Source organism: Nomascus leucogenys, chromosome 10, assembly GCF_006542625.1.
Source record: "Nomascus leucogenys isolate Asia chromosome 10, Asia_NLE_v1, whole genome shotgun sequence".
Taxonomy (NCBI): Eukaryota; Metazoa; Chordata; class Mammalia; order Primates; family Hylobatidae; genus Nomascus; species Nomascus leucogenys.
In genome coordinates this window covers 53780040-53915540 of record NC_044390.1, presented here as the reverse complement: position 1 = coordinate 53915540, position 135501 = coordinate 53780040, and the positions used below count along the sequence as shown (strand labels likewise).

The 135501-nt window shown below is 54.1% G+C and overlaps 9 protein-coding genes across 15 annotated transcripts in view; 5 read left to right on the top strand and 4 right to left on the bottom strand.

Annotated features, from left to right (window-relative positions):
* USHBP1 (USH1 protein network component harmonin binding protein 1) overlaps positions 1 to 3607 on the bottom strand; it is a 6655-nt gene extending 3048 nt beyond the window's left edge. The window contains exons 1-4 of the mRNA XM_030821766.1: positions 3555 to 3607; positions 3130 to 3231; positions 2886 to 3034; positions 1428 to 1866 (exon numbers count right to left, since the gene is read on the bottom strand). Coding sequence (XP_030677626.1) covers positions 1428 to 1866; positions 2886 to 3034; positions 3130 to 3183 — 642 coding nt within the window. The 5' untranslated portion in view covers positions 3184 to 3231; positions 3555 to 3607. The remainder of the gene's footprint in view (positions 1 to 1427; positions 1867 to 2885; positions 3035 to 3129; positions 3232 to 3554) is intronic.
* Positions 3608 to 6284: 2677 nt separating this feature from the next.
* On the top strand, positions 6285 to 18699 carry BABAM1 (BRISC and BRCA1 A complex member 1). Of its 3 annotated transcripts, none has more exons than XM_004089291.3 (9): positions 6285 to 6425; positions 7715 to 8012; positions 10663 to 10721; positions 12972 to 13092; positions 13175 to 13253; positions 14882 to 14906; positions 15595 to 15724; positions 15921 to 16007; positions 18202 to 18699. In XM_004089291.3, the coding sequence occupies exons 2-9, from the start codon at positions 7728 to 7730 to the stop codon at positions 18403 to 18405; spliced, it is 990 nt and encodes a 329-aa protein (XP_004089339.1). In that variant the 5' UTR covers positions 6285 to 6425; positions 7715 to 7727; the 3' UTR covers positions 18406 to 18699. The 3 variants fall into 3 exon arrangements, with proteins under 3 accessions (XP_004089339.1, XP_030676348.1, XP_030676349.1); XM_030820488.1 differs by having other exon boundaries at positions 7677 to 8012; XM_030820489.1 differs by lacking the exon at positions 6285 to 6425 and having other exon boundaries at positions 7579 to 8012.
* Positions 18700 to 20509: 1810 nt separating this feature from the next.
* On the top strand, positions 20510 to 25848 carry ANKLE1 (ankyrin repeat and LEM domain containing 1). 2 transcript variants are annotated; one of them, XM_030820487.1, is made up of 9 exons: positions 20510 to 20725; positions 20801 to 20953; positions 21401 to 21506; positions 21609 to 21747; positions 21966 to 22622; positions 22827 to 23004; positions 24176 to 24335; positions 24426 to 24564; positions 25124 to 25848. In XM_030820487.1, the coding sequence occupies exons 1-9, from the start codon at positions 20640 to 20642 to the stop codon at positions 25294 to 25296; spliced, it is 1791 nt and encodes a 596-aa protein (XP_030676347.1). In that variant the 5' UTR covers positions 20510 to 20639; the 3' UTR covers positions 25297 to 25848. The 2 variants fall into 2 exon arrangements, with proteins under 2 accessions (XP_030676347.1, XP_030676346.1); XM_030820486.1 differs by lacking the exon at positions 24426 to 24564.
* Positions 25849 to 30845: 4997 nt separating this feature from the next.
* On the bottom strand, positions 30846 to 42350 carry ABHD8 (abhydrolase domain containing 8). Its single transcript, XM_003275803.2, has 5 exons — positions 42119 to 42350; positions 39724 to 40492; positions 33711 to 33881; positions 33324 to 33540; positions 30846 to 31551 (listed from the first exon to the last, which is right to left on the bottom strand). The coding sequence occupies exons 2-5, from the start codon at positions 40482 to 40484 to the stop codon at positions 31381 to 31383; spliced, it is 1320 nt and encodes a 439-aa protein (XP_003275851.2). The 5' UTR covers positions 40485 to 40492; positions 42119 to 42350; the 3' UTR covers positions 30846 to 31380.
* Positions 42351 to 44597: 2247 nt separating this feature from the next.
* Positions 44598 to 45713, top strand: MRPL34 (mitochondrial ribosomal protein L34). Its single transcript, XM_030820484.1, has 2 exons — positions 44598 to 44822; positions 45031 to 45713. The coding sequence occupies exons 1-2, from the start codon at positions 44758 to 44760 to the stop codon at positions 45242 to 45244; spliced, it is 279 nt and encodes a 92-aa protein (XP_030676344.1). The 5' UTR covers positions 44598 to 44757; the 3' UTR covers positions 45245 to 45713.
* A 4425-nt stretch (positions 45714 to 50138) lies between these two features.
* Positions 50139 to 64140, top strand: DDA1 (DET1 and DDB1 associated 1). Its single transcript, XM_003275808.3, has 5 exons — positions 50139 to 50270; positions 54617 to 54697; positions 54932 to 54983; positions 56485 to 56546; positions 60362 to 64140. Exons 1-5 carry the CDS (start codon positions 50268 to 50270, stop codon positions 60470 to 60472), a joined length of 309 nt encoding a protein of 102 aa, XP_003275856.1. The 5' UTR covers positions 50139 to 50267; the 3' UTR covers positions 60473 to 64140.
* ANO8 (anoctamin 8) lies at positions 64065 to 76013 on the bottom strand. The gene is made up of 18 exons (XM_030820480.1): positions 75723 to 76013; positions 74851 to 74961; positions 74579 to 74711; positions 74258 to 74396; positions 74087 to 74183; positions 72429 to 72545; positions 72222 to 72349; positions 71962 to 72123; positions 71486 to 71638; positions 71259 to 71385; positions 71093 to 71148; positions 70890 to 70964; positions 69291 to 70115; positions 68835 to 69026; positions 68584 to 68715; positions 68381 to 68491; positions 65559 to 66228; positions 64065 to 64710 (listed from the first exon to the last, which is right to left on the bottom strand). The coding sequence occupies exons 1-18, from the start codon at positions 75826 to 75828 to the stop codon at positions 64343 to 64345; spliced, it is 3702 nt and encodes a 1233-aa protein (XP_030676340.1). The 5' UTR covers positions 75829 to 76013; the 3' UTR covers positions 64065 to 64342.
* A 1645-nt stretch (positions 76014 to 77658) lies between these two features.
* GTPBP3 (GTP binding protein 3, mitochondrial) lies at positions 77659 to 83864 on the top strand. Of its 4 annotated transcripts, XR_004031995.1 has the most exons (10): positions 77659 to 78588; positions 79106 to 79353; positions 79467 to 79553; positions 79658 to 79860; positions 80073 to 80145; positions 80242 to 80385; positions 80549 to 80714; positions 82174 to 82452; positions 82638 to 83003; positions 83303 to 83334. XR_004031995.1 is itself a non-coding variant. In XM_030820481.1 (9 exons), exons 1-9 carry the CDS (start codon positions 78338 to 78340, stop codon positions 82861 to 82863), a joined length of 1677 nt encoding a protein of 558 aa, XP_030676341.1. In that variant the 5' UTR covers positions 77659 to 78337; the 3' UTR covers positions 82864 to 83864. The 4 variants fall into 4 exon arrangements, 3 of the variants coding, with proteins under 3 accessions (XP_030676341.1, XP_030676343.1, XP_030676342.1); XM_030820481.1 differs by having other exon boundaries at positions 82638 to 83864; XM_030820483.1 differs by lacking the exon at positions 77659 to 78588 and adding an exon at positions 78607 to 78766 and having other exon boundaries at positions 82638 to 83864.
* A 9366-nt stretch (positions 83865 to 93230) lies between these two features.
* Positions 93231 to 113757, bottom strand: PLVAP (plasmalemma vesicle associated protein). The gene is made up of 6 exons (XM_003275809.3): positions 113329 to 113757; positions 107758 to 107854; positions 106946 to 107658; positions 102255 to 102315; positions 102011 to 102092; positions 93231 to 94145 (listed from the first exon to the last, which is right to left on the bottom strand). The coding sequence occupies exons 1-6, from the start codon at positions 113695 to 113697 to the stop codon at positions 94139 to 94141; spliced, it is 1329 nt and encodes a 442-aa protein (XP_003275857.1). The 5' UTR covers positions 113698 to 113757; the 3' UTR covers positions 93231 to 94138.
* Between the last annotated feature and the right edge of the window lie 21744 nt (positions 113758 to 135501).

Below are 135501 nucleotides of genomic sequence, written 5' to 3'. Positions count from 1 at the left end.
CCAGGGCTCTCACCTTAATCAGAGCAAAGCCCAAGCGTTTCCTTGCAGCCCACGAGGCCCTACGCGATCTGCATTTGTTCTCCCTCTGTTCTGTTCTGGCTCCCCACACTCCCTGTTGCCCCCTGTGTTCCAGCCACACTGGCCTCCTTCGGGTTTCTTGAACAGGCCAGTCATGCTGCCACTCCAGGGCCTGCTCTCACCACCCTCAGTTTTCTTTCTTTCTTTTTTTTTTTTTTGAGAAAGAGTTTTCCTCTGTCGCCCAGGCTGGAGTGCAATGGCGGGATCTCAGCTCACTGCAACCTCCGCTCCCGGGTTCAAGCAATTATCCTGCCTTAGCCTCCCAAGTAGCTGGGACTACCAGCGCGTGCCACCACGTCCGGCTAATATTTTTTTGTATTTTTAGTAGAGACGGGGCTTCACCGTGTTAGCCAAGATGGTCTCCTCTCCTGACCTCGTGATCTGCGCCTCGGCCTCCCAAAGTGCTGGGATTACAGGCGTGAGCCACCGTGCCCAGCATTTTTTTTTTTTTTTTTGAGACAGAGTCTCACTCTGTCACCCAGGCTGGAGTGCAGTGGTGTGATCTTGGCTCACTGCAACCTCTGCCTCCTGGGATCAGGTGATTCTCGTGCCTTAGCCTCCCTGGTAGCTGCAGAATTGCGTCAAGAAATTCTCCTGCCTCAGTCTCCCGAGTAGCTGGGATTGCAGGCACGTGCCACCACACCTGGCTAATTTTTGTATTTTTAGTAAAGACAAGGTTTCACCATGTTGGCCAGGCTGGTCTCTAACTCCTGGCCTCAAGGGAGCCACCCACCTCAGCCTCCCAAAGTGCTGGTGTAGATAACAGGCATAAGCCACTGCACCCAGCCAACCTGGCTGATTTTTTTTTTTTGAGACAGAGTCTCACTCTGTCCCCCAGGCTGGAGTGCATTGGCACGATCTCAGCTGACTGCCATCTCCATCACCCGGGTTCAAGCGGTTCTCCTGCTTCAGCCTCCTGAGTAGCTGGATTACAGGCCTGTGCCACCGCACCCGGCTAATTTTTTTTTTTTTTTTTTTTTTTGTATTTTTAGTAGAGATGGGGTTTGACCATGTTGGCCAAGCTGGTCTTGAACTCCTGACTTTGTGATCCACCCACCTCAGCCTCCCAGAGTGCTGGGATTACAGCTGTGAGCCACCGTGCCTGGCCAACCTGGCTGATTTTTAATTTTTTTTGCAGAGGTGGCAGTCTTGCTGTGTTGCCCAGGTTGGTCTTGAACTCCTGGCCTCAAAGGATCCTCCTGCCTCCAGTGCTGGGATTATAGGCGTGAGCCACCACACCCAGCCTCAAAAGGTTTTTTGAATGAACAAATGAATGAATATTGCCTACATCAGGCCCACCTCCTCCCTCAGACAGAGAGCCACATGGGAATCAGGATGGCCCCACTCACCTCTTTCTGCAGCGTCTCCTTCTCAGCTCGGATGGCCTCCAGGGAGGCCTGCGTGCGGACCAGCTCATCCTCTCGGCTACTCAGGGCCAGCCGGAGCCAGGCATTCCTCTCGGCCAGGCGAGCTGCCTCTCGCTGGCAGCTCCCTGCCCCTTCCTGCTTCCCAAGGAATCCTGGTCCCCCTTCGCTTGTGCCTTCCAACTCCATCGGCACAGGATGGCTGGGGGGCCGGTGGCGCCAGGCTGCAGCCGCTGCCTCCAGGGAGCTCAGAGCATGCTGGAGGGTCTGAAACACATCAGGGGCCCCAGTCCCAGGGGGCACAGTCTCCTTGTACGGTAGGGCTGCTTCTGGGGCCTGGTGGGCTTCCACTGCAGGTTTGTGGGGCACTTCGGGGGCTGAGGCCAGTCCCCTGCCAGAGCCCCCATCCGTCTTCTTGTCGGTCCTGTGGACACCAACTCAGGCACTTGAGTCACTCCATGCTGGGTAGGGAATCCTTTCTTATTTTTTGAGACAGAGTCTCTGTCCCCCAGGCTGCAGTGCAGTGTCGCAATCTCGGCTCACTACAACCTCCACCTCCCGGGTTCAAGTGATTCTCCTGTCTCAGTCCCCCAAGTAGCTGGGATTACAGGCTTCCACCACCACGCCCGGCTAATTTTTATATTTTTAGTAGAGACAGGGTTTCACCATGTTGGCCAGGCTGGTGTCAAACTCCTGACCTCAGGTGATCCGCCCAACTCGGCTTCCCAAAGTGCTGGGATTACAGGCATGAGCCACCACACTCGGCCCTGGGCAGGGAATTCTGAGGGCTTAAACTTCATGGTCTTGGGGAGGGGTGAGCGGAGCAGGCAGTTGGCAAGAGCTGCGTGTTCTAGGACTGGCATCCCAGGGTGAGACTGGGAGGCTGGGAATTCAAGGAAGAGGTTGGACAGAGGTGGTGAAGAAGTTGGAGGGGAGACCTGGCACTGAGAAACAGAGTGAAGAGTAAGTTGGACTGTGATGGGCACTGGGGAAGGCCTGAAGGTGAGAGACAGAAGTTTCTGGAAATGGGATCTTCTGGGGCGGCAGCTTACACTTGTAATCCCAGCACTCTCAGAGGCCAAAGTGGGGGGATCACTTAAGGTCAGGAGTTCAAGACCAGCCTGGCTAATGTGGCAAGACCCTGCCTCACTAAAAATACAAAAATTAGCCGGGTGTGCTGGCACACACCTGTAGTCCCAGCTACTCAGGAAGCTGAGGATCCCGCTTGAACCCTGGAGGCAGAGGTTGCTGTGAGTGGAGATTGTGCCACTGCACTGCACTGCAGCCTGAGTGACAGAGCAAGACTCAAAAAAAAAGAAAGTCAGGCTGAAGGCAATAGGGAGCTATGGTAGGTGTGTGAGCAGAACGGGCACATCAGCAGATCTGTGGATGGCAAAGATGCATCTGGACTGGAGTGAAGGGCACAGACCACGCGGGTCTTACCTGCTTCCTAGGCCTTGGCCACTGACCTCTTCTATGGGGCCCAGCTGCTCCAGCCCAGAGCTCACCGGAGGTGGGGCAAAGCTGGGCTTGGAGCTCCCACTGGCTGCCTCGACCTCCTCTGAACTCTCAGCCACGGGATCCAGTTCACCCTGCAAATGACCCCCGGGGCCCTGTTCTGAGCCAGGCAGGATGGGACCTTGGGGTCCCCAGGAGCTGAGTGTGGAGGGGAGAGGGCGACACTTACGGGTGGAGCATGCCTCCCTCGCCGGCTTCGGGGCCGTGTGGCCCGGGCACTCATTGCTGTCCAGAAGCCAGTGCCCTCTGAATGTTTCTCCTTCGTCAACCCCTAAAACCACAGCCTGCCATGAGCTCTTGCCTTTGTTGTCCTGGACAAAGGACAACCTCAATTTCGTCTGCTGTGAAATGGGGCATTGACTACCCCTCAGGAAGGGATTTTGTTATCAATGTTGATTGGGCAGATTTGAATGCCTCCCTGGACAGGGAGCTCACTACCTAACAAGGTTGTCCTGATCTCCCCCTTCTTCTCTGTCTTCTTTACCTTCACTACGTCTTTGTCCACTTCCCTCCTCTATTTGAGCCTGGGAATGCGATCTCAAGAATTCCCTCTCCTCCCCGGCCCTCCCAAATGAGGGGTTCAGCTCTCTCTACCTCTGATCCTCTGGGGGTAACTTGATCAGAGGCCTGAGTCCCTGGACACTCTGTTGGGGTCACTCTGGCCACTGCCTGTTCAGGCCTGGGCTGGCCAAGCCTGGCCTGGGAGGGGCCGGGAAACAGGAAACCCCCTCCCCTGGTCACGTGACTTGTTATTGTGTTGTTTCCTTCTTGGGGACAGCGGCTTCCTGCAGCCCTAGCAGGGCACACATACCTGACTCCCAAGGTTTCAGCCCCTCCTTATCTCAGCCTCCAAGCTCATGGCCCTTCTAGCTCTGACTCTTGGATTTTATTTCTCAAGAGCTAGAATGGGCCGAGCACTTGGCTCACGCCTGTAATCCCAGCACTCTGGGAAGCTGAGGAAGGCAGATTGCTTGAGTCCAAGAGTTTAAGACAAGCCTGGGCAACATGGCGAGACCCCCGTCTTTACAAAAATATAAAAATTAGCCAGGAGTAGTGGCGTACACCTGTAGTCCCAGCTACTCAGGAGGCTGAGGTGGGAGGATTGCTTAACACCTGGAAGTTGAGGCTGCAGTGAGCCGTGGTCACGCCACTGCACTCCATTCTGGGTAACAAGGCAAGACTCTATCTCAAAAAGAAAGAAAAAAAAGAGCTAGAATGTTCCCCCGAGCTGATGGTTTTTATTTGGCTCCGCTGTGAACTTCTCTTCACTGTGGGCTGACGGTTCTTTTTTTTTTTTTTTTTTTTGAGATGGAGTCTCGCTCTGTCGCCCAGGCTAGAGTGCAGTGGCGCAATCTTGGCTCATTGCAACCTCCACCTCTTGGGTTCAAGAAATTCTCCTACCTCAGCCTCCCGAGTAGCTGGGATTACAAGTGCCCACCACAATGCCCAGCTAATTTTTGTATTTTTAGCAGAGACAGGGTTTCACCATGTTGACCAGGCTGGTCTCGAACTCCTGACCTCAAGTAATCCTCCAGCCTCAGCTTCCCAAAGTGCTGGGATTGCAGGCATGAGCCACCGCACCCGGCTAGGGATGGGTTTTTGCCATGTTGGCCAGGCTGGTCTTAAACTCCTGACCTCAGGTGATCCACCCACCTCAGCCTCCCAAAGTGCTGGGATTACAGGCATGAGCCACCGACCCCACCAGCCCCAGAAACATTTAAGAGCCACTTGAAGCCTCAGTTTATTTATTTATTTTATTTTTTTAGATGGAATCTTGTTCTGTCACCCAGGCTGGAGTGCAGTGGCGCGAGTGCAGTGGCGCGATCTTGGCTCACTGCAACCTCCACCTCCTGGGTTCAAGCGATTCTTCTGCCTCAGCCTTCTGAGTAGCTGTGATTACAGGTGCGTGCCACCACACCCAGCTAATTTTTTGTATTTTTAGTAGAGACGGGGTTTCACCATATTGGCCAGGCTGATCTCGAACTCCTGACTTCGTGATCCACCCACCTCGGCCTGCCAAAATGCTGGGATTATAGGTGTGAGCCACTGCCCCCAACCCCTCAGTTTTTTTTTTTTTAAAGAGTCAGAGAAGCCGGCCACATTGGCCAGGCTCTAATTCGAGAATAGCCGGAGGGGCTGTGTAAGGTGAGCTTTGAAGGATAAAGAACTTGCCAGAAAAGCAACAGGAGGAACAGCATTCCAGGCAGAAGGAACTGCCTGGGCAAAGGCTTAGAGCCTTCAAAGAGCCGCTCTAGGCGACACAGCGAGACTCCATCTCAAAAAAACAAAAACAAAAACGAAAAAAAAAAAAACAACAAAAACCCAGCTCTACTAAAAATACAAAAAAAATACATATATATATCTCAGCCGGGCCTGGTGGTGCATGCCTCTAATCCCAGCTACTTGGGAGGCTGAGGCAGGAGAATTACTTGAACCCTGGAGGTGGAGGTTGCAGTGAGCCGAGATTGACCCACTGCACTCCAACTTGGGCGACAGAGCAAGACTCTGTCTCAAAAAAATAAAAATAAGTAAATATTCCTGGAACTAAGAGAGAAAGTGTGCACTAAGAAGACAACGGCAGCCTGGGGGACAGACTGAGCCTCTGTCTTTAAAAAAAAAAAAAAAAAAAAAAAAAAAAGTAACGAAGCCTGGTTTAGCCTGATGCGGTGGTCCTCGTTTATAGTCCTAGCTACTTGAGAAATCGCTTGGCTGTAGTGACTAGCCAGGATCGCGTGACTGCAGTCTAGTTTGGGCGACAGAGCGATAGATACCCCGTCTCTAAAAATAAGGAAAAAAAAAAGCCATGAAAAAGGAGGCAGGCTCGAAATAGGTCCGACTTAGCTTCGCTCCACCTACAGTGACCCAATAAGACCAGAGTAAGTATTTTTTGATTCATGCAAATATATGTAAAATAACGAACAAGAATTAAGTAATTGGGAAGGGCCCTGGATGCTCAGGCCACACCCACATGAGAATACCTGCCCCACACGTAGGCTCAAGCCAGCTCCACCAATCACCAATCAGCTCCTCCTCTTTCCCTAAATCGGGCTTCTCCGTCCCTCTTAGCCTATCACATTGCAAGCTCCACCCCTATTCCCCGTTTCAGCCTGTCAGGGTAGAAGCACTGACCATTGTAGTCTGATTCGGCCAAGAACAAAAAAATTCACTAATTTTTTTAATCCAATCACATTTCATACTTTGCTCCAGTGTAGCCAATCACATTCCAGGTCCCGTAGCACCCAGCTCCAGGCTGCTCTCACTCCAAACCCCACCCCCTAGCCCAGTTTCAGCCGATCAGCTTCCAAGTTCTCCCTAGTCTCAACCAGTTTCTGTCTCCGCTTGTTCTGCAGCCCGCTGAACTACATTTCCCAGGAGACGTCGGGGCTGCGCCGCACAACTTCCGGCTGTAAAGATGGCGGCTTCCTAGAGAGTCGGCGGCTGATTTAGAAGGAGGCTCAGGCTACGGTGAGCCGAAGTTGGGTGGTGAAAGCGTGCGGGGTCCGTTCCTAGGGACCCAGCTCCCTTTGCCCCAAGAGATCCAGGTCCTCGCCTTTCCTGGGGCTTCCGCCTTTATTTCTGGTTTCTCCTGCAGTGTAGCGTCCATCCTTCTTGCTGCCGCTAAAGCTTTGTTTTCCTTAGAGGTGTGGGGACTGCAAGGCGCTCAAAGACCATCTTGGGAAGCCCGTGCCTATTGCCCAGATAGACCAACTGCTCCATTCGCGTCCTGTTTCTCTCCAAGGGAACCACAGTACTAATATTTTGCTTCTCCCTCATGCAGACACCCGTTAGGCACGAGGGTGTCCTAGAGGTTATTATTCCTTTATTCACCAAGACATTTTCAGTTTTAGGTAACAGAAAACCCTACTCAATTTGGCTTAAGGAAGAAAAAGGAAGTTAGTGGCTTATAGATTGGGTCTAATAGGAGCTGGGTCCAGGTGGTCAGAATTCGATCTGCAGTTTTCTGGGTGGAGACCATTTCGCTTTTTACCTTAGAGGCAAAAGGGTTCCCTCGCAGCTCTCAACTTTATTCTCCCAGCTCTGCAACTCTAATGAGAGTCTCTTTTCCTTGATGGCACTGTCAGAAGTTGCAGAGCTGCCACTCAATGGCCTGATTTGGGTCATGTACCCATCCCTGAGCCATTTTCAGTGGCCAGAGAGCTGGGATGTGCTCATTGGCCGAGTAGGGGCATGGGGCTAGCACTACGTTAAAAAAAAAAAAAAAAAGGAAAAAAGAGGGGGGACTGTTATCTTATGTCGGAGTGGCTGCTCGGCTGATAGGTGTAAAAGACACCCATTCTACAGCTGAGGAAACTGACTCCCTAAGAGGAGTGACTCATCATCAGTAAGCGGCTCATCGCCCCTCTTCCTTCTTAGTAACCACGTTTTTTTGTTTTTTTTTGTTTTTTTGAGACGGAGTTTCGCTCTTTTTGCCCAGGATGGAGTGCAATGGCGGGATCTCGGCTCACCGCAGCCTCCGCTCCCGGGTTCAAGCGATTCTCCTGCCTCAGCCTCCCGAGTAGCTGGGATTATCTGCATGCGCCACCACGCCCGGCTAATTTTGTCTTTTTAGTAGAGACAGGATTTCTCCATGTTGGTCAGGCTGGTCTCGAACTTCCAACCTGAGGTGATCCGCCTGCCTCAGCCTCCCAAAGTGCTGGGATTACAGGCGTGAGCCACCGCGCCTGACCATAACCAAATGCTTTTAAAACTCCCAAGGGGAGGATTCTGGCTTCCCCTGTCCGTGTTCCATCTAGCCACACAGGAGCCATGGAAGTGGCAGAGCCCAGCAGCCCCACTGAAGAGGAGGAGGAGGAAGAGGAGCACTCGGCAGAGCCTCGGCCCCGCACTCGCTCCAATCCTGAAGGGGCTGAGGACCGCGCAGTGGGGGCACAGGCCAGTGTGGGCAGCCGCAGCGAGGGTGAGGGTGAGGCCGCCAGTGCTGACGATGGGAGCCCCAACACTTCAGGAGTCGGCCCTAAGTCCTGGCAGGTGCCCCCGCCAGCCCCTGAGGTCCAAATTCGGACACCAAGGGTCAACTGTCCAGAGAAAGTGGTAAGTAGAGGGGGTGGCCTGGGGCTCTGAGATGCTAGGGAACCTAGCATCTTGTCTTTTGGGATTCACTCTGCAAACATTCCCTTTGTATTAGTTACCTGTGGCTGCCACAAGTCACCATGGACTTGGTAGCTTTCAACAAGAGAAATTTATTCTCTCACAGTTCTTGGGGCCAGAAGTCAGGTGTCGGCAGGGCCACAGTCTCTCTGGAGGCTCTAAGGGAGGATTCTTTCTTGCCTCTTCATTTTGTCTGTCTTTTTTTTTTTTTTTTTTTTTTTTGAGATGGAGTTTTGCTCTTGTTGCCCAGGCTGGAGTGCAATGGCACGATCTTGGCTCACTGCAACCTCTGCCTCCCTGGTTCAAGCAATTCTCGTGCCTCAGCCTCCCAAGTAGCTGGGATTACAAGTGCCCACCACAATGCCCGGCTAATTTTTGTATTTTTAGTAGAAACAGCGTTTCACCACATTGGCCAGGCTGGTCTCGAACTCCTGACCTTAGGTGATCCGCCTGCCTTGGCCTCCCAAAGTGCCGGGATTATAGGCATGAGCCACCCCACCTGACCCTTTCTTGCTATTCTAGCCTCTCGTGGCTCCTGGCATTCCTTGGATTGTGGCTGCATCACTCTAGTCTTTGCCCAATTTTTTTTGTTTTTTTGAGGTGGAGTCTTGCTCTGTCACCCAGGCTGGAGTGCAGTGGCGTGATCTCGGCTCACTGCAACCTCCGCCTCCCAGATTCATGCCATTCTCCTGCCTCAGCCTCCCGAGTAGCTACAGGTGCCAGCCACCGTGCCTGGCTAATTTTTTGTGTTTTTAGTAGAGACGGCGTTTCTTGTTTTTTTTGTTTTTGTTTTTGTTTTGTTTTTTGGTTTTTTTGTTTTTTGAGAAGGAGTCTCGCTCTGTCGCCCAGGCTGGAGTGCAGTGGTGCTATCTCGGCTCACTGCAAGCTCTGCCTCCCAGGTTCACGCCATTCTCCTGCTTCAGCCTCCCGAGTAGCTGGGACTGCAGGCGCCTGCTACTACGCCTGGCTAATTTTTTGTATTTTTTATTAGAGACAGGGTTTCACCATGTTAGCCAAGATGGTCTCGATCTCTTGACCTCATGATCCACTCGCCTTGGCCTCCAAGAGTGCTGGGATTACAGGCGTGAGCCACCGCGCCCAGCCACTGAGACAGGGTTTCACCGTGTTAGCCAGGACAGTCTCGATCTTCTGACTTTGTGTTCCACCCACCTTGGCCTCCCAAAGTGCTGGGATTACAGGTGTTAGCCACCGCGCCCGGCTGTCTTTGCCTAATTCTGTCCAGTCCTCATAAAGCCTTTCTCACTGTGTCTCTGTGTCTTCTCCGCTTCTGTCTCCTATAAGGACACTTGTCATCAAAACAGGATCTTATCTCAAGACCCTTACTTTAATTACATCTGCAGAGACCCTGATTCCAAATAAGGTCACATTCTTTTTTTTTTTTTTTTTTTTGAGACAGAGTCCCGCTTTGTCACCAGGCTGGAGTGCAGTGGCGTGATCTCAGCTCACTGCAACCTCCGGCTCGCTGGTTCAAATGATTCTCCTGCCTCAGCCTCCCAAGTAGCTGGGATTACAGGCACTCACCGCCACACCCAACTAATTTTTGTATTTTTTAGTAGAGACCAGGTTTTACCATGTTGGCCAGGATGGTCTCAATCTCCTGACCTCGTGATCTGTCTGCCTCAGCCTCCCAAGGTGCTGGGATTACAGGCGTGAGCTACCGTGCCAAGCATCTTTTTTTTTTTTTTTTTGAGATGGAGTCTCGCTCTGTTGCCCAGGCTGGAGTGCAGTGGCGCAACCTTGGCTCACTGCAAGCTCCGCCTCCCAGGTTCACGCCATTCTCCTGCCTCAGCCTCCCGAGTAGCTGAGACTACAGGTGCCTGCCACTACACCCGGCTAATTTTTTTAGTAGAGACAGGGTTTCACCCTGTTAGCCAGGATGATCTCGATCTCCTGACCTCGTGATCCTCCCGTCTCGGCCTCCAAAGTGCTGGGATTACAGGCGTGAGCCACCGCACCTGGCCTCTTTTTTTCTTTTTTTTGAGACAGAGTTTCACTCTGTCATCCAGGCTGGAGTGCAGTGGCGCAATCAGGGCTCACTGCAACCTCCACCTCCCGGGTTCGAGCAATTGTCTTGGCTTAGCCTCCTGAGTAGCGGGATTACAGGTAGGTGCCACCACACCTTGCCAATTTTTTGTATTTTTAGTAGAAATGGGGTTTTGCCATGTTGGCCAGGCTGGTCTCAAACTCCTGACCTGAAGTGATCCACCCACCTTGCCCTCCCTAAGTGCTGGGATTACAGGTGTGACCCACTGTGCCTGGCCAAATAAGGTCACATTCTCAGGTTCTGGTTGGACATGTCTTTTGGGAGCCACAGTTCGATCCACTGTATCCTCATTTCTGTGTTTATGTGTCACACATTCTCTGGCTCATTTATTCACTTATCTACTTGGACTCCCAGTTCAGTGCCCATTCTTCTAAGCCATTGCTTTTCAAAGTAGATGGCTTGGCTGAGGATTGGCGGGTGGTCATCATACTGCCTTTTCAGACAAGGCAGCTTGAAGAGGGCCAGTGAGTGGTGTGGGGGCCAACGTTAAGGTCAGAGGACGCTCACCACCCTCCAACTACCTTGCAGATTATCTGCCTGGACCTGTCAGAGGAAATGTCACTGCCAAAGCTGGAGTCGTTCAACGGGTAAGAGGGACATTTTAGGGCTTGAACATGCGGCCATGGCTGGGAGGGTTGAGCCCAAAAGATACGGGGCTCTCACTCTGAAACTCACACCAGCTTGGTCTGGCTTCAGGCGTGGCAGTATCAGAGAGTAGCAAGAGCCAGGTGCAGTGGCTCATGCCTGTAATCCCAGTGACTCAGGAGGCTGAGATAGGATCACTTGAGGCTAGGGGTTCGAGACTAGTCTGGGCAACATGGACCCCATCTCTAAAAAAAATATATATATATATGTATGTGTATGTATGTATGTATTTATTTTTGAGACAGGGTGTCGCTCTCTTGCCCAGGCTGGAGTGCAATGGTGTGAGCTCAGCTCACTGCAACCCCCGCCTCCTGGGTTCAAGCCATTCTTGTGCCTCAGCCTCCTGAGTACCTGAGATCCTGAGATTACAGGCATGCACCACCATGCCTGTTTAATTTTTGTATTTTTAGTAGAGACAGAGTTTTGCCATGTTGGCCAGGCCGGTCTCAAAACTCCTGATCTGAAGTCATCTGCCTGCCTTGGCCTCCCAAAGTGCTGGGATTACAGGCATGAGCACCCGGCCTCTAAACGTATTTTTAAAAAATTAGCAGGCATGGTGGCATGCTCCTAGAGTCCCAGCTACTTGGGAGGGCAAGCTGGGAGGATCACTTGATCCCAAGAGTTTGAGGCTGCAGTGAGCTATGATTTTGCCACGACACTCCAGCCTGGGTGACAGAGCGAGACCCTGTCTTTTTTTTTTTTTTTTTTTTGAGACGGAGTCTCGCTCTTGTCTCCCAAGCTGGAGTGCAGTGGTGCGATCTCTGATCTCTGCTCACTGCAAGCTCCGCCTCCCAGGTTCACGCCATTCTCCTGCCTCAGCCTCCCGAGTAGCTGGGACTATAGGCGCCCGCCACCACGCCTGGCTAATTTTTTTGTATTTTTAGGAGAGACGGGGTTTCATTGTGTTAGCGAGGATGGTCTCAATCTCTTGACCTCATGATCCGCCTGCCTCGGCCTCCCAAAGTGCTGGGATTACAGGTGTGAGCCACTGCCCGGCTGACCCTGTCTCTTTTAAAAAAAGAAAAAAAGAGGCTGGGCTTGGTGGCTCATACGTGTAATCCCATTACTTTGGGAGGCCGAGGTGGGCAGATCATGAGGTTTGGAGTTCGAGACCAGCCTGGCTGACATAGTGAAACCCCCACCTCTACTAAAAATACAAAAGTTAGCTGGGCACAGTGGCGCGTGCCTGTAATCCCAGCTACTCGGGAGGCTGAGGCAGGAGAATCGCTTGAATCTGGGAGATGGAGGTTGCGGTGAGCCAAGATCGCGCCATTGCACTCCAGCCTGAGCAATAAAAACGAAACTCTGTCTCAAAAAAAGTAAAATAAAATAAAAAAATAAAAAAAGAGTAGCAAGGACAACTGGTAATGTTAAGGCTATGGCCCATTGAGGCTGCATTCATAGCAATGAGTTGGAGACGCCAAGAAGCAAAGTGACTTGCTCAAGGGCTCAGAGTAATGGGGCAGAGCCAGGATTCGGACCCAGGCCCAGCTGGCCCTGAAGCCCTTGTCTGGAGTCATGTGCTGGGCAGCTGTATCTGGGGTGGGGGGCAGTTTGGGTTGCAGGGCCTGGATGGAGCTTGAGGACCTCCTTGGAGATGTTGAAGGTGACACCTTCTTCCCCTCAGTGGCATTCACAACTGCCCATGGCTGAGCAAAGTTCCTGCAATGACTCTAGGGGAACCTTGAGCCCCATGCTGCGCAGAGGGACCCATTTGGAGAGGGCAGGAGCTCCGATGTCAGCCAGACTGGGTTTGTGGCTGAGCTCCGCCACCCCCCTGCAGTGTGATCTATACCTCCAGGGCCTTATCATGGGGCTGGTGCAGGGTTCTCAGAGGAGGGTGGCGGAAGGAACTTTTTTTTTTTTTTTTGAGAGAGTCTCACTGTCGCCGCCCAGGCTGGACTGCAGTGGCGCGATCTCGGCTCACTGCAACCTCCGCCTTCCGGGTTCAAGCAATTCTCTGACTCAGCCTCCTGAGCAGCTGGGATTACAGGCACTTGCCACCAGGCCCGGCTAAATTTTTTGTGTTTTTAGTAGAGACGGGGGTTTCACCATCTTGGCCAGGCTGGTCTTGAACTCCTGACCTCGTGATCCACCTGCCTCAGCCTCCCAAAGTACTGGGATTACAGGCGTGAGCCACTGCGCCCGGCCCTGAGGGAACCTTAATTCCCCTGTACTCTCTGCCTCCCCAGCTCCAAAACCAACGCCCTCAATGTCTCCCAGAAGATGATTGAGATGTTTGTGCGGACTAAACACAAGATCGACAAAAGCCACGAGTTTGCACTGGTGGTGGTGAATGATGACACGGCCTGGGTGAGGCTGCGGCAGGCGCTGGGTGCCCTGGGGTCCCCTGGGACCCAGGGAGCACTGCACTGAGGCCTCTGCTTCCCTGCAGCTGTCTGGCCTGACCTCTGACCCCCGCGAGCTCTGTAGCTGCCTCTATGATCTGGAGACGGCCTCCTGTTCCACCTTCAGTATCCTTCCTGGCAGAGATGTCCCCATGAAGGGGGCTGTCTCCTTCTGTCATCCTTGGGGCCCAGGAAAGTCTGAGTCATGACTCTGGCTGGCTGTGGTTCAGATCTCAGCTCTGCCAAGGCTGGGAAAGTCACCCCTCTGAGCCTCAATTTCCCCATCTGTACTGTGGAAGGCACAAAGCTGCCTACCCCATGGAGATGCTGTAATAATACAGAAGCAAAAGTACCTGATTTTGTCTGGGCATAGCGGTCCACGCCTGTAATCCCAGTGACTTGCGAGGCCGAGGCACAAGAATCACTTGAGCCCGGGAGGCAGAGGTTGCAGTGAGCTGAGATCTCGCCACTGTACTTCAGCCTGGGCAGCAGAGTGAGACTCTATCTTTAAAAACAAACAAACAAACAAAAAGAAGTACCTGATTTGTACTCAGGAGGTCCAAAATTCACCCACAAGGGGATCACCTCACACAGGGCTGGGCATACAGTCGGTGCTCAATAAATGGCAGTATGTGACGGAAATGTCACCATTGCTCCTACAGCCACTTGAACCTGGGCGCAGGACATTTTATGGTAATTTGGACATAAAAGGCTCATATGTGGCCCAAAACTGAAATAGAATAGGACTCTTGTAAGTTAAAAAAGGAAAAAATGGGGAGAGTTTTTTCCAGAAGGACAAGAACACCCCTGGCTCTTTCATTTTGAGGAGAGTGGCCCCAGCCATGCTGGAAAGGGGAACTTTTTTATTTTTATTTTTATTTTTTATTTTTTTGCTCTTGTTGCCCTGGCTGAGTGCAATGGTGCGATCTTGGCTCATTGCAACTTCCACTTCCCAGGTTCAAGCGATTCTCCTGCCTCAGCCTCCCAAGTAGCTGGGATTACAGGTGTGCACCACCACACCTGGATAATTTTGTATGTTTTGTAGAGGTGGGGTTTTGCTATGTTGCCCAGGCTGGTCTTGAATTCCTGGGCTCAAGTGATCAGCCCACCCCAGCCTCCCAAAGTGCTGAGATTACAGGCATGAGCCCCCATGCCCAGCCCCATTCTGTTTTAAAACATAAATTAGATTCCATCCCATCCTGTCTCTGCTCCAAAACCTCCCATGGCCCCCTGTGGATCTTATTTATTATTATTTTTTTTTTTGAGATGGAGTCTCACTCTTGTTGCCCAGGCTGTAGTGCAGTGGCACGATCTTGGCTCACCGCAATCTCCACCTTCCGAGTTCAAGCAATTTTCCTGCCTTAGCCTCCCAAGTAGCTGGGATTACAGACATGTGCCATCAGGCACAGCTAATGTTGTGTTTTTAGTAGAGACAGGGTTTCACCATGTTGGCCAGGCTGGCCTTGAACTCCTAACCTCAGGCGGTCCGCCCGCCTTGGCCTCCCAAAGTGCTAGGATTGCAGGCGTGCACCACCGTGCCTGGCATACTGAGTCTTAAAAGTCATCCGGTGCCAGCACCCTATTTTGTGATCCATGCTGAGGGGAATTCGAGTGTCAGAGAGGGCAAGTGACTTGGCCAGGGTCACATGGTGCGTCTCTAAGGGTGCCGGGTCTCCTCTGGCATCAGGATCTGGGAAGCCACCTGTTCCCGCTCACTCCTGCTCTACCAGCCTTCTCCTTAGCATCCGCACCAGATCTGGAAGGACTTTTCGGCCTCATGTAAGTCCCCTGTGGGGAAATTCTTACTCACCTTCAAAGAGAAGGGTCACTTCTGGGAAGAAGCTCCAAACAGCACAGAAATAATCTAGAGAGCCTTAAAGCCTCCTCCCTTCCTACCTCGCCCTGAGCAATTCCTCATTTATGTGTCTTGGGAGCATGGGGGCTGGTGGAGATGCACATGCTGCTAGGCAGCTCCAGCTGACAGCAGTGATTGGGGACGCTCTGGACACTGAGGGTGTTCAGGACACTGAGGGTGGCCCAGGCGCAGTGGCTCACGCCTGTAATCTCAGCACTTTGGGAGGCCGAGGCAGGCGGATCACCTGAGGTCAGGAGTTTGAGACCAGCCTGCCCAACATGGTGAAACTGCGTCTCTACTAAAAATACAAAAATTAGCTGGGCATCTGTAATCCCAGCTACTTGAGAGGCCAAGGCAGGAGAATCGCTTGAACCTGGGAGGCAGAGGTTGCAGTGAGCCGGCCGAGATCTCACCATTGCACTCAGAGGGGTCGGGCTGGGAACGTGCTCAGGGCAGAGGGAACCGCTTATGGGATGCCTCACAGGCAGCAGCGAACTTGGAAGACATCAGTGGGGCCTCACCTGCCTGGTGAGCATCTGGGGTCTCTCAGGGTGATAAGAGGGGCAGACCCCCACAGGCTACTCTGACTGCTCCCTCCTCCCGGGTATGCAGCCAGCAGAAAACTGAGCTTCCGGTCACAGAGAACGTGCAGACGATTCCCCCGCCATATGTGGTCCGCACCATCCTTGTCTACAGCCGTCCACCCTGCCAGCCCCAGTTCTCCTTGACAGAGCCCATGAAGGTGGGTGAGGCCTGGGAGAGGGTGGGGTGCCTGCAGCCATGAGGATGGTGGTTAGACAGCAGGAGGGACTTCCCAACCACAGAGGCTGGGGTGCCTAGAGGTAAGTTCCCAGAGTCTGAGGCAGAAATGGGGGTTATAGTCATGGGGCATGGGGTGACCAAGCCCCAGAGGCTGGTGTTCTTTATTTCCCCCGCAGAAAATGTTCCAGTGCCCATATTTCTTCTTTGACGTTGTTTACATCCACAATGGCACCGAGGAGAAGGAGGAGGAGATGAGCTGGAAGGTGAGAGGCCTCAGCAGGTGTGAGTGGCAGGCGGGTGTGGACAGGATGCCTTGGAACACACCTGCGCTGGGTCTGGGGGTCTCTACCTCCATTCGATAGCCCTGGAGCCCTGGCCGGGGTAGGTCATGGCATTGGTCATTGAACAGCCGTTTCCCAGTTGTCTGCTGTGAGTGATGGGATGGCAGCCATTGGGACGATGGTCCAGGCAACATGTTGAGTCCTGCCTCCCCCATCCCCAATGTTCCCTGCTTTCCTTTCTTTCTTTCCTTTTTTTTTTTTTTTTTTTTTTGAGACAGAGTCTCCCTCTGTCTCCCAGGCTGGAGTGCAGTGGCACGATCTCCGCTCACTGCAACCTCTGCCTCCCAGATTCAAGCAATTCTCCTGCTTCAGCCTCCCGAGTAGCTGGGATTACAGGCACCTGCCATCATACCAGGTTAATTTTTGTATTTTTAGTAGAGACTGGGTTTCACCATGTTGGCCAGGCTGGTATTGAACTCCTGACCTCAGGTGATCTGCCTGCCTTAGCCTCCCAAAGCACTGGGATTACAGGTGTGAGCCACCACGACTGGCTCCCCCTTCCCTTTCTTCCTGGCTTTGACTTCGCTGCGCCCTCAGCCTGGAGCATCCATCCCTCTTGGACTCCCCAGGCCCTACTGGGCCTTTACATCCCAGACCTGAATTAGCTGTGGGACCTCGAGTGGACTACTTACTTCTCTGAGCCTCAGTTTACCCAACTATGACAGGGAATTGAGACCAGCTCCTCCTTATACCTCAATACCCAAATCAAAAGTTCCCCCTCTAGCCAGGCGTGGTGGTGTACGCCTGTGGTCCCAGCTGCTCGGGAGGCTGAGACAGGAGGCTCGCTTGAGCCCGAAAGGTGGAGATTGCAGTGAGCTGTGATGAAGCCACCGCACTCCAGCCTGGGTGACAGGGCGGAGACCCTGTGTCAAAAAATAAAAATACGACCAGGTGCGGTGGCTCACACCTGTAATCCCAGCACTTTGGGTGAATCACCTGAGTTGGGAATTCAGACCAGCCTGACCAACATGGAGAAACCCTGTCTCTACTAAAAATACAAAATTAACCGGGCGTGGTGGTGCATGCCTGTAATCCCATCTACTCAGGAGGCTGAGGCAGGAAAATCGCTTGAACCGAGGAGACAGAGATTGCGGTGAGCCGAAATCGTGCCGTTGCACTCCAGCCTGGGAACAACAGCGAAACCCTGTCTCAAAAAAAAGTAAAAAAATAAAATAAGTAAAATGAAAAGTCCCTCCTCTGAGAAGCCCTCCCTGTTTTTCTTTTTTCTTTTTTTTTTTGAGACCGAGTCTCGCTCTGTCGCCCAGGCTGGAGTGCAGTGGCGCAGTCTCGGCTCACTGCAAGCTCCGCCTCCCAGGTTCACGCCATTCTCCTGCCTCAGCCTCTCCGAGTAGCTGAGACTACAGGCGCCCGCCACCACGCCCGGCTGATTTTTTTGTGTTTTTAGTAGAGACAGGGTTTCACCGTGGTCTCGATCTCCTGACCTCGTGATCCGCCGGCCTCAGCCTCCCAAAGTGCTGGGATTACAAGCGTGAGCCACGGCGCCCGGCCCTGTTTTTCAAGAAGGATCAAAGTGGGGGCCAGGAGAATGTGTCTGTATCTGACTGTGTCCCTCCACACTGGGGACTTTCTTTTTTTTTGAGGCGGAGTCTCGCTCTGTCGCCCAGGCTGGAGTGCAGTGGTGCAATCTCGGCTCACTGCCAGCTCCGCCTCCTGGGTTCGCGCCATTCTCCTGCCTCAGCCTCCCGAGTAGCTGGGACTACAGGTGCCCGCCACCACGCCCAGCTAATTTTTTGTATTTTTTAGTAGAGACGGGGTTTTACCGTGTTAGCCAGGATGATCTCCATCTCCTGACCTCGTGATCTGCCTGCCTGGGCCTCCCAAAGTGCTGGGATTACAGGCATGAGCCACCGCGCCCGGCCAACACTGGGGACTCTTTGGGGGCCATGAGTGGGACCTCTTCGGATCCTTAACACTGGGTCCATGGCTGGGAATGTTTGCTGAATGTGTGAATGGTTTCTGCTTGGCAAACTCCTCTTCACCCTTTAGAACCCACCCCAGATGTCCCCTCTTCTGAGAAGCCCTCCAGGGATATGAAGGGCCTGTTGGGGTAACCTCTGCCTGAGCAGCCCTTCACTGACCCCCATCTCCCCCGAAGGACATGTTTGCCTTCATGGGCAGCCTGGATACCAAGGGTACCAGCTACAAGTATGAGGTGGCACTGGCTGGGCCAGCCCTGGAGTTGCACAACTGCATGGCGAAACTGTTGGCCCACCCCCTGCAGCGGCCCTGCCAGAGCCACGCTTCCTACAGCCTGCTGGAGGAGGAGGATGAAGCAACTGAGGTTGAGGCCACTGTCTGAACCATCCCTGTACATCTGCACCTTCTTGTGCAAGGAAGTCCTTGGCCTAAAGCCTTGGTTCTCAAACTGGGTTCTTTGGGACCTCCGGGGTGGGGGGGTTCCAGGAGGCACCTAGGGTACCTTGCAGGGTCCTAGGAGGGAAACCCAGGATTCCAGGAGGGATCCCAGGAACTGTGGGCACCCATTGTCTGTGTCTCCCAGCCCATTTCCACTCCTAGTTTGTCATGGATAGTTTGTGTTCTTCCCTGTGTGATTTTTGCCATCAAAATAAAAATTTGAGACTCGTTAACCGAAGTCCACGCCAATCACTTTGTGTTAATTGGGATCATCTTCATTGCAAGTGATGGAAAACTTAGCCACTGAGCAAAGGTGAGTGGCTGCTTTCTTGTGGATGAAAAAGCCCCCTGGGATGCAGAGGTTGCAGTGAGTTGAGATCACACCGTCAACTGCCCTCCAGCCTGGGTGACAGAGCAAGACCCTATCTCAAAAATAAACAGCTTTATTGAGTGACTGCTTTTCCTCCCTATGAGCATTTTTTGGGAACCTATTGTGTGTCAGGCCCTTGTGCCCAAGCCCCTGTTCAATCCTTGCATCAACCTCGTTAGGATTCTCACATTTTGCAGATGGGACACTAAGACTCTCAGAGGTCCAGCCCTCCAAAATACTGAAGTCCTAGCTCCGCTGGATTGAAAATGGGCATCGCAGAATGGGGGCTGGAAATTTTTTAAAAATTGTTTTTAAAGACAGGGTCTTGGCCAGGCGCAGTGGCTCACAGCTGTAATCTCAGCACTTTGGGAGGACGAGGTGGGCGGATCACAAGGTCAGGAGTTCGAGACCAGTCTGACCAACATAGTGAAACCCCGTCTTTACTAAAAATACAAAAATTAGCTAGGCGTGATGGTGCATGCCTGTAATCCCAGCTACTGGGGAGGCTGAGGCAGGAGAAGCTCTTGAACCCGGGAGGAGGAGGTTGCAGTGAGCCGAGATCACACCACTGCACTCCAGCCTGGGCAACAAGAGCAAAACTCCGTCTCAAAAATAAATAAATAAATAATAAAGACAAGGTCTCCGCCTGTAATCCTAGCACTTTGGGAGGCGGAGGCGGGCGGATCACCTGAGGTCTGGAGCTCAAGACCAGCCTGGACAACATGGTGAAACCCCATCTCTACTAAAAGTACAAAAATTAGCCGAGCGTGGTGGTGCATGCCTGTAATCCCAGCTACTTGGGAGGCCGAGGCAGAAGAATAGCTTGAACCTGGGAGGCAAATGTTGCAATGAGCCCAGATTGCGCCACTGCACTCCAGCCTGGGCGACAGAGTAAGATCTGGCTCAAAAAAAAAAAAAAACCTACGGCTTCACTCTGTTGCCTGGGCTGGTCTCAAACTCCTGCACTCACTAAAAGAAAAGAAAAACAACAACAAATTAGTAGGCTCAAAAGATCCTCCCGCCTCAGCCTCCTAAAGCACTATGATTAAAGGCATGAGCCGGGCCCTCGGCCTGGGGGTTGGAAATTGAAGCCTCTATTTTATGTATTTATTTATTTTCTGAGACAGAGTTTTGCTCTGTTGCCCAGGCTGGAGTGCAGTGGTGTGATCATGGCTCACTGCATCCTCGAACTTCCGGGCTCAAGAGATTCTACCAACTCAGCCTCCCAAGTAGCTGGGACCACAGGCGCAAGCCACCCATGCCCGGCTAGTTTTTTGTATTTTTTTGTAGGGACGGGGTTTATCCAAGTTGCCCAGGCTGGTCTCGAACCCCAGAGCTCAAGCAACCCTCCTGCCTGGGCCTCCCGAAGTGCTGGGATTACAGGTGCGAGCCACCGTGCCGGGCCTAAGCCTCTCATAAGGCCGTGCGCCCTCCTAGAGGCCACCCTTGCAGAAGATTCCCTGAGACTTAATGACCTGGGGCACCCCGGACTTTCGTAATCGTAGCTCCACCCACTCGAGCCGGGTGCCTTCGCGTTTCCCGTTTTTAAATGAGATAGTGGCACACCCAGTGGCATCCTCCCGCGCGGGCTCTTATCGGCGGTCCCAGCCCCTGCTTGAGCGCCTCCGGGTGTCACGGGCCCCTGCGGACACTAAAGCTCTCGAACCCGGATGTGGACCTCGGTGCGGCGCGGGGCAGCCTGGCTGGGAACCCTGCTCGGCCCCGGAGAGGGGCCCCCCGAGCCGAGGGGAGGAGCGGCGCATGCCCACAAGCCCCCCGCGGGAAGTAGGAAATCGACCGGCCAGGCGATGCGCTTCGGACCCAGCCAGGGCATGTGCTCGGAGGCCCGCTTGGCTCGCAGGTTGCGGGCTGCGCTGCGGGAGGAGGAGCCGTGGTGAGGGCGGGGCTGGGGGCGGGCCAGGAGTGGGGGGTCTTTGGCCCGGGTCCACTCTGACCCTGGCATTTGCAGGGCGGTAGAGGAGCTGCTGCGCTGCGGCGCGGACCCTAATTTGGTGCTGGAGGACGGCGCAGCGGCTGTGCACTTGGCGGCCGGAGCCCGGCACCCGCGCGGCCTGCGTTGCCTCGGGGCCCTACTGCGCCAAGGCGGGGACCCCAACGCTCGGTAAGGTAGAGCCTGGGTCCGGGGCGGGGTCTCCCCAAGCCGAAGTCTGGGAATCCGGGAAGGGGCGCCCCACCATCCCGGGCCAGGGCCTCGGGGCCCGAGGGTAGGGTTTGGGGGATCTTGGGGAGGGAACTTGGGGGTCCAAGGGCAGGGGCTAGGGCTCGGGGGAGGCACTGGGGTCCCAGACCGAGGGCGGGGAATGGGGCTGCGTTAGGACCAACGTGGGGATCAAGGGTTCGGATCTTGGGGTGGAGGCTCCAGGGTCAGACGGCAGAGGTTTGGGTCCTGGCCTGAGGTCATAGCATCTAGGTTCCAAGGACAGTGTACCAGGGTGCACAGGGGAGATCGGGGAGGCCGAGAACGAAGGCTCCGGGTCCCCAGAGCGGAGATTGGGGTTCCTGCCGGGAGGCTGAGTCCGCAATGATCCCTCTTGCGCTGCCGCCCCAGATCTGTCGAGGCACTGACGCCGCTGCATGTGGCCGCCGCCTGGGGCTGCCGCCGCGGCTTGGAGCTGCTGCTGAGCCAAGGAGCGGACCCGGCGCTGCGCGACCAGGTTGGGAGGCACTGCGCGGGCAAAGAAAGGCTGGGTGAGCCCAGAAGGAGGGAAGGAAGGTAAGAGGTCCTCGGGCGCCCCCTGCTGACCTCGCCCCTGTAGGACGGACTCCGGCCGCTGGACCTGGCCCTGCAGCAGGGACACCTGGAGTGCGCGCGAGTCCTGCAGGATCTCGACACGCGGACCGGGACCCGGACCCGGATCGGGGCAGAGACCCAGGAGCCCGAGACTGCACCTGGCAGTGAGTAAGGCCTGCAGGGATGCTGGGGCTTGACTTCTGGGCCAGTCCCTTGCATCCACTGTCTTCCCCACCCCGCCCATTGGTTCTGTGTCACGTCCACTATCTGTGGCCAGCTCTTTCGGCCTCAGACACTCCGATCTCCTTTTTCTGTCTGATCCTATTCCCATCGCTGTCTCATCCCTCCTCCTCTCCTCTCTGGCCCCCACTCTCACCTGCAGCCCCAGGCCTCCCTGGACCTCCCGATGAGACGCTGGACTCCATAGCACTCCAAAAGCAGCCATGCAGAGGTGACAACAGGGACATGGGCTTGGAGGCTGACCCAGGACCCCCCAGCCTCCCTGTTCCCCTTGAAATTGTGGACAAAGATGGGAGCTCGGCGTCCCCTCCAAGGCACTGGGATTCCAGCTCAGACGCCTCTTTCGTCACAGCGGTTGAGGTCTCTGGAGCTGAGGACCCAGCCTCGGACACTCCCCCCTGGGCTGGGTCATTGCCACCGACCAGGCAGGGACTTCTGCATGTTGTCCATGCCAACCAGAGGGTACCTAGGTCTCAGGGCACGGAGGCAGAACTGAATGCCCGTCTGCAGGCCCTGACTCTGACCCCACCAAATGCTGCTTGGTTCCAGTCCTCCCCTTCCTCCATGCCTCTCGTGGACAGGAGTCCATCTCATAGCTCCCCACGGACACCACCTCCTGGAGCTGACTGCCACTGCCTGTGGGAGCACCAGACATCTATTGATAGTGACATGGCCACGCTCTGGCTGACAGAGGATGAGGCAAGCTCTACAGGTGGCAGGGACCCTGTCGGCCCTTGCCGGCAGCTGCCAGTCTCCACTGTGTCTGACTTGGAGTCGCTGCAGGGACTCCGAGCGCTTGGTGAGAATCCTGGCCCCGTCACACCCTTCACCTGGCGGTTCTACCTCCAGCGGCTGGTAGAAGCCCAGATTGCTCCTGGTTAGTCTCCCCAGGGCACGTGGAGTCCAGGGAGCCTCCAGGAATCTCCCGGAGAACCCCAGCTCTCAGCCCCACTTCCCTCCCTATCTCAGAATCATCCCTTCCTCCATTTCCCTTGACTTCCAGGCCCAGAGTTTTCAGGGCACAGCCTAGAACTGGCTGCAGCCCTGCAGACGGGCCATATTCCAGACGTCCAGGCAGATGAAGATGCGCTGGCCCAGCAGTTTGAGCGGCCAGATCCTGCCAGGAGGTGGCGGGAGGGGGTCGTGAAGTCTAGCTTCACATATCTGCTGCTGGACCCCAGGTACTAAGGGCAGGAAAGCCCCAGAAATAGAAACTGGAAAATTTGGGGATTGGTTTTTATTTGCTGTGTGCCCTTAAGAAAGGGGGGACTGGCCCTAGAATCATCAGTTCTTCTTCTTCTTCTTTTTTTTTTTTTAAGACGGAGTTTCACTCTTGTTGCCAAGGCAGGAGTACAATGGTGCCGTCTCGGCTCACTGAAACCTCCACCTCCCAGGTTCAAACAATCCTCTTGTCTCAGCCTCTCAAGTAGCTGAGATTACAGGCACCTGCCCCCACGCCCGACTAATTTTTGTATTTTTAGTAGAGACGAGGTTTCACCATGTTGGCCAGGCTGGTCTCGAACTCCTGACCTCAGGTAATCCACCCTGGCCTCCCAAAATGCTGGGACTACAGGCGTGAGCCACCGCCTCTTTTTTTTTTTTTTGTGGTGGAATCTCACTGTTTTGCCCAGGCTGGAATGTAGTAGTGCAATCTTGGCTTACTGCAACCTCTGCCTCCCGGGTTCAAGCGATTCTTGTGCCTCAGCCTCCCAAGTAGTTGGGATTACAAGCATGTGCCACCATGCCTGGCTAATTTTTTTTTGGAATTTTAGTAAATATGGGGTTTCACCATGTTGGCCAGGCTGGTCTTGAACTCCCAGCCTCAACTGATCCTCCTGCCTTGGCCTCCCAAAGTGCTGGAATTACAGGCGTGAGCCCCGGCTGGCCATGGTGGCTCACGCCTGTAATACCAGCACTTTGGGAGGCTGAGGTGGGCGGATCACCTGAGGTCAGCAGTTAGAGACCAGCGTGATCAACGTGGAGAAACCCCATTTCTACTAAAAATACAAAATTAGCCAGGCGTGTTGGTGCATGCCTGTAATCCCAGCTATTCAGGAGGCTGAGGCAGGAGAATCACGTGAACCCAGGAGGTGGAGGTTGCAGTGAACTAACTGAGATCCTGCCATTGCACTCCAGCCTGGGGAACAAGAGTGAAACTCTGTCTCAAAAAAAAAAAAAGAAAAAAAAGAAAAAAAAGAAAGCTGCTGAATGTCTTTGGGGAGCCACTGCCTCTCTCTGATCCTGTAATCAGGAGTCACTAGACATGGGTTCAAGATATGTTGTGACTTTAAGGACTGCCTCTGGGGACCACTCTATCCACTTTTCCCTGTCTGAGCTGTCCCCTTCATCCAGGGAGACTCAGGACCTGCCAGCCCGAGCCTTCTCACTGACCCCGGCTGAGCGCCTTCAGACTTTCGTCCGTGCCATCTTCTATGTGGGCAAAGGGACGAGGGCCCGGCCATATGTCCACCTCTGGGAGGCCCTTGGTCACCATGGGCGGTCAAGAAAACAGGTGGGAGGACAGGGATCAGGGTTCAGCAAGGGCTGTTAGGCCATGGGCAGGGGAGGGGATTGGGGGTGCTGACTTCTGACTCTGCCCTAGCCCCCCCAGGCCTGCCCCAAAGTGCGTCAGATCTTGGACATCTGGGCCAGTGGTTGCGGCGTTGTGTCCCTACATTGCTTCCAGCACATGGTCGCTGTGGAGGCTTATACGCGGGAGGCGTGTATTGTGGAAGCCCTAGGTGGGTGCCTGGTACCTAGAATGGGGGTCATATGAAAGGCATTTGGCTTCCCAGTTCCCTCATTTTTTTCCTTCTGAGGGGTGTTGATTTGTTGACTGAGCAATTATTGAGCACCAACTTTGAACCTGCACATGCATGTATTTTGCTCCATTGGTTTATCCCCGCTCAAGAGCAATACACATTGGGTTTGCTGTCATATACTTTTTTGTGTGTGTGTGAGACTCTGTTGCCCAGGCTGGAGTGTGGTGGCATGATCCCGACTCACTGCAGCCTCTGCCTCCCAGGTTCAAGTGATTCTTGTGCCTCAGCCTCCCGAGTAGCTGAGAATACAGGCACATATCACCATACTGTGCCAAGCTAATTTTTGTATTTTTAGTAAAGACGGGGTTTCACCATGTTGGCCAGGCTGGTCTCAAACTCCTGGCTTCATGTGATCTACCCAAAGTGTTGGGATTACAGGTGTGAGCCACCGTATCCAGCCTCCTGCTGTCACACACTTCTGCTGGATGGGGAGGTATCCCCACGGCTGCCCCTGTGACCCCATATCCAATTTCTCCAGGGATCCAGACGCTCACCAACCAGAAGCAAGGGCACTGCTATGGAGTGGTGGCAGGCTGGCCACCTGCTCGTCGCCGGCGCTTGGGGGTGCATCTGCTGCACCGTGCCCTCCTTGTCTTTCTGGCTGAAGGCGAGCGACAGCTTCGTCCCCAGGACATCCAGGCCCGGGGCTGAGTGCTGGGGAGTTGGCCATCTAGCCTGGGGAGAAATGTTTCAATGTTCCAGCTGCCCCATGCTGACAGCAGCCCCCATCTCTGGTTTCAGAAGGGGGGTGTGCGCGCGTGCGTGTGTGTGTGTAGGGAGCACCAGGGCAGATCTCCCCCAGGCTGAGGGAGGACTTTGTTGCAGATGGTACTGCTGGAGAGGTAGTAAGTAGTGAGCTCCCCATCATGGGAGGAGGACAAGAAGGGAAGCAGAATGTGCTTTGGAACAGTCCAGTGCTTCTGTAAGAGGTGTTTGAACCTGGGCAACTCCACCTTGAATAGGAGCTGGGTAAAATGAGGCTGAAACCTACTGAGCTGCATTCCCAGATGATTAAAGCATTCTAAGTCACAGGATGAGGTAGGAGGTCAGCACAAGATAACGGGTCATAAAGACCTTGCTGATAAAACAGTTTGCAGTAAAAAAGCCGGCCAAAGCCCACCAATACCAAGATGGCGACAAGAGTGACCTCTGGTTGTCCTCATTGCTACACTCCCACCAGCGCCACGACAGTTTACAAATGCCATGGCTGGCCAGGCGCGGTGGCTCATGCCTGTAATCCTAGCACTTTGGGAGGCCGAGGCGGGCAGATCGCCTGAGGTCAGGAGTTCAAGACCAGCGTGACTAACATGGCGAAACCCCATCTCTACTAAAAATACCAAAATTAGCTGGGCATGGTGGTGCGTGCCTGCAATCCCAGCTACTAGGGGGGCTGAGGCAGGAGGATCGCTTGAACCCGGGAGGTGGATGTTGCAGTGAGCTGAGATTGTACCACTGCACTCCAGCCTGGGCAACAGAGCGAGACTGTCTCAAACAAAAAAAAAAACAAATGCCACGTCAACATCAGGACGTTAACCTTTAGACCCTATATGGTCTAAAAAGGGGAGGCATGAATAATCCACCCCTTGTTTAGCATATCAAGAAATAACCATAAAAATGGGCAACCAGCAGCCCTGCCCTGTCTATAGAGTAGCCATTCTTTTATTCCTTTAGTTTCTTAATAAATTTGATTTCACTGTACTCTATGAACTCGCCCTGGATTCTTTCTAGCATGAGATTGGAGAACCCTCTCTTGGATCTGGATCGGGACCCCTTTCTGGTAACATTTTGGCAGCTTGGTCCTGTCAAAATGGATAGAGCCTGCCAGGCGCGGTGGCTCACGCCTGTAATCCCAACACTTTGGGAGGCCGAGGCGGGCGGATCACGACGTCAGGAGATTGAGACCGTCCTGGCTAACATAGTGAAACCCCGTCCCTACTAAAAATACAAAAAATTAGCCGGGCGTGGTTGCAGGCGGCTGTAGTCCCAGCTACTCAGGAGGCTGAGGCAGGAGAATGGTGTGAACCCGGGAGGCAGAGCTTGCAGTGAGCCAAGATTGTGCCACTGCACTCCAGCCTGGGCAACAGAGCAAGACTCTGTCTCAAAAAATAAAAAAAATAAAATAAAATAGATAGAGCCTGCTTTTACCTCCCAGACATGGGACACCCACATGGCGGGATGGACTGGGGGATCCTCAGCTGCACTCAGGTTATCTACCCAGCTCAAGAGCCAAGTTCACTGCTACCCAGCTGTGAGACCTCGGACCAGTATTTTATCTGTCTGAGCATCAGTTTCCTCGGTTGTACAGTGGAGGCAGTAAAGAGGTCCTACCCCAGGGGATCACTGTAAGGTCATGTTGGGGGCTGGGCGTCATGCTTGTAATCCCAGCACTTTGGGAGGCTGAGGTGGGAGCATAGCATGAGCCCAGGAGTTTGAGACCAGCCTGGGCAACATAGCAAGACTCTATCTCTACAAAAAGTAAAAACATTAGGCGGATGTGGTGGGTGGGCCTGTGGTCCTAGCTGCTTGGGAGCCTGAGGTGGGAAGATTGCTTAAGCCTGGGAGCTGGAGGCTGCAAGGAGCTACCATCACAGCACTCCACTCCAGCCTGGGCGATATCAAGATCCTGTCTCTTAAAAAAACTATAAAAATTTAAAAATAAGGTCATGCAAGCAAAGTGTGTGGCTCAGAGCCCAAAGTGTGTGGCAGTGCAGCCCAGGTGAAAACTTTCTGGAGGAAGGGGAGGTGTGGGGGCCCTCAAGGGGCCGCCTGTGTGATGAGGCGTGAGCAGGGCCAGGACCCTCCTCAGGATCACCGTGCAACCCCAGCCTCCCCTGTTGCTTCTGGGAACCTGTTTATTCCACTATAAAATGGGATTATTGGCCGGGCTTGGTGGCTCACACCTGTAATCCCAGCACTTTGGGAGGCCAAGGCAGGCAGATCACCTGAGTTCGGGAGTTCGAGACCAGCCTGACCAACATGGAGAAACCCCATCTCTATTAAAAATACAAAAATTAGCTGGGCATGGTGGCGCATGCCTGTAATCTCAGCTACTTGGGAGGCTGAGGCAGGAGAATTGCTTGAACCCAGGAGGCAGAGGTTGCAGTGAGCCAAGATCACGCCATTGCACTCCAGCCTAGGCAACAAGAGCGAAACTCCGTCTCAAAAAATAAGGGAGGGATTATTAATAATAACTCGGCAGGGCGTGGTGGCTCACGCCTGTAATCCCAGCACTTTGGGAGGCCGAGGCAGGTGGATCACCTGAGGTCAGGAGTTCAAGACCAGCTTGACCAACATGGTGAAACCCTGTCTCTACTACATACAAAACATGAGCCGGGTGTGGTGGTGAGCACCTGTGATTCCAGCTACTCGGGAGGCTGAGGCAGGAGAATCGCTTGAACCCGGGAGGCGAAGGTTGCAGTAAACCGAGATCACGCCACTGTACCCCAGCCTGGGCGACAGTGAGACTCCGTCTCAAATAATAATAATACTAATAATAATACTAATAATAAATAATAACCCCACTTCCAGCGATGCTATGCGACTTCAGACCACTCATGTGCAAAGGTCTTAAGTAAATACCAAGCCGCCATCCTGGTGAGACGTCAGCGGTCTGGTTTCGGGCGGGCGGGGTTGGGGGGGTCGAGGGCATTTAAGCTTCTGGAAGTCGCTTCTGCAAAGGGCCCGGTGGATTTAGGGACTTGGGAGAGATCCGCCGCCTCATTGGCTTCAGGACCTGCCGGTCATCACGGCGGTTTAGCCAACCAAGTCCCTCAGGGGGCGGGCTGTGACCTGGGCCGAGTTTCCACCCGCCTCGCCACTGCTTAGCCCCCGGCTGCTCCTGGGGTAATGGCTGGTGTTGTGATTAGGGGTCCAGTCTCTGGAGTGGGTTTGGGCTCGACCACTTGTAATCGAGCTGAAAAAACCGCTCTCTGAGCTTCACTTTCCTCCAGTGTAAAACAGGGGCCAGGCACCGTGGCTCACGCCTGTACTCCCAGAACTTTGGGAGGCCGAGGCGAGTGGATCACCTGAGGTCAGGAGTTCAAGATCAGCCTGGCCAACACGGTGAAACCCTGTCTCTACTAAAAATACAAAAATTAGCCGGGCGTGGTGGCGGGTGTCTGTAATCTCAGCTACTCAGGAGGCTGAGGCAGAAGAATCGCTTGAACCCGGGAGGCTGAGGCTGCAGTGAACCGAGATTGCGCCACTGCACTCCAGCTTGGGCAACAGAGCAAGACACTGTCTCAAAAAAAAAAAAAAAAAAAAAAAAAAAACAGTGTGAAACAGGGATGCCTCCCAGGTGCCAAATCTAATAATAAAGCCACAGGAGTTATGACACTGTGCCATCGCCCCAGAATACACAAACAGGACATTGGTAAAGAATCTGGAGCCCCCAGAAGAGATGGGATTTGTCTAACACAGGGTTTCCCAATCTTGGCCCTAATGACATTTGGGGTTGGCTTATTCTTTGCTGTGGGGTCTGTCCTTTGCATTTCAGGGTGATGAGCAGAGTTCCTGGCCTCCATCCACTAGAAGCCAGCAACACCCATGCACCCCCCAAAATGGCGATCAAAAATGTCTCCAGAAGTTGCCAATGGACGCAATTGCCCCCCTGGTCTAAACTAAGGATGGAGCTCACAAACCGGTGGGGAAAGGACAGAACCGAAGGAAAGATTTCATCCCTCCTCCTGTAAGACACAGGAACCACAGATAGGACTAGATATACATGGATCAGAATAAAATGTAGGCGAGGTGCAGGGGATCACGCCTGTAATCCTAGCACTTTGGGAGGCTGAGGCGGGTGGATCACGAGGTCAGGAGTTCAAAACCAGCCTGGCCAAGATGTGAAACCCCGTCTCTACTAAAAATACAAAAATTAGCTGGGCGTACTGGCAGGCGCCTGTAATCCCAGCTACTCGGGTGGTTGAGGCAGGAGAATTGCTTGAACCCGGGGGGCAGAGGTTGCAGTGAGCTGAGATCGTGCCACTGCACCCCAGCCTGGGCGACAGAGTGAGACTCCGTCTCAAAAAGCAAACAAACAAACAAAAAACAAAAACAAAAACAAAACCCAAAAATCTAAAAGACAGATTTGGTGGTTTCAAAAGAAAAGTCTTCTTGACAAAGGTGACCCTAAACCAAGCTGAAAGATATAGCATGGGGATAGTAAAAGGTCCTAACTTGCTAGGTGGGGTTGGATGAGTCGAATTCAATGAACCAGTGGGTGGCAGGCATTCAACACACAGCCTGGAAAACAGTGGGCACTCAATTATGGCAGCTCTAATTCCATGCAGCACCCACTGATCTTCACCTAAACCTCGGTTGGATCTCTTCCGGCCAGGGAAAGGCTCATCTCGTTTTTCTTGAGGAGTATCGCCTTGTTGCCCAGGTGGAGTGCAGTGGTACGATCTCAGCTGACCGCAACCTCCACCTCCTGGGTTCAAGCGATTCTCCCGCCTCAGGCTCCCCGAGTAGCTGGGACTACACGCGCGAGCCACCATTCCTGGCTCGTCTTTGTTTTTTGTTTTGTTTTGTTTATTTTTTTTTTAGATGGAGTCTCGCTCTGTCGCCCAGGCTGGAGTGCAGTGGCATGATCTCGGCTCACTGCAACCTCTGCCTCCCAGGTTCACGCCATTCTCCTCCCTCAGCCTCCCGAGTAGCTGGGACTACAGGCGCCTGCCACCACGACCGGCCAATTTTTTGTATTTTTACTAGAGACGGGGTTTCACTGTGTTAGCCAGGATGGTCTCGATCTCCTGACCTCGTAATCCCCCCGCCTCGGCCTCCCAAAGTGCTAGGATTACAGGCGTGAGCCACCGCGCCTTGCCCGTCTTTGCATTTTTAAATAGAGACGGGGTTTCACCATTTTGGCCAAGCTGTTCTCGAACTCCTGTCCTCAGGTGATCCTCCCACCTCGGCCTCCCAAAGTGCTTAGCCTCCCAAAGTGCTGATTACAGGCGTGAGCCACCACGTCCGGCCGGGCTCACCTTTTGATAAGTTGCCTCCTGCCCTGGGGGATACCGTCCAAGGAGCCTCAGCCTTCTGAGGTGCGAGGGGAAATTCAGGAAGCTAACGTGGACCCCGGACATTGTCGAAGTCGATCCTGAGCGCGAGGCACCAGCCTGAGCCCAGTCTGCAGACGGGAAAACTGAGGCTCCAGGCGGTGAACACCCTGCCCTGTGGTCACCCAGCACAGGTCCGGAGACTCCGATTGTCACTTCTGTTTATTGAGTTACAAGTTGAGATGTGCAGGATCGGTGGCGCCAGCCCCCCCATCCCTCCCCCCTTGGGCAAAAATAGCTCCCAGCGCCGAGGAATGGTGGGTAGGGAGGGTCTCGGGTAACGGGATGGGGCCCCGAGGGTCCCTGTGGGGCTCGTGGGTCCCAGGATCAAGCACGGCTGACACGGAAGACAGAGAGCGGGGTGGGGGGCCTGCCTTGGCCGTGGTGTTGGGGGGAAGGTGAGGGAGAGCTTCTGTACAAGGCCATCTTCCGCGAGGGTCCCGGCTGCGGCCCCGAAACGCCGATGGGCCCCGCGGGACGGAAGCAGAGAGCGGAGTGTCCGCTGGGCTCCCTCGGATGCCACGCCCCGCCCAGGCAGCCTGGGGGCGTCTCCCTGACCTGGCCCCGCCCACCGGAGCGAACGGCCCGCCCAGGTGGTCTGCGCTGCAGACCCGGCGCAGGCTACGGCCTCCTCCTGCTGCGGCTGTGCTCACCAAGCGATGCCCCGCCGGCCCAGCGGCTACTTCTTGTCTTCTGGAGGCGCCAGCAGTGGCTCGGGCAGAGCCTTGGGCGAGGGCTCGGGCTCCCACAGCAGGAATTCGTGGAGCAGCGTGTTGACCGTCTCGGGGCATTCCAGCATCACCATGTGGCTGCCCTCGTCGATGAGCTTCAGGAATGCCAGGAGCAGGATCTGCAGAAGACGCTGGGCTCAAGGTAGGCGGGGACAGGAGGGTGGAGCGAGAGGCCAGGCTTCCCTGGGACTCCGCCATCCACATATGGCCCGCAGCATCCAAAAGGCCCTCCTCCCATCTACCCTGCATCTCTCCACTTCCACTCAAGGGGGAGCTGGAGGATGGCCTGTAGCCCTGCTGGAGCCCAACTAGTATTCAGGCATCCAGCATTTATTAAGTGTCTACAGTATGCCCGGAGAAGGATTTTCTTTTTTTTTTTTTTTTTTTTTTTGGGGGGGGGTAGACGGAGTCTTGCTCTGTCACCCAGGCTGGAGTGCAGTGGCGCAATCTCGGCTCACTCCAACCTCCGCCTCCCGGGTTCAAGCGATTCTCTTGCCTCAGCCTCCCAAGTAGCTGTGATTACAGGCACGCGCCACCACACCCGGCTAATTTTTGTATTTTTAGTAGAGACGGGGTTTCGCCGTGTTGGTCAGGCTGATCTCCAACTCCTGACCTCAGGTGATCTGCCCGCCTCGGTCTCCCAAAGTGTTGGGATTACAGGCGTGAGCCACCGCGCCTGGCCTGGAGGAGGATTTTGTCAACTTCGACTCTACCAACATTAGGAGCTTGATCATTCTTTGCTGGGGGGCGGGGGGGGCGGGGCGGGAAAGGGGCGGGTAGCTGGGGTGGGGGCTGCTATCCTGTGCATTTGTAGGGTGTTGAGCAGCATCCCTGGCCTCCACCCACCAGATGCCGGTAGTACCCCCTCCCCCTCAGTCGTGACACTTAAAAATGTCTCCATGCATTTCCACGTGTTCCTTGGGGGCAGAATCCTCCTTAGTTAAGAACCACCAGTCTAGAGCTATACTTTAATGGTTTTTGGTTTTTTTTTTTTTTTTTTAGAAACGGGGTCTTGCTCTGTCGCCCAGGCTGCAGTGCAGTGGTGCGAGCATGGCTCACCACAGCCTTGAACTCCTGGGTTCAAGCGATCCGCCCCACTCAGCCTCCCAAGTTGCAACGATTATCGGCGTGAACCACCTCGCCGGGCTAGTATCCAGGGCTATTGTAAGTGCTAAGGATCCCCAGACCCTTTCTAATCTGAACTCGCTAAATAGAGTTTCTTTTTTTTTCTTTTTCTTTTTTTGAGACGGAGTCTCGCTGTCGCCCAGGCTGGAGTGCAGTGGCGCGATGTCGGCTCACTACAGGCTCCGCCCCCCGGGGTTCACGCCATTCTCCTGCCTCAGCCTCCCAAGTAGCTGGGACTACAGGCGCCTGCCACCACGCCCGGCTAATTTTTTGTATTTTTAGTACAGACGGGGTTTCACTGTGTTAGCCTGGATGGTCTCGATCTCCTGACCTCGTGATCCGCCCGCTTCGGCCTCCCAAAGTGCTGGGATTACAGGCGTAAGCCACTGCGCCCGGCCTAGAGTTTGTAATCTAAAGATCCCCTGGTGCCCGTCTCCTATAATTATATAGGTCACCGGTCTCTTATACAAATCCTCCACTGTGAGGAGAGCCTTCTTACAGCGGCGGGGACAGTGCATAATTGCTAACACCTGTCCAGGGCAGCCCTGCTTTCTAGATTCTACTTTTGATGCCAGACCTAATGCTCCTGTTTGCCTGGGGTCAGAACAAGATACAGCATCTAGAGACCACGCCCACCCAGCAGCCACGCCCCCTCGGGAAGAAAGCACGCCCACCAAGCGCTACCACGCCCCCCGCAGAGGCCACGCCCCTCCCGGGCTGCACCCTGGGGATTTGTAGCTGTGGCGCCCCAGGTGCCCGCCTCTACCTCGGCCATGCGCTGGTCTTCCTCCACGGGCACAAACTTATCGTGCATGCCGTGGACAAGCAGGACAGGCACGGTGAGCTCGGCGTGGTAGACCTCGTCGCCCTCGGGCCAGTACTGGCCGCTCATCATGGCCCGGAGTACGAAGGATGACACGTTGAAAGCGTTGCCCTCCTTTAACAGCTGCTTCTCCTTGGCTCCTTGGCGGGCGAAGCCGGCCCTGGTGGTGGTGGAGGCGCTGCTAGAACCCCTTATGCCAGCCCGGCTGCCGCGGGGTGCCCCCGATGCCAGCCCTAGTCCCAGCGGTACGGTTCCCCCTCCCATCCAACTCGAGCAGATGCCTGGGTTCGCCAGGGCCAGGATCACCGTCTTTGGGGTGGGGGCACTCACTTGAGGAAGCTCCAGGCCAGGCAGGGCGACAAGCAGTGCAGGACGCAGGTGGGCATATTGAAGATTGAGCAGAAGCTGGGCTCCAGCGCCGTAGGGCCCCCGCCATTGATCATGATCACCTTGTGCACTAGGTCTGGGTACTCATGTGCCAGGAACGTGCAGAAAGAGACACTGCCCGGAACGGGTGGGGTGATGGGAGGATTGAAGGGAGGCGATCAGCAGGATACAAACAGTGACCATTTTGTTTTGTTTTGTTTTTGTTTTTGTTTTTGTTTGAGACAGAGTTTTACTCTGCCGCCCAGGCTGGAGTGCAGTGGCTCGATCTTAGCTCACTGCAACCTCTGCCTCCCAGGTTCAAGCGATTCTCCTGCCTCAGTCTCCCGAATAGCTGGGATTGCAGGGGCACACCACCACACCCAGGTAATTTTTGTATTTTTAGTAGAGATGGGGTTTCACCATGTTGGTGGGGCTGGTCTCGAATTCCTGACCTCAAGTGATCCATCCGCCTTGGCCTCCCAAAGTGCTGGGATTACAGGCATGAGCCACTGCGTCCAGCCTGATTTGTTTTTGTTTTTGAGACAGAGTCTCACTCTGTCGCCCAGGTTGGAGTACAGTGATGCAATCTCAGCTCACTGCAACCTCTGCCTCCTGGGTTCAACTGATTCTCCTGCCTCAGCCTCCCGAGTAGCTGGGAGTACAGGCATGCACCACCACACCTGGCTAATTTTTGTATTTTTTTAGTAGACACAGGGTTTCAGCATGTTGCTCTGGCTGGTCGAGAACTCCTGACCTCAAGTGATCCACCCACCTTGGCTTCCCAAAGTGTTGGGATTACAGGCATGAGCCACTGGGACTGGCCTGTTTTGTTTTTGAGACAAGATTTTGCTGTCGCCTAGGCTGGAGTGGTGCAGTGGCGTAATTATAGCTCCCTGTAGCCTTGACTTCCTGGGCTCAAGAGATCCTCCCACCTCAGCCTTCTGAATAGCTGGGACTACAGGCATGTGCCACCATGCTCAGCTAATTAAAAAAAATTTTTTTTTATAAAGACAGGGTCTCCTTATGTTGCCCAGGCTGGTCTTGAACTCCTGGGCTCAAATGATCCTCTGGCCTTAGCCTCCCAAAATGCTGGGATTACAGGCGTGAGCTGTGACACCTGGCCTGGTGAGGGGGTTCATGTCCTCCCCTTACCCAGAAGGCAGGTCCTTGGAAGCCAAGATTCTTCCCCTGGGGTCCATGGATACCTGAAGGGGTGAGGGATGGGTGTGGCCTCTCAAATACTGTGAAAGTGTGAGATTGAGTGTTGAGGATGGAACTTATTTTGAAGAGAATCTGGATCCAGAAGTTTCACCAGACTTTTAATTTTTAAAAATTTTTGTAGAGATGGGGGTCTCACTATGTTGCCCAGGCTGGTCTTGAACTCCTGGGCTCAAGTGATCCTTCCAAAGTGTTGAGATTATAGATATGAGCCACTGTGCCCGGCCCTCATCAGATTCTTCAAGCCACCATGACCCAAAAGCAGTAAGAATTACTCATCAGCAAGTGTTAGGCAAACAATCTGATTAAACAAATGCTTCCAGCTGCCCTGGATAGGTCACTGTTTCCTACTGTCCCTTCCCTTTCAGGATATTCTGCCACCTGCCTCTGGGCATGACATATCTGTCTTCCTTATACAAGATGGAAGGGTACCACCTGAGGAGCCCCCAAAGCTCAGCTCCTCATTCCTAACAAAAGCAGGGGTCAGCAAACTATGTATGGCCTGTGGGCTAGTCATTTGCTTTTGTAAATACAGTTTACACTTTTGGAGATTTGAAAAATGTTTCCTAAATAAGGGGTTTCTTTGTTGTTGTTGTTTTTGAGATGGAGTCCTGCTCTGTCGCCCAGGCTGGAGCACAGTGGCACGATCTCAGCTCACTGCAACCTCCGCCTCCCAAGTTCAAACGATTCTCCTGCCTCAGCCTCCCGAGTAGCTGGGATTACAGGCACCCGCCACTATGCCCGGCTAATTTTTGTATTTTTAGTAGAGATGGAGTTTCACCGTGTTAGTCAGGCTGGTCTTGAACTCCCGACCTCAGGTGATCTGCCCACCTCGGCCTCCCAAAGTGCTGGGATTAGAGGCGTGAGCCACCGTGCTTGGCCAAAAAATGTTTCCTAAATAAAGTTTTATCAGAAGTTCCAACAGTGACTGTATGGCCTGCAAACCCAAAATATTCGCTATCTGACCCTTTAAGGAAATGTTTGCCAGCCCCTGCTGTAATGAGGAAAGGATACAGACAGGAGTCAGGCAGACCTGATTGTGTCAGGGACTTCCTGTATGCCTTTGGGCAGGTTGCTTCACCTCTCTGAGCTTCAGCCTCCACATTCTTGAAGTTGTAAATGTGCTGACCTCATAGCACTGTTATGGGGTCATGGGAACTATTGTAGGTGGGTGTTTTTTGGTTGTTGTTGTTTTTTTCTCAAGACAGAGTCTTGCCCTGTCACTCAGGCTGGAGTGCAATGGTGTGATCTCGGCTCACTGCAACCTCCACCTCATGGGTTCGAATGATTATCCTTCCTCAGCCTCCCAAGTAGCTGGGATTACAGGTGCCTGCCACCACACCCAGCTAATTTTTGTATTTTTAGTAGAGACGGGGTTTCACCATTTTGGCCGGGCTGGTCTTGAACTCCTGACCTTGTGATCCCCCTGCCTCGGCCTCCCAAAGTGCTGGGATTACAGGTGTGAGCCACTGTGCCCAGCAGGTGGGTGCTCATTTAATTAGAGGAATCATTTCTCATAAGCATCAACTTTTGAGTATGTTATATAAAGAAATATAAACAAACAAGAGCTGTTACCTCTCAGTCTAGATTCCTTTCTTTTAGATACTTATGTAACTTCTTTGTTTTCTTTTCTTTTTTTTTACTTTTTAATTTTTTGTAGAGATGAGATCTTGCTTATGTTGCCCAGGTTGGTCTTGAACTCCTCAGCTATAGCAGTCCTCCCTTCTCAGCCTCCCAAAGTGTTGGGATTATAGGTGTAAGCCACCACACCTGGCCACTTATTTATTTTTCTTTTTTTTTCTTTTTTTTTTTTTTTTTTTGAGACGGAGTTTCGCTCTGTCACCCAGGCTGGAGTGCAGTGGCACAATCTTGGCTCACTGCAAGCTCCACCTCCTGGGTTCACGCCATTCTCCTGCCTCAGCCTCCTGAGTAGCTGGGATTACAGGCGCCTGCTGCCACGCCTGGCTAATTTTTTTTTGTATTTCTTAAAAAGAGATTTTTAATCTCTTTTTAATCTTTTAATAGCTAATTTTTTGTCTTTTAAGTACAGACAGGGTTTCACTGTGTTAGCCAGGATGGTCTTGATCTCCTGACCTCGTGATCTGCCTGCCTTGGCCTCCCAAATTGCTGGGATTACAGGTGTGAGCCACCATGCCCAGCCTCTTTTTCTTGTCTAATTGTATAGGCTAGAATCTCTAAAACAGTGGTGCTCAACTTGCCTGGCTGTTCCAATCTTGCCTTTCTTCCTGGATAAAGGAGAGAATGAGGACACTTGGTAGTGGTAAAGCCCTGGGGACCAAGCCTTCCATGGAAGGGTTCTTGGTAAGTTTTAGGTTGTATTACCTGCCCTTTAAGCAGGAGTGAATTACAGTAACCCATGCCTTTGTAAATGCCTTGAATTTACAGGATTCCAATGAGCCCTTCCTGAATGCACAGTGTTCTCCAGGGCAGTTGATTTTTGAACTTAGTCTAAGGCAGTGGTTCTCAGCCAGGGGTAATTCTGCCCACCAGGGCATGTTTGGCAACTACTGAAGACATTTTTGACTGTCATGATCAACACTAGATTGTGTAGTTGCATCAAGTGGGCAGAAGCAAAGGATTCTGCTAAACATCCTACAGCCCCTCACAGAAAAAAAAATAACCAGGCCAAAAATGTTAGTGCTGGGATTGAAGAACACTGCTTTTTTTTTTTTTTTTTTGGCAGAGTCTCACTCTGTTGCTCGGCTTACTGCAACCTCTGCCTCCCAGGTTCAAGTGATTCTCCTGCCTCACACTCCCAAGTAGCTGGGATTACAGGCACATGCCATCATGCCTGGCTAATTTTTTGTACTTTTAGTAGAGACAGGGTTTCACCATGTTGGCCAAGTTGGTGTTGAACTCCTGACCTCAAGTGATCTGCCTGCTTTGGCTTCCTAAAGTGCTAGGATTACAGGCGTGAGACACTGCACCTGGCCTGACAAACACTGCTTTAGAACAATGTGAAATAATATCAGTGATGACGGAAATCCCTGTCTGATTACATATGTTAATGGGAGTTTTCAGCCCGCTATAGTGGCTCATGCCTGTTACCCCACCACATCGGGAGGCCAAGGAGGGAGGATGGCTTGAGCCCAGGAGTTCAAGACCAGCCTGGGCAACATAATGAGACCCCTCATCTCTATATAATTTTTTTTAAACTTGAGAATTGGCCTGGTGCGTTGGCTCACGCCTGTAATCCCAGCACTTTGGGAGGCCGAGGAGGGCGAATCACGAGGTCGGGAGATCAAGACCATCCTGGCTAACACGGTGAAACCCTGTCTGTACTTAAAAGACAAAAAATTAGCCGGGCGTAGTGGCGGGTGCCTGTAGTCCCAGCTACTCGGGAGGCTGAGGCAGGAGAATGGCATGAACCCAGGAGGTGGAGCTTGCAGTGAGCCGGGATCACGCCACTGCACTCCAGCCTGGGTGACAGAGTGAGACTCTGTCTCAAAAAAAAAATTAAGGCTGAGCACAATGACTCACACCTGTAGACCCAGCACTTTGGGAGGCTGAGGTGCGAGGATCACTTGAGCCCAGGAGTTAAAGAACATCTTGGGCGACATAGTGAAATGCCATCTCTATTTAAAAGAAAAAAAAAAAGTTTAAAAAGTGTAAAAATTAAATTGAAAAATGGGATTTTTTTCAAGGAAAAAAATTAGGATTTTTGTTTGCTTTCTTTTGTTTTAAGAGATAAGGTTTTGCCATGTTGTCCAAGCTCATCTCCAATGATCCATCCACAAAGTGCTGGGATTACAAGTGTGCACCACTATACCTGGTGGCCCTTTTTTTTTTTTTTTTTGTGATGGAGTCTCCTTCTGTTGCTCAGGCTGGAGTGCAGTGGCGCAATATGATCTTGGCTCACTGCAAGCTCCGTCTCGTGTGTTCACGCCATTCTCCTGCCTCAGCCTCCCCAGTAGCTGGGACTATAGGTGCCTACCACCACACCTGGCTAATTTTTTGTATTTTTAGTAGAGACAGGGTTTCACCGTGTTAGCCAGGATGGTCTCGATCTTCTGACCTCGTGATCCGCCCGCCTCGGCCTCCCAAAGTGCTGGGATTACAGACGTGAGCCACCGCGCCCGGACTTTTTTTTTTTTCTTTTTTAAAGAGAGACAGGGTCTTGCCATGTTGCCCAGGCTGGAGTGCAGTGGTGTGATCACAGTTCACTGCAGCCTGGACCTCCCAGACTCAAGCAATCTCCTGCTTCAGCCCTTAAGTAGGTGGAACTATATGCGTGCACCTCCTCACCTAGCTAATTTTTGTATTTTTTGTAGAGCTAGGGGGTCTCCCTATGTTGCCCAGGCTGGTCTCGAACTCCTTGCCTCAAGATATCCTCCCGCCTTGGCCCCCGAAAGCACTGGGATTACAGGTGTCAGCGGCATCTTGGAGTCTCCCTCTGTCGCCCAGGCTGGAGTGCAGTGGCACAATCTCGGCTCACTGCAACCTCCACCTCCTCGGTTCAAGTGATTCTCCTGCCTCAGCCTCCCGAGTAGCTGGGACTACAGGCGCCCGCCACCACGTCTGGCTAATTTTTGTATTTTTGGTAGAGACGGGGTTTCACCACCTTGGCCAGACTGTTCCTGAACTCCCAACCTCAGGTGATCCGCCTGCCTCGGTCTCCCAAAGTGCTGGGATTACAGGCGTGAGCCACGGGGCTCAGCCAAAAACTCAGTATTTGGTGACTGTCAGTCCCTGCTGATCCCATCCCTCACCCCCACCCCACATGCCAGGGTTCACTTACCCGTAGGAATGGCCAATGAGCACGTTTCGCTTCTTGGCATAGCGCTTGAAGATTGCTCGCATGTCCTCAGCCAGCGCATAGAAGGTGTAGGCTGCGGCCACCTGGGGCGCAGAACTGGCCCCGTGGCCGGCCAGGTCAGGAGCCACCACCTCATAGCCTAGGCGCACAAAGAAGTCCAGCTGCTCCTTCCAGATGGCCAAGGAACCGCCGACACCATGGATGAAAAAGAGCACCACGTCGGCCTGGGCGCCTTTGCAGCTGGTGATGCGCTTCTCACAGTCAATATGGATGGTCCTCTTGGGGCGCCTGGCTCGCCGCCGCCGCCCACCACTGCCACTGCCGCTGCCGCTGCCTGCGCTGCCGGGGGCCGAGCGGCCATCGCTGCCCGCCGGATCTGCCAGCTCCACCTCCAGGGCGGCCGGCGGCTCCCCAGAGCCATTCTGCCCGTGCAGGAGGTCGGCTCGAGGGGCTCGGCCCAGGTTTTCCACCAGCAACCGCCCATTGCGGTACACGGTGATCCGGCGCTGACAGCGGACCAAGCCGGAGAGGTCCCCCTGGGCTGCATCCGAGGATGCGGATGATGGTGGAGGTGGGGCAGCGGCCGGGGCCGGTCCTGCATGCTTCACCCGCAGCACGCGGCCGGGCTTGACCTCTACAAAGGTGTAGCCATCGCTGGACTCGACGCTCTCCAGTGGCCCCACGGCGTTGGGGGGCGTGCCCAGCAGGCAACAGAAGATACCTTCGGTCACCCCGGTCAGCATGGTGTGTCCTGTGAGTGGGGACAGCAGCCAGTTCAGGTGCTGTCTCAATGAGAAACCTCCACCGAGCAGCAGGCACTCCCTGAGCCTTGGGAGAACGGTTTTAGACTCCCGTTTGGGGAGCACCAGATCAAGTGAGCCACAGCACTGAGATTTTTTTGTGTGTGTGTGTGTGTGTGTGTGTGTGTGTGTGTGTGTGTGTGTGTGTTTGAGACAGTCTCGCTTTGTCATCCAGGCTGGAGTGCAGTGGCAGGATTTCAGCTTACTGCAACCTCCCACTTCTGGGTTCAAACGATTCTCCCCCTCAGCCTCCTGAGTAGCTGGGATTACAGGCAGGCGCCACTATGTCTAGCTAATTTTTGTATTTTTTGTAGAGATGGGGTTTCACCATGTTGGCCAGGCTGGTCTTGAACTCCTGACCTCAAATTTTCCTCCTGCTTCGGCCTCCCAAAGTGCTGGGATTACAGGTGTGAGCCACTGTGCACTCACATGTTTTGTCTGGGCAGTGCCTTTGTGGTAGTCACCTTCCTGGGCCACCCTAGTCTATCCTCAGAGAGAAAGACTTGGCTATGGCTTACCCCACAGGGTGTCCACAGGGAAGGTCGTGGTGTCTTGTGGGGGGACGTTCCTGGAGAAGGGGACATTGTGGCAAATGTGGACCAGCCGGAAGACACCCCCTCCCCCCAGCTGGAGTTTATACCATTTATGGCCTCCTAACTCATTCATTCAGGTATATACTAACTCATTCATTCAAGTATACACTAACTCATTCATTCAGGCATACACTAACTCACTAACTCATCCAGGTATGCACTCACTAACTCACATATCCCCAGGGCCTCCTAAGGCATCTAAAATGTGCAAACCTTTGGTGAGCCCCCAGTGAGGCTCCTGGCTCTGAATTTGACTCCTGAAAGGTGAGGCCCTAGGAGAGGGGGATGGGGACTGAGCCACAGAAAGCCTTGCTCAGCTTCCCTAGACCGGGGTGAGCCGGGGTCTGTTTCATAGAGGGCCAAGCTGAGGCCCAGACACTCTGAGAGGAAGCTAGACTCTGAACTTCCTCCTTGGCACCCTGGATTCTGGGGATCTGCTATACAAGTCCCCGGAGGTGGAGAAGAGGATGGGAGAGGCAAGGCCCTGGCTGGGGGCCTCCAAGCCTCCATCCCACTCCTTCGGCCACCCCCGCCCCCGTGTCCATGGCAACCACAGGCGGTTACATAACCTAAGGGGGGATACCCGAGCAGTGCACCCCCATTGTCTAGGTGTCTAGGGCCTGGAGATGGGGCCAACTGCCTGCCTGCCCCCTACCCCAGGTTGGGCGCCGCTAAGGTAACGCACGCCTGAGACTGAGCCCGCAGTGGCCCCAGACATACTGGAGGGGAAGCAGGCCATGCCCCCCACCTCGAGTGGTGCCCTAATCCCGGATTGCGGAGGGCAACGCACAGGCGCCACCCCAGCCCCGCTTCCCCGCCCCCGGCCCCCGCCTTCCAGGTGTTCGTCATCCCTGCAACGGGGTCGAGCCCACTGGGGCTCCGTGGCTTCCTAGGGGCCCAAACGCGGGGTTAGTGGACACCACTCCTCCGAAGTGGAGGCCCCGGGGCTTCGATATCTCCTTTTGGGGCCCGCTCCCTGCTCACCTCATCGAGGGCCGCGGGGCCCGGGTCGGGGCGGAGGGGTCCCAGGCGGAGAAGCCAGCGTCCGCCTGCTGGCGCCGTTTACATGGTGGCGCGGGGTCAGGCCGGGTGCGTCTACGCGGGCGGGCACCTGCCCCTGGCGGTCAGCGCAGGGGCATCCCGCGGCCGCCGAAACAGCCGGCCCTTTAAGTTCCTCCCCCGAGTAGGCGGAGCCACGTGCCGACGGGCGGGCACTTCGGCCTATCGCAGCTGCGGACTGACCTGGCCTAGTTAGGAGCCCAATCAGAGGCGGCAATTCTGTAGTGGAGGCGGGCTCTGGGAGCAACAGCCCCGCCCCTTTTGGGGGTTCACCGAGGTTGGGGGAAGGATAGGGCCTGGCTCAAGGCGGAGAAAGCGGTTGCAGTCTAGGGTCTGCGGGACGCCTGGGAGTGTGCGGCCGGGGCCCTCTCTCTGCAAATGGGTCTCCCAAGCCTCTGCCCCCCAGCCCCTGCCTCCCAATTGCCCTGTTCCTCTCCAAACGAGGCCCCCATACTCTTCTCTCTGTATTGACCTTTCCGTTCTAGAAGCAGAGACTCCAAGATCTTTTTCCAATCTCCGGTGGGGAAACTGAGGCTCATAAAGGGCACAAGAGCATAAATCAAGCAAGCAGCAAAGCTGGGACTTGAACCCAAGGCTGTGTGATTCCAAGCCCTGGGAACCATTATTTGCTAACCTCCCCCACCCCCCCCTGCCCCCCCTTTTTTTTTTGGTAGGGACGAGGCCTCGATATGTTGCCCAGACTGGTCTCGAACTCTGGGCATCAAGCAATCCTGTCGCCTACGGCCTCCCAAAGGGCTGAGATCACTGGCGTGAGCCATCGTGACAGGCTTCTCTAAAGCTTTCAAGGAAAGTCTTGGAGCTGTGGGTAATTAGAGAGTTTGAATTTCATAATCAGCTGATTTAACCTATGGCTGCCATGGTTCTGAGGAGGGCTGATAGCAAGAGGCAGGCATCCCAGCTCTGTGGTACCGGCGGGGCCATGGTAGGCCCTCAGGAGAGCTCAGGTCTCAAATCCAGCCTCTGCCCTTTGCTGATGTGTGACCTTGGGCAAGTTACTTCACTTTCCTGAGCCTCCGTTTATTTCTCTATGAAATTAATCCTCTCATAAGTTTGCTACGCAGGTAAAGCACTCATCATAGTGTCATGCATATAACAAATGCTCCATATATTATGGGCATTATTATAGTGGTGATGTTTTGCTAAACGATGCTACAGGTAGGATGGGCTTTGGAGGACGAGGGGTTAAATGCTCCTTGCTGCTTGGCCACTCCCATCCCCTGGAATTTGCTGCCAGAGCTGGATTCCGTCCAGACACCTACTCTTGTCCACTAAGGGCACTTCTGGGAGACTATCCAGTTTATTCATTTAGCAAACACCTCTCTGTATGAACCCCAAGCTGGCACTTGTAGGGATACAGCCCCAGGCCCCTGGCCCTTGAGGAGCCCTTGAACTTGGGGGCTCCTTGACTCCTTTTTTTTTTTTGAGAAAGGCTCTCACTCCGTTGCCCAGGCTGGAGTGCATTGGCGCTGTCCTTGCTCACTACAGCCCGGATCTCCTGGGTTCAGGGAATCCTCCCACCTCACCTTCGAGTACTTGAGACTATAGGTGTTTGCTACCATGTCCCCAGGCTGGTCTCAAACTCCTGGCCCCAAGGGATCCTCCCTCCTCAGCCTCCCAAAATGCTGGAATTACAGGCATGAGCCACACCTCACTCAGCCCTTGGGAGGCGAGGAAAGGATTTTTAAAGGGCGGATAGGGGAACACCAGGCAGAGAGGAGGGTGTGGCTGAAATGTAAGATGGTGTGTGTAGAGGGTGTTGCATGCCTGATGGAAGGGCTGAGCAGGTTTTACCTGGGGAAATGGGGAGCCAAGGATAGTGTGTGAGTAGGGGAGGGGTTCAGATCTGAGTATCAGAAAATTTTTCTTCCTTTTTTTTTTTGGTTCTAACAACAGAGGAAAATTCTTCTAGGGCCCGAAATGGGGGCAAGATTGCCAAAGACAAACTTGCAATCCATGAGTTTACAGATTGAGAAAGCCCAGAGAGGCGCAGGGACCACCCCAAGGACACCCAGCGAACTTGAACTCAGGCCTCCTCGGCTTCCTGCCAAGAGGCGGAGACTTGGCTGCAGCCAGGACAAGCTGCCAGCCAGGACAAGCTGCCAGCCAGGACAAGCTGCCAGCCAGCTGTGTGCCATCTGCCCAGCTCCTGCTGGGGGTGGGAAGACCAACCAGCCGCTTCCCGCAGCTGCCACCAGCTGCGCCCGGCCACCGCGGGGCACCCTCTGCCGGTCAACAGCAGAGATAACTACAGCTCAGCTCCCAGCTGACCGCGGGAGATAATGCCTTGTGCGCACGCGCGTGCTGAGAAGGCGCCATTCGCCGGCTACCTGTTGGTTTGTATGAAGAACAACCCTGTGCCCCGCGGATGTAGACTGGCGCCCCTCTGTTGCGCAGGCGCAGAACTACAACTTCAGGGTTTTCCCCAACGGCCTGTTTTTGCACGTTAGGAGAAACTACATTTCCCATAATTCTTTGTTCCAGGGCTGAGGCGCCTCTGGGCTCCGGAATCGCCCGCGGCCGTGACTGCCGGACCCACTGCGGACATGGCTGTCTTGACTGGATCCCTGTTGGGCCCCACGAGTAGGTCGGCAGCGTTGCTGGGTGGCAGGTAAGTCCTCAGGGGGACCCTTCCCCAAATCTGGGAATAAGGGCGGCTTCGGAGGCTGGCGCTACTGTTCACTGCCCGCGTGACCTGCCCGTGCCTTGCGCATTTTGCAGCCAGGCTCTGTCTCCAGGAGCCGAGGCTCAGAGAGGTTGAGCGCCGAGGTCACCCAGCGCCCCGTCTGACCTTTCTCGCCGTCCTTCTACCCACGCAGGTGGCTCCAGCCCCGGGCCTGGCTGGGGTTCCCGGACGCCTGGGGCCTCCCCACCCCCCAGCAGGCCCGGGGCAAGGCTCGCGGGAACGAGTATCAGCCGAGCAACATCAAACGCAAGAACAAGCACGGCTGGGTCCGGCGTCTGAGCACGCCCGCCGGCGTCCAGGTCATCCTTCGCCGAATGCTCAAGGGCCGTAAGTCGCTGAGCCATTGAGGATCGCGACGCAGTCGGCGGGACCCCCACGGAAGCATCGCCCTCGCTTCGGACCTTGCCTGGCGCTATTTTTGCAGGGAGCTGGGGAGCAGGAACGCCTCGGACCTGAGTGCTCTCCATATTGTGGGGTTGAAGTCCGGATGGGAGCTTGCCAAGTCCCTTTTTAGGCTTTTGAATTAGGAAGCATTTCGAACCTGCGCAACAGATCAAAGAACAGTACAACGAACATCCGTGTACCCAGTACACAGCCCTGACTACCGATTACCTACAATCCGTCCCTGCCCCATCCTCAGTTCTTCTGAAGCTGATCTCAGGCATCGGATTATTTCTTCTGTAAATATTTCAGAATGTATCTCTCCAAGATGAGAGCTCATTAAAAGATAATTACAAAGCTTATTACATCCAAAAGAATTATCAATAATTTTGAAATATTATTAAACGTGTAATAAATGTTCAAAGTTCCACTTGCCTTATATGTGTCATAACTGTTTTTTTTTTTTTTTTTGAGACAGAGTTTCCCTTTTGTTGCCCAGGTTGGAGTGCAATGGGGCGATCTCGGCTCATTAAAACCTCCGCCTTGTGCGTTCAAGCGATTCTCCTGCCTCAGCCTCCCGAGTAGCTGGGATTACAGGCATGTGCCACCATGCCCGGCTAATTTTGTATTTTTCGTAGAGAGGGGTTTCTCCATGTTGGTCAGGTTGGTCTCAAACTCCCGACCTCAGGTGATCCACCTGCCTTGGCCTCTCAAAAAGTGCTGGGATTACAGGCGTGAGCCACTGCGCCTGGCCTAATTTTTGTGTTTTTAGTAGAGACGGGATTTCAGCATGTGGACCAGGCTGGTCTCAAACTCCTGACCTCAGGTAATGATCCACCCGCCTCAGCCTCCCAAAGTGCTGGGATTACAGGCGTGAGCCACTGTGCCTGCCTTTTTTTTTTTTTTTTTTTTGAGACGGAGTTTCATTCTTATTGCCCAGGCAGGCTAGAGTGCAATGGTGCAATCTCGGCTCATTGCAACCTCTGCCTCCTGGGTTCAAGCGATTCTCATGACTCAGCCTCCCGAGTATGAGATTACAGGCATGTGCCACCACGCCCGGCTAATTTTGTATTTTTAGTAGAGATGGGGTTTCTCCATGTTGGTCAGGCTGGTCTCAAGGTCCCGACCTCAGGTGATCTGCCCTTCTCTGCCTCCCCAAATTCTGGGATTACAGGCATGAGCCACTGCGCCCACAGTTTTTTTTTTTTTTTTTCTGATACAGAGTCTCGCTCTGTCCCCCAGGCTGGAGTGCAGTGGTAAGATCTCGGCTCACTGCAAACTCCCTCTCCCGCGTTCAAGCAATCTCCTGCCTCAGCCTCCAGAATAGCTGGGATTATAGGCGCCCACCACCACACCTGGCTAATTTTTGTATTTTTAGTAGAGACAGGGTTTCAGCCATGTTGGCCAGGCTGGTCTCGAACTCCAGACCTCAGGTGATCTGCCTGCCTTGGCCTCCCAAAGTGCTGGGATTACAGGTGTGAGCTGTCATGCCCAGCCTGTGTCATAGATTTTATAGGTCTAGGAAGGCTGGTGGAAAGCTGTATGTGTGTGGGGGGGTGTTTTTGAAACAGGGTCTCACTGTGTCGCCCAGGCTGGAGTGCAGTTGTCGGATCCCTGCTCACTGCAACCTCCACCTCCTGGGTTCGAGCAATTCTGGTGCCTCAGCCTCCCGAATAGCTGGGATTACAGGCGCGTGCCACCATGCCCAGCTAATTTATGTATTTTTAGTAGAGGGGAGTTTCACCATGTTGGCCAGGCTGGTCTCGAACCCCAGCCTGTAAGGAGTTTGAATCTTCCACCTGCCCCTTGGGGATGTTTGATTTTGAGCAAGAATTTAACACTGTGAGGTGCATTTGTCGCCCATAAAATGCAGTGCTGGTTTCTCCTCTGCTCTGTTGCTGTTGGAGTAATAATACTTACTTAAGTAGCTTCCACTTAGCAACTTCACTGTGCAATTGCTATGTGCTGGGTGCCCATTCTTTACCCTGGAAGTCAGGAAGGCAGTTTGGACACAGAGGTGTCAGGGCTGGGAGGGGTATTGTGAGGGCTGTAGGACCTCAGTGAAGGTACCTGACTTGCCTTTTTGAAGATTGCAGTCAGGGAAGTCTTGGAGGAAATGGCAAGGTCTGGGAGAGCCCAGACACAGAAGGAATTGGTTAGAGGTGAGGACACAGGTGGGCAATGAAGACCGCAGGTGCCCATAAATGGGGTCAAGGAGGTGGGATTGAATACTAGGGAGTTACGGGAGGTGTTTGAGCAAGACGGTCTTGAGGAGGAGATAGGGAGTGTTATGGTTCTTATCTTCTAGGGCTGCTTTAAAAATGTAATAAACACAAGAAGATGCCGGCACGATGGCTCCCAGAACTTTGGGAAGCCAAGTCTGGAGGATTGCTTGAGGCCAGAAGTTCGAGACCAGCTTGGGAAACATATCAAGACCCCCTGTGTCTTTTTTTTTTTTTTTCTTTTGAGACGGAGTTTAGCTCTTGTTGCCCAGGCTGGACTGCAGTGGCTTAATCTCGGCTGACTGACACCTCCGCCTTCTGGTTTTAAGCGATTCTCCTGTCTCAGCCTCTCGAGTAGCTGGGATTATGGGCGCCCGCCACCACGCCCGGCTAATTTTTGTATTTTAGTAGAGATGGGGTTTCACCATGTTGGCCAGGCTGGTCTCGAACTCCTGACCTCATGATACGCCTGCTTCGGCTTCCCAAAGTGCTGGGATTAGAGGCGTGACCCACCGTGCCCCGCTTTTTTTTTTTTTTTTTTTTTTTGAGACAGAGTCTTGCTCTGGCGCCCAGGCTGGAGTGCAGAGGCGCGATCTGGGCTCACTGCAAGCTCCGCCTCACTCACGGGTTCACGCCGTTGTCCTGCCTCGGCCTCCTGAGTAGCTGGGACTACAGGCGCCCACCACCACGCCCGGCTAATATTTTGTATTTTTAGTAGAGATGTGGTTTCACCGTGTTAGCCAGGACGGTCTCGCTCTCCTGACCTCGTGATCTGCCCGCGTCGGCCTCCCAAAGTGCTGGGATTACAGGCATGAGCCACTGCGCCCGGCCGGCTTTTTATTTCATTTTATTTTTGAGACTGATTTTCTCTCTTGTTGCCCAGGCTGGAGTGCAATGGCGTGATCTCGGCTCACTGCAACCTCCGCCTCCCGGGTTCAAGTGATTCTCCTGCCTCAGCCTCCCAAGTAGCTGGAATTACAGGCGCAGAGATGGGGTTTCACCATGTTGGCCAGGCTGGTCTCGAACTCCTGACCTCAGGCGATCTACCCGCCTCGGCCTCCCAAAGTGCTAGGATTACAGGAGTGAGCCACTGCACCCGGCCGCACCGTGCATCCTTTTTTTTTTTTTTATCTTTTAATTATTTTGTTTATTTAATTTCTTTTTTTAAATTATTTTATTTTATTTTATGATTATTATACTTTAAGTTTTAGGGTACATGTGCACAATGTGCAGGTTCGTTACATATGTATCCATGTGCCATGTTGTGGTGTGCTGCACCCATTAACTCGTCATTTAGCATTAGGTGTATCTCCTAATGCTATCCCTCCCCCCCACCCCCACCCCACAACAGTCCCCGGAGTGTGATGTTCGCCTTCCTGTGTCCATGTGTTCTCATTGTTCAATTCCCACCTATGAGTGAGAACATGTGGTGTTTGGTTTTTTGTCCTTGCAATAGTTTGCTGAGAATGATGATTTCCAGTTTCATCCATGTCCCTACAAAGGACATGAACTCATCATTTTTTATGGCTGCATAATATTCCATGGTGTATATGTGCCACATTTTCTTAATCCAGTCTATCGTTGTTGGACATTTGGGTTGGTTCCAAGTCTTTGCTATTATGAATAGTGCCACAATAAACATACGTGTGCATGTGTCTTTATAGCAGCATGATTTATAGTCCTTTGGGTATATACCCAGTAAGGGGATGGCTGGGTCAAATGGTATTTCTAGTTCTAGATCCCTGAGGAATTGCCACACTGACTTCCACAATGGTTGAACTAGTTTACAGTCCCACCAACAGTGTAAAAGTGTTCCTATTTCTCCACATCCTCTCCAGCACCTGTTGTTTCCTGACTTTTTAATGATCGCCATTCTAACTGGTGTGAGATGGTATCTCATTGTGGTTTTGATTTGCATTTCTCTGATGGCCAGTGATGATGACCATTTTTTCATGTGTTTTTTGGCTGCATAAATGTCTTCTTTTGAGAAGTGTCTGTTCATGTCCTTTGCCCACTTTTTGATGGGGTTGTTTGTTTTTTTCTTGTAAATTTGTTTGAGTTCATTGTAGATTCTGGATATTAGCCCTTTGTCAGATGAGTAGGTTGCAAAAATTTTCTCCCATTTTGTAGGTTGCCTGTTCACTCTGATGGTAGTTTCTTTTGCTGTGCAGAAGCTCTTTAGTTTAATTGATCCCATTCGTCAATTTTGGCTTTTGTTGCCTTTGCTTTTGGTGTTTTAGACATGAAGTCCTTGACCATGCCTATGTCTTGAATGGTAATGCCTAGGTTTTCTTCTAGGTTTTTATGGTTTTAGGTCTAACATGTAAGTCTTTAATCCATCTTGAACGCTCCGCGCATCTTAAAAACACACAGACACACAAAAGCTCTAGAGAGCCTCGCGGAGTTGTAAACTACAGCTCCCAAGAGACTTCGCGGCCGAGGCTTCCGCCCACTTCCGGATCTCACTTTCCATTGCTTCCAAGTACCGGGCGGGGCTTTGCTTCTTCAACCAAACGTGACCACAATGGGAGGAGGCGTGGCAACCAATGGGCGCATGAATTAGCTGGATGCGGCCAATGGAAGCGTGCAAACTCTCATATGTGGGGGCGGGGCTAGGGTGAGCACCAATGACGGGGGGGTGGTGGCGCCATCAGTGTGGGCTGTGCCGTGGCTGGAAGTTACTGTGAGGCGGCGGCTAAGAAGGCGGCTGTGGTGGCGGCGGTGGAGGCTGAGGCGGCGGCCGAGGCGGCGACGGAGGAAACAGAAGATGGTGAGGATGGCCTCCGGGCCCCTACTCCCCCTCTGCTCGACAAAATGGCGCCGTGGTCCCACCCACCTCTAGTATCCCCCAGGCCCCTCTCTGTTCTGCCCGGTCCCCTGAGGTCCGGCCCGCCCCTCCCACACACCTGTGACCTTCGACCCCCGGACCCTACCGAGACCTTCCTGCTGATCCCACTGCCACTCCTTCTCCGACCTCTGACCCCATCCAGGATACCAGGCCCTGACAACTCATTCATTTCCGGGTTGCGGCTCCCCCCGGAAATCGTCTGGGGTAGGGATGGGGTCCCGTAAGACCCCCTGGTCTGGCCTCGTTCTCAGCGCGCCGGGCCTGGATCTCTTCGGTTCAGGAGAATTTGGGAGGCCGGCCTGGGCCCCGGGGCGGGGGAGGGGGCTTGGCACGGCGATATGCAGGGCTTTGTCGCCAAAGGAAGTGCGACATCGCCGACTGTCCCGGTCCCCCGGGCCCTGACCCCACCTCCGCCATTCTGGGCCCTTATCCGCCTCTAAGAATGAAAAACTTTTATCTCCGATCCGCATGGATTGTCCCTGTCAAATGAGGGTAGCAGTAGTCTGAACCTCTTAGGGTGGTGACAATTTAGGTAACTGACGTCGTAAAGGACTCAGGATAGTGAATGCTCAACAGATGAGCTGGGTGACTCGAGGCCAGTGACGTTCTCTTCTAGCTGTCCCCTCATCATGAAGTGTGGATCGTCCCCACCTGGCTGTTGGAAGGTTGAAATTCCTTCGGGGTTCCTCAGTCATCCTGGAATTTGGGTCTGGTGGTTTTTCGGGGTTCAGTCTCCCCACCTGAAAAGCGGGATGGTGACCCACCCTCAGAGTGGAGCTAAAGCCTCTCCCCAACCCCCACTAGTTGGCATCCTCAGGGCTGGGAAGGGTGATGGGAAGCTTGGTCAAGATACCTCAAGTCTCCTTTGTCCCCTGACCCAGAGTCCCAGCCCACAATCCACAGTGCTTGGGATGTGGTGGGGATGAAAGGAAGTCTCCCTTTCAGGAAGGAAATGGGAAGGTGGGTTCCTAGTGTGCGGGTCCCCAAGCCTGGGTGTTGTCCTTGATACCTTGGTACAGTCTCATCCCTACAGCCAATCATAAGTGGATTAGATTGGCTCTGCCTTCCGAACACACCTGAATTCATCCATGGCTTCACACCCTGTTGCAGGTACTGCCACCTCCCACCTGCATACCTGTCCCAGCCTCTTCCCTGGTCTCCTAGCCTTGCTCTTATCCCTTTGGCCGTTCATAATTCACCTGAACCAGAAGGAACTTTTTTTTTGGAGTCAGATTTTCACTCTGGCGCCCAGGCTGGAGTGCAGTGTGTGATCACAGCTCACTGCAGTCTCCACTTTCCAGGCTCAAGAGATCCTCCCACCTGGCTCATTTTTGTATTTTTTGGAGAGATGGGGACTCCCTATGTTGCCCAGGCTGATCTCAAAGTTTTGGGCTCAAGTGATCCTGCCTCAGCCTCCCAAAGTGCTGGTATTACAGGTGTGAGGCACTGCATGGGGCCTGAGAAGGAGCTTTTTTTTTTTTTTTTTTTGAGATGGAGTCTTGCTCTGTCGCCCAGGCTGGAGTGCAGTGGCATGATCTCCGCTCAGTGCAACCTCCACCTCCTGGGTTCAAGCCATTCTCCTGCCTCAGCCTCCCAAGTAGCTGGGACTACAGGCGCCCATCACCACGCCCGGCTGATTTTTGTATTTTTAGTAGAGACGGTTTCGCCATATTGGCCAGGCTGATCTTGAACTCCTGACCTTGTGATCCACCCACTTCAGCCTCCCAAAGTGCTGGGAGTACAGATGTGAGCCACTGCGCCCGGCCAGAAGGAGCTTTTAAAGATGTGCGTCAAATAATACCACTTTTTAGCCTACAAAATACTCCAGGAACCCTGGTGGCTCCCCTCCTCACCCTGAGGCCCCTGGCCACCTCTGTGACCTTATCTCCACTCTGTCTGTGAGCTTCAGCCACCCTGGCCTTGTTTTCACTTCCTCACACTCCAGGTTCCTGCTACCCCAGGGCCTTTACACCTGCTGCTCTTTCTGCTCAGAACACTCTTCCTCCTGTGATCGAGGCCCTTCCAGACTTTAGGGGGCCCCCAGTTCTCTGCTATTAGTGCACTGCTTCTCTTTCTCATCTCTTTGTTGGGTCCCTGGCAGGCTACCTGCAGTGGGACTGGCACACGGGTGTCTAGTGCGTGTCTGCTGAGGTAATGGATGGCTCCAGGGCCCAACCATGGCTGGCATTTGTCTGGGATGAGGCCTCCCCCACCCCCTGCCCCCCATGTCTCAAGGCCTTGTTTTCCAGCTTAGCATGACAGGAAGGCTGCACATACCCTGCCTTCATTCATTTGTGCAACACAGACATGTTGATCCTAAAGGCTGCCCCCGAGGGAGCTCCGTGCAAAGCATTCCCCTTGTTGTCTTATGACTCAGAGTAACCCTGGGAGGTGGCCCTGTTGGAATGCCTCTCTTCACAGGGAGGCCCAGAGGCTGGGAGGTCCCTTGTCCCAGGTCACACAACCAGGGACGGGCTGAGCCAGGACTGAGAGCAGAATGCCTAGGGTACCTGCACCTCTCGCCACTCAGCCACCGGGCCCCATTCGAGCCCGGCCAGGGTTGAGTCAGCCCTGTCCTGTCCTCTGCCCTCGGGGAGGTACCAGTCCAGCCAGGGAGGTGGACGTGTAAACAGATGACCTCGCCGGGGTGTGAGGGACGCTCTGGGAGAGGCTCCCGAAGTGTCGGGGGAGCAAAGGGACCAGGGAGGGGGTTGGAGCTGGTGGGGAGGTTAGCAGGTATTTGCCACATGGAGGCATGAGGGGCATTCCTAGAGGGTGTGTGTGGCAGAGGGTGTGTGTGATGGGAGTCCAGCAGGGGCAAGCTGGGCCAGGGCTGCAAAGGGGGACAGGGACCCTTCCTCACCCTTCAGGTCTCAGTGCCTGCATCCCTGCGTCTGGGCAGCAATCGCTTATCCCCCAAATGGGCCAGAGCTCTGCCCTGCACCTCACACTGCGCCCTCGAGGCACCCTGTCCTGCAGCCGCTTCCTGTGCACTGTGCAGCTCTTTGCCCCACACCATCCCAAGGCCAGGCGCGCATCCATGGTGGCTCAGTCCAGTGCCCTGGTGCCTGCTAGGGCCCCAGAAGACCTTGCTGAATGAATGAAGCTGGCCCCAGAGCCGGGTGCTGAGCTGAGGCTGGCATCCTAGGGTGGGAGGGAAGGCAGGTTTGAGAGACTTTGAACTGGTCCTGGGGCAGTAGGTCATCCAGATGTGACGGCTGCCTCCCGAGTGGGAGGGGGAGGCCCACCCAGCCACATTCTGGCTTCTCAAGAGGGACCAGCAGAGGAGGGGCCAGATGTCATAGAATTGGTGACACTGCTGCTCCTGCCTGTCCCAGAGGGTGGTGGGAAATTGTCTGAACAGCAGCTTCTCCCAGGGCAGCTCTCTTGGGCCTCAGGCATCAGGGGATGGCCCTCCCTTCCAGGTCTGTAGCCTGCAGGGGCTCTGGCCCTTGCTTTTCAGGCATGTGATGAAGAGAAGGAGCTTGACTTCCGAGGTGGGGTATATGTGGGTTCAAATCAGCCCCCTGGTTTTCTGATTGAGACCGGGTGACCTCTCTGCCTCGATGTCCTTGCCTTTGATAGGGAGACACTACCTCCTGCCTTGTTGGGTCAGGAGATCATACATAGTGAGCTCAGGAGGGCCCCGTTCAGGGCAAGCTATGTGGGGAGACTCGCAGCAGACAGTCCCACCACTGGCCCACTCCAGACCTCATGGTTCTGTCGCCCAGGCTGAAATGCAGGGGCATGATCTCTGCTCACTGCAACCTCTGCCTCCTGAGTTCAAGCAATTCCCCAGCCTCAGCCTCCTGAGTAGCTGGGATCATAGGCGTGCACCACCACGCCTGGCTAATTTTTATATTTTTAGTAGAGATGAGGTTTTGCCATGTTGGCCAGGCTGGTCTCAAACTCCTGACCGCAGATGATCTACCCTCCTCGGCCTCCCAAAGTGCTGGGATTTCAGGCGTGAGCCCACTGCGGTATGACTTTTAACCAGTGGCCTGTTCTCTTGCAGCCTCAATTTCCCCACCTCTTACCTAGTTAGGGGGCTGTCATGAGGATCCCGTGGGGGACGTGCACATAGCCTGGCTTGGTTACTTTTCTCTGGTCCCGGCAGTGTATCCAGCAGCCAGCTCAAGGGTGTGTTCTGGAAAACTTGAACTACAAAGAATAGTGGGAAGAAGGAACCCAGCAGTCACCCTGCAGGTGCTCCGGGGATGAGCCGGCCCTTGCCTGGTTTCTCATGTGCCATCTTCCGTGTCTTCTAGGCAGATTTTTTGAAAGGACTGCCTGTCTACAACAAAAGCAATTTTAGTCGATTTCACGCGGACTCTGTGTGCAAAGCCTCGGTGAGTGTGTGTTCCTGGGGCTGGGAGGGATTGGGCGCTTCCAGGGGGCCTGGGGGCGGCTTGTGTCCCCCAATTGGGGTCTTGGCAGGAACAGAGGCCGATCTTCAAGCCCAGCCCCATCCACATTCTTGAGTGTCTTCCAGTCTGCACTGAAGGGTGGGTGCTGAGTGGAGGGATGAGGAGACCCCAGGCCCATGCACTCTCCTAACCCACCCCTTCTCAACCCTCCTACAGAACCGACGGCCCTCAGTCTACCTGCCCACCCGAGAGTACCCGTCTGAACAGAGTAAGTGGCCGCTGTCAGTCTGTCCCATTCTGGTTGCTGAGGGGCGGGGTTTGGTGACTGCAGCGTGGCACGAGGAGGTTATCTTCATCCCTGGCCCAGGCCATAGACAGACTTGGCTCGGGTTCACACGCTGGCTACTGAATCCAGTTAAGTCGGGGAGGGCCTCCAGGGAGGTGCAGGAGGGGGACCGTGGGGGCTTCAGCCTGGGGATGCACATGTGGATGCCTGTCCACTCCCAGCCCCTGGGGACAGCCAGAAACCTGGCTTTCCCCAGGTATCTCTTGATTGGGACACACTGGGATCCACAGCCAGCTCAAAGGGACCCCCAAGTTGTCCCTCATCTGCCACTCACTGGCCCCTTCCCCTCCCTGTCAGATGAGGTCAGGCAAGAACTCTGGTTCTAAGACAAGTACTATTGGGCAGAGAGGCAGCAGAGGGCTACAGGGGCCTGGGCTGGGGATCCAGCCAAGCCTGGGTGGCAGTGACGGGAAGGGGTTCCAGGCGAAGGGGCCCACAGCACAGGAGGACTTGGTCCTGCTGTCTTAGTTTAACTGTTTAAAAAGACTCCACGGCCGGGCGTGGTGGCTCACGCTTGTAATCCCAGCACTTTGGGAGGCCGAGGCGGGCGGATCACGAGGTCAGGAGATTGAGACCATGATGAAACCCCGTCTCTAGTAAAAATACAAAAAATTAGCCGGGCGTGGTGTCTGGCACCTGTAGTCCCAGCTACTCGGAGAGGCTGAGGCAGGAGAATGGCGTGAACCCGGGAGGCGGAGCTTGCAGTGAGCCGAGATTGTGCCACTGCACTCCAGCCTGGGCGACAGAGTGAGAGACTCCGTCTCAAAAAAAAAAAAAAAAAAAAAAGACTCCACACCAGGTGGGGTGGCTCCCGCTTGCAATCCCAGCACTTTGAGAGGCTGAGGCAGGAGGATTGCTTGAGGCCAGAAGTTCAAGACCAGCCTGAGCAACACAGTGAGACCCCGTTTCACCAAAAACCATATATATGTGTGTGTATATGTATATATATGCCGGGCGTGGTGGCATGCGTCTATAGTCCCAGGTGGGAAAATCAGTTGAGCCCAGGAGCTCCAGGCTGCAGTGAGCTATGATTATTCCAGCCTGGGTGACAGAGTGAGACCCTGCTCTTAAAGCATTTATCCATCTGGAGGCCGTGGGGTGGGACTGTGTGTGGTCACTGGGCGCAGATATGTGGTATGTGCTCCTAGTCAGCATGGGAGAAACATAGGCATGAGAGTCTTAGTGGCGGGGCTTGGTCCCCCACCCAAGGGTGGAATCCCTTGCAGGGAGCAGGGACCCTGAAAGCAGCTCAGGCCTCTGGGAGTGGCTGCGAGTGTGCTCAGAAGCAAAAACGTGGGACTTTTGGAGATTTCTGGAGTTGGGGGTACTAAGTTCCAGCCCCAAAAAGACCTCCCAGGGCAGTGTCACGGGAGGAGCCTGGGGAGGGGAGGCGTCTGCGACTTTCTCTATATTTCCTCCTCAGTCATCGTGACAGAAAAGACAAACATCCTCCTGCGCTACCTGCATCAGCAATGGGACAAAAAGGTGAGGCCCACAGGGCTCCGGTGCGGGGATTGTGGGTGGACAGAGACGGGGCACCTGGCAGGGGCTTCTGAGCACAGGAAGGACTCTAGTGATTGGAGCAGGGCCTTGAGGGCTGGGTAGGAGTGCCCTGGGCGATCCAGGAGAGGGAAGAGCGTTCCAGTGGAGGGAACCGCTGTGCAGAGGCCACAGGACACCAGTGCTCAGGAAGCCGGAGGCCAGGCCCAAGCAGCCGCCAGGCCCAGCTTTCCATGGCCCTAGCATTAGGTAGACTGTATTGGTATGAACTAGATAGAATATTTTCTGAGGCCGAGCGTGGTGACTCATGCCTGTAGTCCCAGCACTTTGGGAGGCCGAAGCGGGCGGATCATGAGGTCAGGAGATCGAGACCATCCCTGGGCAACATGGGGAAATCCCGTCTTTACTAAAAATACAAAAATTAGCTGGGCGTGGTGGTGCGTGACTGTAATCCCAGCTACTCGGGAGGCTGAGGCAGGAGAATCGCTTGAACCAGGGAGGCGGAGGTTGCAGTGCGCCGAGATCACACCACTGCACTCCAGCCTTGTGACAGAGCAAGACTGTCTCAAAAAAATAAAAAAAGGCCGGGTGAGGTGGCTCATGCCTGTAATCCCAGCACTTTGGGAGGCCAAGGTGGGCAGATCATGAGGTCAGGAGATCGAGACCATCCTGGCTAACACAGTAAAACCCTGTCTCTACTAAAAAATACAAAAAAAAATTAGCCAGGCGTGCTGGTGGGCACCTGTAGTTCCAGCTTCTCGGGAGGCTGAGGCAGGAGAATGGCGTGAACCCGGGCGGCGGAGCTTGCAGTCAGCCAAGATAGGACCACTGCATTCCAGCTTGGGCAACAGAGTGAGACTCCGTCTCAAAAAAAACAAAAAATCTTTTCTGAATGGTGAAATGTGTACACATGATTAAAAATCTAGGCCGGGCGTGGTGGCTCATGCCTGTAATCCCAGCGCTTTGGGAGGCCTAGGCAGGCGGATCACGAGGTCAGAAGTTTGAGACCAGCCTGGCCAGCATGGTGAAACCCCATCTCTACTAATAATATAAAAATTAGCTGGGCGTGGTGGCGCACGCCTGTAATCCCAGCTACTCCGGAGGCCGAGGCAGAAGAATCACTTGAACCTGGGAGGCAGAGATTGCAGTGAGCCAAGATCATGCCACTGCACTGCAGCCTGGGTGGTCTCAAGAAAAAAAGAAATCTAGACTGGGCGTGGTGGCTCATACCTGTAATCCCAGCACTTTGGGAGGCCGAGTCCGGCAGATCACGAGGTCAGGAGATCGAGACCATCCTGGCTAACATGGTGAAACCCCATCTCTACTAAAAATACAAAAAAATTAGCCAGCGTGGTGGCAAGTGCCTGTAGTCCCAGCCACTCGGGGAGGCTGAGGCGGGAGAGTGGTGTGAACCCAGGAGGTGGAGCTTGCAGTGAGCTGAGATCGCGCCCCTGTGCTCCAGCCTGGGTGATAGAGTGAGACTCCATCTCAAAAAACAAAAAGAAAAAAGAAATCCAGGCAACATGAGAGGGTGTGGCTGGGTGTGGTGATTCACACCCAGAACTGCCTGAGAGGCTGAGGCGGGCAGATGGCTTGAGGCCAGGAGTTTGAGACCAGCCTAGGCAACATAGCAAAACCCGTCACTAAAAAAAACAAAAACAAACAAAAAAATTGACTGGCTGTGGCATGTTCCTGTAATTCCAGCTATTCAGGAGGCTGAGGTGGGAGGATCGCTTGAGCCCAGGAGGTTGAGACTGCAGTGAACCATGATCGTGCCATTGCACTCCAGTCTGGGCAACAGAGCCAGACTCTATCTCTAAAAAATAAAAATAAAAGGGTGTAGTTGCAGTGAAGAGTCATCTCCTGCCTCCTGCTTCTGGTGCCCCAACTCCCTTCCCAGAGGCTGCCTTTGCACACGGGACATTTTTTCTTCTTTTTCTTTTTCGTTTTCTTTTGCCATGCCCTGCCCTGCCCTTCCACCCTTTTTCCCTTTTGTTTTCCCTTTTTCCTTTCCTAGATGAGGTCTTGCTCTGTCGCCCAGGCTGGAGTCGCCCAGGCTGGAGTGCAGTGGCATGATCTCGGCTCACTGCAACCTCCTCCTTCCAGGCTCCGCCTCCCAGGTTCAAGCAATTCTCCTGCCTCAGACTCCTGAGTAGCTGGGATTACAGGCATGCGCCACCATGCCCAGCTAATTTATTTTATTTACTTATTTTTTTGAGATGGAGGTTTGCTCTTGTTGCCCAGGCTGGTGTGCAATGGCATGATCTTGGCTCACTGTAATCTCCGCCTCCTGGGTTCAAGCAATTCTCCTGCCTCGGCCGGTCGCGGTGGCTCACGCTTGTAATCCCAGCACTTTGGGAGGCCGAGGCGGGTGGATCACGAGGTCAGGAGATCGAGACCACGGTGAAACCCCGTCTCTACTAAAAATACAAAAAAAAATTAGCTGGGCGTGGTGGCGGGCGCCTGTAGTCCCAGCTACTCGGAGAGGCTGAGGCAGGAGAATGGCGTGAACCCGGGAGGCGGAGCTTGCAGTGAGCCGAGATTGTGCCACTGCACTCCAGCCTGGGCGACAGAGCGAGACTCCGTCTCAAAAAAAAAAAAAAAAATTCTCCTGCCTCAGCCTCCCGAGTAGCTGGGATTACAGGCATGTGCCACCATGCCTGACGAATTTTGTATTTTTAGTAGAGGCGGGGTTTCTCCATGTTGGTCAGACTTGTCTTGAACTCCTGACCTCAGGTGATCCACCCGCCTTGGCCTCCCAAAATGCTGGGATTACAGGTGTGAGCCACCATGCCTGGTCTAATTTTTGTATTTTTAGTAGAGACGGGGTTTCTCCGTGTTGGCCAGGCTAGTGTTGAACTCCTGACTTCAAGTGATCCACCCACCTCGGCCTCCCAAAGGGCTGGGATTACAGGTGTGAGCCACCGCGCCCGGCCTTCTTTTTTTTTAGGAGACGGAGTCTCTCTGTTGCCCAGGCTGGAGTGAGTGCAGTGGCATGATCTCAGCTCACTGCAACCTCCGCCCCTTGGGTTCAAGCAATTCTCCTGCCTCAGCCTCCAAAGTAGCTGGGATTACAGGCATGTGCCGCCGCGCCCAGCAAGTTTGGTTTTTTTTTACACCTAACATTGAACAGTGGGTGGCTACCTACGCTGGGCAAAGTTGGAAGGTCGGGGGACTCTGTGGCAAAGTGACTGCTTCTGAAAATCTAAGCTGCTGGGCCCATCCCCGCCCCTTCTCCTGCCCTGCAAGCATTGGTTTCCACAGCAGGGAAGCAGACGTGTGCTTCTCTCTTGCGTTGATGTGCGGCATCTCCAGTGGCTTCCAAAGGCCCTTTATTCCCAGGCTGGGTGGATTGCTCCTCTGAGTGCTTGAGAAACCAGCCCTATGTGGGTCATTGCACGTGGTGGGGGTGACTCCTCCAGGTACCAGGAAACACCTGTCTATCACCAGCCATGGGTCTGGGCAGGGCTTAGTGGGGCAGATCCTGGTGGTAGGAGGGGCTGCTTAGCCAGGGACCCCGGGGCCCCCCACTGTACTCCAGGCCTACCTCTGTGATGCTGCTGCAGGGGCCTGGGCTGGCATTATGACTCTGAGAGCTTCACCCACATGAAGACTCACAGCCTCCGGCTGGGCAACATGGTGAAACCCCCATGTCTACCAAAAGTAAAAATATTAAGCGTGGTGGTATGTGCCTGTAGTCCTAGCTACTCCAGAGGCTGAGCTGGGCGGATTGCTTGACCCTGGAAGGTTGAGGCTGTCCGAAAAAAAGACACAGCCCCTCACTTTTCCCTGTCCCCCAGAACGCTGCCAAGAAGAGAGACCAGGAGCAAGTGGAGCTGGAAGGCGAGAGCTCCGCACCTCCCCGCAAGGTGGCGCGGACCGACAGCCCAGACATGCACGAGGACACTTAAGACTCTCAACTCCACAGGCGCCTCCTGCCAGGTCTGCTCCTTGGTCGCCCACCCGCCTGCCCGCCATGTGTAAGCACCCCGCCCGCCCGCCCGCCTCCCTGCCGGCCCATCCACACCCTGCGTCCACACCACTTCCAACCTCATAGGAGCCGATGTATTTATTTTCGTTGAGTTTTTATTTATGCTGTAACCTGTATCAAGCGTTGGTTAAAGGGGACATCAGACCCAGTAGTGTGATGTTGGTAGATGCTTTTTAAAAAAAACAACATTGTCCCCCCGACCCCCGCCTTCCATCGGGCCAGTTCCCCGATTCCTGCCCCCAGTTCTCCATAGGACCAGAGCGTGTCGTGAGGGTCTCTAGCGGGGGCTTTACTGTGGCAGGGCAACAGGGGCGGGCCCAGGGCGGCCTGACCCACCAGGACAGCCGAGTGGCCTTCTCCCCTCCAACACCAGTCCAGGCCATTGAGACTCGGTCTTGTCCCACGCTCCGCCCGGAACTCTCCCATGCCCAGACCTCACCCAGTGTGCGCGCACGTTGGGGAGAAGTCGGCCCTTGGGATCTTTCTCTTGAGTCATTTTATTTTTATCATGGACTAGCGCGTGCTCCATGTCCACCCCAATAAAAGGGTCTTTCCTACTTGACCTCGCGTCTTTGCTCCACACACCTTGGCTGCAGAGGACGGAGCCCCTGGGAGTCATCCCTGTTGTCACCAAGAGGAGTGAGAAGGGCCCCCCACGCCAGGGGCCCCAGGACCGGCTGGATTCTCTCGTGGGCTTGCTGAGGCCACCATGTTCAAGGCCAAGACCTGCCTGGACCATCCCCTCTGCCTCTCCTGTCAAGGTGATCCTAAGGACAGGTCATTCCTGAGAGACGGTCCATGGTGCCAAGGATGGAGCGGGGTCAGCCCCCTGCCTGGGATACCGCCAAGCAGGGCAGCGCACCTGTCAGCCACCGCAGAGATGGCCGGCCTCACCTGGGGGCCTGGGGTCTCCGGCCTCTGCCACTCCCCTGAGGCATGGTGACAGTACAGATGGCATCTGGCTGGTCTTGCTGTCCTAGGTGGTGGCCTCACCCTTGCTGGGTCATAGAGGAGCTGTACAGAAGGTTGGCACCTGGCAGTTGGCATATGCCATGGCCACTCATGGGGACCCCTCCTCTGCCAGCTGGGCTGGGTTTGGGGTTGAGCTTGGGTATGTGGGGGGTGTTCGGGCTCTGGGCAGAAGGTTTGTGGCCCTGACCACTAAGCCTGGGGCTGGGGGAACACCGCTTCTCCCCTTATCGCCCCCACTGGCGGTGGTGGGGGTCTCAGTTTTCTTTTGTTTGTTTTGTTTTGTTTGTTTGAGTTGGGGTCTTGCACTGTTGCCCAGGCTGGAGTGCAGTGGTGTAATCACAGCTCACTGCAGCCTCGCCCTCAAGCATTCCTCCCACCTCAGCCTTCCAAGTTGCTGGGACCACAGGCACATACCACCATGCCTGGCTAATTTTTTTTTTTTTTTTTTTTTTTTTTCCTGAGATGGAGTCTCGCTGTGTCTCCCAGGCTGGAGTGCAGTGGCAAGATCTCAGCTCACTACAACCTCCGCCTCCCAGGTTCAAGCGATTCTCCTACCTCAGCCTCCTGAGTAGCTGGGATTACAGGCGTGCGCCCTTACACCCAGCTAATTTTTCTATTTTTAGTGGAGATGGCGTTTGTCATGTTGGCCAGGCTGGTCTCGAACTCCTGACCTCAGGTGCTTTGCCTGCCTCGGCCTCCCAAAGTGCTGTGACCGCGCCCGGCTGCCTGGCTATTTTAAAATTTTTTCATAGAGACAGGATTTCGCCATGTTGCCCAGGCTGGTCTCAAACTGCTGGGCTCAAGTCATCCGCCTTCCTCAGCCTCCCAAAGTGCTGGGGTTACAGACGTGAGCCACCGTGCCTGGCAGAGGTCTCGGTTTTGAGAGCTGAGTCTGAGGGCATTATGGTGTGGGGTTGGGTCACAGAGCTAGCAGAGACTCCAGGCTATGGAGGGTCCGCCTGCCCCAGATTCCACTGTGGAGGGCCCTGCCTGTGTCTGACCCTCGGGCCTAGGCGACCCATCTCTCCCAAGGACGGACAGTGCCAGGGTGGGCTCCTGTCCTACACAAGGAGTGGCTGACCAGGCCCAGGCACAGCACAGCCACCCAGCTGTGCCTCCCAGCTCCCGGCAGTGTCTGCACCACAGCGATGGTGCTGTAGGGTCCATGTGGTCACAGGGCAGGTGGTCGGGAAATGCACACTTGACCGCGGTCGGTGGTGCCGGGTCCCTGAATGCCCTGGAGGCTCCCAGGCCAGCTGGGGAGTCCCAGTCCCCAGGGTTGGTGTGACTGGGCAGGCCTACGGTGTCCATCTGTGAATGACTGAGATGGTGAGACTTCAGGTTCCAAGGCCAGGGGCCAGAGTGGGAGCAGGGGGCACTCCCGCCTTTCCTCTCTGGCCTGTCTAGACCTCTCCGGCCCCCGGTTTCTGCTTTGAGTGGCTGGGGGCTGTCTCCTGCCTGTGCTGTCTGCCCGTGGCTCTGCGGGGCTGCTGGGCGGGCACCTCCTTCCCCTCCCCTGCCTCAGCTCCCTCCGATGGGGTCTGAGGGCTGTGCCCCAGCTTGCCTCCCTGTGGCCTCCCCCTAGAACCCTTGGGTCTGCCGGGACATGCCCCACCTGGCACACACACCCTGTGTGGCTCCCACTGCCTGTGGGAGGACGCTGGGCCCCTGAGCCGGCCTCTGCCTACCCCTCCTGCCTTTGGGGTCCCCCTTACCCCACTGTTCCCCCAAACTGCCTTCCACCTTCTCCGCCTTTGCACAGGCTGTTCTGCCTCCAGTGAACTCTGACTTCTCCACAGCCTCCCGAAGGGCCCCTTGCTCACACTGGCCCCAGCCAGGCCCTCTGGCCCAGCCCTGCAGCATGGCCATGTTGGTCTCTGAGCCTTAAGCCTTTGGATGTGGACACATTTGTCCTCTTCTTCCTGAAAAACGTGAGGGTCTGAGAGGCCACATTCCTGTTCCTGAGTCATGCAACAGAGTCCCAGTGACTTGGGTCTGATGTCCGTCCCACAGTGGGACATCCCTGCTGCGTCCCAATGCCACCCCGTGTCCTGGGGACACCCAAATGTGCCATTCAGTATCACAAGTCGGGGACTGCAGGAGGCTCAGGTGCCAGGTGCCTTCTGATGTTCATGCCACAAGCTCTTCCCACTGTCTCTGGCTCCCCAGACGATGTTCCAGGAGGCGGGTGTGCTAGAAGGGGCCACGTCTTGCAAACCACAGCGTTGTTCTCTTTGAGAAGGCGTCTTACTCAGGACTGGGGCCTGTGCACACATTGTCACCTCTTTTCAGCACTTAGAGATTCCTTCCTTTGTCTAGTGGCTGAAGCCAGGGCTGAAGTTGGCCTCCAAATCTGGGCCGTCTCAGAGGCGGTGCAGCCTGGAGTTTTCCATCTGTGGCCGAGACCTAGTTTTTGGGAGGAGGCCCCCACGGGTCAAGCCAGCCTGTACCAGGATCGGGGGGAGGGGGGTTCCCAACCCAGGCCCCAGCCACCTAGACTCCCCCACCCCCACTCCCTTTTCCACTGCTCTGACCTCGGGCACTGTTGAAATATAGTTTTTATTGCATTTCTGCCGTTTTACAAAAATATGACAAAATAAATTAAAAACAAATAAATAATCACCTATTGTGTGTGTGTGTGTGTGTGTGTGTGTGTTTTCTGTTGGTTTTGTGGGTTTCCTTTCGTTTGAAAAGGAAAACGGCAGATGGGGGGCGCCGGCCAATACTGGGGGCTGAAGCGCATCTTGCATTTTGGGGACCGGCCGCCCCTGTGAATGACTGATATTGCATATGAGAAGAGAAGGCAGGGCGGGTAGAGCTAATGCCAGCCGCTGGGCCAGCACACGGCCTGGGGGCTGGGGCTGGGGCTAGGGGAAGGCTCTGGGGTCTCGAGGGCATCCGAGGTGGGCGGCAGCGGTGGGGGCGGGAGGCTGTAAAAGCTGGCGTCCCCCTGCAGGGGCTGGGGGGCGGGTGGGGGCCCGGCCATGGCACAGGGTGGGCACTCGGCAGCGGCCAGGGCCTGGCGGGGGGCGACACCCTCGCCCCCGCAGCCCCAGGGCCCGTCCCACTGCCAGCAGCCGGCGGGCGGTGTCGGGGGCCGGGGCAGCGGCATTGGCGGCGGCGGCGCGGGGCTCCGGCTGCGGCGGGTGCGGAGGGCAGGGGCGCCCACGGGGGCCAGCGCTGTCCCTGCGGAGGCGAGAGGGGCCGGTCCGGGGGGATGCCGCCCCCGCCGGACCCCGCCGGGCTGGCGACCCTGCCCGCACTCCCTCCCGGGCATCCAGGCACATAAAGGCCTTATTGCTTCTGATCAGAGACTGAGGTGGGGCGGCCCCCTGGGTGGCTTCCGGTGCATACCCTGCCTCTGGGCACGGCCCCTGCCGGTCACAGGGGGAGGACAGTTTGAGGAAGTCCCTCTGGCTTCTGACCTATGGCCCTTGTGCTGCAGCTGCCACCTGTTGGGCTCCCTGGGGATGGGGTTGCTGGAGCCCAGGCTGGGATTGGGGCAGGGGAGGTGGTGGGGGTGGGAGGGTAGGGGTGAGAGGGTAGGGGTGAGGCCTGCACCTCTGCTCAGCACATGTGGGAGCTCCCTGGGTGGGCAGCCCCAGCCCCACCTCGAGGAAGGCCTTCCTGAACAGCTGGGCTGCAGGGTGTGGATTTGCATAGAGGCCTGGGGGGTCAAGTGCCCCCCAAGAGTGAGCTGGAGCAGGAGAAGGGTGGGCTGGTTGGGAAACAGGCCTCCCTCATCTCTCCTGGCACCGGAGCATGGTCGGGGGGTCCCTGGGTGCAGTCCTGGGACAAGGGGCTTTGGCATCCCTCCCTGGGGAGGGTCAGGCACGGGGCTCCAGGCTAACAAAGGCCCTGGAGATACTAAGCAGGCTTTAACTGAGAGGCTCCACCTACCACGTACCTGGTCCCCACCAGGACCCAAGACCGGGCTTCCCCTGTCCCCTTCAGCCCCTCTCCCCAGGCCTGGCCACCCTACCCTATCCCCAAAGCCGGCCCGGCGTCCCCACCCCCGAGTTAAAGCTTGTGACCTGAGCCTTCCTCTTCGGGCCGGAGGGCTTCCAGCTCCTCAGCCAGGGCCTCGTCCACCGGCCCACTCCTCTGAACCCGGCTGCCACCACTGCTGGGGGTCCCGTCTGGCCGGGCCTGCCCGCCCGCCCCGTTGGACCCGGGCTCAGCCCGGGTGCCACCAAAGGGGAAGAGCTTGCCAGCGTGGAAGGCTTTGGGCGGTGAGTGGCTGCGCTCAGAGTCCCGCCGGGTCTCGGGTGACTTGAGGAACTTGAAGCTGAGGAAGGCAGGCAGGCGGGTGTCGCTGCCCGTGGGTGAGTGGGCAGGGGGAGGCCGGGTGGTGGCTCCGGCCCCTGCAGCAGCCAGTGAGGATGTGGCCCCTGACGAGAGGAATTTGCCCTGCAGTGGGATGATCTGCTTCAACTTCATGACATTGTTGGGTGCCAGCAGGGACCCTGGGCGCTTGGGCCGTTCAGGCCCGTGGCCACCCGCAGTGCTGCCCTTGGCCTTGGCAGAGGCCTTCTCGGAGGAGGTGGCAGGGTCCAGCCCAGAGCCCTCGGCCCTCGCCTCCTCCCGGCCACCAGAATCATGCTCCCGCCGGGCATGGTGCTCTGCATGGCGCTGTCGCTCCTCCTCCTCCCGCCGCCTGCGCTGCTGCTGCTGGTAGCGATGCTGGGCCTGGCGCTCGTGTCTCTGCAGGTAGAGCCAAGCCGTTACAGGACTAAGAAGAAAGGGTGTTAGCGGGTGCCAGCTGAGACTGGTGCAAGCCAGAGCTCTCTGCAAAAGTGGGGGAGACTTAAATGCTTATTAGGCTCCAACTGTATCCCTGCACCCACAATGGGGGCTCCCTGCAGAAGTGGGAGAGAGCCAGTCACTTATTGGGTGCCAACTGCATTCCCAGGTACATGATCAGCCTCTCTGTGGAAATGAGGGAGGCTTAAATGCTTATTGGGGCTGGGCGCAGTGACTTGTGCCTGTAATCCCAGCACTTTGGGAGGCTGAAGTGGGCGGATCACTTGAGGCCAGGAGTTCGAGACCAGCCTGGACAACATGGCAAAACCCCCGTCTCTACCAAAAATATAAAAATTAGCTGAGCATGGTGGCACACGCCTGTAATTCCAGCTACTCGGAAGGCTGAGGCAGGAGAATCGCTTGAACCCAGGAGACGGAGGTTGCAGTGAGCTGAGATTGTGCCACTGCACTCCAGCCTGGGGACAAAGCAAGACTGTCTCAAAAAAGAAAAAAAAAAGCGTATTGGGCGCCAACTTCATCTCTGGGCCCACACTGAGGTTCTCTGGGGAACTGGAGAGAGATTCCGAGGCTTATTGGGTGCAACTAAATGAATCCCTGGACCCACGCCGGTACTTTCTGGGAATTGAAAAGAAAACCAACATTCACTGGCCATCAACTCTGTCCTCGGCTGTGTGCCAGGCAGCGTCTTAGGAATTGGTAAAGTGGAAACCAATTCTGAGCCTCAACTGATCCCCTGCTTCCCAGAGAACAGGCAAGAGACAGAACCGTGGCTGCAGCCTGGGTGCGGTGGCTCACGCCTATAATCCCAGCACTTTGGGAGGTGGGCAGATTGCTTGAGGTCAGGAATTGGAGACCAGCCTGGCCAACATGGTGAAACCCCATCTCTATTAAAAATGCAAAAATTAGCCAGGCGTGGGGGGACATGCCTGTAATCCCAGCTATTTGGGAGGCATGAGAATTGCTTAAACCTAGGAGGTGGAGATTGCGGTGAGCTGAGATTGGGCCACTGCACTCCATGCACTCCAGCCTGGATGACAGAGTGAGAGAGATTCTGACTCAAAAAAAAAAAAAAAAAAAAAAAAAAAAAAAGCTGGTCGCGGTGGCTCACGCCTGTAATCCCAGCACTTCGGGAGGCCGAGGCAGGCGGATCACGAGGTCAGAAGATTGAGACCATCCTGGCTAACATGGTGAAATCCCGTCTCTACTAAAAATACAAAAAATTAGCCGGGAGTGGTGGCAGGCGCCTGTAGTCCCAGCTACTCAGGAGGCTGAGGCAGGAGAATGGCGTGAACCCGGGAGGCGGAGCTTGCAGTGAGCCAAGATGGCGCCACTGCACTCCAGCCTGGGCGACAGAGCGAGACTCTGCCTCAGGAAAAAAAAAAAAAAAAAAAGGACTATGGCTGCAGCAGACTATACCCAGGTAGCCACGTGCGGCTCTGTTCAATAAAATAAAAATTCAGTTTCTCGGTCGCAGCAGCCCGACTTCAACGTGCTCACTTATCACCTGTAGCTAAAGGCTGCAGGGACAGTGCAGACAAAGGACATTGTCATCCTCGAGGAATGTTCCCTGTGCAGGCATTGGGGAGCTCCTTGGCCCATTCTGTAGCTTTCTGAGGAATGCGGAAGAAGCTGCGCTTCTAGGAAGCCTCCGCTCTGTCCCTGGCCCCCCTAACAGGATGCAATCGGGCAAGCTGGTAGATGGCTGAAGGTTCTGAAGGGCCAGCCTGGTGCTGGATGCTGCCAGGATTCCAGAAGCGACTGGACCCGTTGTGAGCACTAGTTATTATTGCTTATTATTACTCTTTTTAGAGACAGGGTCTTGCCCCATCACCCAGGCTGGAGTGCAGTGGTGCGATCATAGCTCGCTGCAGCCTCAAACTCCTGGGCTCAAGCGATCCTCCCACCTTGGCCTCCCAAAGCACTGGGATCATAGGAGTGAGCCACTGCACCCAGCCAGGGAGCACTAATTATTATACCCAGCTCTGTGCAGTCTCTGCATTTGCCCTCACGCTAAGGAATTGGCCACCAAGATCAGAGATCCACCAGAAGCCCCACCAATGAGAAAACGGAGCCCAGCCTGGCGCCCCCCTACCTTAAAGGCCTCGCGGCGCTGGTACTCCAGCTTGGCCATTTCCTCGGCCACCCAGCCCGGGATATCGGGGATGGCCACGTGGATGAGGTACTTGAGGAGCAGAGCGAAGTGCTGTAGGGGTGGCAGAGAGGAGGCAGCAGGCTGCAGATGCTGGGGCAGCCCTCTCGCCTCCCAGCTGCCCCCGCCCCTGTCGCTGGCCCCACCTCGAGCACTACCACGGACACGATGGCTGCCTCCGGGCTCAGCCAGGGGAAGAGGCGCTGCAGCTGCCCGCACTGGCCGATTAAGTAGCAGTTGACCACAATCGCTAGGACACCCATGGCCTCCATCACCTTCTGCAGGGCGGCAGGAGGGCTCAGGCGGGGTCCAGCCAGCCTCCCCAGACCCCAGGCTCCTCCCAGCTGCACCTGGGCTCCCTCTGGGCCTCAGCTCGGAGCTCTTGGCTTCCCCCCACCTGCCACTGGCCGATGCTTTCCACGCGCTGGCCGAAGGGCCGCTGCAGCCCGGTGCACAGCTTGAAGGCGTCGCTGCGGATCTCAATGAGGTTGTTGACCAGGGCGCACAGCGCCGCCAGGGGGAAGGCGGACGAGAATAGCACGACGTAGCCGAACTGCACGAACATCTCCTGGTAGTCCTGGAACGTGTCCTGCGAGTGGGCGGGCCTCAGACCTGGAAGCCTCTTCCCTCGGACAATCTTTCTCCCATTGAGCCCGCCTCCCTCAGATTATCCCATATGGACCCAGGGCCTGTCCCCATCCTCAGCCAGTCCAGAGGCCTCCTCTATCTGGCTAGGCCTTCCTCTTCTGCAGCATCCCAACATCAAGGGCCCTGTTATCACCACTCCCACCCCCACGGCCTTCACCCTCGGACGGTGTGTCCCGCCCCCTGCGAGGCCCCGCCCCCGCCTCACCTCGTACTTCTTCATACAGCTCTCCAGCTCCGCCTGGGTGAGCTGGGGCGAGTGTTCCTCCTCCGGCGGATCAATCCAAGACGACCGATTCTGCCGTCTCTGCCTACGGGTCGAATCGCTGTTGGAGCCGGGCTCCGGGTCCGGGCCCCCGTCGGGCCCCTGGTCTCGGCCCTCGCCCCCGGCCCGGCGGAGCAAGATGGCCGGGGGCTCCCGTTCAGGGCTGCCGGGAGCCCCCTCCGCCTCGTCGTCCTCCTCGGCCAGGGTGAACACTCCCGGCTCCAGCCCCTTCTCCACCATTGTGGGGCTCCCCTCCTCCAGGAGGGCCTCCGGGCTTGGGCCGGGCCGACGTCGCCCCGCGCCGCGCTCAGCGAAGCTGACCTTCTTCAGCCGGAGCCCGCAGTCCAGGAGGCCCCCTTCCTCGCCCTCCTCCTCGTCCTCCTCTTCCTCCTCGTCCTCCTCCTCCTCGTCGTCCTCGTCTTCCTCCTTGCCCCCTGGAGGCCCGTCCCCCTCCTCCCCGCCTTCCCCCGCCCGCCGCCGCTCCACCAGCGCCGCCGCCTCCTCCTCCTCCTCCGGCGCCCCGCAGCCCCCGCTGAGGCACCTGCGGCCCCCGCCCCCGCTGCCGCCGCCCCCGCCCTCATCCGCCTGTGGTTCGAGGCGGCGGGGCCCAGGGCGCCGGAGGCTCAGGAGGCCAAGCAGGGCTCGGGCCAGCTCCCAGACGGCCCGCAGGCCCAGCTCGCCGCGGCCCAGGCGCCGGTACAGGTGCGGCTGCAGGACCTCGCGCACGTTCTGGAGGAACTGGCGGGTGATCAGCAGCGTGGCCAGCATCTGGGGGCAGGAAGGGGAAGGAGAGAGACGCGTGGGGGGCAAGCGGGGCGCCGGGATCGGGGGACTCACCCTCCCTTGGGCGCCCCGCCAGAGCACCGTGCCCAGACACACGCCGAATCTGGTTCCTAACTCCGCTGCTTTGGACGCGCCTCGACGCGAGGCCGCCAGCGCTCAGCCACAAACTACAGCCTGGCACGAGCAGCGCTCCTCGTCCACCTCACGGGCAGGCCCAGCGCCTCTCCACCCCACCGCGGGCTCTGTCGGTGCACTGGGCCGCGTGCGCCCCCAGCCGCCTGCACCTGCTTGCTGGCGGTCCCCGACCCCAGATTCCCTCCGCGCATGCCCCCTTAGCTCGGCGCGCCAGGCCCCCAGCACAGCCACGCTGCCCACCCCGGCGAGGCCCCACGGGCTCGCCACCTGCCCGTACTTTGGCCCGGGCCGCGAGCAGGAGGCCCCGGAGGGAGAGGAGGAGCAGGCGGAACCGCAGGGCCGCGAGCGGGACCAGCGCCGCCCGCAGCTGCCGCTCGAGGCTCTGGGACAGGGACAGGACGAGCAGGAGCTGTGAAGGGACCGACGGACAGATGGACGGACAGATGGGGGGACGACAGGCAGAGAGAGGACGCACAGACGACGGACAACGGACGGACAGACAGGAGAGAAGGATGGAGGAGGGGAGGGAGGGGCTGGAGAGCCCTTGGACCCCTTGTGCCAGGTGTGGCCCCTCGCTGGCCGCCATGGGGGCTGGGGGGACTGCCGCTGGGGCGGCGGTCTCACCTCTTTCAAGCGCTCCATGTCCTTGAGGTAGAAACCGATGTAGAAGAGGCTCAGGTACGAGTTGACAAACTGGAACTGCAGGAAGGAGGCAGGCGGTGGTCATCCAGCACCCACATCTCACTCCTTGGAGCCTTCCTTGTGCCCCCATACAGACCCCACAGCTTCCCTGCTGTCCCCCTGCCTGCCGGATGGTGGTGACTCACCAGGACAACTTTGATGATGAGGTGCTTCTCATAGGCGCTCTCCAGCCGGTAATTTTCTAGGGGCCAAGGGGGAGAGTGAGGGGGCAGCCGCGGTCCCCCCAAGGGTGTCAGGGATCCCAAGGGGCAGTGGAGACCTTCCTCCCAGAGACCCCCTGGCAGGCCGTACCCATGTCATTGAGCCAGATGGCTAGCTTCTTGTAGCCCTCGGCACTCACACTGACAAGCAAGGCCAGCATGACCTTAGGCAGGAATCGGGCGAGACGGGGCAACCCCTTCACGCTCAGCACCAGCTCCTGCGGGAGAAGGGGGTTCAGGGCTCATCCCGGCTGCAGGGCTCAGTCCAAGGTGGAGCTGGGCACCAAGGACAGGGCGGGTGGGGGTATGGGGGGTCACCTGCAGCTGGAAGCAGCCAAGCATGAGCAAGAAGACACAGACGAGGCACGCCAGGCACAGGGGGAGGCTCACAAGCAGCTGGAAGAGCAGCCGCTTCCAAGGCGGGTAGTAGAACTCCTCGGCCCGTGTGATGGGGCTGATACGTCGCACGCCCTGATGGTGGGCAAGGGCCGGGCCCAGCATGAGCTCAGAGGGGCCACCTCCGCCTCCTGCACCCCTCCCTATCCTCAGAACTCAATTTCCCTCCATCATGTGGAGGTGACCCTCTCAGGTCACCCACCTAGGGCACTGTTTCCAGTCCCTCAAATCCAACTTCCACCCCTCCCCCTGGGGAGCACACAGAGCCCGCCTCGGTTTGGCATACCCTCTTTGATGGAACAACACTGTTTCACACCTCTCTGCCTTTGCTCCTGCAGTGCCCCCCACCATTTACCTTTGCCCTGTCTCCATGACCCTGGACTCAGCCCCCAACTGACCCTGAACTGGGGGCGTGGCTCCTCCACGGCTTCCCCAGGTGAGTCTAGCGTCCCCCACTTGTATGCCAGCTCAGCCCCTCTCCGCTTCCATTCTTCTAGGAACAGCGTCGACCAGATCACATTGAAGAGGGCAAAGACCACGCAGGAAACATCCCGGCTTGTCTGTGAGTGGCAGAGAAGAGTTGAGTCATTGTTTGTGCCAGTCCAGAAAGGAGGGCGCCTCTGGTTCCCCTAGACCTTGCAGGGTCCCTGCCCAGTACCTGATCAGCCTCTGTGAATGTGTACAGGACAGACCCGAAGACAGCTGGGTATACCATAGCCGATGTGTAGAAGCCCAGCCAGGCGAAGTACATGGCAATTTTCACGCCAAAGTAATCACAGATGTCATCTGCCAGGGGACAAGTGGGTCTCAGTCATCCCCTGCCTGTCTGCCGGGACTCCCTCCCACCCCCCAGCCCAGGCAGCACCTAGAGGCTGGTTTTCACACACGGCCTGCACCCATGACTTCATGAGGCGGTTCAGAATACGCTGCTCGTGGACAGGGAACACCTGCTGGATGATCCCACGTGCTGCCAGCTCGGGGACTGTGAAGGGAGGAACACAGGTGATCCCCACTCCTCCACCTGTGCCTAGCCTGGCTAGCCCCTTTTTGCCTAAAACCCAAGTCACAGGTTTTTGCCTGCTCTTAAACCTCTAGAGCTCTTTCCAGGGGAGGACTTCTAGATGGATAGAAGATCTGATTCTTCTTCAGAAATTGTAGGTGCAGGGGCAGGCGGGGAGGATGTAAAGGAACCGGGAGAGTCGGGTCCTGGTGAGGAACCATGTTTTCTTTCTTTCTTTCTTTCTTTTTTTGAGACAGAGTCTCGCTCTGTCGCCGAGGCTGGAGTGCAGTGGCGTGATCTCCGCTCACTGCAACCTCTGCCTCCCGCATTCAAGCGATTCTCGTGCCTCAGCCTCCGGAGTAGCTGGGATTACAGGTGCCCACCACAACGCCCAGCTAATTTTTGTATTTTAGTAGAGAAGGGGTTTCACCATGTTGGCCAGGCTGGTTTCAAACTCCTGACCTCAAGTGATCCACCCGCCTCGGCCTCTCAAAGTGCTGAGATTACAGGTGTGAGCCACCGCGCCCGGCTTTTTTTTTCTTTTTTTTATACGGGGTCTAGCTGTGTCACCAGGCTGGAGTGCAGTAGTGGGATCTCAGCTCACTGCAACCTCCACCTCCCGGGTTCAAGCGATTCTCCTGCCTCAGCCTCCCGAGTAGCTGGGACTACAGGCGTGCGCCACCACACTTGGCTAAATTTTGTATTTTTAGTAGAGATGGGGGTTTCACTATGTTGGCCAGGATGGTCTCGATCTCCTGACCTCGTGATACGCCCGCCTCAGCCTCCCAAAGTGCTGAGATTACAGGCGTCAGCCACTGCGCCCGGCCTTATTTTTTACTTTATTTATTTGTTTATTTTGAGACAGGGTCTCGCTCTGTCACCCAGGCTGGACAGAATGCAGTGGCGCTACCATGGCTTACTGCAACCTCAAACTCCTGGGCTCAAGTGATGCTACCGCCTCGACCTCCCAAAGTACTGGGAGCCACTGTGCCTGTTCCCCTGCTTTAAATAAAGCTCAGTTTGTGGACCCGAACGTCTGAGGAATGGTAAAAACTTGCTGTCGGAAGGTGAACTTGGGTGGCTAGTTTCCTGGAGGGGAATCCAACGCCCAGAGCCGCACCACTCTGTAAGTGGAGTGCTGTCCATGGTCCCTGCCTCCACCTTATCCCAGACCCAGAAAAAGGCCTCTCGTGGACCCATCTCCCAGAAATAAGCCCCACCCTTTGGCCAAAGCCACGCCCCCTCAGCACATTGGTTCCCAACTCTTTGCCAACCCCTAACTGGTTGGACATAAGCCCTGCCCTCCTGCCCTGATAAGCTGTTCTCTCAGAGCTCCACCCAACTCAGGAGATAAGCGCTACCCTTTTGCTAAGGCCACGCCCCTTTAGCTCATTGGTTTCCTAACTTTTTGCCAACCCCTGAGTGGTTGGGTCCAGGCCCCGCCCTCCTGCTCCAATAAGCTGTCTTTGAAGACCTCCACCCAACTCTTTGCCTGTGATTGGTGTTTTCCCTGCCCTGCTCACTGATTGGCTGGTCCTCCAGGAAGCGCACGTTGTGGAGCGCCTCTCCTTGCTTGGCACGCAAATTCTGCAGCCAGTAGCGGATGATGCTCTGGCGTTCCTGCAAGGAAGAGGGCGTGAGCTCAGGGAATTCATAGGCACAAGATGCATGCAGGGGCCCAGAGCCGGCCTCACCTGGGAGGTGAAGAAGCGCAGCTCGCTCTCCACATTCTCATAGATAAAGTCCTCCTCGCAGGAGAAGCCGCGGGTGCCCCCGCCAAACTCGGCCTTCACTGCCTTGCGGAGACCCAGCTCGTCGGCCCCTCGGAGTAGGCTGTGAAGAAGGCGGAGGAGGTGGGCTCACAGGGAGGCCCCGGCCCACCACCCTGGAGCTGAGGATGGTGCACCTGGCAGCCTTTGGGACAAACGCAGGGCGGCTGGATAGCATGGTTGGCACTTGGTAGAGCGGGGAGCCAGGTGGCAGGCTCAGCGAGAGGCCAGGGACAGGGGACTCGCCTCTCATACGTGGCGGTGACAAAGAAGGCGTAGGCACGCGTGTGGCGGTGGTGGCGGACTTGCACGATGAGCTCGGGGATGCCCACGCGGATGTGGTTCAGCAGCCATAGCAGCGTGTGGTCATCGGTCGTGTCTGCCAAGGGGCACAGGGACCGATGGCTCTTGCCACGAGGGGGCCCAAGGCCTCCTACATATTCCCGCTCTGGGAAGCCGAGCTCAGGAGAGCCGCATCTGGGCACTGGGAGGGCGGGCGGGCGGGCGGGCGTGGGTACCTGGGAAGGTCATCAGCACGTCGCAGTTCTCTGTAGGCACCGTCTTCATCCACGCCTTGTGGGACACCAGGTAGCGACCCGCCTGCAGGAGCCGCTTCCCGAAAAGCTTATCTAGGGGGCGGCGTAGCAGGCCCGGGTCAGGCCACTCTGGGACCCGGACCCAGCCTCCAGTCTTGGCTCCTCCGGCCCCCGCCAGGGCTCCTCACCACTCTGCCTGGCATTCAAAGCCCCGGGAGCTCTGGGCTTGGCTTATTTTCCTCCCTCCACGTCCTTGTACCAGCCAGGCCTTCCTCCAGAAATGCCCTTCCCCCCAGATCCTCCCTTACAAATCTTACTCATTCTTGAGGCCCAGCTCCGCCTCCAAAACCACAATCGATGGGGCGCTCACTAGCAGCCCTGAGCGCTTCACCACATTATGACAGCGCCGTCCTTGCAGCAGCCCCAGGAACTAGGTGCGGTTCTTACCCCCATTTCACAGGTGAGGAAACTGAGGCCCAGAGCGTTTAAGTCACGCGCCCAAGGTCACACAGTCGAGCTGGGATTTGAACCCAGGACCGTGTGATTCTGTATTCTTCGCGGAGAGGCTCTCTCAAGCACATCCCTGGCCCGCCGCGATCCCGCAGCCCGGGGATGGCAGGGCGCAGCCCAAGCCTGGGGCTCTCGGAGGGGCGTGTCCGCGTCTCTGCGCCGGGACCCCAGCTCGAAGCACCGTCCCAGCCCCGCCCGCCGGACCGCAGCCGCAGTGCCGGGAGGAGCCGGCCCCTCGTCCAGACACCACGCCAGGTTACGTTTGACCCTGATCCTCCTCCCCGTGCAGTTGACGCGGGCTCCCCAGGCACCTGCAACCCTGTCTGGTCCAGCCGCACACATACCCAGAACTCCGGACGCCGGGGCTGCAGGCTCGCCCTCCGGCGGGGGCCTCTTGCCACGCTCGCCCTCCAGGGACGTGCCCGCGGCGCCGGAGGCGGCCTCGGCCATGGCGAGGACAGGTCAGGTCAGGGGCTACGGACGGCCCGGGCGACGGGGGGCCGCGGGCTCATGGGGCCGGTGCCGCCGCCGAGCGCGCGGGAGGAGGAGACAAAGGCCGCGCCCGCCCGCGCTGGCCGCCGTCCTCGCTCGCCCGAGCGCTGCTTCTCGTCCCCGCCCGAGCCGAACCTCGATTCTCCTTCCCGGCTCGGTGCACGTCACTCTGGGGTTCTCAGCTGAGTTCGCTCGCCTAGTTCTTTGGTTCGCGTCTCCGCCCGTGTTGTTTTCTGGGTTTCCTTCTCGCCCGCCTACCTCGCTCCCTGCTGCTGGTCCCCGCCCGCACTGATGGTGCATTCTCCAACTTGTCCCCACCCATGCTTTCTTCTGGTCTCCGCCTCAGAGCCTCAGTTTCCCCATCTGCAAACTCCGGACCCTGGAGACGCTGTTTGGAATGTGAGATGGGCGTAATTTGACTAAGGGAGGACGTGGGAGGGGCGGGCTTGTTGGGGAAGATTCCTGGTGACAATAACTTCAACCACCCCAGCAGGGCTGTGATAGATAATTACAGCAAGCCCTGCTTAGGAACTTTGCACGCACCATTTAGCTGCCTAGAACACTCCTCATGCACTCTTCGTCCGGTTAACACCGACTCCCTCCAGGATGTAACCTCGGAGAGGATCCCATAGAGTTGCCAAGTTTAGCAAATAAAAATACAGTCCGCTTAGTTAAATGTAAATTTCAGATAAAAGAATAAATGTTAGCTGGGCGGGGCGCACCTGTAATCCCAGCTACTTGGGAGGCTGAGGCAGGAGAATCGCTTGTGCTCAGGAGGTCAAGGCTGCAGTGAGCTGAGATCACACCCACTGCACTGCATCCTGGGCAACAGAACGAGACCCTGTCTCAAATACATACATATATACATACATACATAAATGTTTCTATGTCCTATGTCTACATGGCACATAGTAGTACTAAAAAATTATTCATTATTTATTTGAAATTCACATTTAGCTGGGAGACCTGGGTTTTACCTGGCATTTGGCCAACCCCTGACCATCCTGAGTAGCTCAGTCTGTTAGACTGAAAGCCCAGCGAGGGTAGGAACGAGGGGCTAGCTCTGGTTCTCAATGCGAGCACACAGTAGGCACTTGCTATATACTTGTTACAGATGTAACAACTACAGAATGGCAGACGAAATATAAATATGTCATCATTTGTTCCTATTTTACAACTTAAAATATTAAAGCCTCGGCCGGGTGCAGTGGCTCACACCTGTAATCCCAGCACTTTGGGAGGCCAAGGCGGGTAGATCACCTGAGGTAAGGAGTTCGAGACGAGCCTGACCAACATGGCCAAACACTGTTTCTATTTAAAATACAAAAAATTAGCCAGGCATGGTGGTGCACACCTGTAGTCCCAGCTACTCAGGAGTCTGAGGCAGGAGAATCGCTTGAACCTGGGAGGCGGAGGTTGCAGTGAGTCTAGATCGTGCCACTATACTCCAGCCTGGGCGACAGAGCGAGACACCGTCTCATAAAAAAAAAAAAAAAAAAAGGCTGGGCAACGTAGTGAGATCCCCGTCTCTACCAAAAAAACAAAAACAAACGAACAACAAAAAAAATAACAAATAAAAAACACCAAAAAATTAGCCTGGCGTGGTGGCTCGCGCCTGTGGTTCCAGCTACTCAGGAGGCTGAGGCGGGCGGATCCCTTGAGCCCAAAAGTTGGAGGTTGCAAGAGCCGTGATCGCGCCACTGCACTCCAGCCTGGGCGACAGAGTGAGACCCTGTCTCAAAAATAAAATAAAATAATAAAGTAAATAAAAATATTGAGCAGGGCGAGGTAAGGGGGTATTAGAACTCTATTCTGTCCGACAGATTTTTCTTAACACGCAAGTGCGCCGCCCGCCCGCTCTGATCCAGAACCAGAGAATCCGCCATGCGAAGACGCTCCCGGAGACCCCGCCCAGCCAGTGCCTGGAATTCCACCACCAGCGCTTTATTCCGAGTTTCAGTGCTGTCCTGGGTTAACCTGAAAGCAATCTCCGAGGCTCCCCTTTCTGGCTTTCGGGGAGCCAGAGACTGACCGGACACTTGGCTCTGCAGTTGCAGACCTGGGCCAGAGAGAGAGACAGCCAAGGAAGTCCACAGTGGAGAGAGGGCTGTGCTGGGGGTTCCAGGAAGACTTCCTGGAGGAGGGGATCTTGGAGCTAGGCCTTGAAGACGAGTTTGTCAAATGAGGAAGGGCATCCGAAGCCGAGGGAACGGCAGGAGGGAACGCTGGGGAGGGGAGGGAATCTGGAGAGTTCCGGAAAAAGCAAGTAGGACTCTTTCCAGAAGTTTGGGCAAGATTTTCTCTGGACCAGGGCGTGGGTTCTTCAGTATTCATTCCTCCCGGTCACTGAGATGCTCTGAGTTTCCGGTCTGAACCTGAACGTAAAGAGATGTAGTCCCTCCTTTCTTGAACGGGAAAACTGAACGCACATAGGTACTTGCCACGCCTAAGGCTGCGGAGTGAGCAGATGGAAAATGCGGGACTCAAAACCTCCCCTCGCTGTAATTTGCACTGCCCTGTGCCAAGCTCTGTCCTTTCTTCCATTCCTTATTCCTATTGTCAGCCTCGCTGCGCTAGGACCCTAAAAATTTGGTCTCATGTTGCCCGAGGAACAACATTTCGCTACACCTACCTCCATAGCGCCTCCCGCTCCCTCTCTCCGTTGCACCAGCCAATGGAAGCGAGGATCTTCAGACGGTGGGCGGGACGTATCCTAAGGTACCCAATGATGGTCGAGAATAGTTGAGCACTTTACTAGTCAAGCCGCGGAGTGGGCGGGGCCTCCCGCCCAGACTTGAAGCCACACAGGCAGGTCGGGCAGGCGGGTCGCGGGTTGTAAATCCATGTGGCGGGGGCTTTGGACCCTGGCGGCCCAAGCGGCACGTGGGCCTCGCAGGTGGGGCTACAGGGGAAGGGGTGTGACAGCTTGGGGTGCTGCTTGGACCCCCAGACCCACTCCCTGGGTTTAGGGGCCCAATTCCCTGCGGCAGAGCAATCATTCGCGTTCTTCCATGCCTCAATCGTCCACGACCCTTGCCGCAGAGCCCACATCTGGGTCTCCTGGCCTCACAGTCCCTAATCCTGTCACCCTTCGGCCTTCAGAACATCCAATTTGTGCATCCCCCAGCCGCAGAACCCCCCCACCTGGGGCATCTCGCGATCATCGAGCCCTCGGTCTACTTGACACTGAGGCTAAGCCTCCCAGTGCGCTGATTCGCCTCCCCTCCGGTTCCAGATTGTGCACGCGCCGGAGCAGCGGCGCACCAGCCCCCGGCTCCGGCGCCACCATCTTCGCGCTAAGCTCTGGCCAAGGCCGCTGCGGCATCGCGGTGATCCGGACCAGCGGCCCCGCCAGCGGCCACGCCCTCCGAATTCTCACGGCACCCCGAGACCTGCCCCCTGCTCGCCACGCCAGCCTGCGCCTCCTCAGCGACCCCCGCTCCGGGGAGCCTCTGGACCGCGCACTGGTGCTCTGGTTCCCAAGTGAGGGTCCCCAGGTTCCGAGCCTCCTGTAGGTCTCATGACTCAGTTTTACCCTTCCAAGGGTTTGCACTGGCTGTGCTGTCCTCCTGACTGTCAGCTGTCTGCCACATTAGGTCCCCAGAGTTTCACCGGTGAGGACTGCGTGGAGTTCCACGTGCATGGAGGCCTGGCAGTGGTGAGCGGCGTCCTGCAGGCCTTGGGTGAGTTGCGGCCTTGGGTGAGTTGCAGCCTTGGGTGAGATGCTTGGTCCTCCCAATGGGCCTGGGTGGGGACCAGGGGGTGTCAGACTGGGACCTTGCTGCAGGTAGCGTGCCAGGGCTTCGACCGGCAGAGGCAGGCGAGTTCACCAGGCGGGCGTTCGCCAATGGGAAGCTGAACCTGACCGAAGTGGAGGGGCTGGCGGACCTTATCCACGCAGAAACCGAGGCGCAGCGGCGGCAGGCCCTCAGGCAGCTGGACGGGGAGCTGGGCCACCTCTGCCGTGGCTGGGCCGAGACCCTCACCAAAGCAAGTCCCCCATTTGTCCATTCTCTCCCTCAGAGACCCCATCTGTGCAACCCCTGCATGAGACCCCCCCTCAATCCCGCATTAATTCCCTGCGTGAAAGCTTCCGGTCTATGGGCCGCCAAGCTGGCCCCTGAAGTCGGGCTGGACAAATTGGCTGTGGGAAGGTGGGTTTCTGGGTGCACACACCACCTCTGGTCTCCCTGCCCCGCCAGGCTCTGGCCCACGTGGAGGCCTATATCGATTTCGGTGAGGATGACAACCTGGAGGAGGGGGTCCTGGAGCAAGGTGGGTCTACCTGGTGGTGGGGGAGGAAGACACCTCGGATCAGCCCTCAAAGGCTCCCCTCACTGTCTCTCTCTGCCTGCCTTCTCTCACCCACAGCCGACATCGAAGTACGGGCACTGGAGGTGGCCCTGGGTGCACATCTACGAGATGCCAGACGTGGGCAGAGGCTCCGCTCAGGGGCGCACGTAGTGGTCACTGGACCCCCCAATGCCGGCAAGAGCAGCCTAGTGAACCTGCTCAGTGAGTAGGAGGCGGGAAGGGGGCGGGGCCTAGTGCCAGGAGCGGGGACAAGAGCTGGGTAATTGAATTGTTCAGGTCTAAAGCTCCCTCCAGACTTGGGGTAGAACCTGGGGGAGGAGCTCCCTTGTCTCCATCCTCTCCTCTTCTTCTGACCCTCCCCCAGGTCGGAAACCTGTGTCCATTGTGTCCCCGGAGCCAGGGACCACCCGTGACGTGCTGGAGACCCCCGTCGACCTGGCCGGATTTCCTGTGCTGCTGAGCGACACGGCTGGGTTGCGGGAGGGCGTGGGGCCCGTGGAGCAGGAGGGCGTGCGGCGCGCCCGGGAGAGGTGGGTGGACAGGGTGGTGATGGGAGGGGAACGCGGGGCCCTTTCTCTGCCTTTCCTCCTTGTTGCGTTTATTTTTCATTCTTCCTGAATCAGAGAACCTGCTAAGCCCTATCAAGCAGGGATCTCAGGGATTTGGTTCTTTTTTTTTTTTTTTTCCCGAGACCGAGTCTTGCTCTGTCGCCCAGGCTGGAGTGCAGTGGCGGGATCTCAGCTCAATGCAAGTTCTGTCTGCCGGGTTCAAGCAATTCTCCTGCCTCAGCCTCCCAGGTAGCTGGGATTACAGGCGGGAGCTACCACGCCGAGCTATTTTTTGTTTTTTTTTTGTATTTTTAGTAGAGATGAGGTTTCACTATGTTGGCCAGGTTGATCTCTAACTCCTGAGCCTCGGCCTCCCAAAGTGTTGTGAGCCACTGCACCTGGCCTGGGTTTTTTTTTTTTTTTTTTGAGACGGAGTTTCGCTCTTGTTGCCCAGTATGCAGTGGTATGATCTCGGCTCACTGCAACCTCCGCCTCCCGAGTTCAAGCGATTCTTCTGCCTCGGCCTCCCGAGTAGCTGAGATTAGAGGCGCCCACCACAATACCAGGCTAATTTTTTGTATTTTCAGTAGAGACGGGGTTTCACCATGTTGGCCAGGCTGGTCTCGAACTCCTGACCTCAGGTGACCCACCTGCCTCGGCCTCCCGAAGTGCTGGGATTACAGGCTTTAGCCACTGTGCCCGGCCAGTGATTTGGTTCTGACTAAGTCCTGCCCCCGGCCCTCCGGACGTTTCTCATCCCTAAGCGCTCCGCCCAGCCCTCACGTTCTGCCCCGCCCTCTCGTGCTCTGTCCCGCTCTGGCACTCTGCTCTGCCCTCGCTGTCTGTCCCATCCCCTGTGCTCTGTCCACCCCCTACATTCTGCCCCGCCCCTCGTGCTCTCTACCCCATCCCCTGTGGTGTGTCTGGTCCTTCTTGGTCTGCACCGCCACTCATGGTCCCCCCACTCCAGTGCTGTACCCGGCCCCTTTTGCTCTGACCCAACCCCTTTGCTGTGCCCTGTCCCTCTTGCTCTGCTCTTCCCCCTGCACAGTGCTCTGCCTCTCTTGCTCTGTCCTGCCTCCTGTGCTGTGCCCCGCCCTCTTGCCTGCCCCGCCCTCCTGTGCTGTGCCCCGCCCCTCCTGCCCTGCCCTACTCACTGCACTGTGCCCAGCCCCTCCTGCTCTGCCCTGCCCCCACACCGTGCCCCTCCTCTGCTCTGCCCTGCCCCCTCACTGTGCCCCCCCTCTTGCTCTGCCCCACCCCCTGTGCTTGGCTTGGGCCCCCAACATTCTGGCGGTCCCCTGGTACTCTACTCCTCCTTCCCCACCTCACACTTTGCAGCCCCCCCAGTGCTCTGCCTGGCCCCTCACTGTCCCTCCACCCAGTGCCTTCTTCAATTGCTCAACTTGGGATCCTCGCTCAGTTGACCTTGCTCCCGCAGGCTGGAGCAGGCTGACCTCATTCTGGCCATGCTGGATGCCTCTGACCTGGCCTCTCCCTCCAGTTGCAACTTCCTGGCCACCGTCGTAGCCTCTGTGGGAGCCCAGAGCCCCAGTGACAGCAGCCAGCGCCTCCTCCTGGTGCTGAACAAGTCGGACCTGCTGTCTCCAGAGGGCCCAGGTCCCGGTCCTGACCTGCCCCCGCACCTGCTGCTGTCCTGTCTGACGGGAGAGGGGCTGGACGGCTTCCTGGAGGCACTGAGGAAGGAGCTAGCTGCAGTGTGAGCCCCCCTCCCACTCCCAGTCTCCCCTGACCCACAGTTTAAGTGTGGGCTGGCCCACTGGCTTTGGGCCCGTGCCTGCCCCTCAACTTCAATTTCTGTACCTACAAAATGGGTACAACCATTTCCCCTTCAAGGGATGGTTGTAAAAGATCGGGAAAGACCATGTCTCTTGTCTCTTCCAGGTGTGGGGACCCGTCCACAGATCCCCCACTGCTGACCCGAGCAAGGCACCAGCACCACCTCCAGGGTTGTCTGGATGCCCTCGGCCACTACAAGCAGTCAAAAGACCTGGCCCTGGCGGCAGAGGCGCTGCGGGTGGCCCGGGGTCACCTGACCCGGCTCACAGGTGGAGGGGGTACCGAGGAGATCCTGGACATCATCTTCCGGGACTTCTGTGTGGGCAAGTGATGGGATCCGGGGAAGTCGCACCCAAGCTGCGTGGAGACCCAGGAGCCTCGGGGGATCTGGAAACAGTTTAGGCCAATTGGGATTCTCATTCGCCTGGGAAAGAACTTGATTCTCAAACAGTGAAGCAACACAGCTGAGAGGTAGTGAGATTCCTGCAGGGACTCCCTGGAGATTCAGGGCCTGGAATGGGGCTGAATGGAGGTCCCGTTCGACTCTTGATGCTGGGGCATCCGGGTTGGGATGGAGATAGGACGATCTCAGTGTATTTGTTTTGTAGTTTTTAATTTATTTTGCAAATACCAAAGGAATGTAAAAAAAACTCAGGTGATCTAGAAGTTTTTATTTTCTTCCCTTCCCTTCCCTTTCCCCTTCCCCTTCCCCTTCCCCTTCCCTTTCCTCTTCCCTTCCCCTACCCTTCCCTTCTCTGTCTATTGCCCAGGCTGGAGTGCAGTGGTGCGACCTTGGCTCATTGCAACCTCTGTCTCCCAGGCTCAAGCGCTTCTCCTGCCTCAGCCTCCTGAGTAGCTGGGATTACAGGCATGTGCCAGCATGCCTGGCTAATTTTTTTTTTTGAGACGGAGTCTCGCTCTGTCACCCAGGCTGGAGTTCAGTGGTGGGACCTCGGCTTACTGCAACCTCCGCCTCCCTGGTTCAAGCGATTCTCCTGCCTCAGCCTCTTGAGTAGCTGCGACTACAGGCGCACGCCACCACGCCTGGCTAATTTTTGTATTTTTAGTAGAGACAAGGTTTCACCATGTTGACCAGGCTGGTCTTGAACTCCTTGACCTCAGGTAATCTGCCCATCTCGGCCTCCCAAAGTGAGCTACCACGCCTGGCCCCAGAAGTGTTTCAACATGGAAATTTTCCTTAGCCTTTCTCCGGTTGTCATGGCTTAATGTGTGTCTTTCCAGAACTTTGAATGTTTGCATACTTGTGGATGTACCTTTCAAATATGTTTGTCTTGTGTATCATATATAAATAGTATTGTGTTCATTGCTCTACAAATTGTCATTTCTTTTAAAAAAAACAGAATTATGGAGATGGGGGTCTCACTATGTTGCCCAGGCTGGTCTTGAGCTCTTGGACTCAAGCCATCCTGCTGTCTTGGCCTCCCAAAGTGTTGGGATTATAGGTGTGAGCCACTGTGCCTGGCCTCATTCCTTTTTTAGTCTTTAGTCGTCTTTTGTGTGTGTGTGTGTGTGTGTGTGACAGGGTCTTGCTCTGTTGCCCAGACTGAAGTGCAGTGGTGCGATCTCAGCTCACTGCAGCCTCTGCCTCCTGAGCTCAAGCCATTCTCGTGCCTCAGCCTCCCGAGCAGCTGGGATCATAGGTGTACCCTACCACACCTGGCTAACTTTTGTATTTTTAGTAGAGATGGGATATTTGTCATGTTGCCCAGGCTGGTCTCGAGCTCCTGGCCTCAAAAGATCTGCCCGTCTTGTCCTCCCAAAGTGCTGGGGTTACGGGCGTGAGCCACCACACCCACCTTTTTTTTTTTTTTTTTTTTTTTTTTGAGACGGAGTCTCACTCTGTCACCCGGGCTGGAGTGCAGTGGCGCAATATTGGCTCACTGCAAGCTCCGCCTCCCGGGTTCATGCCATTCTCCTGCCTCAGCCTCTCAGTAACTGGGACTACAGGTGCCCGGCACCATGCCCGGCTAATTTTTTGTATTTTTAGTAGAGACAGGGTTTCACCGTGTTAGCCAGGATAGTCTTGATCTCCTGACCTTGTGATCCGCTCACCTTGGCCTCCCAAAGTGCTGGCATTACAGGCATGAGCCACCGCGCCTGGCTTTTTTTTCTTTTTGTTTTTTTTGAGACGGAGTCTCGTTCTGTCCCACAGGCTGGAGTGCAGTGGCACAATCTTGGCTCACTGCAAGCTCTGCCTCCTGGGTTCATGCCATTCTCCTGCCTCAGCCTCCCACATAGCTAGGACTACAGGCACTCACCACCATGCCCGGCTAATTTTTTTGTGTTTTTAGTAGAGACGGGGTTTCACCGTATTAGCCAGGATGGTCTCGATCTCCTGACCTGGTGATCCGCCCACCTTGGCCTCCCAAAGTGCTGGGATTACAGGCGTGAACCACTGCACCCGGCCCACACCCACCCTTTTTTAAAAAAATTAAATTAATTTATTTTTTACTCTGTACCTCAATGGATGAAAAATGTAGTATTAGTCTGGACATTTTGCCTCTTCTATCTTTTTTTTTTTTTAGACAGGGTTTTGCTCTGTTTCCTAGGCTGGAGTGCAGTGATGGGTCACTGCAGCCTTGAACTCCTGGGCTCCAGCAATCCTCCCACCTTGGCCTCCCAAAGCAATGGGATTAGATGCACATGGCACAGTGCCCAACCTTGCCTCTTGTATCTTTAAAAAATTTTTCAGTTAGTTCAATTATTAATTAATTAATGATTTTTGAGATAGAGTCTCACTCTATTGCCCTGACTGGAGTGTAGTGCCACATTCATGGTTCACTGCAGCCTCGAACTCTTAGCCTCAAGGGATCCTCCTGCCTTGGCCCCTTGAGTAGTTGGGACCACAGACACGCACTACCATGTCCCATGTCTGGCTAATTTCTTATTTTTTATAGAGATGGGGTCTCCCTATGTTGCCCAGGCTGGCCTTGAACTCGTGGACTCAAGCGATCCTCCCACCCCAGCCTCCCAAACTGCTGAGATTACAGGTGTGAGCCACCACACCAAGACAACCTCTTGTATCTTAAAAATGACTGGCAAGGCCAGGCGCAGTGGCTCATGCCGATAATCTCAGCACTTTGGGAGTCCATAGGTGGGTGGATCACAAGGTCAGGAGATCGAGACCAGCCTGGCTAACATGCGGAAACCCCATCTCTACTAAAAATACAAAAAATTAGCTGGGCATGGTGGCACGCGCCTATAGTCCCAGCTATCGGGAGGCTGAGTCAGAATTGCTTGAACCCAGGAAGCAGAGGTTGCAGTGAGCCGAGATCATGCCAGTGCACTCCAGCCTGGGCGACAGAGGGAGACTCCAACTCCGTCTCAAAACAAACAAACAAAAATCTGACTGGCAAAACCTAGGGGCCTTTCTCCCTCTATAAGCGGAATCTTTATTCATTCATTCATTCACTCACTCCATGAATATTCATCAAACTCCTGCATCCAGCATCGTACACATCATTTTACTGAACCTTCACCACAGCACGATGTTGTGGCTATTTTCTTCCAGTTTTGCATATGAGAAAACCGAGGCTCACAGGAGTAGTTACTTCCTGGAGTTTCCCCAGCTTTGGGGTTTGAACGCAGGTCTGTTTCACTCCAAATCTGAGTTTGCTGAGGGCTCCTGTGCAGCAGGCAGGATGTTGGGGTCACAGAGGGGAGCAACAGGCTTGGTCCCTGTTCACATTAAAGAAGCGACAAGAGGCCAAGCATGGTGGCTCAAGCCTGTAATCCCAACACTTTCAGAAGCCAAGGTGGGCAGATCACTTGAGGCCTGGAGTTTGAGATCAGCCTTGCCAACGTGGTGAAACCCCATCTCTACAAAAAATACAAAAATTAGCCAAGCATGGTGGCACACGGCTGTGGTCCCAGCAACTCAGGAGGGTAAGACAAGAGAGTCGCTTGAACCTGGGAGGCAGAGGTTGCAGTGAGTGGAGATCGTGCCACTGCACTCCAGCCTGGGCGATAGAGTGAGACTCTGTCTCAAAACAGCAACAACGAAAAGAAGAGACAAGAGGTCATTACAGTAAGGCCTGATGGCTGCTTTTTTTTTTTTTTTTGAGACGGAGTCTTGCTCTGTCCCCCAGGCTGGAGTGCAGTGGCGCGATCTCGGCTCACTGCAAGCTCCACCTCCTGGGGTTCACGCCATTCTCCTGCCTCAGCCTCCCGAGTAGCTGGGACTACAGGCGCCCGCCAACAAGCCCGGCTAATTTTTTTTTGTATTTTTAGTAGAGACGGGGTTTCACCGTGTTAGCCAGGATGGTCTCGATCTCCTGACCTCGTGATCCACCCGCCTCGGCCTCCCAAAGTGCTGGGATTACAGGCGTGAGCCACCGTGCCCAGCCTTTTTTTTTTTTTTTTTCTTTAAGTAAAGATAGGGGTCTTGCTGTGTTGCCCAGGCTGGTCTCAAACTCTTGGCCTCTGGTGATCCTGAGACCTCAGCCTCCCAAAGTGCTGGGATCACATGTGTGAGCCAACGTGCCTGGCCTGATGGCTGCTTTGGAGCTCATAAAGAGGAGACGTGACCTAGTCAGGCAACTTAAAGTGGGCTGCCTGGCAGAGATGATGAGTGTTGAGATCTGAATGGTGAAGGTGCAAGATGGAGGAGCTGGGGAGGGCACCCCAGGCAGAGGGCATTGAATATGCAAATCCCTTCATATGCATATCCCACTGACACATATTTCACTGGATTACACATCCCACTGATGCAGGAACTTCATGGTGTGTTCAAGGAATAGTGAGATGGTCAGGTTTTTTGTTGGTTTGTTTGCTTTTTGGTTTTTTTTTTTGTTGGTTTTTTTTTTTTTTTTTTTTTGAGACAGGGTCTTGCTCTGTCGCCCAGGCTGGAGTGCGGTGGCGTGACTGTGGCTCACTGCTACCTCTGACTTCCAGGTTCAAGCAATTCTCTTGCCTCAGCCTCCCAAGTAGCTGGGATTACAGGTGTGTGCCACAATGCCCGACCTTTTTTTTTTTTTTGAGACAAGGCCTCTCCCTTTCACCCAGGCTGGACTGCAGTGGCTCAATCATGGCTCACTGTAGCTTCTATCTTCTGGGCTCAAGTGATCCTCCCACCTCAGCCTCCTGAATAGCTAGGACTACAGGCATGTGCCACCATGCCCAGCTAATTTTTAAATTTCTTTTAGAGATGGGTTCTCACTATGTTGCCCAAGCTGGTTTTAACCTTTTGGGCTCAGGCGATCTTCCTGCCTTGGCTTCCCAAAGTGCTGGGATTACAGGTGTGAGCTACTATGCCTGGCCTTTTTTTTGGGGTGGGGGGGTGTTGGGGTGGGGTCTCACTCTGTCACCCAGGCTGGAATGTAGTGGCACAATCATGGCTCACTGTAATCTTCAACCTCCTGGGCTCAGTTGATCCTTCCACTTCAGCCTCCTGAATAGCTAGGACCACAACCACCATGCCCGGCTAATTTTTTAATTTTTTCGTGGAGACAGGATTTTGCTATGTTGCCCAGGTTGGTCTCAAACTCCTGACCTCAAGTGATCTGTCCGCCTCGGCCTCCCAAAGTGCTGGGATTACAGGCGAGAGCCACCGCGCCAGAGGTGGTTAGAGTGGCTGGAGCAGAGGAAGGGAGGAGAGAGAGGAGGGAGACCATTGGAGAGGGGATGGAGGGGTCTGATAGGCAGAGGTTAGTCTGAGATTCTTGGGGGAGTCTGACGTGGCGGGGACCGACCAGCAGAGGGCGCATCGCGCTAACAGAGGCGGTCCCCAGCAATCCTCCCATCAACGCTCCCGGTGCCCCACCCTCAGCGGATCTAGGCCTCCGGCACTCACCTGGTAGCATGTGAATGGTTAACTTCCCCTGACAGGGGTGGAAACTGAGTCTCGAAGAGAATCAGGATCTTTTCTGGAATCAGAAAAAGATCTCCACCTCCAGTGGTTGAATATACAAACTCTGGTTTCAGTGGACACAGAGCCTGGGAGGCATCCGCGGCAGACAGAGGGCACGAAAAGGGCCTAAGGAGGCCCGCAGAGTTTCCCGACCACCCAACTAAAGGAGACCCCAGGGACGGGCGCGGTGGCTCACCCCTGTAATCCCAGCACTTTGGGAGGCCAAGGTGGGTGGATCACCTGAGGTCAGGAGACCAGCCTGGCCAACGTAGTAAAACCCCGTCTCTACTAAAAATACAAAAATTAGCCGGGCGTGGTGGTGCACATCTGTAATCCTAGCTATTCGGGAGGCTGAGGCAGAAGAATCGCTTGAACCTGGGAGGCGGAGGTTGAAGTGAGCCGAGATGGTGCCACTACACTCCAGCCTGGGAAACAGAGTGAGACTCCAACTCACATTAAAAAAAAAAAAAGAAAAAGAAAAAGATCTCCACCTCCAGTGGTTGAAGATAGAAACTCTCTGGTTTCAGGGGACACAGAGCCTGGGAGACATCCCAGGCAGACAGAGGGCATGACAAGGGCCTAAGGAGGCCACCAGAGTTTCCCGACCACCCAACTAGAGGAGACCCAGGCCTGATTTTATTTACAGAGTTCCTGGCAATATGTCACTATTTGTTCATTTCCTTGCTTGTTCAACCAAATCAACAAATTGGGGCTGGAGGGGCGGTGGCCAGAGTGGAAAGGGTCACGCCATGAGCTGAGTCCACAGATGTTACTATTGCCCCCATCAGGAAACCAAACCGATGCCCAGAGAAGAAAAGCACTCATGTGGATCCAGGGGTGAGGGGTGGGCTCGAAGTGGGGAGGGTCCTGAAGGCTCCCAGGAGGGGTGAGCTGGGCCTGTGCCTGGGTGGGGTTGGAGATGCTCTTTGGACAGGATGCTGGGGCGCCGCCTGCCTTCCCCGGGGCCCTGGCACACAGCTGGCCTGAGGTCCTTGGCCACAATCCCTTTTTTCCAAGAAGGGTGAGGTGGTTTGTGGGAAGCAGCCATGGGGGTTATTTATAGAGGCTGCAGGAAATCCCCAAACAGTCTGAGACTCGCCAGGCGGTTGGACCTCAGGGTCAGGAAGGGGGCCTGATCTGCCAGTTGCTCGACCCCCACCCCCTGTATTCAGCCCCCACCTGGTTCCTGAGAAGCCACCAGCCTGGGACAGTCAGAGCTTTAGGGTCAGGGCTGGAAAGAGGGAGGGATGAGGCTGGGAGGGAGGTTTCCAAAAGGGGAAGCAAGGGCTATATCTGGGACATCAAGAAAGGCTGCCTGGAGGAGGGGGTCTCTGGAGCTGGGCTTCAGAGGGAGAAGGGTTCGTTAGACATGAAAAAGGCTTTCTAATCCAAGGGCACAGCACAAATTAATGCATGTTGAGTCTTTTACAAAGAATTAAAAAGTCCAGGATAGCAGGAGACAAAGGGGGAGTCACAGATGTGCTAAGGAGTTAGACTTTGTTCTAAGGGTAATAGGGAGCCATGGAGGGTGTGTGAGCAGGGGAGGGACTTGGACAGAGTCTGTAATGGAAAGACTCCTCTGGACCAGCACAGGAGCCATACCAGAGGCAGTGGCTGAGGTGCAAGTGTACAGGGGCTGAGCCAGGGCCAGGTCACTGGGGTCGGTTAGAGGGATGATGGCTCCTGGAATGTTCTGGAAGGCAAAACAAAGGACCAGAGGCCTGTGCCCACGTGTCTGGAGAGTTTAGAATTATTACTATTATTATTTTAGAGACAGGTTCTTGCTCTGTCGCCCCGACTGGAGTACAGTGGTGCAATCCTAGCTCACTGCAGCCTCCAACTCCTGGACTCAAGTGATTCTCCTGCCTCAGCCCCCCAAGTAGCTGGGACTAAAGGTATGCACCACCATGCCCCAGCTAATTTTTAAATTTTTAGTAGACATAGGGTCTTGCTAAATTTCCCAGGCTGGTCTCAAACTCCTGGACTCAAGCGATCCTCCTATCTCAACCCCCCAAAGCGCTGAGATAATAGCCATGAGCCACCGTGCCCAGCCCTAATACAACTTTATTTACAAAAACAATGCCTGGCCTTAGAATTATTATTATTACACCCAATGCTTGGATGAGAAAATGGAGGCTGGGATTAACTGAGCCAAGATTCAAACCTGGGGATGTTTGGCTCTGAAATCCTAAATCAGGTCTTCTGGGATGGTTAGGACTGGCTGGCATCAATGTCTACCCCTAAGGACTCTGGGCTGTCTGGGCTCTCTGGGCAGTAGGCTTAGGGGCAGGGATGTCCCCGCTTCCTTGGGGCCTCCAGCTCAGCCCGTCTGGGCGGTCTGGCCGGGCTGACCCCCCTGCTCTCTCTTGGCAGAGCCCCAGCTGAGCGCTTCCTGCGGTGACCATCTCTCGCCCTTGTTTCCGTATCCCGGAAATATCGCTCCTTTGTCCCTCCAGACTAGCCTGCCCTAAGCGTGGCGCTGCCAGCTCCCAGGTCCTTGTGACTCATCCGTCCCAGTCCAGGACCCCAGGGGGTGGGCTGGGAGGGAATTGAGGGATTGAGAGGATGGGAGGTGTGGGGGGAGGAGACAAACTGAGATCCTAGCCAGAGATTTTTTTCTTTTTTTTCTTTTTTTTTTTTTTTGAGATGGAGTCTCACTCTGTTGCCCAGGCTGGAGAGCAGTGGCGCAATCTTGGCTCACTGCAACCTCCGTCTCTTGGGTTCAAGCGATTCTCCTGCTTCAGCCTCCTGAGTAGCTGGGACTACAGGCATGCACCATCACACTGGGCTAATTTTTTTTTTGTATTTTTAGTAGAGATGGGATTTCACCATGTTGGTCAGACTGTTCTCGAACTCCTGATCTCAAATGATCTGCCTGCCTCGGCCTCCTGAAGTGCTGGGATTACAGGCGTGAGCAACCATGCCCGGCTCTAGACAGCGATTTTAAGGCTGTTTTTCCTGACGGCCATTGACTTTATGTCCTGAAGTTTTTACTTGTTAGAGATAAAGCCCCAGGGATGGGGTTACTGAGTCAAAGTTTTGTGCATTCATTCATTTGAGACAGGGTCTTGCTCTGTCACCCAAGTTGGTGCATAGTGGTGGAACCAGAGCCCACTGCAGCCTTCAACTCCTGAGCTCAAGCAATTCTCCCACCTCAGCCTCCCAAGTAGCTGGCACTACAGGAATGCACCATCACACCTGCTTTTCTTTAAATTTTTCATACAGATGAGGTCTCACTATGTCGCCCAGGCTGACCTCGAATTCTGGCGCTCAAGTGATCCTCCTACCTAGGGCTCTCAAAGTGCTGAGATTACAGGCATGTGCCATTGCATCCAGCCTGATTTTATTACGTTTCACTAAACTAGTTTCTGGAAGGGCTATTACAGAACTTGAATTTCTACCAGTTTTGTAGGAAAAGGACCTTTTTTCTACACCTTTGCCTGCAGTAGGTGTTAGGTGTTATGGCCTTCAAAAGACATTTTCCCAGTCTGCTGGGTGCAACGTGATTTCCGTGTGTTCTTTCGATTTGCTTTTCCCTGACTACTGGCTAATTTAGTGATATCAGTGAGCCAAAGTGTCTTTAAACTGAACATTGGTACCTTTTCTGGAGAATTCTCTGCAAACCTAGAACTTTCTTTCTCTTTTTTCTTTTTTTTTTGAGACAGGGTCTTGCTTTGTTGCCCAGGCTGGAGTGCAGTGGCGTGATCTTGGCTCACTGCAACCTCCGCCTCCCAGGGTTCAACAGGTCCTCGTGCCTCAGCCTCCCGAGTAGCTGGGATTACAGACGTGCACCACTATGCCTGGCTTTGTGTTTTTTGTAGAGATGGGGTTTTGCCATGTTGGCCAAGTTGGTCTTAAACTCCTGGCCTCAGGTGATCCACCCACCTGAGCCTCCCAAAGTGCTGGGATTATAGGGACTACAGGCGTGCGCCACCATGCCTGGCTAATTTTTAAAATCTTTTGTAAAGACAAGTTCTCACTATATTGCCACAGCTGGTCTCGAAATCCTGGGCTCAAGCAATTCTCTCACCTCTGCCTCCAGATTAGCTGGGTCCACAGGTGCACACCACCATACTTGGATAATTTTTAAAGTTTTTGTAGGGACAGTGTCTTGCTATGTTGCCCAGGCTGTTCTTGAACTCCTGAGCTCAAGTGATCCTCCAGCCTCAGCCTCCCAAAATGCTGGGATTACAGATGCGAGACACCTTTCTTGGCCAGCTGTTTAAAGGAAACACTAAATTTAACAGCATTGCTGTCATGATGCTGTGTCTTGTAGCCACTGCATTAAACCCTCTTTGGCTATGACTCTGCTATTTCCCTTTGTGTATAGAGATGCCTGTGCCTTGGGGGCTGCTGGTGTCCCCCAACGTTTGTTCCAGGTTGAAGGGTCTTCTGGCCTGGAGAAGTTGGGGTGGAGGTTCCCTGGCTTTCATCTTCTTTCCAGTCTTTTCTCCTTCATAGCCATGTGGTACTTTTGTTTTGTTTTTTTGTTGTTGTTGTTTTGTTTTGTTTTTGCTCTGTTGCCCAGGCTAGGGTGCAGTGGCTCGATCTTGGCTCACTGCAGCCTCCACCTCCTGGGTTCAAGATTCTCCTCCTTCAGCCTCCCGAGTAGCTGGGATTACAGGCGTGCGTCACCACGCCCAGCTAATTTTTGTATTTTAAGTAGAGATGTGGTTTCACCATGTTGGCCACGCTGGTCTCGAACTCCTGACCTCAAGTGATCCTCCCACCTTGGCATCCCAAAGTGTTGGGATTTCAGGCATGAGCCACCGTGCCCAGCAACCATGTGGTACCTTTAAAAGCAGAAATCACAGCTCTGGAGTCTTTGGAGGATTTACTCATATTTATTAAGTGCCACCAACATTTCAATGGGCCACAGGCAGGGCTGGGAGTGGGGGAGAAGGAGTGGCTCCCCTCCCGACAACAGGTGACCCTCACCCCCGGATCAGGGCCCCGAGGGGGGCCTGGAAGCACTCACGCTCAAGGAGTGGAGGTGAATGGCTTCCTGTTCTCACCTCCGGGTACAGGCACTAGGGGTGAGGAAGTGGCTGGGAGGCAAGGAAGCTGGAAGAGGGGAGGTGCTGGGGCCCAGGGCTGTGCGGGAGGGGATGGGATCCTGTGGGTACCTTGGCCCGTGTGCCAGGGTCGGGGGGACGTGACACGAGGTGAGAACTGGGTAGAAAGTGTGTGTGAAAGGGCATGCGTGCATGTGATGTTGGTGCCATATCTATGGGTGTCATTGTCATGGTGTGTGTTGTCACTGTGTCTGTGTGTGACATCATCACCATCTGTGTGATGCCATCGCCGCATCTGTGTGACATTGATATGATGTGTGATGTCAACGTGGCCCGTGACGTCATTGCTGCATCCCGGTGTGGCATCATGCCAAGTTCGCCATGTCTGTGTGCAACGTGCTGCATCTGCACGATGCCATCGCTATATCTCTTCGTGACATCTACATGGCCACGTGACGCCATCACTACGGTGATATGTGACGTCAGCGCCGGTGCTTGCATGACGTCATCTCTGCGGCCGTGTGTTCTGGGTGAGGGATCGTGAGGCGCGGGTGCGGGTGTGAGAGAGTACTAGGGGTTTGCATGCAGGGAGTTGTCTGATGGTGGCCCTGGGTGGTTGGCGGCGGCGGGAGGGGGTTGTGTCGGGCGCTGTAAGCATCTCACTGCATCCTCCGCAAACCGCCGAGTCGGGCCATCCCTTGGTCCTCAGGCCTGGAGCCTCTTCAGCCACTAGGGCAGGAAGGGGATGGTAACACACAGAGTGTCAGATAGAGGGAAGGGCAAACCTCGCCGGGCCCTGGAGGCTCGTCCTCAGCGGGGACACAACATCCTGGGGACCCCGGCCCTGCCTCCTCCCACCCTGGGCCCCTACTTGTTCCCCAGGACCCCAGGGCTCCTTCGAGTTCAGCCTCCCCATGAGACTCTCATGTGTTGAACTCCCCAGGATGGTGAGACTGAGGTGTGTTCCTCCCCATTATACAGATGAAGAGACTGAGATTCAGAGTGGCCGCTTCAAGAGCCCCAAGCCTCTGCTACAGCTTGTTTGACTTTCCCCAGTGCCTCCCAACATTCTGGGGATACTGAGAATTTACCCCAAAGCCTCCACTCCCCCAGACCCCTATACTGGTTCCCAAGGCAAGGCTTCGGTCTCCCTCTTTTGCCTGCTCCTGCTCACATGTCCTCCATGGCTCCCCAGTGCCCTCAGGACAAAGTCCAAACCTTACAATGTGGCATTCAGGGCTCCACCCCTCTGCCCCTGCCAGGCCTCCCCATCAGGGACTCCTACTGCGCCAAAGACCCAACAATTCCAAGAGCCATCACACTGCTTCCGCACCCCCGGCCCCACCGCCTTTGCACGAGCGGAGTTGTCTTGCTATCTGGGATGCCCTCCCCCTCCAGGGCCTGGCAGAGGTTCCTGCGAGGGGTCAGGGGTTGGCTTAGAGCCTGTTTCCTGCTGGGGGAGGAGGGGGCTGTGGCCAAGTCCCGCTTCCGCTGGTCCTCTCCCTTCCTTCCCCGGCTCTTCCCTGGGGCCCGAGTGGCCTCACGTTCCTTGGTTGGCTCTGGGCCCTGGCCCTGGCCCCAGACTCCATCCTCAACCAGCATTTACCCAGCTCTGGTCCCTGCTGCCAGCCTGCAAGGCTCCATCTTTGCTTGAACTAGTGCAGTCACCTCTGTCCTGGTCCCCAGCTCCTTGTCCCCTAGTCTGTTCCCCAACAGTGACCAGAGGAAATTGTGGATGCTTGAACTGGGTCATGCACATCCCCCCATCTGCTCAGGTCCTCACAGCAGCCACAGGCAGGGCTTGATCAGCTCCCATCACTTCCCTGCCCTCACCTCCTCCTCCCGTTCCCCTCCATCACTCTGCTCCAGCCACACCGGCCTCTTCCCTCAAACACACAAGGCACAGTACCACCTTGGGGACTTTCCCCTGGCTGTGTCCTCTGTCTGGCGCACCCTTCCTGGGATCCCCCCATGGCTCCTCTCTCACCTCCTTTGGGTCTCTGCTTCAATATCACCTCCTCAGTGTAGTCTGCCCTGTCTCTGGTAGAAAGTTTCAGCCTTCTTACGCTTCCTTCCCCTTTCTCTGTCTCGCCCATCACCAAAGGGCTCTTGAGTGACCAATTCATCTGATTTATCATCCATCTCTCCCACTAGACTGTGAGCCCCATGAGGGCAGTGGGTTTCTGCGCTTTGTTCCCAGCACCCAGCACCATGCCCGGTTACCAGCAGCTGCTCAATAAATACGGCTCGAATGGACAAACGAATCATGGGAGTGGTAACAGTGAACTTGAACAACATTAACTATGTGCCTGGCTCAGAGCCAGGGCTGGACTCCCATCTTAAGCTCATACGGCCGGGCACGGTGGCTCACGCCTGTAATCCCAGCACTTTGGGAGGCCAAGGTGGAGGGATCATTTGAGGCTAGGAGTTCAAAACCAGCCTGGCCAATGTGGTAAAAACTCATCTCTACTATAAATACAAAAGTTAGCCGGGCTTGGTGGCGCATGCCTGTAATCCCAGCTACTCGGGAGGCTGAGGCATGAGAATCACTTGAACCCAAGAGGTGGAAGTTGCAGTGAGCCGAGATCACACCACTGCACTGTGGCCTGGGCAACAGAGTAAGACTCTCTCAAAAAATGAAAAAGATTAAAAAAATAATGCCGGGCTCAGTGGCTCATACCTGTAATTCTAGCACTTTGGGAGACTGAAGTGGGTGGATCACCTGAGGTCAGGAGTTTGAGACCAGCCTGGCCAACATGGCAAAACCCCATCTCTACTAAAAATACAAAAATTAGCCGGGTGTGGTGGTGCATGCCTTTAATCCCAGCTACTCGGGAGGCTGAAGTAGGAGAATCACTTGAACCTGGGAGGCAGAGGTTACAGTGAGCCGAGATGGCACCATTGCACTCCAGCCTGGAAAACAGAGCCAGACTCTGTCTCAAACAAAAACAATTAAATTAAATTAAAAATAAAAATAAAAATAAAATCTTGGCCAGGTGTGGTGGCCCAGCCTGTAATCCCAGCACTTTAGGAGGCTGAGGCAGGCAGATCACCTGAGATCAGGAGTTTGAGACCAGCCTAGTGAACATGGTGAAACCCCATCTCTACTAAAAATACAAAAAAAAATTAGCCAGGCTGGTGGCGGGCACCTGTAATCCCAGCTACTCGGGAGGCTGAGGCAGGAGAATTGCTTGAACCTGGGAGGTGGAGGTTGCAGTGAGCTGACATCACACCACTGTACTCCAGCCTGGGTGGCAGAGTGAGACTCCATCTCAAAATAATAATAATAATAATATAAATAATAATATCTTTTTTAAAAAAAGCTCTTCCCATTGCAATTTTTGCTATATTCAGCCGCATAGCTCCTGGACCAAGATTTACTTAATATTTGCCCTTTAAAAAACGTTTTAGAGGCAGGGTCTTCCTCTGTCACCCAGGTTGGAGTGCAGTGGCGTGATCATAGCTCACTGCAGCCTTGACCTCCTTGGCTCAAGCAATCCTCCTGCCTCAGCCTCCCAAGTAGCTGGGACTACAGGTGCATGCCATCATGCCTAGATAATTTTTTTTTTTTTTTTTTTTTTGAGATGGAGTCTCGCTCTGTAGCCCAGGCTGGAGTGCAGTGGTGTGATCGCGGCTCACTGCAACCTCCACCTCCCAGGTCCTGGTTCAAGCAATTTTCCTGCCTCAGCATCCCGAGTAGCTGGGATTACAGGCACACTCCACCATGACCAGCTAATTTTTTGTATTTTTAGTAGAGACAGGGTTTCACCATGTTGGCCATGCTGGTCTTGAACTCTTAACCTCATGATCCGCCCATCTCAGCCTCCCAAAGTTCTGGGATTACAGGTGTGAGCCAACATACCCAGCCATTACTGTCTTTATATCATTTTTTAAAGAAACTTACACTGATTTCCAAAGACACTCAGTCTCTACTTCTTTTTTTGTTTGTTTTTGTTTTTGCTCTGCCTCATGTGATCTGCACGAAGGGACACTCAGTCTCATCAAGTAAAGGAAAGCTGGCGCACATGCCACCAACAGAAAATGACTTTAAAATTTTCCATAGGCCGGGCACCGTGGCTCACGCCTGTAATCCCAGCACTTTGGGAGGCCAAGGCGGGCAGATTGCCTGAGGTCAGGAGTTCGAGACCAGCCTGGCTAACGTGGTGAAACCTTGTCTCTACTAAAAAATACAAAAAATAACTGGGCATGCTGGCATGCACCTGTAATCCCAGCTACTTGGGAGGCTGAGGCACGAGAATCGCTTGAACCTGGGAGACAGAGGTTGCAGTGAGCAGAGATTGCGCCACTGCACTCCACCCCAACGACAGAGTGAGACTCCATCTCAAAAAAAGAGAAAGTTTTATTTCCATAAGAGCAAGACCTCGTGCTGAAGCCCAGCTGATGCGGGGCCCTAGGTCGGCCATCGATTTGGGAACATGGGAGACACGCAAGTGTCTGGAAGCCGTTAGAGCAAGTTAGTACTAGCTGAGGCTTTGTCTATTTTATCTTTTTAAACTAAACACTATATTAATGAGGATTTTATTTTTCTCTCTTAGAGATGAGGACTTGCTATGTTGCCCAGGCTGGACTTGAACTCTTAGACTCAAGCAGTTCGCCCTCCTCAGCCTCCCAAAGTGCTAGGATTACAGGCGTGAGCCACTGCGTCCCGCTAAGATGAGACTTTATCAAGGCTTAGAAGGAATAAGAGTGGGCTGGGTGTGGTGGCTCATGCCTGTAATCCCAGCACTTTGGGAGGCCGAGGTGGGTGGATCACCTGAGGTCGGGAGTTTGAGACCAGCTTGACCAACATGGTGAAACCCCGTCTCTACTAAAAATACAAAATTAGCCAGGTGTGATGGCGCATGCCTGTAATCCCAGCTGCTTGGGAGGCTGAGGCAGGAGAATCGCTTGAACCTGGGAGGTGGAGGTTGTGGTGAGCTGAGATTGGGCCATTGCATTCCAGCCTGGGCAATAAGAGTGAAACTCTGTCTCGAAAACAAAAAAACAAAACAAAACAAGAAGGAATAAGAGTGGAGGCCAGAGGGGGTTTATACCTGTAATCCCAGCACTTTGGGAGGCTGAGGAGGGCGGATCGCTTGAGGCCAAGAGTTTGAGACCAGCCTGGCCAACATGGTGAAAACCCAAAATTTTTACAAATTTTGTAAAAAAAGATACAAAAATTAGCCTGGTGTGGTGGTACACTCCTGTAATCCAAGCTACTCAGGAGGCTGAGGCAGGAGAACTGCTTGAACCCAGGAGACGGAGGTTGCAGTGAGCTGTGATTGTGCCACTGCACTCCTGCCTAGGAGACAGAGTGAGACTCTATCTCAAAAAAGAGAAAAAGGAGTGGAAAAGGAAAAATCAACTCTCCCGATGCATGAGGTGGGTGATTTAATGCTGAGTCTTGTCCCAGCACCTCATTAGTTGCTTCTAAAATTCTAGTGACTCAGTTACTTGGGAGGCCGAGGCAGGAAGATCACTTGAGGCCAGGAGTTCGAGTCCAGCCTGGGCAACATAGCAAGACCCCTGTCTCTACAAAAAAATAACAATTTAGCTGGGCATGGTGGAGTGTACCTGTAGGCTCAACCACTGGGGAGGCTGAGGCAGGAGGATTGTTTGAGCCCAGGAGTTTGAGGCTGCAGTGAGCTATGATTATGCCACTGCACTCCAGCCTGGGTGACAGAGCAAGACCCTGTCTCAAAAAAAATAATGATTAAAAAAAGTAAAATTCCAGTGACTCTCCCCAAGTTGCCCAGTTAACCCAGAGCAGACAGCCCCAGCCCACTTGCCCCCGGCCTCTCTCAGGGGAAGGCGAGTCAAGGGCAGAAGCCACCAGGCCAGAAGCCCTTCCTGCGACCGTGAGGAGAGAAGCAGGCAAGGTCCAGGCTTAAGTACACATTGTTTTCTCGGCAGGTGGACGTCATTTTGGGGTAAACAATGTCAAGAGCTTCCCCGGTTCTCAGCCGAGGCCCTGACAGTCCTGGGCTGGGAGCCCGGGCCTGGCCCTGATTCTCCACTGTGTGACCCCGGGCTGCTCACTTCCCTGGGGCCTCAGTTTCCTCCTCTGAGAAGTGGGGATAATAATAGAACCTCCTTCCTTGCCGTGAGGGCTTTCGGCCAAGATGGAGAGAGGGAAATTGTGTTTGCTTGGAGCAGGGAATCTCCTCCTCACGTTTTTGTTTCCCTCCCTGTGGGCTGCTCAGGGCTGAGAACTTTCTCCCATACAGAGCCATCTAGAGCAAAGGGGTTGAGAGACAGCTTGGCAAGGGAGTGAGGTCCCTGTTGGAAAGGGTATGCAAGAAGAAAAAAAGAAAAAGAAGAGGTGGAAATGGAGCTGGACATGATGCATCCTGGGGAGTTGGCGGCAAAGCTTTCGGAAATCTACTTGGCCAGAAATCCCGTATTAGCCCTCTGAGGCTGCAACAGACCCAGATCGACAATACCTCCGTGGCAAAATGGTCACAGGCACAGTGTTTGGGGTCAAAGGGATCTGACTTAAAGTCCTGGTGCCTTCCTGAGCCTCGGGTCCTAAACTGCAAACAGCAATGCCAGGCCCTGACTCCTCCGTCAGTGGTGTAGCAGGACCCCAGAGAGAGCACAGGCTGTTCTTGGGGCGGTGGCCTGAGTCACCATCCCTGTGACGCACAGGCTGCCCTCTGAGAAGTGACTGACTCTGGGAGGAGGCGGGGGGCACAGGCATCAAGCCATGACCTGAGCGTGTGTCAGGAGCCCTCGCTGCTTCCTACAGAGACCCCTAGTCCCTTGCTCCGGTCATTTTTGGATGGCACCTTGCAATTAGCAAAGCATTTCCAGGCCCTTGACTTCAGAGACTGTCTTTTTTTTTTTCCAAGACAGGGTCTCACTCTGTCTCCCAGGCTGGAGTGCAGGGATGCGATCTTGGCTCTCTGCAGCCTCCACCTCCTGGGCTCAGGCGATCCTCCCACCTCAGGCTCCTGAGTAGCTCGGACTATAGGCGCGCACCACCACACCTGGGTAATTTTTGTATTTTTTGTACAGAGGGGGTTTTGCTATGTTGCCCAGACTGGTCTTGAACTCCTGGGCTCAAGCAATCCTCTTACATTGGCCTCCCAAAGTGCTGGGATTACAGGTGTGAGCCACAGTGCCTAGCTGAGACTCTTTTTATTTTTATTTTTATTTTTTTGTCGCCCAGGCTGGAGTGTAGTGGCACAATCTTGGCTCACTGCAACCTCCACCTCCCAGGTTCAAGCGATTCTCCTGCCTCAGCCTCTGAAGTAGCTGGGATTACAGGTGCACACCACCACACCCGGCTAATTTTTGTGGTTTTTTTGTTTGTTTGTTTTTTTTAGTAGAGACAGGGTTTCACCATGTTGGCCGAGCTAGTTTTGAACTCGTGAGCTCAGATGATCCACCCGCTTCGGACTCCCAAAGTGCTGGCATTACAGGCGTGAGCCGTGAGCCACTGCACCTGGCCTCTTTTTTTTTTTTTTTTTTTTTTTTTTTGAGACAGAGTCTTGCTCTGTTGCCAGGCTGGAGTGCAATGGCGCCATCTCGGCTCACTGCAACCTCTGCCTCCCGGGTTCAAGTGATTCTCCTGCCTCAGTCTCCCAAGCAGCTGGGACTACAGGCGCATACCACCACGCCCAGCTACTTTTTGTATTTTTAGTAGAGACGGGGTTTCACCATGTTGGCCAGATGGTCTTGATCTCTTGACCTCATGATACGCCCACCTCGGCCTGGGATTACAGGCGTAAGCCACTGCACCCGGCCTTTTTTTTTTTTTTTTTTTTTTCTTTTCCTGAGACAGTCTCACTCTGTCATCCAGGCTGGAGTGCAGTGGCATGATCTTGGCTCACTGCAAGCTCCGCCTCCCAGGTTCAAGCAATTCTCCTGCCTCAGCCTCCTGTGTAGCTGGGATTCCAAGCATGCGCCACCGTGCCCAGCTGAGACTCATTTTCTAGAAAGTAAAGGTCAGGAGTCATTCCTGGATGCCACTCCCCCCTCTCTCCCTCTGCTCATTACCTTCCCTCACCCCCGTCCAGCTTCCAGGCCTTTGGCCTGGCTGTTCCTGCTGCCTAGAACACTGTTCCCCCTGCTTTCCCTGAGGCCAGCTCCTCATGCTCCAGCTCTTCCTCACCAAGGCTCTCTCTTGCCTGTTTGGGGTCCGATGGCCTGGGTTCGTGTCCCAGCTCTGCTGTGCTCCCTGGGGTACAGGGCATGCCCTCTCTGTGCCTCACTCTCCTCATCTGGAAAGTGGGTAGAATAGTGGTTTGCCCTACTATTATTGTTAAGTTGTGAAGATTACATGAATTAATCTTGCAAAGTACTTAGAACTGCGTGGGGCTCCCAGTAGGTGTCTAATAATTGTGGGCTCTTTGGTAGTCCCATCATGACACTGTCTAATCCACTACTCAGTGAGTTTCATGAGGACAGGACTGGGTGTGTCTTGGATACTGCTGTGTCCTTCACGCCCAACCATACATGACCTAGTATAGAGCAGGTGCTCAATTAAGGAAGAAGCAAGTGTGAGATCAGCCTCCCTCCACCCTCAGTTCTGGTCCTAGCTTTGCCCACAGCCCTAAGACTGAACAACTGCAGTCTGCCCAGTGCCTTACCTGGATGGGGCTACAGGGATGCCTGCAGGGGGCCTCTGGGACTCCAGGATCTTCCTCTTGAACTCCTCCAGGCTAGCTGGGTCTGTGGAGGGAGAGAGGTGAGGCTTGACCTACAGCTTCAGTTGCCCCTGCCCCTGGGCTAGGGATGGGCTGGCAGCCCAGGGGAGTGGGAGAGTGGGGCTGGGGTGGGGTTTGAGGTAGAAAGGGGCCCCTCCCCTACTTGGCTCTGTCTTTTGTCACTCACCGATGGGCTGGGAGTTGGGGACAGGGCCCATGGGCCTTGACACTGGCATCATTGGCTGCGACTGTGAAAGAAAGATGGAGGGAGGTTGGTAGGAGCCAGGGCTTCCCAGACAGGCTTCTGCCTTTTCTTTTCTTTTTTTTTTCTTTGAGACGGAGTTTTGCTTTTGTTGCCCAGGCTGGAGTGCAGTGGTGTGATCTTGGCTCATTGCAAACTCCGCCTCCCAGGTTCAAGCGATTCTCCTGCCTAAGCCTCCTGGGTAGCTGGGACTACAGTCACACACCACCATGCCTGGCTAATTTTTTGTATTTTTAATAGAGCTGGGGTTTCACTATGTTGGCCAGGCTGGTCTCAAACTCCTGACCTCAGGTGATCCACCTGCCTCAGCCTCCCAAAGTGCTGGGATTACAGGCATGAACCACTGCACCCGGCCGGGTTCTGCCCTTTCGTGCCCTTCAAGACCAGCTTCTCTAAAGTCCTTCCAGGGCAGGGTAACAGACCCCATGTAGAAAGACACACATGGTCATGAACATAGAATCACCTGCACCCACCACAAGACTTGGGGACACCACAAGATGGCTTGGGGACTTGTGGAACTGATCACCTCGGTAGTCCCGAGGCCCCATGCTGCAGAGCTGGCCTACCCCTGTCTCCATCAGAGCCTCAGGGTGAATCCGGTTCCAACCCAAGACCCCATCGGAGTCTACTCACCCACCACAGCCCCCTTCAGACTGAAGCTGACCTACCCTGTAGACCAACTGGACCCCGATCCTAAATGCCACCCCTGGAATATCCCTGAGCCAATCCCCCAAAACCTGAAATCCAAAGCCAATTCTGAACTCAATCACCTAAAATCTGATCCCAACATGAAAAGTCAATCTCCCTTAGAATCAAGCCCCAGCCTAAACCCAATCCTAACTATAAACTGGATTTGACCATATCTTCAGATCTCACTCTGACTCCAACCATTCTCTTGACCCAACTTCTATGAAAATATCCATTTCGGGCCAGGTGCGGTGGCTCACACCTGTAATCCCAGCGCTTTGGGAAGCTGAGACGGGCAGATCCCCTGAGGTCAGGAGTTCGAGACCAGCCTGGCCAACATGGTGAAACCCCATCTCTACTAAAAATACAAAAAAATCAGCCAGGCCTGGTGACGGGCACCTGTAGTCGCAGCTACTCGGGGAAGCTGAGGCAGGAGAATTGCTTGAACCTGGGAGGTGGAGATGGCAATGAGCCAAGATTGCACCACTGCACTCCAGCCTGGGTGACAGAGCGAAACTCTGTCTCAAAAAGAAAAAAGAGAAAATATCCATTTCCCCAGCCCCAGCCCTGGGCTCCAACATGCCCTCTTACAAACACTTGTGCAAGGTCGTGCTCAACCCCCTCAACCCCAGACCCCAGCCTCTACCCAGCTCCCATCCTAAACCCACCCTCAGTTCCACTCCCAACCCAAACTTCACCCCAATCCTAAGGCCCTGTGGAGCCCCTGATATTACCCCTAAACAGTCCTAAGCTCGTCAGTTACCCCAAAGCCACCTCAACCCAGTTCCACCCCGAGATTGGCATCTACCCCAGATTTTACTCTCGACCCAGCCCTGATCATCACTCAACCCCAATGTCCCCAGCTATAACCCAGGGTCACCCAATCCTTCAACTCAACTCCAAGCCCACTCAACCTTCCACCAGTCACCCTAAACCAACCCAACCTCAACTCCTAACCCATTGTCAATACCAATCCCTATGTCAATGCCAATGAAATCCGAAATTCACCCTTGGCTGCAACCTATAAGCATCTCTATACCCACCAGCCACCTCCAGCTACCAGAGCCTCAAATCCAGCTTCGGTGCTTCAACTCAGTCCCAAAGCAACTGAGATCCTAGATCATTCTTCACCCAACCTCACCCCCTAAAAGCATCCCTGATTCAATTTGCAAGCTTTTCTCACCATCCAAATTCCAAATTCAACCCCAGTTCTAAAATCAATGAAATCTTAAGTGAAATCCTAACCTTAACTCAAATCAGCTCCAGATACAGCAGTGACCAAAAACTCATCTCAGCCCAACTTAAACACGAGTTCAACCTTCACATCAACTCTTCCTCTAGGCATCCTCACCCCAATATCACTCCCAACACTAAACCAACTCCCCTGGTTCCTCAACTCAACTCAAATACAGGATTTTAACTCTGACCTTAACCCCAATCCTGATCCCAGCCGTAGACGAACACACCAGCTCCCTACACTCAAACTCAGCCTCGATTCTTTCATTTTTCTTTTTTAGGATTTGGAGCAGATTTTATTTTATTTTAGATTCAGTGAGGATGTGTGCAGGTTTGTTACATTGGGTATATTGCATGATGCAGAGGTTTGGCTTTCTTTTTTTTTGAGACGGAGTCTTGCTGTGTCACGCAGGCTAGAGTTGCAGTGGCGCAATCTGGGCTCACTGCAACCTCTGCCTCCTGGGTTCCAGCGATTCTCATGCCTCAGCCTCCCAAGCAGCTGGGATTATAGGCGTCTGCCACCAAGCCTGGCTAATTTTTGTATTATTAGTAGAGACGGGGTTTCACCATGTTGGCCAGGCTGGTCTCGAACTCCTGACCTCAGGTGATCCGCCCACATTGGCCTCCCAAAATGCTGGGATTACAGGTGTGGGCCACCGTGCCTGGTCATAGAGGTCTGGGTTTCTAATGGTCCCATTGCCCAAGCAATGAGGACAGTACCCAAAATGTAGGTTTTTAACCCCTTCCCCCCTCCCTCCCTCCCTTTCCCATTTTGGAACCCCAGTGTCTGTTGTTCCCATCCTTGTTTGTACCCAATATTTAGCTCCTACTTATAAGTGACAGCATGCGGTATTTGATTTTCTGTTTCTTCATTAATTCTCTTAGGATCATGGCCTCCAGCTGCATCCATGTTGCAGAAAAGAACATGATTTCCTTTTTTTTTTTAATGCCAGCCTCAATTCTTTTCTTTTTCTTTTCCTTTCTTCTTTCTTTTTTTTTTTTTAGATAAGGTCTTGGTCTTTCACTCAAGCTGTAGTGCAGTGGTGCAATCTCGGCTCACTGCAGCCTCAGCCTCCTGGGCTCAAGCAATGCTCCCACTTCTCAGCCTCCCAAGTGGCTGGGATTACAGGTGTGTGCCACCACCACACCTGGCTAATTTTTTTTTTTTTTTTGAGACATAGTCTTGCTCTGTCACCCAGGCTGGAGTGCAGTGGTGTGATCTTGGCTCACTGCAAGCTCCGCCTCCCGGGTTCATGCTATTCTCCTGCCTTAGCCTCCTGAGTAGCTGGGACTACAGGCGCCCACCACCACACCAGGCTAATTTTTTTTGTGTGTTTTTAGTAGAGACGGGATTTCACCATGTTAGCCAGGATGGCCTCAATCTCCTGACCTCATGATCCACCCACCTTGGCCTCCCAAAGTGCTGGGATTACAGGCGTGAGTCACCGCGCCCAGCCTAATTTTTGTATTTTTTTTTGTAGGGATGGGGTTTTGTGTTTTGTTTGTTTGTTTCTTTGAGATGGAGTCTCGCTCTGTCACCCAGGCTGGAGTGCAATGGCATGATCTTGACTCACTGCAACCTCTGCCTCTTGGGTTCAAGAGATTCTTCTGTCTCAGCCTCCCAAGTAGCTGGGATTACAGACGCATGCTGCCATGCCCAGATAATTTTTTGTATTTTAGTAGAGGTGAAGTTTCACTGTGTTGCCCAGGCTGATGTCAAACTCTGAGCTCAGGCAATGCACCTGCCTCAGCCTCCCAAAGTGCTAGGATTACAGGTGTGAGCCACCACACCCAGCCTGGGGTGGGGTCTTGCTATGTTGCCCAGGCTGGTCTGAACTCCTGAGTTTAAGCTACCCTTCCACCTCGGCCTCCCAAAATGCTGGGATTACAAGTGTGAGACACCATGCCTAGCCAGCCTCAATTCTTAATCCTTTCTCAATGTCATTCCTAATTCCAAACTCTACCCTAATCCTAATGCCAATAAACTTCTCCATCCACACGACTACAATCCTATAACCATGCGTAGAGTGGACAGCCACCAAAAGGTCATCACAGCATCCATCCTAAATCCACCCTCCATGCTTCAACTCAACCCGAACCCAAAAGCAACAGAAATTCTAGATCCACCCCCTCACCCAACCCTAGACCCGATACCCACCCTACCTCTAATTCCAGTCTTTTCTTTTTTTTTTTTTTTGAGATGGAGTCTTGTTTTGTTGCCCAGGCTGGAGTGCAATGGCTCGATCTTGGCTCACTGCAACCTCTGCCTCCTGGGTTCAAGGGATTCTCCTGCCTCAGCCTCCTGAGTAGCTGGGATTCCAGGCACCTGCCACCGTGCCCGGCTAATTTTTGTATTTTTAGTAAAGATGGGGTTTTGCCATGTTGGCCAGGCTGGTTTCGAACTCCTGACCTCATGTGATCTGCCCGCCTCGGCCTCCCAAAGTGTTGGGATTACTGGCATGAGCCACTGCTCCTGGCACTCTAATTCCATTCTTAACCCTGCACTCTTCTCAATGCCCATCCCCATTCCAAGCTCTATCCTGATCCTAATGCCTGATCCTAGAGATCGTAACTCACCCAACCTAGACCAGGAAGCCATCCTCAAAGCCAACTCCAAGTTCAACATCACCACCACCCTCTTGGCATCTTGACCTAACTCCACTGCAGCCTCCCTCTGGGGCCCGCAAGCCCACCTTGGCCTTGATGCAGGTGTCCAGGGCCGAGTTTCTGATGGCCAGCTCCATCCTGAGCTGCTCCGCCTCCCTCTTCTTCTCTTCCAGCTCCTTGGCCAGGTTGTCTCGTTCCTTCCGCAGCACCGCCTTCTCCTCCAGCGCTAGCTGGGTCTGCCGGGAGCATTCGGCTTGGAGCTTGGCCTCCCGGGCCTGAGCCTCCTTCTCCACCTTCTGTTTTGCCTCCTGACTGGCCCGCAGGCCCTGCTGGGCTTCCAGCTTCTGGCGTTGGAGGTCCGAGTTCTCACGGGCCACGCGTTCGATACCCGTCCGGAGGCTCCGGGCCAGCTCCTCCACCTTGGAGCTCATGAGGCTGGGCATGTGGTCGCAGGCTCTGCGGATGGAGGCCAATTCCGAGCCCAGGGGATGGTAGAGGTTGTAACCCAGGTTGTCCAGGCTGCGTGGGATAATGGAGTCCCTCCACAGGTTACGAAAATCCATCTCAAACTTGTCCTTGTCCAGGGGCAGGCAGAGGGCTTGCACCTTTTGCAGTTGCTCCTCGGCCAGCTGGCGCTCTTGGTGCTGCACCTCCCGGGTTTTCACACATTCAGCCAGCTGTTCCTCCACCACGTGTTTGTTCAGCAGCATGCTTTCCTTATCCTTAGTGCAAATGGCTTTCTCCTTGGCTATCTCCACCTCCAGTGTCTTCACCTTCTGATTCAGCATGAAGAGCAAGGCTAAGGAAACAGGACCAGAAGACCCAGGAAGATTGGGGGCTGCCAAGAGCACTAGGCTAGGAGTCCACCACCCCGGCTCCCTGTGGCCTTAGCACTCACCATCGCAGCTCTTGTTCATGTCCTTGAATTGATCTCTGCATTGCTTCTCACTCAAGATGATGGCAGCCATGTACCGCTGATTGTTCGTGAAGATGACCTGCCCGGAAGTAGGGGAAGGATGCAGGACAGAGCTTAGTGTCTTGCCCCCGGGACTGCCTGGACCCAGATCGAGCACCCTGGTGGCCAGAGTGAGCAGAGTTCACAAGGGCATGGTCCCTTTATGAGGGGATGTTGGAAGCCAGGTGTGGCAGCTCACACCTGTCATCCCAATTACTTGGGAGGCTGAGGTGGGAGGATCACTCAAGCCCAGGAGTTTGAGACCAGCCTGGGCAATATAGCGAGACCCCCATCTCAATAAAACAAACAAAAATAAATAAATAAAAATATAGTGGATGTTTGTATGATCTTCAAAAGCTTTTACAGTTACTACTATCCAGAAATAAAAAGACACAAAGTATAAATACATGCTACAACATGGATGAACTTTAAAAATATTACATCCACATTTATGGTCAACTGAATTTCTTTTCTTTTTTTTTTTTTTTGAAACGGAGTTTCACTCCTATTGCTGTTCCCCAGGCTGGAGTGCAGTGGCACAATCTTGGCTCACCACAACCTCTGCCTCCCAGATTCAAGCAATTCTCCGGCCTCAGCCTCCCAAGCAGCTCAGATTACAGGTGCCTGCCACCACGACTGGCTAATTTTTTTGTGTGTTTTTGGTAGAGACAGGGTTTCACCATGTTGGCCAGGCTGGCCTTGAACTCCTGATCTCAGGTGATCTGCCCGCCTCGGCCTCCCAAAGTGCTGAGACTACAGGCTTGAGCCACTGTGCCCGGCTCAAATTTTTTTTTTTTTTTTTTTTTTTTTTATACAGGGTCTCACTTTGTCTCCCAGGCTGGAGTGCAGTGGCCTGATTTCAGCTTACTGAAACCTTGACCTCCCAGGCTCAAGCAATCCTCTTACATCAGTCTCCCGAGGAGCTGGGACTACAGGCATGCGCCACCACTCCTGGCCAATTTTTTGTATTTTCCTTAGAGATGGGGGTTTTACCATGCTGCCCAGGCTGGTCTTCAACTCCTGAGCTCAAAGAATCCATCCACCAGGGCCTCCCAGCCCTGAATTTTTTTGTTTTTTTTAAAGAGACGGGGTCTCTCATAATTAGCCGGGCGTGGTGGTGGGCGCCTGTAGTCCCAGCTACTCGGAGAGGCTGAGGCAGGAGAATGGCGTGAACCCGGGAGGCGGAGCTTGCAGTGAGCCGAGATTGCGCCACTGCACTCTAGCCTGGGCGACAGAGCGAGACTCTGTCTCAAAAAAAAAAAAAAAAAAAAAAGAGACGGGGTCTCACTCTGTTGTCCAGGCTAGAGTACAGTGGAGTGATCATAGCTCACTGCAGACTCGAACTCCTGGGTTCCAGTGATTCTCCTGCCTCAACCTCCCCAGTAGCTGGGACTACAGGCCTGTGCCACCACGCCTGACTAAATTTTAAATTTTTTTTTTCTTAAGACAGAGTTTTGCTCTTGTTGCCCAGGCTGAAGTGCAATGGTGCGATCTCGGCTCACTGCAACCTTCGCCGCCTGAGTTCAAGCGATTCTCCTGCCTCAGCCTCCTGAGTAGCTGGGATTACAGGCATGCAACACCACACCCGGCTAATTTTTGCATTTTTAGTGGAGATGGGGTTTCTCCATGTTGGTCAGGCTGGTCTTGAACTCCCAACCTCAGGTGATCCACCCATCTCGGCCTCCCAAAGTGCTGGGGTTACAGGAGTGAGCCACCATGCCCAGCCTTAAATTTGTTTTTGTAGAGACGGGGTTTCACTATGTTGCCCAGGGTGGTGACGATCTCCCCCGTCAGCCTCCTAAATTGCTGGGATTACAGGTGTGCACCACCATGCCTGGCTATGGTCAACTGATTTGGACAAGGATGCTGCTATGAGCTCAACTGTATCCCCAGTACCTGAGAATATGACTGTATTTAGAAGTAGGGTTTTTTTGTTTTTGTTTTTTGTTTTTTTAAACGGAGTCTCGCTCTATCACCCAGGCTGGAGTACAATGGCTCGATCTCAGCTCACTGCAACCTCTGCCTCCCAGGTTCAAGTGATTCTCCTGCCTCAGCCTCCCGAGTAGTTGGGATTACAGGGGCCCACCACCCTGCCCAGCTAATTTTATTTTTATTTTTTTTTGAGATGGAGTTTCGCTCTTTTTGCCCAGGCTGGAGTGCAATGGCATGATCTCAGCTCATCGCAACCTCTACCTCCCGAGTTCAAGTGATTCTCCTGCCTCAGTCCCCCTAGTAGCTGGGATTACAGGCATGCACCACCACGCCTGGCTAATTTTGTATTTTTTAGTAGAGACAGGGCTTCTCCATGTTGGCCAGGCTGGTCTCGAACTCCCATCCTCAGGAGATCCGCCCACCTCGGCCTCCTAAAGTGCTAGGATTACAGGCGTGAGCCACCACACCTGGCCAAACTAATTTTTGTATCTTTAGTAGAGACGGGGTTTCACCATGTTGGCCAGGCTGGTTTCAAACTCCTGACCTCAGGTGATTCGCCCCCCTCGGCCTCCCAAAGTGCTGGGATTATAGTTGTGAGCCACCTCTCCTGGCAGAAGTAGGGTCTTTAGAGAGGTAATTAAGTTAAGGTGAGGTCCTCGTGGGTCCTAATCCAACATGACTGATGTCCTTATAAAGAGAAGAGATTTGGACACAGAGACACGGACAGAAGGAAGACCAAGAGCAGACACAGGGAGAAGATGCCGCCTGCAAGCCACGTATTAAGACCTGGAACAGGCCGGCTGCAGTGGCTCAGTCCTGTCATCCCAGCACTTTGGGAGGCCGAGGCGGGTGGATCACAAGGTCAAGAGTTCAAGAGCAACCTGGCCAAGATAGTGAAACCCCATCTCTACTAAAAAATATAAAAAAATTAGCCGGGCATGTTGGCGGGCGCCTGTAATCTCAGCTACTCGGGAGGCTGAGGCAGAGAATTGCCTGAACTCAGGGAGGCGGAGGTTGCAGTGAGCCGAGATCGCGTCTCTGCACTCCAGTCCAGCCTGGGTGACAGTGCGAGACTCGGTCTCAAAAAACAAACAAATAAACAAACAAACAAAAACCTGGAACAGATCCTTCCCTCACAGCCTCAGAAGGAACCAACCCTGCTAACACTTTGATCTTGGTACCACCCAGTCTGTAATACCTTGTCATGGAAGCCATAGCAAATTAATACAAATGCTAACACCATCTCATTAGGCAAACAACAGCCTTTAAAAAAAAATCTATTTTTTTTTTTTTTTTTTTTTTGAGACAGGGTCTCGCTCTGTCACCCAGCCTGGAGTGCAGTGGCACGATCTTGGCTCATTGTAACCTCCGCCTCCCGGGTTCAAGAGATTCCCCAGCCTCAGCCTCTCGAATAGCTGGGATTACAGGCGTGCACCACCACACCTGGCTAATTTTTGTATTTTTAGTAGAGACAGGGTTTCACCATGTTGGCCAGGCTGGTCTCGAACTCCTAACCTCAAGTGATCTGCCCACCACCAGCCTGGCCAACATGGCAAAACCTCATCTTTGCTAAAAATACAAAAATTAGCCACACATGGAGGCGCATGCCTGTAGTCCCAGCTATTCGGGAGGCTGAACCAGGAGACTCGCTTGAACCTGGGAGGCGGAGGTTGCAGTGAGGCGAGATTGTGCCACCGCACTCCAACCTGGGGAACAGAGTGAGACTCTACGTCCAAAATAAAGGAGAAAAATTAAAACTAAATTAAATAAGATATGCAAATGGCCAACGAGCATATCAAAAGATATTCAAAATCGGCCAGGGGCGGTGGCTCACGCCTATAATCCCAGCACTTTGGGAGGCCAAGGCGGGTGGATCACCTGAGGTTGGGCGTTCGAGACCAGCCTGGCCAACGTGGTGAAACCCCATCTCTACTAAAAATACAAAAAAATTAGCCAGGCCTGGTGGTGGGTGCCTGTAATCCTAGCTACTTGGAAGGCTGAGGCAGAAGAATTGCTTGAACCTGGGAGATGGAGGTTGCAGTGAGCCAAGATCGCACCATTGCACTCCAGCCTGGGTGACAGAGCGAGACTCTGTCTAAAAAAAAAAAAAAAAAAAAAAAAAAAGATATTCAAAATCATTAGCCATTACGGAAATGCAAATCAGGACCACAGTGAGATACCACTTCACACCCACGAGGGTGGCTATTTTAAAAATCCATAAACCCCCAAAATGAACAGTAACAGGTGTTGATGAGGATGTGGGGAAATCAGAATTCTCAGACAGTACTAGTGAGAATGTACAATGTTGCAAATGCTTTGGGAAAGTCTGGCAGTTCCTCAAAATGTTAAACATAGTTACCATGTGACCCAGAAACTCTACTTCTCAGCATATACCCAGAGCAATGGAAACACATCCTCACATCAACTTGCCAGGAATGTCCAGAGCAGCTCGATTCACAGTAGCCAAAAGGTGGAAAGAACCCAAATGCCTGTCAGCAGATGAATTAACGCACAAAATGTGTTCCTTCCATACATAGAACATGATTCAGCCATAAAAAGGAAGGAAGCACTGATCCATGTTGCAATGTGTGTGAACCCCAAAAGCATGATGTCTAAGTGAGAGAAGCCGGACACAAAAGGCCACAGAGTGTGAGATTCCATTGACATGAAATGCCCAGAACAGGCAAATCCATAGAGACAGGAAGCAGGTTGGTGGCTGCCAGGGATTGGGGGAGGGGAATGGGGAGTGACTGCTGATGGGGACGTGGGTTTTCTTTTGGGAAGGTGAAAATGTTCTAAAATAATGTTCTAAAATGGATCGTGGTTATGAATGTACAACTCTGTGAATGTACAAAAAATCATCAAATTGGCCGGGCGCGGTGGCTCACACCTGTAATCTCAGCACTTTGGGAGGCCGAGGCGGGCGGATCACGAGGTCAGGAGATCTAGACCATCCTGGCTAACACGGTGAAACCCCTTCTCTACTAAAAATACAAAAAATTAGCCAGGTGTGGTGGTGGGCGCCTGTAGTCCCAGCTACTCAGGAGGCTGAGGCAAGAGGATCACTTGAGTCCAGGAGATTGAGGCTGCAGTGAGCTATGATAGCAATTGCACTCCATCCAGCCCAGGATTCAGATGGAGACCCTGTCTCTTCAGGAAAAAAAAAAAAAAATCTATTGGCCGGGTGCAGTGGCTCACGCTTGTAATCCCAACACTTTGGGAGGCCAAAGCAGGCGGATCACTTGAGGTCAGGAGTGTGAGAACAGCCTGGCCAACATGGTGAAACCCCATCTCTACTAAAAATACAATAATTAGCCGGTTATGGTGGCACATGCCTGTAATTCCAGCTACTTGGGAGGTTGAGGCAGGAGAATCCCTCGAACCCAGGAGGCAGAGGTTGCAGTGAGCCGAGATTGCACCACTGCACTCCAGCCTGGGAGACGGAGCAAGGCTGTGTCTCGTAAGAAAAGAGAATATTGGTCCTGTGATCGTCCCCCTCTCTTGGATGAGGAAACTCAGGCTCAGAGAGATGAGGGGGCTTGCCCAGGGTCCCCAGGGTGAGTGTCCTGCCCACAGCCTTACCCGGTCACCCTGGCACTGGCGGAAGCTGGCATTGATGCGGTCCAGGTCGCGGCGGGCGCTCAGCAACATCTGCATGATGGCATCCTTGGCGCGGGTGGTGAGGTTGAGCTCCTTGGTCAGGTTGGACTGGGAGGCCGTGAGGCCTAGGAGCTGACTGTATAGGCCCTCCGCTCGGCGCTCGGTGGCCTGCAGGTTGGACTCTGTGCTCACGTGCACATTGCCATAGACCATGAAGAGGACGAGCCCCAGGATGATGAGGAACTGGATGAGGGAGACGAAGAGGAAGAAGTAGCGCAGGTAATACCAGCAGCCCCGAGAGCTGCCCCCCGCCCGAGCGTAGGACCCTCCGTGCTCCATGGCCAGACCCATTTGCTCGATCCCGCCGTCCGGTGCACCGTCCCTGCTCGCCACCCGGCCTGCTGTGGCCCCCGCCTCGCAGGGGAGAGTGCTTATATTACTCCTCTTAATACTTCCTCTGCTTGGCTCCTTCCTGGCCCGGAGGAAACGGGGGCTGCGGGTTATCACAACACTCCCACTCTGGCTGTGAGAGGGCGGGGGTGGGGCTGGGGGCCCAGAGCCAGGGCACCGGCTGGACCCCTCTGATTAATGCTGGGTGGGGTGCTGGCTGGCTGGTCAGGCATTCCCGGCCTCTTCCAGCCTCGCGTTCGCCTTTACTTGGTGGAGGGTGCTGTTCTCAGTACCTGCTGTGATTAGGTCGCTGAATCATGCCAGGTCTGTTGCTGTCTCCCTTGTGTGGCGGAGGAAACTGAGGCATAGGGAGGAGAAGGGGCTGCCTCGGGGTCTCATGCTGTTAGTTCAGCGAGCTTGCCTTACCTCAAGACAGGCTGGCTACAGACGTGCACTCACTTCACCAGGGCGGTGCTGATCAAGTGCCACAAAATGTGGGAAATGCGCCAGTGGCGGTGGCTCACGCCTATAATCCTAGCACTTTGGGAGGCCGAGGCGGACGGATCATCCGAGGTCAGGAGTTTGAGACCAACCTGGTCACCATGGTGAAACCCCATCTCTACTAAAAATACAAAAATTAGCCGGCTGTGGTGGCGCTCGCCTGTAATTCCAGCTACCCAGGAGGCTGAAGCAGGAGAATCGCTTGAACCCAGGAAGCGGAGGTTGCAGTGAGCAGAGATCGTGCCATTGCACTCCAGCCTGGGGTAGAGAGCAAGACTCTGTTTCAAAAAAAACAAAAAAAGTGTGAAACGCTTAGTTAGCCTAGGGATGGACAAGCAGTAGGTGATCAGTAATTGCATAGGAGGGCGTCACAGAGGGCTGAGCCATGGATGGCGGTGGCGCTGGCTCCCCAAGCTCTGTCATTGCCCCCAGTGCCCTGTTCACTTAGATGCTCAGTAAATGCTCCAGGAAACTGCAGCACAAGGAATAATGAACTTGGAGCTGGGAAGAGCTGGCTTTGTCCTGTGAGAGCTCGGGCAAGAGGCCTCCCATGTCCGTGCCTCCCTTTTCCCCTTTGTGAGACGGGGTATGCCCGGTGCCTCGTCACTCTGTGGCTGTTGTTATGATTAGGATCATTTCCTGCTGGAGGCACTGCTGGGGGCTCCGTGAGATGGTGAATGAGAAGTAGTGGATAGGTGGGACTGAGATTCCTCCCCCGACACTCAAAACCCCATGGTGGGCCGGGCATAGTGGCTCACATCTGTAATCCCAGCACTTTGGGAGGCTGAGGCAGGCGGATCACCTGAGGTCAGGAGTTCGAGACCAGCCTGGCCAATATGGTGAAACCCCATCTCTACTAAAAATGCAAAAATTAGCCAGGTGTGGTGGTGAGCACCTGTAATCCCAGCTGCTTGGGAGGCTGAGGCAGAAGAACCACCTGAACCCAGGAGGTGGAGGTTGCAGTGAGGCGAGATCGGGCCACTGCACTCCATCCTGGGAGATAAGAGAGAAACTCTGTCTCAAAAACAAACAAACCAAAAAAACCATGGGAGTTTTCTAGGGTCACTGTGGGTCACCCCCCAGTTGGGCCTGGAGGGGATTTGGGGACCAGGAAGCAAAGGATTCTGTTTGTCCTGCCTATCTCCCAGGATCAGGAGCTCCAGGGAAACCCTCCCTGGAGTCCCTTCTTTGTTTGCTCCGTGCTGGGTGATGCCAGGGCCCCCCAAGAGGCATCAGTCCCAAGCCCAGCCACAAGCAACTCCCAGTCTTGGGAGACAGACTGGGACAGGTACCCCCTACCCCGTGGAGTCAGGGTGGGCTGGAGGGACAGGAGCAGGGAGCTGGAAAGGAGGCTGGACTCCGGACAGGTGACAATCATGCAATTGCTGTCCTCTGTAGGGCAGTGTGAAGGCTGGGGCATGGGGACCCGTCCCCCCATTAGCCAGGGTAAAGGAGTGGGGAGGGGTCGTTGACAGAGCGGAGGGGTACTCCAGGGTGGTGCTCAGTGAGGCGAGTGTAGAGTTCAGAAGAAGGAAGTTCCCAGGGGTGGGCAGGAAACCCATGTCTGACCTTTGACCTTTGCAGCTACCCGGTGGTTCCTGATCCTGATTCCGGACCCTTCCCAGCGGCGTCGTCGTCGTCCTCGTCCTCGGCGGCTGCTAGTGGGGGAAGGAGGGCTGGGGGCTGCCACGGGTGCCCAACCAGCCATTTCTCCAGGTTGGCCAGACCCACTCAGAGCCCCCCAGAGCTGGGCAGGAGGAGAACATCCTCAGTAATGGGGGCAATGTAGTCTGAGTGAACCCAGCATTACAGTTTAGAGTTCTGGAGTTGAGTTCTGACTGTGTCACCTACCAGCTTTGTGGCCTTGGAGAAGTGACTTTCCCTCCCTGGGCCTCAGTTTTCTCCTGTCCGAAGTGGAGATAGCCAGGTGCAGTGGCTCACACCTGTAATCCCAGCAATTAGGGAGCCAGAGGTGGGAGAATCGCTTGAGCCCACAAGTTCGAGACCCTGTTCTAAAAAAAAACCCCAAAAAACAAAAACAAAACAAAAATCAAGTGAAGACAACATAGCCAGTTTTTTTTTGAGATGGAGTCTGGCACTGTCACCTGGGCTGGAGTGCAGTGGCACCATCTCGGCTCATCACAATCTCTGCCTCCTAGGTTCAAGGGATTCTCCTGCCTTAGCCTCCTAAGTAGCTGGGACTACAGGCACACGCCACCATGCCTGGCTAATTTTTTGTATTTTTAGTAGAGACAGGGTTTCACCATGCTGGTCTCAAACTCCTGACCTCATGATCCGCCTGCCTCGGCCTCCCAAAGTGCTGGGATTACAGGCGTAAGCTACCGCGCCTGGCCAACAACATAGCCAGTTTTGAAGTACTTGACATCATGCCTGGAACATACTCAGTCTTAATAAATGATGGCTTTTTTTTTTTTTTTGAGACAGAGTCTTGCTCTGTTGCCCAGGATGGAGTGCAGTGATGCGATCTCGGTTCACTGCAACCTCTGCCTCCAGAGTTCAAGCAATTCTCCTCCTGCCTCAGCCTCCCAAGTAGCTGGGATTACAGACGTGCAGCACTACTGCTCAGCTAATTTTTGTATTTTTAGTAGAGACAGGGTTCCACCATGTTGGCCAGGCTAGTCACAAACTCCTGACCTCAGGTGATCCACCTGCCTTGGACTCCCAAAGGGCTGAGATTACAGAATGAACCACCACACCAGGCAATGATGGCATTTTTTAAGATGTGAGGGCTGGATCATGCCTGGCCTCTGATGTCAGGCTGAGGAACTGAGACACAGGGGAGGGGCAGTATTCCCAGCTGCCGGTGCCCCAGGCCTGTGAGAGCACTGGGGAAAGGAGAGCATGATGGGGATGAAGTGTGGGTGACCAGGGTCCAGCAGAGGAGCTGAGGCTGGGTGCAGTGTCTGGGCCAATGCCAGGAGGTGTGGGTCTTGGTGTACACTTAAGATCTTGGCTGTTCTTCATTGTATATAGAAGATGTTGCATCTATGTATGTATGAATGTGATATCAGTTGACGAGGAAAAATAAAGGCAACCTCAAACTCCCAGAAAACAAAAAGCCCCCCTGGACCTGATGGTACTGACGTGCCATGATTTTGAACAGTTGTCACCAGGTGAGAAGCAGAGTTTTAAATATACATACCAATGTTATTTGTATCAAGCCCAAAAACAATATTTGGTGTCCTTTTCTAATTTGATATCACACCTTTAATTTGTAATGTTTCTGTTTTGGGTTATTTGTTATATTAGCTGATTTAACTTTGTAACTTTTTGTTTGTTTGTTTTGAGGCAGAGTTTTGCTCTTGTAGTCCAGGCTGGCGTGCAATGGCATGATCTTGGCTCACCACAACCTCCACCTCTGGGTTCAAGTGATTCTCCTGCCTCAGCCTTCTGAGTAGCTGGGATTACAGGTGCACACCACCATGCCTGGCTAATTTTTTTTTTTTTTTTTTGTATTTTTTAGTACAGATGGGCTTTCGCCATGTTGGCCAGGCTGGTGTTGAACTCCTGACCACAGGTGGTCTGCCCACCTCATCCTCCCAAAGTGCTGGGATTGCAGGTGTGAGCCACTGCGCCAGGCCTGATTTTTTTTTTTTTTTTTTTTTTTTTTAACGAAAAAGGTAGGCCGGGCACAGTGGCTCACACCTGTAATCCCAGCACTTTGGGAGGCCAAGGCGGGTAGATCACGAGGTCAGGAGTTCGAGACCAGCCTGGCCAATATGGTGAAACCCATCTCTACTAAAAATACAAAAATTAGCCAGATGTGGTGGCGGATACCAGTACTCCCAGCTACACGGGAGGCTGAGGCAGAAGAATCGCTCGAACCCGGGAGGCGGAGGTTGCAGTGAGCCCAGATCGTGCCACTGCACTCTAGCCTGGGCTACAGAGTGAGACTCTGTCTCAAAAAAAAAAAAAAAAAGGTAAAGATAGACCTTCCTTTTTTTGCACAGTATTATGTCTTTGAGATTCATTGACTCCTATGGCCGGCTGTTTAGGTTTTCACCAGATACATTTTGAGTGTTTTTTTCTGAGCTTTTTTTTTCAATAAATAAAAGAAGATTTAAAATCAAATTTCCTGGCTGGGTGCGGTGGCTCACATCTGTAATCCAAAGCACTTTGGAAAGCCAAGGCAGGCGGATCACTTGAGTCCCGGAGTTTGAGACCAGCCTGGGCAACATGTTGAAATCCCATCTCTACAAAAAATACAAAAATTAGCTGGGTGTGGTAGTCCCAGCTACTTGGGAGGCTGAGGCAGAGAATTGCTTGAATCCAGGAGGCAGAGGTTGCAGTGAGCCGATATCACACCACTGTACTCCAGCCTGGGTGACAGTGAGACTCAGTCTCAAAAAAAAAAAAAAAGAAAGAAAGAAAGAAAGAAAATCAAATTTCCAGAAATGAATGAAATTACTGGGTCTCAAAGTGGGCACATTTTTACATTTTGATAGTTGTCACCAACTTGTGCTTCAAAGAGATTGTTTTCATTGACATCTTTGCCTGCGATGTCTGAAATCTCCAAACGTGGACTTTATGAAAATGTTCTGTTTGTGTCCTTGGCCAGAAAAATCTGGAGGGAGAATGTGAGTGCCTGATCAAGAATCTACATGAAGTCAAATGCATCAGCCCTGATGTGAGTGTTGGGTTTTTTCCTGAAAACAATTTGTCATGTTCACAGGAAATTTTGCACATGAATCCCTTCAAATTCCCTTGGAGGGGCATCAGAAAATCAGGCTTGCTTTTTAAACCCTTTTGTTTTTCTAAACAGAAAACAATTGATTTGGTTTCATTTGTTTGTTTGAGTGGAGAAGGAAAAACTGTCATGAGGAAGTCAACTCTGTGTCACTCCCTGAAAACTGACACTGAAGTCCTCATGGAGACACGAGTTAAAAAAAAAAAACAACACTCAGAACTTCAGGAAGGTCGTTGAGGAAGTGATATTTCTGGTGAAGAAAGATTTCAGTGGAGTTCAGAAAACCCTCCACTATTTTCTTTTTTTTTAGAGACAGAGTCTTGCACTGTTGCCCAGGCTGGAGTGCAGTGGCACGATCTCAGCTCACTGTAAGCTCCGCCTCCTTCTGGGTTCATGCCGTTCTCCTGCCTCAGCCTCCCGAATAGCTGGGACTACAGGTGCACGCCACCACGCCTGGCTAATTTTTTGTGCCTTTAGTAGAGATGGGGTTTCACTGTGTTAGCCAGGATAGTCTCAATCTCCTGACCTCGTGATCCACCCACCTCGGCCTCCCAAAGTGCTGGGATTACAGGCGTGAGCCACTGTGCCTGGCTTTTTTTTTTTTTTGAGACGGAGTCTTGCTCTGTCGCCCAGGCTGGAGTGCAGTGGCGCCATTTTGGCTCACTGCAACCTCTGTCTCCCAGGTTAGAGCAATTCTGGCTCAGCCTCCTGAGTAGCTGGGACTACAGGTACGCACTACCACCCCCGGCTAATTTTTGTATTTTTAATAGAGACTGGGTTTCACCATATTGGACAGGCTGGTCTTGAACTCCTGACCTCAAGTGATCCTCCTACCTCAGCCTCCCAAAATGCTGGGATTACAGGCATTAGCCACTGCGCCTGGCCAACCCTCCACTTTTATGTCCATGTGTTTGGTTTTTGGTTAATCAAAGTGAAATTAAGTTTTGTGCTTTTGGAGGTGATGGAGGCAGCAAAGAGAGTCCCTCTGTGGGGTGGAGGAAACCTGTGCTCTCTGGGACTCTGTGTTCCCTGCTGAAAAACAGGGACCTAGGCCGGGCGCAGTGGCTCACGCCTGTAATCCCAGCACTTTGGGAGGCTGAGGCGGGCAGATAACCTGAGGCCGGGAGTTCAAGACCACCCTGACCAACATGGAGAAACTCCGTCTCTACTAAAAATACAAAATTAGCCAAATGTCCTGGCGCGTGCATATAATCCCAGCTACTGGGGAGACTGAGGCAGAAGAATCTCTTGAACCCGGGAGGTGGAGGCTGCAGTGAGCTGAGACTGCACCATTGCACTCCAGCCTGGGCAGCAACAGCGAAACTTGGTGTCATAAATAAATAAATAAATAAATAAATAAATAAATAAATAGAAAAACAGGGACCCACTTCCTTGCCTGTGACTGGGGGGCTGGAAAGGTCAGGATGCAGCTAGCCCATGTCCCCTCCTGCCAAGGCCACTATGGGCTTTCCATTTTTGTCCCCTACCCCTGTCTCTCCAGCTATGGGAGGGGACCTCCAGTGTGGCCACGGATAGGGATTACCCAGGATGGTGCCCTGGAGACAGGGGTAGACAGACAGAGATAACCAGAGACAGAAAGACACTTAGAGAAATGACCAGCAGAGGCTGGGTGCTGTTGCTCATGCCTGTAATCCCAGCACTTTGGGAGGCCAATGCAGGTGAATCACCTGAGATTAGGAGTTCGAAACCAGCCTGGCCCATCATGGTGAAACCCTGTCTCCACTAAAAATAAAAATATTGGCCAGGTGCAGTGGCTCACAGCTGTAATCCCAGCACTTTGGGAGGCCGAGGTGGGTGGATCATGAGGTTAGGAGTTCAAGACCAGCCTGGCCAACATGGTGAAACCCCATCTCTACTAAAAAAAAATACAAAAATTTGCTAGGTGTGGTGGCACGTGCCTGTAATCCCAGTTACTTGGGAGGCTGAGGCAGGAGAATCACTTGAACCCAGGAGGCGGAGGTTGCAGTGAGCCGAGACTGTGCCACTGCACTGCAGCCTGGTGACAGAGCGAGACTCTGTCTCAAAAAAAAAAAAAAAATTAACCCAGTGTAGTGGCACGCGCCTGTAATCCCAGCTACTTGGGAAGGTGAGGCAGCAGAATCGCTTGAACCAGGGAGGTGGAGGTTGCCGTGAGCCGAGATCACGCCACTGCACTCCAGCCTGGGGGACAGAGCAAGACTCCGTCTCAAAAAAAAAAAAAAAAAAGAAAAAAAAAGACTGGGTGCAGTGGCTCACGCCCATAATCCCAACACTTTGGGAGGCCAAGGCAGGTGGATCACCTGAGGTCAGGGGTTCAAGACCAGCCTGGCCAACATGGTGAAATCCTGTCTCTACTAAAAAAAAAAAAAAAAAAAAAAGAAAATTTGCTGGGTGTGGTTATGCGCACCTGTAATCCCAGCTACTCAGGAGGCTGAGGCAGGAGAATCACTTGAACTCAGGGGGCAGAGGTTGCAGTGAGCCAAAATCATGCCATTGCACTCCAGCCTGGGCAAAAGGAGCGAAACTCCGTCTCAAAAAAAAAGAAAGAGAGAGACAGAGAGATGACCAACAGAGACCAAGAGGGATCATTAGACAGGTGGAGGCAGGGAGACAGAACAAGGACAGCTCAGTGGCTGGCTCTCTAGGGTGGGAGGCAGGTCTCACTGAAAAGTGCTGTTTGCCTCTCTGGGCATCTGGGGAGCCTCAATGCAGACCAAGTTCTCGGCTTACCCTCCTCAAGTCACCTCGAATACTCACCGACTCTCTGTCTTATGACTTCCCTGGGGTTCAAAGCCTCCAGCCTCAAATTGCCCGCTTCCCAACATTCTTTGATACTAGTTCTGCCTGTGCCCCTCCTACTCACACATCTGCCATGGCTCCCTATCACCCTCCATCCCCAGAACTGATTTTTTTTTTTCTTTTTTTGGAGATGGAGTCTCGCTCTGTTGCTCAGGCTGGAGTGCAGTGGTGCGATCTCGGCTCACTGCAACCTCTGCCTCCCGGGTTCAAGCAATTCTCCTGCCTCAGCCTCCCGAATAGCTGGGATTACAGACGCCCACGACTACACCCAGCTATTTTTTTGTATTTTTAGTAGAGACGGGATTTCCCCATGTTGGCCAGGGATGGTCTCGATCTCCTGATCTCAAGTGATCAGCACGCCTTGGCCTCCCAAAGTGTTGGGATTACAGGAGTGAGCCACCATGGCTGGCTCAGAACTGATGTTCAGGGGTCCCTCGGGTATGGTCGAGATGGAGCCAGCAGTGGAAATAAATGCATAATGGTGACAATGACTTAGTTCCCATGGACAGCCCTGTGCCCTGCCCTTTACGCGGGCCAGTTCTTGGACCACACAGCGCCCTGGTGAGGGGGTCTTGCGTCCCTGGGGTCCTGGCTGGGACGAGGCCAGTCTCCAGGCTTCCAGCTCTGGCTGACTCCAGAAGGAGGAACCGTTTCCTGCTGGCTTCTGGATTGACGCCAGGGCCGGAGGAGGTGGTCTCAGACCCACCCTGTCCGACTCTCAAACTCAGGGCCCTCAGGAGGCTGCAACCGGATCTGCTGGCTGGGGCGGCCCCCTGGTGGCCGTTGGCGGAACACAACAGCTAGATCTCCCCTTCCCGCAGCCTCATTTTCCCCATGGGCGGAGCCTCCAGGTGAGCCCCCTCTCAGGTGAAGGTCCTGATCAGGCACCTACAAACCCCAGGTGGATGGGAGGATCGTGAGCAGGACTGGCTAAAGGGGTTGGTGTCAGAGTTCCAAGAGCTTCCAATCCCCTCTCTACACCAGCCTCTTAGGAATGTTTTAAATTTATTTTTATTTACTTAGTTTTTGAGTAACGGGTCTCACTCTGTCACCCAGACTGGAGTGCAGTGGCTATGATCTCGGCTCACTGCAACCTCCACCTCCAGGATTCAAGCAATTCTCCTGGCACAGCCTCCCGTGTAGCTGGTACTACAGGTGTGCACCACCACGCCCAGCTAATTTTTATTTGTATTTACTTATTTATTTTTTTGAAATGGAGTCTGGCTCTGTCACCCAGGCTGGAGTGCAGTGGCGCAATCTGGGCTCACTACAACCTCTGCCTCCCAGATTCAAGCGATTCTCCTGCCTCAGCCTCCCAAGTAGCTGGGATTACAGGCGTCTACCACCTCGCCCTGCTAATTTTTGTATTTTTAGTAGAGATGGGGTTTCACCATGTTGGCCAGGCTGGTCTTGAACTCTTGACCTCAGATGATCCACCTGCCTCGGCCTCCCAAAGTGCTGGGATTACAGGTGTGAGCCACCGTGCCCAGCCTATTCATTTAGCTTTTGAGACAGGGTCTCACTCTGTCACCCAGGCTGGAGTGCAGTGGAGTGATCTTGGCTTACTGCAACCTCTACCCCCAGGGTTCAAGCAATTCTCCTGCCTCAGCCTCCCAAGTAGCTGGGACTACAGGTGTGCACCACCACGCCTGGCTAATTTTTAAACTTTTTGTAAAGATGGTGGTCTCCCTACATTGCTCAGGCTCTTCTCCAACTCCTGGGCTCAAGTGATCCTCCTGCTTCAGCCTCCCAATGTGCTGGGATTATAGACACATGCCACCACACTCAGCCCAGACATTTTTAAAAACAATTTTTAATTTGTAATTTGTAATAAGTGATACATGTGCAAGGTTTTTAAAAATGCAATTTTTACAAAAGGTACATAGAGAAACGTGCAAGTATGTCCCCCACCACTTCCCAGACCCCTGGTTCACTCCCCAGAGGTGGAGGCTGTGACCAGCGTCTCCTTCAGAGATATTTGGATAAAAGTCCCCTCCTCAAGCCCTGCACAAAAAAAAAAAAAAGGGGTGGGGGCCGGGCACAGTGGCTCACACCTATAATCTCAGCACTTTGGGAGACCAAGGAGGGTGGATCACCTGAGGTTAGCAATTCGAGACCAGCCTGGCCAACATGGTGAAACCCCGTCTTTCCTAAAAAACACAAAAAAACTAGCTGAGCCTAGTGATGGGCGCCTGTAATTCCAGTTACTCGAGGCTGAGGTAAGAGAATGGTTTGAACCCGAGAGGAGGAGGTTGCAATGAGCCGAGACTGCGCCATTGCACTCCAGCCTGGGCAACAAAAGCAAGACTGTCTCAAAAAAAAAAAAAAAAAAAAAACAAAAAAAACACAACCTATCGCTCTCCTGCTTTTCACATTAACGTATCTTAGAGAAGAGCTGCTTTGGCCGTTTAAATGGTGGTTGCATAGTGTTCCACTGTGGATGGACAGACACTTTTTCTTTTTCTTTCTTTCTTTTCTATTTATTTATTTTTGAGACGGAGTCTCACTCTGTCGCCCAGGCTGGAGTGCAGTGGCACGATCTCGGATCACTGCAAGCTCCACCTCCCAGGTTCACGCCATTCTCCCGCCTCAGCCTCCCAAGTAGCTGGGACTACAGATGCCCACCACCATGCCCAGCTAATTTTTTGTATTTTTAATAGAGACAGGGTTTCACCGTGTTAGCCAGGATGGTCTCGATCTCCTGACCTCGTGATCTGCCCGCCTCGGCCTCCCAAAGTGCTGGGATTACAGGCGTGAGCCACCGCGCCCAGGCTCTTTTTTTTCTTTTTCTTTTTTTTTTTTTTTCTTTTGTTTTTTTTTTTTTTTTTTTTTGAGACAGGATCTCACTCAGTCACCTAGGCTGGAGTGCAGTGGCGTGATCATGGCTCACTGCAGCTTCCACCTCCTGGGCTTAAGTGATCTTCCTGCTTCAGCCTCCCAAGTAGCTGGGACCACAGGTTTATGCCACCAAGCCTGGCTACTTTCTTCTTTCTCTTTCTTTTCTTTTCTTTCTTTCTTTTTTCTTTCTTTCTCTTCTTTCTTTCCTTGAAGGGGTTTTGCTCCAGTCACCCTAGCACAATCTTGGCTCACTGCAGCCTCTGCCTCCCAGGCTCAAGTGATCCTCCCACCTCAGTCTCCCAAGTAGATGGGACCACAGGTGCATGCCGCCATGCCCAGCTAATATTTTGTATTTTTGGTAGAGAATGGGTTTCACCATGTTGCCCAGGCTGGTCTCAAACACCTGAGCTCAAGTGATCCACCCGCCTCAGCCTCCCAAAGAATTTTGAAACAATTATTTGTAGAGACAGGGTCTCCCCATGTTGCCCAGACTGGTCTTGAACTTCAGGGCTCAAGAGATCCTCCCACCTTAGCCTACCAAAGTATTGGGCTTACAGGCATGAACCACTGTGCCCAGCATGATTTTCTTAATAATTTTTTTCTAGCTTTAATTTTTCATGTTTAATTTTTGAGACAGGGTCTTGCTCCGTCACTCAGAGGACTGAAGTGCAGTGGTGTGATCATGGCTCACTGCAAACTTGACGTCCTGGGCTCAAGTGATCCTCCTGCCTCAGCCTCCCAAGTAGCTGGGGCTACAGATGCATGTCACCATGCTCAGCTAATTATTGATATTATTTGTAGAGACAGGTTCTTGCTATGGTGCCCAGGCTGGTCTTGAACTCCTGGGCTCAAGTGATCCTCTTGCCATGGCCTCCCAAAATGTTGGGATTACAGGTGTGAGCCACCACACCTGGCCAGCCTTGAGTTTGGAGGAGTCAAAGTTATGTGTGAATTTTCAACTGCATGGAGAACTGGTGCCTATAACCTTTGTGTTGTTAAGGAGTTGGAGATTAATCTACCAAATTTTCTGTAAGTCTGAAGTTATGCCAAATATAAAGGTTAAATTTAGATAACAAGCTAAAAATGTTTAAAGGTTAGAAAAACAAGAAAACCCACTAATACATTCATGTGAAATCGAGCAATATAAAATTGTCCATATTTCAATGATTTTTGACCCATATAAACAGCACTTTCTTGTGATTCAACCTATAGATTCTCTTCCTTTTAGTTGTAGCTTTTATTTTTCTTGTGTAATTGCATTGGCTAGTACTCCCAGAAAAAAAACTACTTGACAGTGGACGTCCTCACCTTGGCACTGATTTTGATGTGTTTGTTTCCCCACAATTTATACATTTCCTCATTTGATCTATTAGTATAGCAATTAACAGACTTGGGAATATTGAACCATTGCTCCGTCTCAGGCATAAGTCACCTTTGTTGCAGCGTAGGTTAAAAACATGAGCCAGGAGCGGTGGCTCACGCCTGTAATCCCAGCACTTTGGGAGGCCGAGGTGGGCGGATCACCTAAGCTCAGGAGTTCGAGACCAGCCTGGCCAACATGGTGTAACCCCATCTCTACTAAAAATACAAAAATTAGCTGGGCGTAGTGGTGGGGACCTGTAAATCCCAGCTACTTGGGAGGCTGAGGCAGGAGAATTGCTTGAACCTGGGAGGTGAAGGTTGCAGTGAGCCCAAATTGTGCCACTGCACTCCAGCCTGGGCAACAAGAGCAAAACTCCATCTCAAAACCAAACCAAAACAAACATGTTACTTGGTTCTTTTTGTTTAAATTCCATCTGGGAGTTTTGTACCCTTCTCACAGGGCTAGGGATTTGCGGTTTTCCTATTGTGCCACCTTTGTCAGCTTTTGTTGTCAAATCAGATCCTCATCATGAGTCCAATCACCCATTTTACAGATAGGGTAAACTGAAACCCAAAGAGGGAAAGTGACCCTTTCCGGTTACTCCTGAGCCAGGGCTAGACCTCCAGTCTTCATATCTATCGGATGACGGCAACATTGTTGTTAGAGGGGACTTCAAATCCCAGCTAAGCACTAGCTCACTGCATGATCACTTGGGCCTCAGTTTCCCTGTCTATAGAATAAGCACTTTACATGGTGGGGGAGAGAGGGCTGAGGCTCCTGTCTGTGCAGTTTCCGTTCAGGACGTCTCCAGGGTCTAAAGCTGAGCGTCGCATCCAGCGTGGGGGTGCCTCTATACACGTCCCCGCAGACCCCCACCATGTGTGTCCTCCAGGCCGACGCCCCCTTCCGGCAGGGGGCCGACTCACCCTCGTGCGCGCCGCGCCGGCCGCCGGCAGCCCCCGGAGGGCCCGGAGCGAGAGCGCGAGCGAGAGCTGGGCCGGGGTCGGGACCCCGAGCGGGGACGCGGCCGGGGCACTCTGCGCTGGGGGCTCATCTCGGCTTCCAGGGCGTTACTGCCGGGAAGGGGGAAGGGGGCTGTCAGCCTCTGGAACCCTGTCCCCAGACATCGCCAGCCCTCATCCGCCAGAGCGTCCCATTGCTGAGAACTCCATCCCCAGAGATCCCCATCTCCCAGGGTTTCCCGCTCCCCAGGATCCGGCATCCATTCTCGACCCCCAGCCATTCCCGGGACGCCTCCCTAGAGACTCCCAGCTACATCCCCAGAAGCTCTGTCTCCAGACCACCAGCCTCTCCCTCGATACTCCCTTTTCCTTGCTCCCTTCTCTTCCGTTCCCCGTCCCTCTCGGGGCTCCCACCGACGCTGGATCGTGGGGACCCAAGTTTCTAGAATGCCCGCCCCAGCCTGGAATCCCAAGAGAGTCCACTCTCCTCTCCATCCTTACGTTCCAGTTCCAGGATCCCCCTATTAAATCAACAATACCCCGCCCACAATTCCACGCCCAAAGTAATGATTGGCCAAAAGAATGTAGCCCTGCGCAAGCATTGGTCGCGCCCTCCCCGTCCATGCGACCCCGCCCTCGGGCCAGCCCCTCACTCACAAGCGTTCGCGCAGCGCCGCCTCCCGGGCCGCACAGGCTTCGCCCTCGGCCTCCGCCACGCCTGCGCGCCGCAGAGCCTGGTCCAGCCGCCGCGCAGACTCCGTGGCCGCCACCTCCCAGCGCGCCAGGGCCTCTGCGGGCGCAGGGGGCGGGGTCAGGCTGGAGACCCCCGCGCCCACCCGCCCCACGCACGCCGGAATCCAAGTTGATAGTCTGCATGCCGTTTGCACGCTTTCCTTTATTTGAATTAAATTTGTGTGTACCATTGCATGGCTTCCACGTGCCATTTGCATAGCTTTTCATAGGTTTGCATTGCTTTTGTGAGTCCTTTACAAGGAGTTTGCATGTTTTGTGGCATTTGCGTTGTTTTTGTGACATTTGCATGGCCTCTGCATGTTGTTTGCATTCGTTTCAAAAGTTTTTGCGTTTATTTCCGTGTTATTTGCATTACGTTTGCAATTGTGCTTGTTTGGATAACTAGTATTCACCTAGGCTCCTCCCACCTCTATCCCTGCCCACTCCCTTACACCCCAACGCACCTGTCAGCGCCCCGTTTTCAGCCCCCATCTGGGTCCCCTGTGCCTTGGCTTCGTCCATCTCAATCTTCAGTGTCGTTAGTTGGGTCTGAAGCCGGCTCTGAGGAGTGGAGGGGAAGTGGGAGGGGGTGTAGGCAGAGGAGAGGAGGAATGATTCGGCCTGGCCCTTTTGGGGACAATGAGAAGCCACCTGCGACCCTGTGCCCTGAGCTTTGTGTGGAATGTCCTTTGGGGCCTTGTAGTTGTAAAATGCAGAAGTGGCTTCTGAAGCCTGGGGCACCGAGTGGTGACAGCTGCCTGCCTGGAGGGAGATCTCTGCCCAGGTCCAACGCCACCAACCCTAAGCCACCAGAAAGTAGAGAGTGCTTAGCTCTGCGGTCAGATTCAAGTTCCACTTTCAGCTCCATCTGGGACTCGCTGATGGGATTTCAAGCCAACACAGTGAGCCGGGCGTCGTGGCTCACGCCTGTAATCTCAGCATTTTGGGAGGCGGAGGCAGGCGGATCACTCGAGGCCAGGAATTCGAAACTAGCCTGACCAACATGGTGAAAACCCATCTCTACTTAAAAAAAAAAAAAAAATTAGCCGTGTGTGGTGGTGGGTGCCTGTAATCCCAGCTCCTCGGGAGGCTGAGACAGGAGAATCGCTTGAAGCTGGGAGGTGGAGGTTGCAGTGAGCTATTGTGCCACTGCACTCCAGCCTGGGCAATAGAGCATGACTCCATTTCAAAACAAAACCAAACCAAACCAGCAACAACAAAAACCAACACAGGGCAATTTGATGGTTGACAATGATTGAATTTCTGGGGTACGTGTCATTTGCCTCTGTAGGACATTCTGCAAAATGACTGGTCCGGCTTCCTCAGTGCATCTTACAGCAAGGGGGCAGAGCCAGAACTTGAACTTGGAGTAGGCTCCTCTTAACCTCAACTGCCCCAGTCCCTTCTCTTGGTCCAGGGGGCAGAAAAGGGGTAGGGGTTTGTCTGGATTGATTTTATTTATTTATTTATTTATTTTGAGATGGGGTCTTGCTCTGTCGCCCAGGCGGGAGTGCAGTGGTGGGATCTCAGCTCACTGCAACCTCCGCCTGGGATTACAAGCATGCACCATTACACCCGGCTAATTTTTGTATTTTTAGTAGAGAATGGTTTTCACCACGTTGGCCAGGCTGGTCTCGAACTCTTGACCTCAACTGATACACTCGCCCTGGCTTCCGAAAGTGCTAGGATTACAGGCGTGAGCCACCGCGCCCGGCCCCATTTTGATTTTTAATATTCAGATGCTGCACTACCTCGGCTGGGCTGGGAGGTTGGGGTGGAATGGGGGGTGTGCACAGAGGTATACAGTAGTCACTCCATAAATGGAAATGGCTGGGATTTTGAGGACAGTTCTTTTGGCAGGCTCAGGGCTGGAAAGGGTTAAGAAAAAGTCTGAAGGGTTAGTCAGAGGAAAAGAGGACCTAGCAGGTACCTCCCCCAAGAGGCCAACTTTAGCCTCCTAATTACAGGTGACATGTATGTCCCTCTCTCAAAATAGGGCTGCTGGAAACTGGCTGGAGTGGGGCCGAGTGGGCACATGGAGGAGGGCCACGGGTGGTCTGGGGTTTCTCCAGACACCGTTTACCTGGCAAATAGCAAAGGACAGTGAGACTTTTTTTTTTTTTCAGATGGAGTCTCACTCTGTCGCCCAGGCTGCAGTGGAGTGCGGTGGCGCGATCTCAGCTCACTGCAACCTCCACCTCCCAGGTTCAAGCGATTCTCCTAAGTCAGCCTCCTGAGGAGCTGGAATTACAGGCGTTCACCATCATGCCAGACTAATTTTTGTATTTTTAGTAGAGACAGGGTTTCACCATATTGGCCAGGCTGGTCTCGAACTCCTGACCTCAGGTGATCCACCTTTCTGATCAGAAGGTAGACTCCATGGTGAGCTGACATCTAAGGGTTGGAAGGCATTAGGGCGCTATTCTCAATGCCTTCTCAATTCGAGGAACTGGGGAAACCGAGGCACAGGGAGGGAACCCTGGGGATGTGTGGGCAGGCCCTCTCTTATCTCAGCATTCTGGATTCCCGAGCTCCCCGTCCACCCGGCCCACCTACCTGGCGGCCTTCACAGGCCTTTAATGCCTTCTCCAACTCGTGCCGGATACTTTCCGCCTGGTCCAGCTGCCTGGCTAGGGCCTCCTCCCGCTCGGCAGCCTCTGCCAGCCGGCGCCGCAGCTCGTCGACCCCAGGCGGCGGGTTCCCGGGCGGCGCCGTAGCATTGGCCCCTGGCTCCGGGCAGCGAGGTCCCCGAGCAGCCGAGGCGGCCAGATTCCAGGCTACCAAGGCCCCGCCGGCTGCTGCCGCAGCCAGGAACACGGCCACCCCGCATAGGGCGAGCACCCGCCAGGCCCGCCCGGGCTCCGGCCCCGGCTCGGCCATGCCGCGGTGCACAGCTCTGGCCCCAGACGGCCACGAATATTTAATTGGCACCTTGGGGCGCCAGGGACACCCACGGTTCCGCCCAGCCTGGCCGTGGCTTCCCAGCCCGTTGGGAGGGGTTGGACCCCCTCCAGGGGCTGGTCCATCCCATCGAGCCCAAGAAAGGAGTAGGGGTTCTGGGTTCCTGCATCCCACGTTTTGCCCTCTGTGCCTCAATTTCCCCCTCTGTGAAATGGGGAGAGTATTAACTCCTGCTTGGTAGGGCTTGGTAGGAATCAAGCTGGCACATCTGTAGGAAGCGCCAAAGACCGCATCTGCCAACGAAGTGCTTGGCTATCATTTGGGGATATGTCGTTTCCAGTATTTTTTTAATCTTAATTTTGTGTATGTGTGTCACCCAAGCTGGAGTGCAATGGCACAGTCTCGGCTCACTGAAACCTCTGTCTCTGGTTGAAGCGATTCTCCTGCCTCAGCCTCCTGAGTAGCTGGAATTACAGGCGCCTGCCATCACGCCCAGCTAATTTGTGTATTTTTAGCAGAGACGGGGTTTCACCATGTTGGCCAGGCTGGTCTCGAACTCCTGACCTCAAATGACCTGCCCACCTCGGCTTCCCAAAGTGCTGAGATTACAGGCGTGGACCACTGCACCCGGTTAATTTTAATTTTTTGTTTGTTTGTTTTTTTGAGACAGGGTCTTGCTATTTGCCCAGGCTGGTCTTGAACTCCTGGGCTCAAGCGATCCTCCTGCCTGAGCTTCCCAAAGTGCTGGGATTAAAGGCGTGAGCCACCGCATCCAGCCTGTGGTTCTCATTCTGTTGATGGGGTAACCGCGTTGGGAGATGGGAGGATACTCCCCTGACTTCCGGTTGGCGGAGTTTAGGCTGCCACACCGGCTGTGAAGAGGACCGGAGGGAAGACAACAGGGTGGACCGGCCCCGTCTTCCCGCCTGCTCGCCACTGGGCCGCCAGGGGGCGATCTTACAACGCGATTACAATTGGGCTCTGGCTCCCCTTCCCTCTTAGAATACAACCCGTTCTCTCCTCCCCTTCTTCCTCCTACTCCCCCTCCTCCCCCTCCTCCCTCCTCTTCCTGTTTCTTCTTCTCTATCTCCCCCTGCCCCTTCTCTCCCTCCTTACACCTACAAGGACCTGATCACACCTTTAAGGTCATTTCCTTTCCACTCCTTCCTGTGGCCTCCCCAGGGCTCTTCCACCAAGCGCATTCCCACCGCAGGGCCTTTACACCTTCTCCTCTGCCTGGCTAATTGCTGTTCTGCTAACAGGTCCCCTCCTGCAGAAAGTCCCCCTCTTCAACACTACCTCCTTTTGATCAGCTCCTAGGGCCCTGACATTAAAAAGATAATTGTAGGCCGGGCGCAATGGGTCACGTCTGTAATCCCAGCACTTTCGGATGCCGAGTCGGGTGGATCACCTGAGGTCGGGAGTTTGAGACCAGCCTAGCCGACATGGTGAAACCCCGTCTCTACTAAAAATACAAAAATTAGTCGGGCGTGGTGGCGGGCGCCTGTAATCCCAGCTACTTGGGAGGCTGAGGCAGGAGAATGGGTTCAACCCAGGAGGGGGAGGTTGAAGTGAGCTGAAGTCGTGCCATTGCACTCCAGCCTGAGCGACAAGAGCAAGACTCCGTCTTAAAAAAAAAAAAAAATTAGCCAGATGTGGTGGCTGGCGCCTGTAATCCCAGCTACTCAGGAGGGTGAGGCAGAAGACTCTCTTGAACCCGGGAGGCGGAGGTTGCAGTGAGCGGAGCTCGTGCCACTGCACTCCAGCCTGGGTGACAGAGTGAGACTCTGTCTCAAAAAAAAAAAAAAAAGTAATTATATATTTATGTGTGTGACTGATTCTGCCCCCCACCCCCGCCTTTCCCATCAAACTGGGTGATCTTCCCCTTCACCCTCTGAAGATTCCTTGAACAATCAACTCACAAAAGGAAGATTAATATGAGAAATGAGGCAGAGGTGGGAGGATCACTTGAGCCCGGGAGTTTCAGACCAGCCTGGGTAACAGTGAGAACCCATCGCTACAAAAAATTTAAAAAATGAGCCTGATGTGGTGGTGTGCACCTGTAGTCCCAACTACTCAGGAGGCTGAGGCAGAAGGATCGCTTGAGTCCAGGAAGTGGAGGCTGCAGTGAGCCGAGATCCCACCACTGCACTCCCACCTGGGCAACAGAGTGAGACCATGTCTCAAAAAACAAAAAAAAGTCCATTCAGGTATGTTGATAGACTTTAGTCTTTCTGCCTGTGATATGAGTTCAGTTAATGAAAACTCAAAGAATCAGAAGTAATTGTTTTCTTTTTGGTGGGTCCAGAATTTAGGCATGTGAAAAAAAAAATAAAATTTTAGGACCTTCCAGATTTATTATGTCAAGGGGTAATAGTTAAGCCCTGGAAACTGAATCAACCTTTCTTTCTTTCCTTTTATTCATTCATTCTTTCTTTCCTTCTTTCTTTTTTTTTTTTTTTTGAGATGGAGTCTTGCTCTGTCGCCCAGGCTGGAGTGCAATGTCGGCTCACTGCAACCTCTGCCTCCTGGGTTCAAGCAATTCTCCTGCCTCAGCCTCCTGAGTAGCTGGGATTGCAGGCGCCTGCCACCACTCCTAGCTAATTTTTTTTTTTGAGATGGAGTCTAGTTCTGTTGCCAAGGCTGGAGTGCAATGTCACGATCTCAGCCCACTGCAACCTCTGCCTTCTGGGTTCAAGAGATTCTCCTGCCTCAGCTTCCCACGTAGCTGAGATTACAAGCACCTGCCAAGACACCTAGCTAACTTTTGTATTTTTAGTAGACACAGGCTTTCACTATGTTGGCCAGGCTGGTCTCGAACTCATGGTCCCAAGTGATCTGTCCACCTTGGCCTCCCAAAGTGCTGGGATTACAGGGGTGAGCCACCACGCCTGGCCTCTTTATTTTTTCTTTTCTTTTCTTTTCTTTTTTTTTTTTGAGACCGGGTCTCACTCTGTCACCCAGGCTGGAGTTCAGTGGTGCCATCACGGCTCACTGCAGCCTTGACCTCCTGGGCTCAAGCGATGCCCCCACCTGGGCCTCCCTAAATGCTGGGATTACCACCACTGTGAGCCACTGAGCCACCCCATTCCCAACCCCTGGCCTTTCTTTGTGTGGAGATATCCCACATTAACTAGACTTCCTAGTCCTCATTCAAGCATAGACTAAATGTTGTTGGAGATAGAGACCCTTGTGACTTTCACCTCTTTACAATAGAATGTGTAAGTAACCCCCTTAGGACACAGTCAATAGTAGCCAATCTAATCTCCTATCTGTATGCTAGCTAGCCTTTGCATGGGAAATGTATTTCTGTTCAGCACCTCTGTTTGTGGCTTTATAAGCGATTCAGGCCGGGCGAGCTGATTCATGCCTGTAATCCCAGAACTTTGGGAGGCTGAGGCGGGCGGATCACGAGGCCAGGAGTTCGAGGCCAGCCTGACCAACATATCGAAACCCTGTCTCTACGAAAAATACAAAAATTAGCCGGGCGTGATGGCGGGCGCCTGTAATCCCAGCTACTCCGGAGACTGAGACGGAGAATCGCTTGAACCTGGGAGGCAGAGGTTGCAGTGAGTCGAGATCGTGCCATTGCACTCCAGCCTGGGTGACAAGAGCAAGATTCCGTCTCAAATAAACAAACAAACAAATGATCCACACTTTTCCCTGCATAAGAGGCACTCATCCTCATTCTCTTGTGACCTTGTGGCCCTGGATAGACTCTGCCCTCACATTTTGCCCTGGAAAAAACTCTTTTAACCAGGCTTGGCGTGGTGGCTCACTTCTGTAACCCAAGCACTTTGGGAGACTAAGGTGGGAGGATCAGTTGAGCCCAGGAGTTTGAGAACAGCCTGGTCAACATGGTGAGATCCTATCTCTACAAAAAATAAAAAAAATTAGGGCCGGGCATGGTGGCTCATGCCTGTAATCCTAGAACTTTGGGAGGCCGAGGCAGGTGGATCACCTGAGGTCAGGAGTTTGTGACCAGCCTGGCCAACATGGTGAAACTCCATCTCTACTAAAAATACAAAAATTGGCCAGCGCAATGGCTCATGCCTGTAATCCCAGCACTTTGGGAGGCCAAGGAGGGTAGATCATGATGTCTGGAGTTTGAGACCAGCCTGGCAAACATGGTGAAACCCCATCTCTACTAAAAATACAAAAACACAAAAATTAGCCGGGCATGGTGGTGGGCATCTGTAGTCCCAGCTACTTGGGAGGCTGAGCCAAGATCGTGCCACTGCACAACAGCCTGGGCAACAAAGCGAGACTCTGTCTCAAAAAGAAAAAAAAAAATTAGCCGGGCGTGGTGGTGGGTATCTGCAATCCCAGCTACTGGGGAGGCTGCGGCAAGAGAATTGCTTGAACCCAAGAGGGGGAGGTTGCAGTGAGCCGAGATCACGCCATTGCACTCTAGCCTGGGTGACAAGAGTGAAACTCTGTCTCAAAAAAAAAAAAAAAAAAAAAAGAAAAAGAAAAGAAAAGAAAAAAAAGAAATGAGCTGTGTCTGGCATGGTGGCTCACTCACGCTTGTAATCCTGGCACTTTGGGAGGCCAAGGCAGGAGGATTGCTTAAGGCCAAGCATTCAAGATCAACCTGGCCAACATAGTGAGATCCTGTCTTTATTATTAAAAAAAAAAAATTTGCTGGGCATGGTGGTGCATGCCTGTGGTCCCAGCTACTCAAGAGGCTGAGGTGTGAGGATTGCTGGAGCCCAGGGGGTTAAGGCTGCAGTGATCCAAGGTCACACCACTGCACTTAAGCCTGGGTGACAGAGAGAGGCCCTGTCTCAAAAAAAAAAAAAAAAAAAGGAAAGAAAAGAAACCAGAGCTCAGAGAGGTCAAGTCCCAGAACAGGGACACTCAGCAGCGGCTGGTCACTGCCAAATTCCCACTGGGGTCTGCAGAACCCCACAGCCATCAGCTTCTCAACCCCTGGGTGGGTCACAGCCTTGGAGTCAGGT

Bases quoted from the DNA above. Each gene is read 5' to 3' on its own strand.
- BABAM1 (XM_004089291.3), top strand. From the start codon at position 7,728: ATGGAAGTGGCAGAGCCCAGCAGCCCCACTGAAGAGGAGGAGGAGGAA. The intron at 13,254-14,881 runs GTATCCTTCCTG...CATCCGCACCAG, and splicing joins GGCCTCCTGTTCCACCTTCA to ATCTGGAAGGACTTTTCGGC. The intron at 14,907-15,594 runs GTAAGTCCCCTG...CCGGGTATGCAG, and splicing joins GAAGGACTTTTCGGCCTCAT to CCAGCAGAAAACTGAGCTTC.
- ANKLE1 (XM_030820486.1), top strand. From the start codon at position 20,640: ATGCGCTTCGGACCCAGCCAGGGCATGTGCTCGGAGGCCCGCTTGGCT. The intron at 21,748-21,965 runs GTGAGTAAGGCC...TCTCACCTGCAG, and splicing joins GCCCGAGACTGCACCTGGCA to CCCCAGGCCTCCCTGGACCT. The intron at 22,623-22,826 runs GTGAGAATCCTG...CTTGACTTCCAG, and splicing joins GCAGGGACTCCGAGCGCTTG to GCCCAGAGTTTTCAGGGCAC.
- ABHD8 (XM_003275803.2), bottom strand. From the start codon at position 40,484: ATGCTGACCGGGGTGACCGAAGGTATCTTCTGTTGCCTGCTGGGCACG. The intron at 33,541-33,710 runs GTGAGTGCCCCC...CACCACCACCAG, and splicing joins CTGGCCTGGAGCTTCCTCAA to GGCCGGCTTCGCCCGCCAAG. The intron at 31,552-33,323 runs GTAGAGGCGGGC...CGTCTTCTGCAG, and splicing joins AAGACCAGCGCATGGCCGAG to ATCCTGCTCCTGGCATTCCT.
- MRPL34 (XM_030820484.1), top strand. From the start codon at position 44,758: ATGGCTGTCTTGACTGGATCCCTGTTGGGCCCCACGAGTAGGTCGGCA. The intron at 44,823-45,030 runs GTAAGTCCTCAG...CTACCCACGCAG, and splicing joins GCAGCGTTGCTGGGTGGCAG to GTGGCTCCAGCCCCGGGCCT.
- DDA1 (XM_003275808.3), top strand. The intron at 54,698-54,931 runs GTGAGTGTGTGT...ACCCTCCTACAG, and splicing joins ACTCTGTGTGCAAAGCCTCG to AACCGACGGCCCTCAGTCTA. The intron at 56,547-60,361 runs GTGAGGCCCACA...CCTGTCCCCCAG, and splicing joins ATCAGCAATGGGACAAAAAG to AACGCTGCCAAGAAGAGAGA.
- ANO8 (XM_030820480.1), bottom strand. From the start codon at position 75,828: ATGGCCGAGGCCGCCTCCGGCGCCGCGGGCACGTCCCTGGAGGGCGAG. The intron at 74,962-75,722 runs GTATGTGTGCGG...GCCGCCCCCTAG, and splicing joins CCCGGCGTCCGGAGTTCTGG to ATAAGCTTTTCGGGAAGCGG. The intron at 72,546-74,086 runs GTGAGCAGGGCA...CTCCCTTCACAG, and splicing joins CCTGGAGGACCAGCCAATCA to TCCCCGAGCTGGCAGCACGT.
- GTPBP3 (XM_030820481.1), top strand. From the start codon at position 78,338: ATGGAAAATGCGGGACTCAAAACCTCCCCTCGCTGTAATTTGCACTGC. The intron at 79,554-79,657 runs GTGAGTTGCGGC...ACCTTGCTGCAG, and splicing joins CGGCGTCCTGCAGGCCTTGG to GTAGCGTGCCAGGGCTTCGA. The intron at 80,386-80,548 runs GTGAGTAGGAGG...ACCCTCCCCCAG, and splicing joins CAGCCTAGTGAACCTGCTCA to GTCGGAAACCTGTGTCCATT.
- PLVAP (XM_003275809.3), bottom strand. From the start codon at position 113,697: ATGGGTCTGGCCATGGAGCACGGAGGGTCCTACGCTCGGGCGGGGGGC. The intron at 107,855-113,328 runs GTAAGGCTGTGG...ACTTCCGGGCAG, and splicing joins GCCAGTGCCAGGGTGACCGG to GTCATCTTCACGAACAATCA. The intron at 102,093-102,254 runs GTGAGTGACAAA...CTCCCTCCACAG, and splicing joins CCCCAACTCCCAGCCCATCG to ACCCAGCTAGCCTGGAGGAG.